Source organism: Tachyglossus aculeatus, chromosome 6, assembly GCF_015852505.1.
Source record: "Tachyglossus aculeatus isolate mTacAcu1 chromosome 6, mTacAcu1.pri, whole genome shotgun sequence".
Classification (NCBI taxonomy): Eukaryota; Metazoa; Chordata; class Mammalia; order Monotremata; family Tachyglossidae; genus Tachyglossus; species Tachyglossus aculeatus.
In genome coordinates this window covers 46,461,012-46,605,190 of record NC_052071.1, presented here as the reverse complement: position 1 = coordinate 46,605,190, position 144,179 = coordinate 46,461,012, and the positions used below count along the sequence as shown (strand labels likewise).

Below are 144,179 nucleotides of genomic sequence, written 5' to 3'. Positions count from 1 at the left end.
CAGCAAGGTGTCCTTCAATCTATTGTTATTTACCCTCTTGCTTTGCTCTTTCCTCTTCCCTTTCTCTCACCCTTTCAGAGAAGCTTAGGGGCCTTAGGTGGGGGTGACACCTGAATCAAGAGTCTTGGGGGAGGGTAGAGACCAGCTTACCTGCCATTGAGTTGGACGAAATGACCTCAAATCACCCCTTCTCTCCTAAGAATCAGACCATGGTCTCTGCCCCACAAGTCTCTTCCCCAAGTGTCTGCATTTGGATATCTGACCTTTGGACATTTAATTTCACCCCACCCTCAAACTCACACCACTTATGTATCTTTAATTTATATATTATAAATTACTTATATTAATCTATTGTCTCTCACTCTAAACTCATTGTAAGCTCACTGTGGCTGTAAGCTCATTGAGGGCAGAGAATGTGTCTGTCAACTCTGTTGTATTCTCCCAAGCATTTAGCTCAGTGTCCTGCTCATAGTAAGTGCTCAAAAAATACCATTGATGATAACAATGCTGATCATGCAATTTTCCCAAAATGATTGGTCATTCCAGATTTTCTTCCCAAGATCATGACTAGCAAAGACCTATTATGAGAGAGAGAGAGAGAGAGAGAGAGAGAGAGAGTGTGTGTGTGTGTGTGTGTGTGTGTGTGTGTGTGTGTGTGTGTTGGGGATGGTGAGGTAGGGGAGGGTGAGGTTGCAGGAGCCATACCCAAGTCCTCACAGTGTCATCCCAGATTCCAGCTCCTGCATCCTGCCATCCCCTCTCTCCCTTCCACCCACTCTTTTCTTCCTGTCTCCCAGCAAGTTCCCACTACCACCTCTGTATCCTTTCTCCCTCTCTGAACTATGCTAGGTACCTGTCATGTGTACATGGCCTAGTGAACACAGCACCAGCCTGGAAGTCAGAAGGCCCTGGGTTCTAATTCCATCTTCGCCATCTGTCTGCTGTGTGACCTTGGGCAAGTCCCTTAGCTTCTCTGTGACTCATTTACCTCATCTACAAAATGGGGATTAAGATTGTGAGCCCCATGAGGGACATGGACTGTGTCCAACCTGATTAGGTTTTATCTACACCAGCACTTACTACAGTGCCTAGCACATAGTAAGCTCTTAACAAATACAATTAAAAAAGTGGATTGGGCCCCTTCAGCCCCTAAGTCTGCATGAATGAGGCAAAACCACCCCTCCCACATCCAGACCTCAGTAACGTACAGCAAGAGTAATGCAGAGCCCAGACTCAGAGACCCAAAAATAAGTTCATAAAAACAATATGTGCAGAAAGAGGCAATTGTCCAGGAGCAGAGTCTGACTCACATATACCCAGGCTCTTCAGCTTCACTTCCTGGATGACAGACCTCGAGAAGCAGCATTGCCTAGTGGCTAGAGCAGAGGACTGATAGGCAGAAAGAACCCAATTTGCTTATATCCAACCCAGTGCCTAGTACAGTGCTTGGCACATAGCGCTTAACAAATACCACAATTCTTATCATCATCTTGTGTCTCAGTTACCTCATCTGCAAAATGGGGATTAAGACTGTGAGTTCCATTTGGGACACTGATTGGGTCCAGCCTGATTAGCTTGCATCTACCCCAGTGCTAAATACAGTGCCTGACACATTGTAAGCACTTAACAAACACCATTAAAAGAGAAGCAGCATGGCTCAGTGGAAAGAGCACGGGCTTTGGAGCCAGAGGTCATGGGTTCAAATCCTGGCTCCGCCAATTGCCAGCTGTGTGACTTTGGGCAAGTCACTTAACTTCTCTGGGCCTCAGTTACCTCATCTGGAAAATGGGGATTAAGACTGTGAGCCCCATGTGGGACAACCTGATCACCTTGTAACCTCCCCAGCGCTTAGAACAGTGCCTTGCACATAGTAAGCGCTTAATAAATGCTATCATTATTATTATTATTATTAAAAGAAGACAGACTTCTAGTGAGAGTGTGGTATCCACCTAGAGGGAGTCCTCCCCCTGCTGGTGTTTTGTTTTTTGTCTGTCTCCTCCCTTCTAGACTGTGAGCCCGTTGTTGGGTAGGGACCGTTTCTATATGTTGCTGATTTGTACTTCCCAAGCGCTTAGTACAGTGCTCTGCACACAGTAAGCGCTCAGTAAATACGATTGAATGAATGAGTGAATAAGTGCAGCACAGTTGCCACAGCACTCATGGTAACGGCAATGCCCTTCCTGTTCCTCCTTGAAAAGCTCTCCATGAGAGAAGGAAGTGGACAGAGCTGAGGCCACTGAGGGGAGGAAAAGAGTGAGATGAGGAGAGGAGGATGTAATGTGTCCCAGGACCACCCACTTCAGCCCAGCCCACTCTCCTTTCAGAACTCTCTTCTCCTGCCGAAAGGGTGGCCATTTGTCCAGCTCTATTCCTCAGTCTGCCTTTCAAGTTGTTCATCTCTTGTTCAGATCAGTTACACCACTAGCCGCCTTTATGTCCGGTATTTTGATTTTAAGCACCCAGGCCTCCACTGGCTCCCCTCCTGTCACCTAGTTCTGGGCTTGGAAGTACAGCTCATGTTTGCAAGGACTTGGGAAGGGAACACAATGGCTCTGGGATAATAACTTTGTTTTGTGTACCTCATATATTCCCGAAGTGTTCTCACATTACATATCTCATTTTTGCTCTCACAACAAGCCTATGTGGTAGGGAGAAAGGCAGATATTATTATCATCAATCATATTTCATCATCATTAATTGAGCACTTATTGGGTGCAGAACAACTGTACTAAGTGCCTGGGAGAATACAATATAACAGAAGTGGTAGACACACTCCCTGCCCACATCGAGTTTACAGTCTAGAGGGATTTGGAATTATTATCCTCATTTTACAGATGAGGAAACTGGAATTCAGAAAAGTTAAACTCCTTGTCATCTTGCAAGGGTAGGGACCATGTGCTTGACTTCTGTTGAATGTTCCAAAGTGATGATGATGATGGTTCATTGACCCTTTAACTGGGTCTGAAATCTCAATGCCACATTGTTGGGTTTCATTTAGATTGGACCAGGAAGGAGCTGATCCAGTTTATGTATTATACTGGGGAATCCTGGCTTAGTAGAAAGAGCACTGGCTTGGGAGTCAGAGGTCGTGGGTTTTAATCCCGGCTCTGCCACTTGTCAGCTGTGTGACTTTGGGCAAGTTACTTAACTTCTCTGTGCCTCAGTTACCTCATCCTTAAAATGGGGATTAAGACTGTGAGGCCCCCGTGGGACAACCTGATTACCTTGTATCTACCCCAGTACTTAGAACATAGTAAATGCTTAACAAATACCATTATTATTATTATTATTATTATTATTATTTCTTCTGAAATTTGCTAAGTGTTTAACAAAAGTCTCTACAAAGAATCAAGGAAGAATATGAAGGGTATCAAATCAAACACCTTCTGTCCCTAAAGGGGATGTTGCTGAGGGGCCATTATCATCATCATCATCATCAATATTATTATTATTACTATTATTGTTATAGGGCCCTGTCCTCCCTTCTTCCTTTCCTTTCTCACCATCCCACCCTGCCCTTTCTCCTCCTCTCTCTGAAGCCCTGCTGTAACTGCTGTTTGGATCGTGGTATTGGAATCAAATCAAGTACGTTAGAGGCTGACAGGAGACCGGGACTGTTTGAGCGAGTCCTTGTGTCACCTGCCACCTTATCAGAAGAAATGGATTTAGTTTGGGCAGATGGTAATGACAACCGCTCATTTTTAGCTCCTTAGGAGGTTTGCCAGTCTTCGGTGCCCCCTCGTGTCAATGTTCCACTATACCAGCTTCTCCTTGAGGACTGCACCATCTCCCCCTCAAGGGCTCTTACTGCACATTACAGTGTCTATGTCCCACGGTGTCACCGGGAGCGATGATGCCAATCAATCAAACGGTAGTATTTACTAAGAGTTTACTGTGTGCAGAGCACTGTATTAAACGCTTGGGAGGAAAGTACAAGATGACAGAAACGGTAGACATGTTTCCTGCCCACAAGGACCTTACAGTCTAGAAGGGCCATTCCAAACCTGTCTCAATCGAACACTCACCCATTCCAAATAGAAACACCCAGAGTCTGTCTCCTTAGCTTCTGGGAGAGCTGTTAAGGAGACATGTGAGAAGCAGCAAGGTCATGAGTTCTAATCGTGGCTCCGCCACTTGTTTTCTGTGAGGGCAAGTCGCTTCACTTCTCTGGGCCTCAGTTCCCATATCTGTAAAATGGGGATTGGGATGTGAGCCCCACGTGGGACAGGGACTGTGTCCAACCCAATTTGCGTGTGCCCACCCCAACGCTTAGTACAGTGCCTGGCACAGAGTAAGCGCTTAACAAATGCCATTATTGTTATTATTATTATTATTAAGGGGCTCTAGGGAAGGGTCTTGGTAGCAGGCAAACTGGCCAGGGTCACTGCCAACAGGGCCAATAGGGCACTTGCAGTAACCACGTGATGGTGCCCCTCCTTGATATCCCCAGTGTTTTGGGATAGAATTATAATAATAATAACAGTAGCAGTAATAATAATAGTAGTAGTAATAATAATAACAGTTGTAGTAGTAGTAATAATAATAATAAGCGATTACAATGTGCCAAGCACCATACTAAGCCCTGAAGTAGATACAAAATAATCAGGTCGGTCACCGTCCTTGTTCCAGATGTTCTCTCCAACATACCCAAGTTCCCCTCTAGTGATTCGTGAACCCGTTACTGATGCCCCCAACCTGCCCATCTTCCTGGTGCAACGGTGTCTTCATGCTTACCCCGTGCTGGGAGAAGAATGTCTGTTTTTGCTGTTGTCTTGAAGATGGCATAGATACACCAGGGACGAGTTGTTGTGATTTCCTGGAAACTCTATTTCTCTTACGAGACAGAGTGCTTGACTCAGACAGCTCCCCCTCCCACCCCTCGCCCGGACCTGCCGGTTGGAGGTTGAAGGTTCCGTGCTTCTGCTGGAGTCTCCTTGTCTCCCATCTCTACCTCCCACGGGCCGGGCTACTCCCTCCTCCCCGCCACACCCGCTCTGCCCGCGGCCAGGAGTCACGTAGCCAGCATCTGATTTGATCTGGTGCTCCTCCTCCTCCTCCTTCTCCTCCTCTGCTGCTGCTGCTCTTACTACTGCTGTTCCGCTTCTGCTGCTACTGCTTCTGCTCCCACTGCTGCTTCTACTCCTACTGCTGCTACTCCGGCTGCTGCTGCTGCTTCTGTTGCTGCTTCTGCTGCTAATCCCCCTGCTGGTCCTGCTGCTGCTGCTCCCGTTTCTCCTGGTGCTGCTGCTCCTCCCACTAATAGTGATAATAATAATAATTATGGTATATCTTAAGTATTTACACTACTGCTGCTGCTCCTGCTCCTACCGCTCCTGCTGCTCCTGCTCCAGCTGCTGCTACCCACACTGTTGCTCCTGCTTCCACTGCTGCTCCTACCACTAATAACAATAATTATTATTATTATGGTATTTCTTAAGCACTTCCACTACTACTGCTGCTGCTCCTCCCACTACTGCTGTTCCTCCCACTAATAATAATTATTATTTATTATTATTACTGCTCCTACTGCTCCTGCTGCTCCTACCCACACTGTTGCTCCTGCTTCCACTGCTGCTCCTACCACTAATAACAATATTTATTATTATTATGGTATTTCTTAAGCACTTCCACTATTGCTGCTGCTACTCTCACTACTGCTCCTACTGCTGCTGCTCCTCCCACTAATAATAATAATTATTGTTATTGTGGTATTTCTTAAGCACTTCCACTACTACTGCTGCTATTCCCACTACTGCTCCTACTGCTGCTCCTACCTTTGCTGCTCTTACTGCTGATGCTCCTCCCACTAATTATTATTATTATTATTATGGTATTTCTTAAGCACTTCCCTTCTGCTACTTCTGCTTCTGCTGCTACTATCCCTTCAGCTCCTACTGCTGCTGCTCCTAATAATAATAATAATAATAATAGTATTCCTCGAGCACTTCCACTACTGCTGCTGCTACTTCCACTACTGCTCCTACTGCTGCTCCTACCGTTGCTGCTCTTACTGCTGATGCTCCTCCCACTAATGATAATAATAATATAATTATATTATAATTAATATATATATAATTAATTATTATCGTTAATATATTATTATTATTATTATTATGGTATTTCTCAAGCACTTCCACTGTTGCTGCTGCTATTCTCACTACTGCTCCTACTGCTGCTGCTGCTCCTCCCACTAACAATAATAATAATAATTATTATTATGGTATTCCTTAAGCACTTCCACTACTGCTGCTGCTACTTCCACTACTGCTCCTACTGCTGCTCCTACCGTTGCTGCTGATCCTCCCACTAATAATAATAATAATTATTATTATTATGGTATTTCTTAATCACTTCCACTACTGCTGCTCCTACCATTGCTGCTCTTACTGCTGCTGCTGCTCCCATTAATAATGATTATTATTATTATGGTATTTCTTAAGCACTTACACTACTGCTGCTCCTACCATTGCTGCTTTTACTGCTGCTGCTCCTCCCACTAATAATAATAATTATTACTATTATGGTATTTCTTAAGCACTTCCACTACTACTGCTACTCTCACTACTGCTCCTACTGCTGCTCCTCCCACTAAAAATAATAATAATTATTATTATGATATTTCTTAAGCACTTACACTGCTGCTGCTGCTCTCACTACTTTTCCTACTGCTGCCTTCTATCGCTGCTGCTCCTGCCACTACTGCTGCTTCTGCAACTCCTGTTGCTCTTACCGCTCCTACCGCTGCTGCTCTTCCTGCTGCTTCGTTTAGCTGGGAATTTGGATTTCCCGAGGGGAGTTGCAGAGGATCCTCCTCGCCGGGAGCCCCGCCCCTCTGCTCTCCCGCATTGAGCTCGGTTCTGTCCTTGGTGCTACTTTCATTCATTCATTCAATCAATCGTATTTATTATTATTATTAATAATAATAATAATTAATAATAATAATGGCATTTGTAAAGCGCTTACTATGTGCAAAGCACTGTTCTAAGCGCTGGGGGGGATACAAGGTGATCAGGTTGTCCCACGTTGGGCTCACAGTCTTAATCCCCATTTTACAGATGAGGTAATTGAGGCTCAGAGAAGTTAACTGACTTGCCCAAGGTCACACAGCAGACATGTGGGGAAGCCGGGATTAGAACCCATGACATCTGACTCCCAAGCCCGTGCTCTTTCCACTGAACCACACTGCCCTTAAGCCCTTATTGAGAGCTTACTGTGTGCAGAGCACTGTACTAAGCGCTTGGAAAGTACAGTTCGGCTATATATATATTGTATATATATATATATATATATATATATATATATATATATATACTTTTCCGAGCTGCAGCACTCGCCCCCCGCTCCCCCGAGTCCGGGCAGTGGGCAGTAAGCCGTGGGTGGTGGGCAGTAGGCGGCGATCCGCGGAAGCCTGTGGGATGATAATAATAATAATAATAATAGTAATAATAATAGTATTTGTTAAGTGGTTACTATGCGAAGCACTGTTCGGAACTGAGCAGCACCCGGAGCCGGGCTGCCCCGACCCTTCCCGACCGAGACGTCGGGGTTCATTAGTATTCATTTATTCAGTCAGTCAGTCGTATTTATTGAGCGCTTACTGTGTGCAGAGCACTGCACTAAACACTTGGAAAGTACAATGCGGCAGCAGATGGAGACAATCCCTACCCACAACGGTATCACACTCCAGAAGGGGGAGGCGGACAACGAAACAAAACAAGTAGACATCAATAGCATCAAAATAAACAGAATTATAGATCTACGTGCATTATTAATAAAATAAATAGAATATAAATATGTACACATAAACACAAGTGCTGAAGGGCGGGGGAAGGCGATAGAGCAGAGGGAGGGAGTGGGGGCCATGGGGCGGAGAGGAGGAGCATTCTAGTGTATCCTAGTGGATACAGCCTGGGCATGGGAGTAGGTAGGTCATGGGTTCTAATTCTGATTCCTCCACTTGTTTGCTGTGTGACCTTGGGCAAGTCACTTCACTTTTCTGGGCCTCAATTCCCTCATCTGTAAAATGGGGATTGAAACTGTTAGCCCCAAATGGGACGGAGACTGGGTCCAGCTCGATTTGCGTATACCCACCCCAGCACTTAATACAGTGCCTGAAACATAGTAAGCGCTTAACAAATACCGTTATTATTATTATCATTATTAAGCTGAGGGCTTGGTAATGTGAAAATAGAAAACCAAAATGGAAAATTTCGAGGCGGCTCGGAGTAACCGCGTGGCACAATCAATCAATGAAACTTCAATCATTCATTCAATCGTATTTATTGAGCGCTTTTTGTGTGCAGAGCACTGTATTAAGCATTTGGGAGACTTCACTATAACAATTAACAGACACATTTCCTGCCCACAACTAGCTTACATTCTAGAAGGGGAAACAGACATTAATATAAATAAATGACAGATATGTACATAAGTGTTGTAGGGCTTTGAGGGGGAATAAATAAAGGGAGCAAGTCAGGGCGACCCAGAAGGGAGTGGGTATTTATTGAGCGCTTACTGTGTGCAGAGCACTGTACTAAGCGCTTGGAAGAATACAACCCAACAGAGTTGGTAGACACATTTCCTTCCCATAACGACCTTATAGTCTAGAGGGGGAGACAGACACTAAGAAAAATACATTAAATTACGGATTTGTGCATTAGTGCTGTGGGGCCGTGGGAGGAGTGAACCCTTCCCTTCACCCTCCGACCCCTAATCTTCTTCTTCCTCCTCCTCTCCCCTCCTCCTCCTCCTCTCCCCTCCTTCTTCTCCTCCTCCTTCTCCCTCCTCCTCCTCCTCTCCTCTTCCTTCCCTCCTCTTTCCCCTACTCCTCTTCCTCCTCTTCCCCTCTTCTTCTCCCCATACTGTCCCTCCTTCTTCTCTTCCTTCTCCCTCTCCTTTCCTCGTCTTTCTCCTCCACCTCCTCCTCCTCCCCTACCCCTCTTCCTCCTCCCCCTCATCCATTCTTCTTTCTCCACCTCTTTCTCTTCCTTCTTCTCCCTCTTCTTCCTCCTCCCCTTCCTTCCCCTTCTACTCTACTCTTCTTTTTCTCCACCTCCTCCTTCTTCTCCCTCTCCTCCTCTTCTCCCTCCCCTCCTCTTCTCCCTCCTCCCCCTCTCTTCCATTTACTCCTTCTCTTTCTCCTCCCCTCCTTCTCCTCCTCCCCTTCCAATCCAGGGAATGACCTCGCATGCCCCTTCACTAGTGATGTCCCACGGCTGGGTATGTCAAGGCGCCCGCATCTTCTGCCCCAAGCGACTCCCTAGCACTGGGAAGTCTCCACCAGCCCGCTGGGAAAGTCTTGGGAAGTGGTGGACATGTTGGAGCTCTGCTGGCTGGAACTCTGCCGGTTTGGTGGAGCAGTACTAGCCAAACCCACCCCAGAAACTTGGCCAAAGCTCCCGGAGGAAAGACCCAAATGTCTCCTCCAGTGGCTGCTGCAGCACACACATAGGTAATAATTATTATTATTATTATGGTATTGTTAAGTGCTTACTATGTGCCAGGTGTGCATTAAGTGCAGGGATGTGTATAAACAAATTCGGTTGAAAACAGTCCTTGTCCCACATGGGGTTCACATTCTCAATCCCCATTTTACAGATGAGGTAACTGAGGCCCAGGGAAGTGAAGTGATTTGCCCAAGGTCACACAGCAGACAAGTGGCAGAGCTGGGATTAGAACCCATGCCTTCTGACACCTGCCTACACACGGGCACACAGACAGGCATAGATTGGCACACCTGCCTCCCATTTTCCCACTCTCTGGCACTTGCTGCCCAAGGCAGAGACACTCGGTGAGCCCCAGAGCCTGACTCCTCTTTCCTGACGGAGGGTTTGATCTCCCGGGGTCCGGTCCCAGTCCCTGGGCGGCCGGCCGTCACCTGTCCCCTGTCCTGCTTTCAGCCGGCCAGGGGCCCGGGTCCCTGCTGAGGTCCTGAGAGAAGGAAAGCGCCTTGGCACTGAAATGTCCATCAGATATTTTCGCCTAGATCTACCGTTTTCCCCTTCCCTTTCCTTATTCTCTTCCCTTCTCGCTTTCCCTTCCGCTTCCCACTCCCCTTTTCTCGCCTCCTTCCGTGTTTTTTTTCCTCATCCCCTTTCCCTCTTCCTTTCTCTCCTCTCCTTTCCTCTTCTTTTTTCCCTTTCCCTTCCCTCTTCCCTTTTCCGTTTTCCCTTTACTCTTCCTTTCTCCCACTACCTTTCTCCTCTCTCTCCTCCACTACACCCTTAGCTTTCCCAATCCGAGGTTTCATTTCCTTTCGGAGCCTAGAAAACAAGTTTGGCATTCGGTTTCTCTTCATGTCTCTCCTCTTCCTCCGGGCATGGAGATGAGGAGAGGGAGCATGGGGAACGTGAGACACCCTGAAGAAAGAGAGACTGCAATGATGGGAAAGGAAGAGGCTTTGGAACCTCCCATGAAAATGCGTCTGCATTTCTGGGTGGAGGTGGATACAGAAAATCGTTTGACGGAATAGAGGTACTGAACCACAGGTCAGAGATGTGAAGAACAGCATGGCCTAATAGAGGAGTACGAATCTGGAGTCAGAGGACCTGGGTTCTAATTCCGTCTCTGCCATGTGCCGACTGTTTGACCTTGGGCAAGTCACTTAACTTCTCTATGCCCCAGTTACCTCATCTGTAAAATAGTATTCAAAACCTGGTCTCCCTCCTACTTCGATTGTGAGCCCTCTCTAGGACAGGGACTGTACCTGACCTGATTAACTTCTGTCTTCCCCAGCAATCAATCAGTCAATGGTATTTATTGAGAGCTTACTATATGCCGAGCACTGGACTAAGTGTTTGGGAGAGTACAATGTAACAGAATTACTTAGAATTGCCAGCATTTCGAAAAGTGCTTGACACCTAGTAAGCGCTGAACAAATACAATTATTATTATTAAATTTATGACTACTCAAAGGGATTCCATGAACATCCTCTTGTCTAATAACATTATTATGTTGTAACTGTCTACGCTGTCCCTCACTTGTATTACAACAATCTCATCTCCACTCATTCCTAACCTTTCCTTTAGTGCTTGGAATTTGGCAAACACATCACATGGATCATTTTCTATTGAAGTTTCATCAATGTCAATTATATCAAGATTCTCAGTAGCTGTCCAACACTCCAATTCACACATTTTCATTTTTTTCATTGTGTAGTTTTTTATGGTATTTGTTAAGTGCCTACTATGTGCCAAGCACTGTATTGAACACTAGGGTAGATACAGGTTGGACACAGTCATGGGGTTCTCAGTCATAATCCCCATTTTACAGATGAGATAATAATAATTGTACTTATTAAGCACTTACTATGTGCCAAGCACTACTCTAAGCGCTGAGGTAGATACAGGTTTGTCAGGTTGGACACAGTCCCTGTCCCACATGGGGCTCACACTCTTAATCCCCACTTTACAGATGAGGTAACTGAGGCACAGGGAAGTGAAATGACTTGCCCAAGGTCACACAGCAGACAAGAGGTGAAGCCGGGACTAGGACTCAGGTCCTTTGGACTTCTAGACCCATGCTCTATCCACTAGGCCAAGCTCCTTCTCTGATTGACTTTGCTTTTCCACTGATCTACAGAGCAGTCAACTTCATCTCTTTGTTTACTCCAAATTATCTGCTGGACTCCCTCCACACTCTTCTGGCATTCTCATACCCTTTAATGAATTCTCTCTCCTCTGAGGGTGTAGCAATCCAGGTCACAAGCTCTCCCAGAGTCACCAACTTGCCCCGATTTCACTTTTAAAACTGTGAATTTTTTGTCCCAGCAGCCTAGCACCATTTTGATTCAGGAAGAGTCCATCATTCCAGCAGTCTTTAATATAAATAAAATAAAATAATTATAGATATGTACAAGAGAAGACAAGACATAAGGACTGTGGGGTTTGGAGGGGGGAGGAGAAGCAGCGTGGCTCAGTGGAAAGAACACGGGCTTTGGAGTCTGAGGTCATGAGGTCAAATCCGGACTCCACCAACTGTCAGCTGTGTGACTTTGGGCAAGAAACTTAACTTCTCTGTGCCTCAGTTACCTCATCTGTAAAATGTGGATTAAAACTGTGAGCCTCCCGAGGGACAACCTGTTCACCTTGTAACCTCCCCAGCGCTTAGAACAGTGCTTTGCACATAGTAAGTGCTTAACAAATACTATTATTATTATTATTATCATTATCATTATAAAGGGAGCAAGTCAGGGCACCACAGAAGGGAATGGGAGAAGAGGAAAGGAGGGCTTAGTCCGGGAAGGCCTCTTGGAGAAGATCTTTCCCTACATCTAACAGACCACGGCTCTCCCCCATTCACCACTACCTAATATCAAGCCCAGTGCTTAGCACGAAATAGGCACCTAATAAATACCATTATTATTTTTTGCACTCTCCTGAAAAATCCCAAATCAAACAAGCCTCTGAACAGTTTCCGTCCAAACCCATCCCCAGCCCTTATGATCTTTGGGTCTCCCTGTCCCCAGCACTTGTGTACGCAAGTAAATTCTCCTGTACGATCAATTACTCATTTTTTCCATTCTACTTCTAAGTTCCTTGTGGGCAAGGAACTCAACATTTCTCGGACTGTACTTCCTGAGCACCTCGCATAGTGCACTAGAGACACCTAGTGGGCGCTCAATAAATAATAATAATAATGATGATATTAAATAGTACCACGCCTACGATTATCCCCATCCCTTTGGGAAACCCCGCTCGGGAAAAGCAGAAAACACTTCCCCTGCATATGTGGACACTCACACAGATCCACACTCTCATTCCCGCATCATGGACGTTTAAATCTCAAAGCCTCATCCTCCCCCCCAGACCGCAGCCCCGCACCCCCAACCTATGGCTCAGGCCAGCACATGCAGTGGAGAGAAGCAGTGTGGCTCAGTGGAAGGAGCATGGGCTTGGGAGTCAGAGGTCATGGGTTCAAATCCCGACTCTGCCACTTGCCAGCTGTGTGACTTTGGACAAGTCACTTAACGTCTCTATGCCTCAGTTCCCTCATCTGTAAAATAGAGATTAAGGCTGTGATCCCAACGTGAGACAACCTGATCACCTTGTATCTTCCCCAGCGCTTAGAACAGCATTTTGCACATGGTAAGCGTTTAACAAATGCCATCATTATTATTATTATTAACCCGATTTGCTTGCATCCACCCCAGTGCTCAGTACAGTGCAGGGATATTATTATTATCTCTAAAAGTTCAACTACTTCCAGAGAACAACCTCAGAGTGCTCTCTGAGGTTCCTTGTGCAGGGAACGAAATTAGCCCAACTCAATCACTAGTATTCACTACCACCTACTTTGTACAGAGCATTGTAATAAGTGCTTAGAACAGTGCTTTGCACATAGTAAGCACTTAACAAATACCATTATTATTATCATTATTAAGCACTTGGAAGAATACAATAGAATGTGTAGACAACATTTCTTGCCCTCCATGAGTTTACAATCTAGCAGGGGAAGACAAATAATTAGGCAACAGATAGGAGGAAGAAGGAAAGGGAGGTATGATTGTGAGTTAGTGCTTAAATAATATGGTCTGAAAGATATCTATTCCAGCGTTTAGGAGAGTGTTTAGCACAAATTAAGTGCTTAATAAATATTACTATTATTATTATTATTAACACATAAATCTTGTGGAAGGTTCTGAGTACACAAGTGGTGCAGAAGTGCTGAAGTGACCAATGGGGGTGATAGAAAGTGGAGAGAGTAGGAATTAATTGAGAAAGACCTAGAGGAGGTGTGATTGTAGAAGATCCTTTAAAATGGGGAGTGCAGTGGATTATTTGACTAATAATAATAATGGCATTTGTGAAGCACTTACTATGTGCAAAGCACTGTTCTAAGCGCTGGGGGACAGAAGGTGTTCAGGTTGTCCCATGTGGGGTTAACAGTCTTAATCCCCATTTTACAGATGAGGGAACTGAGGCACAGAATCATTATTTTTCTAGACTGTGAGCCCATTGTTGGGTAGGGACCGTCTCTATATGTTGCCAACTTGCACTTCCTAAGCACTTACTACAGTGCTCTGCACACAGTAAGTGCTCAATAAATACGATTGAATGAATGAATGAAAGAACAAAGGGTGCAAGATGAGGTATCATGGGAGAAGAGGTTGAGTAAATAATAATAATAATGATAGCATTTATTAAGCGCTTACTATGTGCAAAGCACTGTTCTAAGCGCTGGGGAGGTTACAAGGTGATCAGGCTGTCCCACGGGGGGCTCACAGTTTTAATCCCCATTTTACAGATGAGGTAACTGAGGCGCAGAGAAGCTAAGTGACTTGCCCAAAGTCACACAGCTGACAAGTGGCAGAGCCGGAATTTGAACCCATGACCTCTGACTCCAAAGCCCATGCTCTTTCCACTGAGCCACACTGCTTCTCAAATCTTTTCCCTCAAATAGAGGAAAAAGAGCTGAAACAGTGCCTTAGAGACAATGATCAGAATTTTGGTTGATAAAGGGAGGAATAGGTAACCCTGGGAGGATTTTAAGGAGTGGGAATATGTGCGCAGAATCAAGTTTTACAAAAATGATCCAGGCAGCATAAAGAAGTATGAACTGGAGAGTGTTGATACTGGAGGCAGGGAGGCAAGTGAGAAGCGGCATGACCTAGTGGTGAGAGCATGGGCTTGGGAGTCAGAGGACAAGGGTTCTAATCCCGGCTCCACCCCTTGTCTGCTGTGTGACTTTGGATAAACCACTTTTAACTTCTCTGTGCCTCAGTTACCTCGTCTGTGAAAGGGGATTAAGACTGTGAGCCCCACGTGGGGCAACCTGATTACCTTCTATAATAATAATGGTATTTGTTAAGCACTTACTATGTGCAAAATACTCTTCTAAGTGCTGGGGGGATACAAGGTGTTCAGGTTGTCCCACGTGGGGCTCACAGCCGTAATCCCCATTTTGCAGATGAGGTAACTGAGGCACAGAGAAGTGAAGTGACTTGCTCAAAGTCACACAGCTGACAAGTTGTGGAGCTGGGATTAGAAACATGACCTCTGACTCTCAAGCCTATGCTCTTTCTACTGAGCCACGATGCATCTATCTACCCAAGCACTTAGAACAGTGCTTGGCACACAGTAAGCACTTCACAAATACCAGAATTATTATTAATATATTAGTCAAACTGGGAAGTGACAAATGATTGTACCTGTATGGAGACCATATTTATTTAATATTTCTCAGATTAAAAGGGAGTTTGCCAACCTTTAGGGGTACTGCAAAGCATAGAAGGAGCTACAGCAATGGGGATTTAAGCACCAGCAGGAGGTAAGAGAGGGCCGTGCTCAGCATATACTGATACATACTTATATTTTGTCATTTGTTGCTGATTTCTGTGCCAACAGGAGGAAGGGTCTACTCTCAGTATTTCTGTGAATGTGTGAGGTGTCCGAGGAGAAGGGACTTGGAAGGGCAGGTATGTGAGGGAGAGACACACAGTGGAAGATGGAATAAATTGTCTTGTCTTACACTGTCGAGTCGTCTCTGACCCATAGCAACTCCATGAACACATCTCTGCCAGAACTCTCCACTCGCCATCTGCAAACGTTCCGGTAGTGTATCCAGGGAGTTTTCTTGGTAAAAATCCGGGAGTGGTTTACCAGTGCTTCCTTCCGCGCAGTAAACTTGAGTCTCCGCCCTCGACTCTCTCCCACACCGCAGCTGCCCAGTGTAGGTGAGTTTTGATTTGTAGCAGATTGCCTGCCACCCGCTAGCCATTGACCAAGCTACGAATGGAATGGACAGGCCCCTGCTTGACTCTCCCTCCCCTAGCCGAGACTGGTAGAGGACTGGAAACTCTCCAGTGTGCGAAATTGGGAGGGGAAGTACTTCAGTGAATATCTGAAGACCGCAGAGAGACGGAGTGAACACGGTGGCACCCTTTCCTCAAAATCCAACCCTCTCAACCAAGAAAATTTGTAAGTTTTTATTACTAAGCAAGTAAAGTGACAGCACGTGTGAGCCCGTTGTTGGGTGGGGACCGTCTCTATATGTTGCGGCTTTGTACTTCCCAAGCGCTTAGTACAGTGCTCTGCACACAGTAAGCTCTTAATACGTACGACTGAATGAATGAGAAGGGGGCGGGGAAGGGGCGGAGTAGAAGACGGAGGTCAGTCCGTCCGCCTGGGTTTATTTTCCAGGGTCCCACGGCCCTTTGCACCAACCCATCCGCCCTCCTTCCTCCTCCAGCGCAGGACTCCCGCTTCTTCTGTTAGGATTTTGTCTCCAGGTATTTCCCAGGTCTCTGCTGGTGGGGTGGGTGAGAAGGACCGTCTCTTCCGGGGGCTGCGAAATCTCCCTGCCTCCAGGACCTCCCCTCTCTCCCCAGGGATCTCTCCGTTCCCGGCCTCCCCACGACCTCCTCACTCCTGGCCTCCTCCTCTCTTCCCCACGACCTCCCCTTCTTTCCCCCCCCCCCCCACGCCAGGTAGAGAGAGAGCGAGACGGGGGTGGAGGGGGAGAGGAGAGAGAAAGGAGAGAAGGGGGAAGAGAGAGGAGGAGGGGGGAAGGGGAGGAAAGAGAGAAGGAGAGAGAGAGAAAGAGAGAGAGGGGAGAGAAAAAGAGAGAGAAGGGAGAGAGAGAAGAGAAAGGGGAGAGAGAAGAGGGAGGAGGGAAGAGAGGGGAAAGAGAGGAGAGAGGAGGAAGAGAGAGGGGAGAGAGAAGAAAGGGCAGAGAGAAAGAGAGGAAAGAGGATAGAAAGGGGGGAGAGAGGAAAGAGAGGAGAAAAAAGGGGGGAGAGAGAGAAGGAGGAGGGAAGAGAGGGGAAAGAGGAGAGAAAGGGGAGAGAGGAGGGAGGGGGGAGAGAGAGAAGGAGGAAGGAAGAGAGGGGAAAGAGGAGAGAAAGGGGAGAGAGAAAAAGAGAGGCGGAGGGAGAGAAAAGAGGGAGGAGGAAAGAGAGAGAGGAGAGAAAGGGGAGAGAGATAGGGAAGAGAAGGGGAGAAAGAGGGGAGGGGGAAGAGAGGGGAAAGAGGAGGGAGAGGGGGAGGTAGAGAGAGGAGGGAGAAAGGAGAGGAGGGGGAAAAGAGGGGAAAGAGGGGGGGAGGTAGAATAATAATAATGGCTTTTATTAAGCGCTTATTATATACAAAACACTGTTCTAAGCGCTGGGGAGGTTACAAGGTGAAGGTAGAAGGGGAGGGGGGAAGAGAGGGGAAAGACAGAGAGGAGGGAGAGGAGAGAGGTAGAGGGGGAGAAAGAGGAGGGAGAGGGGAGAGAGAAAGAGGAGGGGGAGAAAGAGAGGAAGAGAAGCAGCATGGCTCAGTGGAAAGAGCAAGGGCCTTGGGAGTCAGAGGTCATGGGTTCTAATCCCTCCTCTGCCACTTCTCGTCTCTGTGACTTTGGGTAAGTCACTTAACTTCTCTGTGCCTGTTACCTCATCTGTAAAATGGGGATTAAGACTATGAGCCCCCCATGGGACAACCTGATCACCTTGTATGCCCCCCAGCGCTTAGAACAGTGCTTGGCCCATAGTAAGCGCTTAACAAATACCATTATTATAAGAGAGAGAGAGATAATGGGGGGAGAAAGAGAGAGCCTGCAGGGCTCGTGCCCCGTCAAACCGTCTTTAGAGCACGGAAACTTTTTTCCTTTCCTAGGTTTCTACTTTTCTGTCGCAGCTGGATCACCCAGCCATTGTCTGGGCTGAGGATGACGACGGTGGGTGGAGGAGACGGAGAGGAAGTGTCTTATTCCGGCCTGCACAGCGCAGAGGAGGGACGAAGACGAGAGAGCCCGTTGTTAAGTAGGAACCATTTCTATATGTTGCCGACTTGTACTTCCCAAGCGCTTAGTACAGTACTCTGCACACAGTAGGCCCTCAAGAAAGACGATTGAGTGAATGGATGAATGAGAGAGGAGCAGGGGAAAGGGCAGGGAGTGCTTATGAGGGGAATGTAGGGGATCATCCCGGCCGGGCCCCGCCGTCTCCGCGGACCCGTCCTGTCCATCCTGCAGATGACCGCCTCGGCTCGGCCTCTGTCGCTGCTGTCCTTGCTGTTGCTGCTGCAAATGGAGGTCCCAGGTGCAGGTAAGGCCAGGCTGTGGGTGGTGGGGGCCATGTGAGAAGCAGCGTGGCTCAGTGGAAACAGCCCGGCTTGGGAGTCAGAAGTCGTGGGTTCTTAAGTGCTTAATAATTATCCCAGCTCCGCCACTTGTCAGCTGTGTGACTTTGGGCAAGTCACTTAACTTCTCTGTGCCTGTTACCTCATGTGTAAAATGGGGATCAAGACTGTGAGCCCCAAGTGGGACAACCTAATAACCTTGTTGCTATCCCAGTGCTTAGAACAGTGCGTGGCACATAGTAAGTGCTTAACAAATACCAATATTATTATTATTATGACCACCCCGATACCCAACCACCACCCCCTCACAGGGACCCGGGCCGGGCCCAGAGGTTGGGTGGGAGCGAGATGGGGTGGGGGTGGGGATGTCAGTGTGGAATTCCCAGCCTCCTAGAGGAAGTGGAATCCGGATGGGTCCGCCTCGTTCTGTTTCCTCTGGGCACAGATGGTAAGGTGCTTTAAACTTCATTTTGTTGCATGATGGGGAAAGTTTACTTTCTCATTCCTCTAAATCCCCAGGAACGCCCTACCACTGGTTTTAAGGCAAATTCATTCATTCAATCGTATTTATTGAGTGCTTACTGTATGTAAAGCACTGTACTAAGCTCTTGACTTAATCAGTTCTTTCACTAATACTACTACTACTAATAATAATTATGGAACTTGCTATGTATTTACTATGTGGTAAGCACTGTTCTAAGCGCTGGGGTAGATGCAAGGTAATCAGGTTGGACACAGTCCCTGTCCACACTCTTAGTCCCCATTTTACAGATGAAGTAACTAAGGCCCAGAGACTTAACCAAGGTCACACAGCAGACACGTGGTGGAGCCAGGATGAGAACCCGTGACCTTCCGACTCTCAGGCCTATGCTCTAATCAATCAATCAATCAATCGTGTTTATTGAGCACTTACTGTGTGCAGAGCACTGTACTAAGTACTTGGGAAGTACAAGTGGGCAACATATAGAAACAATCCCTACCCAACAGTGGGCTCACAGTCTAAAATGTGGAGACAGAGAACAAAACTGAACATAGTAACAAAATAAAATAAATAGAATAGATATGTACAAGTAAAATAAATAAATAGAGAAATATGTACAAACATATATACATATATAGAGGTGATACATATATACAGGTAACCACTAGTAACCACTAAGCCACGCTGCTTCTTCCTATTCACTCTCTTCTCCCCCTACATCCCAGCTTGCACTCACAGTTCCTCCCAAGTCACCCATTTTTTTTTTATCATATCTCCTCTTCTTTCTGACCGTGGACCTTTATTCATAACCTTACCTCAGACTGGAAGTTCTTCCTTCAGCTTTGACAAACCTCAGCTCTCTCTCCATCTTCAAAGCCCTTCTGAAATTATGTCATCTAGGAGGCCTTCCCTGATTAACATTTCTTTCCCCAATTATAACTTCAGCATATGAGTACCAATTTATGTATTCACAATTGCATAGCACTTCTGTACATATCAATATATATATATATAACCTGCTATTTAAACTCTAAGCAGCATGTCCCAGTGGATAGAGCACAAGTATGCGAGTCAGAAGGACCTGGATTCTAATCCCAGCTCTTCTACTTGTTTGCTGTATGACACTGGGCAAGTGACTTAATCAATCAATCAATCATATTTATTGAGCGCTTACTGTGTGCAGAGCACTGTACTAAGCGCTTGGGAAATACAAGCTGGCAACATATAGAGACAGTCCCTATCCAACAGTGAGCTCACAGTCTAGAAGGGGGAGACAGAGAACAAAACCAACAAAATAAAATAAATAGAATAGATAGGTACAAGTAAAATAAATAAATGAATAAATAGAATAATAAATATGTACAAACATATATACATATATACAGGTGCTGTGGGGAAGGGAAGGAGGTAAGATGGTGGGAATGGAGAGGGGGACGAGGAGGAGAGGAAGGAAGGGACTCAGTCTGGGAAGGCCTCCTGGAGGAGATGAGCTCTCAGTAGGACCTTGAAGGGAGGAAGAGAGCTAGCTTGGCGGATGGGCAGAGGGAGGGCATTCCAGGCCCGGGGGAGGACATAGGCCGGGGGTCGATGGTGGGGTTCGATGGCGTGTCTCTCTGCCCAGAAGGCCAGATGCCCACTCTACAACCAGAACCAACACACTGAGGCAAAGGCCGTGGGACGGCCCAGCCCGCACCCTCCGCACCTCTGCCGCTAATCTCCTCACCGTGCCTCGTTCTCGCCTGTCCTGCCGTCGACCCCCGGCCCACGTCATCCCCCGGGCCTGGAATGCCCTCCCTTTGCCCATCCGCCAAGCTAGCTCTCTTCCTCCCTTCAAGGCCCTACTGAGAGCTCACCTCCTCCAGGAGGCCTTCCCAGACTGAGCCCCTTCCTTCCTCTCCCCCTCGCCCCCCTCTCCATCCCCCTCATCTTACCTCCTTCCCTTCCCCACAGCACCTGTATATATGTATATATGTTTGTACATATTTATTACTCTATTTTACTTGTACATATCTATTCTATTTATTTTATTTTGTTAGTATGGTTTTGTTCTCTGTCTCCCCCCTTTTAGACTGTGAGCCCACTGTTGGGTAGGGACTGTCTCTATATGTTGCCAACTTGTACTTCCCAAGTGCTTAATACAGTGCTCTGCACACAGTAAGCGCTCAATAAATGCGACATTGATTGATTGACAGGCGAGAACGAGGCACGGTGAGGAGATTAGTGGCAGAGGAGCAGAGGGTGCGGGCTGGGCTGTAGAAGGAGAGAAGGGAGGTGAGGTAGGAGGGGGTGAGGTGATGGAGAGCCTTGAAGCCAAGGGTGAGGAGTTTCTGCCTGATGCGCAGACTGATTGGTAGCCACTGGACCTTCTCTAGGTCTCAATTTACTCATCTGTAAAATAGGGATTAAGATGGTGAGCCCCCTGTGGGACATGGACTGTGTCTCCAACTTGACTAACTTGTATCTACTCCAGCACTTAGTACATAGCCTGGCACATAAATGCTTAGCAAATACCATAAAAACTCATATTGCATCCATATTTCAAAGTTCTTTCTCCTATCTGTAAATTATGTGTCTATCTCCCCCATTGGAAAGTAAGCTTCGTGATGGCACGTATCATTCAGTTAACTCTTTTGAGCTCTTGCAAGTGCTCAGTACAGTGTACTGCAAACAATAGGCTCTCTATAAATACTACTGATTGATTTCCAAGACCTGACATTGACACTCATTGTTTCTGAGCTGACAAACAGGGGAGTTTGATAAGCACTGAAAACACTTTTCAGATGTGAAACAAAGCTCAACCTGTGGATTTCTGCTTTGCAGGATCAATATCTACTCCTTACCCCTCCACCTGTGACCCAGAGAGGATGGTGGTTCCAGTAGATGGGACCATCAGGTTGCCAGGGTTTGACCAGCTCCCTGACACTGGAATCATAAAGTGGGAGTATGGAAAAGACAACTTCACCATCAGTGGGTCCATCCTGACTTACTACGTGACATCTTCAAAGCTGCCAGACATCCATTCGACGTTCCTGGGACGGGTGGCGTTCAACACATCCAGTGGGGCTTTGACCCTCCACCAGGTGCAATTGGGAGACACGGGCCTTTATAAACTCAAAGGAGAAGGAGAAAAATGCTTCTGGCTTGTGGTGAATGGTAAGTCACTTGTTAATGGGGTCATTCATTCAGTTGTATTTATTAATGATGGCATTTATTAAGTGCTTACCATGTGCAAAGCACTGTTCTAGGCACTGGGGAGATTACAAGGTGATCAGGTTGTCCCACGAGGGGCTCACAGTTTTAATCCCCATTTTACGGATGAGGTAATTGAGGCACAGAGAAGTTAAGTGACTTGCCCAAAGTCACACAGCTGACAATTGGCGGAGCCGGGATTTGAACCCATGACCTCTGACTTCAAAGCCCATGCTCCTTCCACTGAGCCACGCTGTTTCTCCTGCTTCCATTTATTGAGTGCTTACTGTGTGCTAAGTGCTCGGGAGAGTACAATATAACAATAAACAGATACATTCCCTGTTCAATGGATGTCTTCTCTCTGATTCACAACACTTTTGCCTTGTGGAGACTTGGACTAGCAGTTCCTCATTTACTAGTCTTGTTCTATTATTCCAGGTCTGTGGAAGGGTTGACCAAAAGGGATTATGAAGCAAAAATAAGTCACTTCCCTGAAATTTGGTATTCTTTTTCATCTATGAGAAGCAGCATGGCCTAGAGGAAAGAGCACAGGCCTGGGCGTCAAAGGACCTGATTTCTAATCCCAACTTTGCCCTTGTCCACTCCGTGATCTTGGGCAAGTCACTTAACTTGTTTTGTTGTCTGTCTCCCCATTCTAGACTGTGAGCCCGTTGGCTACCAATCAGTCTGCACATCAGGCAGAAACTCCTCACCCTCGGCTTCAGGGCTCTCCATCACCTCGCCCCCTCCTACCTCACCTCCCTTCTCTCTTTCTACAGCCCAGCCTGCACCCTCCACTCCTCTGCCGCTAATCTCCTCACCGTGCCTCGTTCTTGCCTATCCCGCCATCGACCCCCGGCCCACGTCATCCCCCTGGCCTGGAATGCCCTCCCTCTGCCCATCCGCCAAGCTACCTCTCTTCCTCCCTTCAAGGCCCTACTGAGAGCTCACCTCCTCCAGGAGGACTTCCCAGACTGAGCCCCTTCCTTCCTCTCCCCCTTGTCTCCCTCTCCATCCCCCCATCTTACCTCCTTCCCTTCCCCACAGCACCTGTATATATGTATATATGTTTGTACATATTTATTACGCTATTTATTTATTTATTTTACTTGTACATATCTATTCTATTTATTTTATTTTGTTAGTATGTTTTGTTTTGTTCTCTGTCTCCCCCTTTTAGACTGTGAGCCCACTGTTGGGTAGGGACTGTCTCTATATGTTGCCAACTTGTACTTCCCAAGCACTTAGTACAGTGCTCTGCACACAGTAAGCGCTCAATAAATACGATTGATTGATTTCCACTGAGCCACGCGGGAGTGGAGGTTGACCATAAAGCATTTTCATACTACACTTCATTTTTCTGAGTATACTACAGGCTTGCTCTCCGGTGAGCCTAGTAAGGTGCATTGAGCACCCACCGTGGGTGTTACCTTCATTCATTCAATTTTATTTATTAAGCACTTACTGTTGCAGAGTACTATGCTAAGTACTTGGAAGAGTACACTTTCCAGACTGAGGCCCCCATGTTCCTCTTCTCCTCCCCATCACCCCTGCCCTACCTCCTTCCCCTCCCCATAGCACCTGTATATATGTTTGTGCAGATTTATTACTCTATTTATTTTACTTGTACATATTTACTATTCTATTTATTTTAATGATGTGCATCTAGCTTTAATTCTATTTGTCCTGATGACTTGACACCTGTCCAAGTGTTTTGTTGTCTGTCTCCCCCTTCTAGACTGTGAGCCCGTTGTTGGGTAGGGACCATCTCTCTATGTTGCCGACTTGTACTTCCCAAGTGCTTAGTACAGTGCTCTGCACACAGTAAGCGCTCAATAAATACGGTTGAATGAATGAATGAATTCTCTGCCCACAATAAGTTTGCAGTTTAGAGAGGGAGACAGATGACATTATAAATAAATGACAGATATGTGCATAAGTGTCGTGGGGCTGGGAGGCAGATGAATAAAGGGAGCAAGTCAGCGGGAGAAGAGGAGTTGAGAGATTAGTCAAGGAAGGCTTCCTGGAAGAGATGTGCCTTCATTAAGGTTTTGAAGGTTGGGGAGAAGAAGGAGGGTGTTCCACGCCAGAGGCAGGGCATGGACCTGGGGTTGGCAACGAGACAGGATTGGAGTGGCCACTGACTACACTCAAGGCTACGCTGACCCCTCTGTGGCCCCACCCCCTCTCCAGCTTTGGAGGGGAGGGAGGACAGTGGAAACCAAACTATCCTTTCTAAACTGGGATAAGTTGTTGGTGAATTCCAATGGGACAAAAGTGAGAAGCAGCATTGTCTCATGGCTAGAGCATGGGCCTGGGAATCAGAGGACCTGGGTTCTAATCACTACTCTGTCACTTGTCTGCTGTGTGACCTTGGGCAAGATGCTTCACCTCTGTGTGCTTGAATTCCCTCATCCCTCCTCCCCATCCCCCCTGCCCTACCTCCTCCTTCTCCCCACAGCACCTGTATATACGTTTGTACAGATTTATTACTCTATTTTCCTTTGACACATTTACTATTCTATTTATTTTGTTAATGATGTGTATCCAGCTTTATTTTTATTTATTCTGGTGACTTGACACCTGTCCACATGTTTTGTTTTGTTGTCTGTCTCCCCCTTCTAGACTGTGAGCCCGTTGTTGGGTAGGGACCGTCTCTATATGTTGTCGACTTGTACTTCCCAAGCGCTTAGTACAGTGCTGTGCACACAGTAAGCGCTCAATAAATACGATTAAATGAATGAATGAATGTTTAGAGTTGGAGATGGTAAGAACCGGAGATCCGGGACATCTTTCTTGACTGAGGACACAGGCGTTAGATTTTATAGGGAGGTGCCCTTGACATGCCAATTAATGGCCTTTCTGTCCTCCAGTTGGTGATGGTGCATTGCTTTTTATTTGTTTTTAATGGTATTCATTAAGTGCTGACTATGTGATCGGTACTGTACTAAGCACTGGGGTAGATACAAGCTAATCAGGTTGGACACGGTCCATGTTCCACATGGGATTTACAGTCTTAATCCCCATTTTATAGATGAGGGAACTGTGTCCCAGAGAAGGTAAGTGACTTGTCCAAGGTCACACAGCAGACAAATAGCAAAGACATGCTCTTTCCACTAGGCCATGCTGCTTCTCAAGGCTGGTTCTTCAATAGAATCAAATCACACAGGGGAAAAAAAACCATTCCAACCCTCTCAGAGATCAGTCTGTATTCCATCTTCAGAAATAATTAAAATTGCATGCAAAGAGTGAACCCAGACCAAGCTGAGTTAAGTGTTTTCAGGGGACCAGAAACCTGCCACCTCAGAATTGGAGGTTTACAGCCTGACACTTGCCCAGAGCATATTGGAAGAGCTGGATAGAGTCCTCTTAAGGGCTGTAAAGCCAAAAGTAATTTAAATTCTTAATACAGGGTGTGAGATTTTCTGAGGTTATCATTAAAGTGAACTTTCTTATTCCATCAACAGGATTGTCACCCCAGGAGGCCATGCCCTGGTACACAATACTGATTGAGCTGCTCTTTTCCTTGGCCATAACTTTCATGGGTAAGTTTCGCGGGTACATGTACACCCTGAGGCCCTGAAGTTTTGTAGGAATCGAAGATTATTCTCCAAGGGAAAGATGAAATGAAAAATAATTTCCTTATGTCCCGGTGAACATCACTCACCAATCAGATCTCTCTATTGTCCGGGTTGGGAGATACCTCAATAAAGGAGACCCTCAGACACCCAGATTCTCCCCTGTTCCTAAGCCTTTCCCTTGGGAGTAAGCTATACCCATGAGAAGCACTTTTATTTTTTCTGACCTCAGAATACTGAACAATGTCATATGAAAAAAATGTAAACCCTAGTACAAAATCTCTGTCGTCAAGAAATGTTATTGTTGGTGAATTGTAAGAACCACCTGGGTCCTCTTTTAATGATTCATGTGCATGGTACAGTGGAGAGAGAAGAATGTTCTTCATTTTCACAGATGATGCTAATAACAGTGAGATCCTTCTCATAAAATATTGGCCCAGGGAAAAATCAATCAATTGTATTTATTGATCACTTACTGTATTCAGAGCACTACACTAAGTGCTTGGGTGGGTACTTAGTTCATAGATGCATTCTCTGTCTGCAGCGGTCTTAGAGTCTAGAGACAGCCAACAGCTCTGGAAATAAGGAGACCAGGATTCTAGTTCCAGTTCTGCAAGCCAGGCAGTGCTTACTCTGGCTATCAGTGATGAAGGTTTCCACCTAAGGAGCTTCAGCCTCCTAGAGCTGCCAGACGTGGGAGGCAAAACAAGTCTCTTCATTTCTCTGGGCCTCAGTTACCTCATCCGTAAAATGGGGATTGAGACTGCGAGCCCTATGTGAGATAGGAACTGCGTTCAACCCGATTTGCTTGTACCCACCCCAGAGTTTAGTATGGTGCCTAGCACATGGTGAGTGCTTAACAAAACTAAGATTCTTAGTATTATTATTATTATTATTATTATTATTCTAGCAGAGGCAACTGCCTCCTAGGTTATGGTGCTGTGGCACAGCAATGGCACTGAGTTGTGGCCACTTGGGTCATAAATTAATCCTTCAAGTAAAAAGGCTTTCTGAGGTCTTCGCAATTTTTTGCAACCCTGTCTGCTTCCTTTGTCTTTGCTCTCTGCCAGGCAGGGGTGAAGGATTGTTGGTGGGGTAACACAAACCACTGTCATTATAATTAATTCTTTTGCACAGGTGTTCGGGCCTGAAGTCTCAAGTTATAGGTTCACCTGTCATTCTTAATGAGAAACTCCATCATCATCCATCAGTCATCTGTGAGTAGCTGAACAGAACAATTCAAGAGATTCATGGAACCGCCTGAGCATTCAAAGGACTGGCAGAGCCCCCAAGTTACGTGACTCCCTATGGGACAGCGACCGTTTCTTATGTAATTATTTTATGTTGATCTCAATGGTTAGCATAGTTTTTTGGCACAAAATATTTGATAAATACCATAATCATTCATTATGATTGTTTAATAGGATAAATCCCAGAGGAGCTATGGATTCCAGATTATTAGTGTTGGGTTCACAAAACTGCAATTTGCAAACTGGTTAATCAAAATAAAACTCCCTAACTGAGATATGTTCGATCTCTACTATGACATAGTGGTCTTACTGATTCTTATAAGAATCACTGAGAAGCACTGTGGCTTAGTTGAAAGAGCATGGGCCTGGGAGTGCGAGGTCCTGGGTTCTAATCCGGGTCTTCCACTTGTCCAGTGTTGATCAGAAGGTTTAGAGGAAGCAGTGTGGTTTAGTGGAAAGAACACGGGCTTGGGAGTCAGAGGTCATGGGTTCTAATCCTGACCACCACTTGTCAGCTGTGTGACTTTGAGCAAATCGCTTAACTTCTCTGGACCTCAGTTACCTCATCTGTAAGAGGGGGATTAAGACTGTGAGCCCCACATGGGACAACCTGATTACCTTATGTTTACCCCTGCACTTAGAACAGGGCTTGGCACATAGTAAGTGCTTAACAAATACCTGCATTTTATTATTATTATTATTATTATGTGACCATGGGCAAGTCACTGAACTTCTCTGTGCCTCACTTAATTTATCTGCAAATGGATATTAAATCCTCCATCTTAGACTTTGAGCCCTTTGTGGGTCAGGGACCTTTTCTACCCTGATTTTCATGTATCTATCCCAGCACTTTGAACAGCCTGTGACACATAATAAGCACCTAAGCAATACCATTTCTGGAGAAAACATGTCTAATAGGTCGACATGAATTGGAAATGACTCGATGGCTTATGACAACAACGAATACCATTAAAAATAGATACATTAATGAAGAAATATTAAGGGAAACCTAACCCTTAATAGGTAAGGTGATTCCATGCCCCCTTTTATAAGTTGGAGACTTGTGTCCAACCTAATAAACTTCTATCTACCACAGTGCTGAGTACAGTGTTTGGTCCATAGTAAATACTTCACAAATAACATAATTGTTTGCCAAAATAATATATGAAAAATTTACAAAAATAGGCAGCAATTAAAAATAACAAAATTGATCAATGAACATTTTAAATAAACTTTAACTTGAAATTTGTAGTTATCAGAATATTTCATTTTTTTTGTTAGATGGAATCATCTTATTGAACCAAAAGTCATTTAGATAACATCAATTTGTTTTTTTGTTCTGAGCATACAATTTGTTTCCTCATTTAATGTTTCAATTAAATTATTGTCTATAAATAAAATACTAAAGTAATTGTCTTCCATCAGAGCAGAGCCTAGTTGTGAAAATGTTCAGGCCCCTATTATAGGCAGAACTGAGGTCAAGAGACTGATGGAGAAGACGGAAATTTATTCTTGCAACACCTGTTAGCTATGAGATACATTTCCCACAGTCCACTGGAATGAACTCCAATCAGCAGCCCAGGCTAAAGCTTTAAATACAGAAGTGGGACCTTTCTTTCTTTCCTTTCTTTTCCTTCCTTCCCTTCCTTTCCTCCCTTCCCTTCCCATCCTTTCCCTTCCCTTCCCTTTCTTTCCCTTCCCTTCCCTTTTTCTTTCTTTTTCTTTCTTCCTGCTGGGACTCACTCTATAAGCTTGAAAGATGTCCTGTTTCAAGTGCTGAATTGTGAGTATGAACACCCAGTACTTATATATACTTATAAGTATATAAGTATATAGATGTTTATAAATACATATTGTATGTTTATGGCAGTTTATGTAAATGTATTGAGGCTTATATATCAATCAATGGTATTTAATGAGCACTTAGCATTTGGGAGAGTACAACACAATTAGCAGACACATTCTCTGCCTGTAACCAACTTAGAGTCTAGAGGATGAACAGGCTTTAATATGAATAAGTTATTTTCAATATATAATTATAGATGTGTTGGGTTGGGGCTGGGGCAAATATCAAATGTCCAAAGGTCACAGATCAAAATGCATATAGGAGGGAGAGAGAATTGAGGAAAAAAGGACTTTGAAGGAGGAGAGAGTGGTGTTGGGTAGGGATCGTCTCTATATGTTGCCGATTTGTACTTCCCATGTGTTTAAGACAGTGCTCTGCACACAGTAAGTGCTCAATAAATGCGATCGAATGAATGAATGAGTGGTCTGGGTTATATGGAGGGGAGGGAGTTCCTGGCTAGGGGTAGGATGTGGGAAAGGGGTTGGTGGTAAGATAGATGAAAGTGGAGAGAGCAGCTGTCAACAACTCTCTCAAGAAGTTTGGAGAGAAATGATACAAGGGAGCTGGGAAATAAGTGGAGGGAGCTTTGGGGTTAAGGGATGTTTGAGTTTTTTTAGGATAAGGGACACATACGCATGTTGGAAAGCAGTGGGGAAGAAGCCACTGAATGAATCGAAAGAATGAAGTGATTCAATGAATGCATGAACGAATGCTAGGAAATGTCCAGGGAAAACATAATAGAGGCAGACTAGCTAGATGGATAGAGACCATAACAAAGATAACGGAAGAACCATCAAAAAGGTTGTGGTTTATGGCTGAAGACAGGATGTCCTGGAGAAAATACAGGCATAGAGTTGTTATGAATGGGAAGCAACTGGACAGTGCTTGATGAAAAGATAATAAAGCGTCGAATGGACGAGGGCTAGTTGTGAGTGGGTCACTGTTGATACACTGTTAGTCACAGCCTAGGGTGAATCACAGGCCTGCTTCTTTGTGCAGGAATCGGTTGTCCCTGGTGCGGACGGGTCAGAGTGGTCAGGGGGTTGTCGATTCCTTTTCCGGACAGTCCCAAATCTTCGGTGCATGGGTGGTGGGGAGGGGACAATTAGTCTGTGGCAGGCCTGGATTATGGGGAGGGATCATCAGCTATCCTAGACTCCCCGGGTTGGCGGGGGCGTGAATGGTGGAAACCATCTGGAGTAGCATAAACATTCCAGATCTGTTTTAGCTCCTCCCCCGCCCCATTTTTTTGTCTTCCTATTCATTCAATAGTGCTTGGCACGTAATAAGCACTTAACAAATGTCATCATTATTATTGGTAGTAGTAATAGACTGTAATAATAATGATGGTATTTGTTAAGCACTTACTATGTGCCAAGCACTGTGCTAAGCACAGGGGTAGATACAAGGTGATCAGGTTGTCCCAAGTGGGGCTCACAATCTTAATCCCAATTTTACAGATGAGATGTGTGCATAAGTGTTGTGGGGCTGGAAGTGGAGATAAATAAAAGGAGTAAGTCACGGCGACGCAGTAGGGTGACAGAAAAGGAAAGTGGGGGGCTTAGTCAGGGAAGGCCTCTTGGAGGAGTTCTGCCTTCAATAAGGCTTTGAAGATGGGGAGATTCAGTGTCTGTTGGACTTGAGAAGAGAGGGCATTCCAGGCCAGAGGCAGAATGTGGGCGAGAGGTCGATGGTGGTACCATGCTTGGCACATAGTAAGCATTTGATGAATGCCACAATTATTATTAAAATATGTGTCTAACTCAAACACTGTAGACCTATTTTTTCCCCAAAGGTCATGCTGAAGAATGACTTTTCTGTATTTCAATTGAGTATGGATAACCTTAAGATATATTTTCACAGCAATCTAGAACTCTGTCATTTAGCACTTGAGTGATTAGGTTTGGAATCCTAATGCTGACACTACTTACAGGATTCTCTACCTTGGAGATACAAAGTTTATTTTGATCTAAGCACTCCCTTCCCCTCCCTTTGAAGCATTTTGACCAACTTGAATAGATTGATTAGAGTATTTTCAATTTAGCATGGCTAATACTGATGTACATAGGCAAAGACATTGTTAGCACAAGATGCCACTTGGCAGAATAGGTTGTGAAATATAATAATGATAAGCATAATATAATAATAATAAGCATTTATTAAGTGCTTACTATGTGCAAAGCACTGTTCTAAGCGCTGGGGAGGTTATAAGGTGATCAGGTTGTCCCACGGGGGGCTCACAGTCTTAATCCCCATTTTGCAGATGAGGTAACTGAGGCCCAGAGAAGTTAAGTGATTTGCCCAAAGTCACACAGCTGACAGTTGGTGGAGCCGGGATGTGAACCCATGACCTCTGACTCCAAAGCCCGTGCTCTTTCCACTGAGCTATGCTGCTTCTCACTTGAATAACACCTTGAGAGAAATGCTGCATTTACAAAGAAAAACAAAAAGTTCTAATTCAAAGTCTCTGATTAGTACATACATAGGTATTTGATTGGCAACTGTTGTGTTTTACTTGTTTTTAAAATATTTTTATTGTTCAAGGTTTTGGATCTTTGGAACGGAATAATCAAGCAGTGGTGTTTATTGAGTACTTGCTGTGTACAGGCTACTGTACTAAGTGAGCTTGGGGCCTCCTCAGTCAGGGAGGGAGGGAGGTCTTCCCTCACTAAGCTCCCCCTTTCCTATCATTCATTCACCCCCCCCACACACACTTGTTGAGCGCTTCTTGAGGAGCAGTGTGGCTCAGTGGAAAGAACCCGGGCTTCTATTCTATTTATTTTATTTTGTTAGTATGTTTGGTTTTGTTCTCTGTCTCCCCCTTCTAGACTGTGAGCCCACTGTTGGGTAGGGACCGTTTCTATATGTTGCCGACTTGTACTTCCCAAGCGCTTAGTACAGTGCTCTGCACACAGTAAGTGCTCAATAAATACAATTGCTTGATTGATTGGGACAGTACAATACCACAGAATTGTTTAGACACCATCTCTTCCCATACGAAGCTTACAGGCTACCATTAACTTGTCTTATGCTGTCGAGTCATCTCTGACCCAAAGCAACACCATGGATACACCTCTCCCAGAACACCCCACCTCCACCTGCAGTCGGTCTGGAAGTGGATCCAGAAAGTTTTGAAAATTTACCTGTGCCGTCCAGCAGTGGCATGGGAGAGAGTTGAGGGCGGAGACTCAAGTTGACTGCGTGGAAGGAGGCGGTGGTAAACCATTTCCGTATTTTTACCAAGAAAACTCTATGGATACACAATTAACTTTACATTTTTTCCCATGGGAAGTTGTGGTTCATTTAATGCTGTTTTCCATAAACTTTTATTTTCTTGGAACCATAATAGTTTATAAATTAGGTGACATATCTGCCAAATTTTATCATAAGTAAATTAAAAAATTTCAACACAAGTTGTCTTGTAACTTCCATAGTCATTTATTTTCATGTTTAATAGCATATTACTTAAAGTACACATATGAATCACAGTATGAGTACCTAGTGTATGAAAAACATTCACAAAGTGCTTAGAGTACAGTAAAATATCAAGCTTTTTGTCATCAAGTTTACATGCTAGTGAAGGAGAAAGACCCTAAGTAGGAGGAAGTAATAAAATATGTAAATATGTAAAACATTTATCAATCATCCAGTGATATTTACTGAGCGCTTACTGTGTTCAGAACACTATACCGAGCACTTGGAAGAGTGCAATACAAAAAAGTTGGTAGGCATCATCCCCGCCCATAATAATAATTGTGGTATTTGTTTAAGTGCTTAAAATGAACAAAACACTGTACTAAACTCTGAGGTAGATACAAGATGATAAGGTCCCATATGGGGCTCACAGTCTGTCACCCTTCTAGACTGTGAGCCCACTGTTGGGTAGGGATTGTCTCTATATGTTGCCGATTTGTACTTTCCAAGTGCTTAGTAGAGTGTTCTGCACAAAGTAATCGCTCAATAAATACAACAATGAGTGGATGAATGAATAAGTAGAAGTGGGAATGGGAATTGAATCCTCATTTTGCTGATGAAGGGACTGAGGGACGGGGAAGTTAAATGACTTGTCCAGCATCACCCAGCAAGTAAGGAGAAGCAGCGTGGCTCAGTGGAAAGAGCCTGGGCTTTGGAGTCAGAGGTCATGAGTTCAAATCCCGGCTCCACCAATTGTCAGCTGTGTGACTTTGGGCAAGTCACTTTACTTCTCTCAGTCTCAGTTCCCTCATCTGTAAAATGGGGATTAAGACTGTGAGCTCCCCGTGGGACAACCTTGTAACCTCCCCAGCACTTAGAACAGTGCTTTGCACATAGTAAGTGCTTAATAAATGCCATTATTATTATTATTAATGGAGCCAGAATTTAACCCCAACTGCTCTGACCCAGGCCGGTACTCTTTCCACTGGGCCGCACTGTGAGTTATGTGCTTAGGAGGCTCAGGAGTGCTGCATTGGCAGTTGGGAAGAGTAAAAAATAATCATGGAAGGCCTGGTGCAGGAGCTGGGATTTCAGAAGAGCTATAAAAACAGAAGAAACAGTGGTCTGTGGGATATGAAGTGGAAGCATGTTTTGGGCCAGGCAAAGGTAAGAGCAAGAGCTGGGCAGGAGAGACAAAAGCAAAGCATAGTGAAAATGCATTGATTCTTTAATTGCAATCTACATTGTCAGAATACATATTCAGTATCATATTTTATTTTCTTTAATCTGATGTGCCTTCATTTCAGTGCTCATTTTGGCTCCAAGTTTCCAAGAGTGACACCAATTTGCTAAATTCAGATTTAAGTATACAAATTCAGATAGAAGTACTATGAAGTATCTTGGTCATTTCAACTTAAGTAGGGAAGCAGCATGGCCTAGTGAAAAGAGCATGGGCCTGAGGGTCAGAAGGACCTGGGTTCTAATCCTAGCTCAGCCATTTGTCTGCTGTGTGACCTTGAGCCAGTGACTTAACTTCTCTGTGCCTCAGTTTCCTCATCTGTAAAATGGGGATTAATGCTGTGAACCCTGTGCCGGGTGCGGGTCAGACTGTCCAACATGACAATCTTGTATCTACCCCAACACGTAGCACAGTGCCAATACATAGTAAGTGCATAACAAATGTCATTAAAAAATAAAAACAACAACAAAAAACTATTACTGCTTTTCCACAAAATGGGTACTGCCTCACTGCTGGTGGAGTAAACACTGAATCTTGACACCCACAAAGCTTTGACTGGAAAATGTCATTCTCAAGTAGAACCTCTATTTCAAATAGAACTTCTAGAAAGTAGGAGGCTATATATATGTATTTGCAATTGTGCTTGAGATAGAGTTTGGCAATTTCAGTCCATATTGAGATGAAAAAGTCCCTCCTATTCATTCACTTAGTCATATTTATCAAATGCTTACTTTGTACAGAGCACTGTACTAAATGCTTGGGAGAGTACAATATGACAATAAACAGACATTCCCTGCCCACAATAAGTTTACCGTCTAGAGGGGGAGACAGACATTAATATAAATAAATGGGGTTATCTACACAGCTGTAATGCCCTGAATGACGGGGTCACGAAGGAGGGCTGAGCAAAGTAGGATGGTCCCTGGCAGATTCTTCATATGCCGTTTCTCTCCTTCTTTTTACATATAAGAATATTCCTTAAAAAAGAACAAAGAAAGGATCCTTATAATTACCTGGAGAAGCAACATGGGCTAGAGGAAAGAGCACAGGACTGGGAATCAGAGATCTGGGTTCTAATCTTTGTTCTGCCATTGCCTGTTGCGTGACCTGTTCGGTGACCTTACTTAACTTCTCTGGGCCTCATTTGTCTTATCTGTAAAATGAGAAAAAAATTCCCATTTTCCCTCCCTCAGACTATAAACCCTGTGTGGTCCAGGGACTGTCCTGATTTTTCTGCATCAACCCCAACACTTAGCACAGTGCTTGGCACATAGTAAGTTCTTAATGAATATCACCACTGTTGTTATTATGAACAACTGAGTACTGTACTAGGCCTTGAGCATGCAAATTTAGAAGTCACAGATGCTAGGAGTTCTAAATAAGACCCAGAGACAATCGATAAGCACATTTATGAGCATGGAAGACCTATGTGTCGTCATAATAAGGAACTTCAGAATCAATCTGGATTTTATAAATCTCATTCAGGTTACTTACCTATTGCAACTGGAACCATTAGGATCAAAATCCATGGCAAATTCCGTTTGTAATGCTTCTGATCCTGCTACCCTGTTGAAAAAAATATTTTTCGTGTGTTTAAAAGAAAACTAATCTTACTTTCAAAGACTTATAAGGGCAGTTGAAAAGCTGAATATATTTGGACTGTTGCATAGAATATCACAGACTGCAAACTCCTCGTGAGCAGGGATCGTGTCTACCAACTCTATTGCACTGTTCTCTCTTGAGCTCTTTGTATAAGTGCTCTCCACAACGTACTCAGTAAATACCACTGATTACCTACTGAAGGTGCCAAGATCACTCTGCTTGTCTGGCAACCACAGCTAAAGATGAACTCGGGTTACAGAATTACCACTGGCTGAATCCATAGGAAATGACTCTGCCTTCTCTCTGCATAGGCAGCCTAATGGGAACTACCACTAATAATAATAATAATAATAATAATGATGATGATGATGATGATGGCATTTATTAAGCGCTTAATTAAGTGCAAAGCACTGTTCTAAGTGCTGGGAAGGTTACAAGATGATCAGGTTGCCCCACTTGGGGCTTACAGTCTTAATCCCCATTTTACAGATGAGGTACGTGAGGCACAGAGAAGTTAAGTGACTTTCCCAAAGTCACACAGCTGACAATTGGTGGAGCCGGGATTTGAACCCTTGACCTCTGACTCCAAAGCCCATGCTCTTTCCACTGAGCCACGCTGCTGAATGAGATGCAGCTTGGTCTTATTCTTTGTTCGTGTTTTTCTTTATGCATTTTAGTTCTCTCTCATGAAAATGGGGGAGAAAAAGTGCAGAGAACAAATAGGGTCAGAGGCATTTGAAAAATTTATGGGATATTCCTCTGTTATATTACACTCCTGAACTACTATTTTTCATTATACTTCACTTTGGAGTATTGTACGGGGGCAGGTTTGACACACTGGAAAAAATAGCAGCAGTTTCTTTCTTCACTGGAAGATTTTTTTTTCTTATATCCCCCTCATTTCTTTCTCCAATGCCTCTCTTGTACACAAATAGATAGTATAAGAGAAACCATGTAGACGCTGGATTCTCCATCACACCCTTTGCCCACGGAACAGGTAGAGAAGAGAGCAGCAACTAGGCAGCAAAAGGGTTCCCCTGGGAGCAAGGAGACAGTTGGGCCTTTCTACTGGGATTCGGATTATAAAAGAGACTGGGCAATTTTTCTAGGCCACAATTTGGCTAAATGTGGAGGATGACCCCAGAGTGACCCCCAGATTCTTCAAATCCTCACAGAGCTTGTTATGGGCAGGCAAACATGTCTTCTAACTCTGTTGGAAGGAGTGTCTCCCCCTTCTAAACCGTGAGCCTGCTGTTGGGTAGGGACCGACTCTGTACGTTGCCAACTTGTACTTCCCAAGTGCTTAGTACAGTGCTCTGCACACAGTAAGCGCTCAATAAATACAATTGAGTGATTGGGTGAGTCAAAGTTAATGGCTTCTAATCCTGCTTCTGCCACTTGTCAGCTGTGTGACTTTGGGCAAGTCATTTAACTTCTCTGGGTCTCAGTTCCCTCATTTGTAAAATGGTGATGAAGTCTGTGTAGAGAAGCAGCATGGCTCAGTGGAAAGAGCCTGGGCTTTGGAGTCAGAGGTCATGGGTTTGAATCCCGGCTCTGCCACTTGTTAGCTGTGTGACTTTGGACAAGTCACTTCACTTCTCGGGGCCTCAGTTCCCTCATCTGGAAAATGGGGATTAAGTCTGTGAGCCCCACGTGGGACAACTTGATTACCTAGCATCTACCCCAGCGCTCAGAACAGTGCTTTGCACATAGTGAGCACTTAATAAATGCCATCATGATGATTGTATCTACCCCATTGCATAGAACAGTGTGTTGCACATGGTAAATGCTTAACAAATGCTATCATTATTATTATATTGTACTTGCCCAAGCGCTTAGTACAGTGCTCTGCACACAGTCAATGCTCAATAAATACAATTGTTTGATTTACAGTGGGAAATTTACCAAACCCAGGAAAAAGATACTCACCCGTTCTCAGTACTGGCTAACAGAAATCCTCGCTTACCTGGGGCTTGTAACTGAAGGATGGTCTCGATCCAGCTGACCTCATTGCTGACATTACAGGAGTAAGAGACCTCATCGATCTGGGTCACGTTGGTGATCTGTACCACGCTTTTGTTCCGAGAGAACTGGTGGTGGTCATCGGCATAGAGGGGCTTCCCATTCTTTTTCCAGTCATACTTATCTGCTGTTCCCACGGCCACGCGGCAGGTGAGCTGAGCAATGGTGTTTCCCTCAGAATAACTGAGCATGATTTCTGGCAGCGCTAAGGGCTCTGGAACAGAGATAAACTTCAGACACTAGGCAATTGTCTTGGCCTCTGGGCCAGGGGCTATACTGATTTATTGTTTCTTCACCTCTGGGAGGGCCCCTGAGACACACTGTTCCAGTTCCAAAGGAAAACCTTCCATCTTGATTCGCAATACACCCTGGCTTGGGTTTGGCTGGGGGGCTAGATTGACCCAGGCTACAGGTCCTTTCCTTCTGCCCAGAGAGAAGAGAAGAGGGGGCAAGGAGTAATATAGTAAGAAGGGAGAGAATAAATGAATGGGGAAAAAGGGAGAAGGAAAGAGGGAAATAGTGAAGAGAAAGGAGGAGGGTAAAGGGAGAAGGAAATAAAGGGGAAGGGAGGGGAAAGAAAGAAAGTCGGAGAGAGGAAGATTATGATAGTTTCTGTTCTGGAGCGGATGTAACTGTAGGCCTGGGACTCTGCACTTTCAGTTAATAACAATAATAATAACATTTGTTAAGCGCTTACTATGTGCCAAGCACTGTTCTAAGCGCTGGGGTAGATCCAAGGTAATCAGGATGTCCCCCGTGGGGCTCACATTCTTAATCCCCATTTTACATATGAGGGGACTGAGGCACAGAGAAGTGAAATGGCTTGCCCAAAGTCACACAGCAGACAAGTGGCAGAGCCGGGATTAGAACCCACGACCTCTGACTCCCAAGCCCGTGCTCTTTCCACTGAGCCACGCTGCTTCTTAAGAGACCTGCTAGTTGCCAAATAGTCACTTAGGAGGAGCCGTGGCAGGGTGGGAGAAAGGTGGGAGGGGAAAGATGGGGATGGTCAACTGACTCACTGATGACATGGAGACAGATTTGGAGGGGCTGCTGGCCCGGGCTGACCACCAGAGTGTAGTTGCCGCTGTCCTCCGGCTTGCAGGGGTCAATGAGCAGCCTCGAGTCCTGCTGGCCATGGAACCGTTCTCTGAAAGGCCTGTGGATTTCTGGAGGAGCCGAGGGGTACATCACCATCACCTTCAGCTCCCCGACTTTCCACTGCAACATCTGGCCGGGGGACACCTGCCCGGAGACCCCCAGGTAGCATGGGCCGCCTGCGGCACAGGTAACCTTCTGGGCTGCTGCTGCAACTCCTGCAGCTCCTGAAACTCCTGAAGCTGCTGCTGCTGCTGCAGGGGGAAGGAAGATCAGGGGGTCAAACGAGGACAGCTCGCAGCCAGCCCTTTCCCCCTTAATCTCCCTGAAGGGTCCCAGACTTTACCCAGTGGGACCCTTTACCTGCGAGGCCAGCCCAACCCATCTTCCCCCTCTCCACCCCGCCCCCACCTCCCCATATCTTTCATTCATTCAGTCGTATTTATTGAGCCCTTATTGTGTGCAGAGCACTGTACTAAGCGCTTGGGAAGTACAAATCGGCAACATATAGAGACATCCAGCGCTTAGAACAGTGCCTGGCACATAGTGAGCGCTTAACAAATACTATCATTATTATTATCGAGAGACATATAGAGAAGAGCGTGGCTCAGTGGAAGGAGGGAGTCAGAGGTCGTGGGTTCTAATCCCGGCTCCCCCACATGTCTGCTATGTGACCTTGGGCAAGTCACTTAACTTCTCTGTTACCTCATCTGTAAAATGGGGATGAAGACTTTGAGTCCCACGTGGGACAATGTGATCACCTTGTATCCCCCCAGTGCTTAGAACAGTGCTTTGCACATAGTAAGCGCTTAACAAATGTCATTATTATTATTATATAGACACATCAATCAATCAGTCAATCAATCGTATTTATTGAGCGCTTACTGTGTGCAGAGCACTGTACTAAGCGCTTGGGAAGTACAAGTTGGCAACATATAGAGACAGTCCCTACCCAACAGTAGGCTCACAGTCTAAAAGGGAAGACATATAGAGATATCTTTCACCCACCTCCCACTCTCCGCCCCTCCCCCCATCACCCCCGTCCCCGGACTGCCCCCCTGCCCCACTTCCCCTCAGCCCTCTCCTTTCTCCCGCCCCTGTCATCCCCAGCTGCACACATAATAATAATAATAATAGTGGTATTTGTTAAGCGCTTACTATGTGCCAAGTACTGTTCTAAGCGCTGGGGTAGCTACACGGTAATCAGGTTGTCCCAAGTGGGGCTCACCGTCTTAATCCCCTTTTTACCGATGAGGGAACAGAGAATAATAATAATAGTGATGGTATTTGTTAAGCATTTACTATGTGACAAGCATTGTTCTAAGCACTGGGATAGATACAAGGTAATCAGGTTGTTTCACGTGGGGCTCACCGTCTTAATCCCCATTTTACAGATGAGGTCACTGAGGCCCTGAGAAGTTAGGCGGTTTGTCCAAGTTCACACTGCAGTCTCCCAAACCCCTCCCCCTTCCCCGTTCACACAGCAATCTCCCACACCCTTCCCCCCTCTCTGTCTCCTACCCCTTCGCCCCTCTTCCTTCTCATTCATTCTTTCGTATTTATTGAGCGCTTACTATGTGCCGAGCACTGTACTAAGCGCTTGGGAAGTACAAATCGGCAACACACAGAGACGGTCCCTACCCAACAACGGGCTCACGGTCCAAAAGGGGGAGTCGGACAACAAAACGAAATAGTTAGACAGGAGTCAATACCATCAGAATAAATGTATTGAGCGCTTACTGTGTGCAGAGCACTGTGCTAAGCTCTTGGGAAGTACAAATCGGCCACAGATAGAGACGGTCCCTACCCAACAACGGGCTCACAGTCTCCGGACCTCGTATTTCTCCCACCTTGCCCCCGGCCCTTTCCTTCCTCTAGGCCCTACTAGCCCCGCTCCCCGAGGTCCGGATGTCCGGGGTCTGGGCTAGGACTGGCCACCACCAAGTTGGGACAGGCGAGGAGTGCTTGGGAGTGGACAGCTTGGGAGCAGCCTGCCCTGCCCGCGGCTGGTCCTGTCATTCATAATAATAATAATAATAATAATAATAATAGCATTTATTAAGCGCTTACTATGTGCAAAGCACTGTTCTAAGCGCTGGGGTGGTTACAAGGTGATCAGGTTGTCCCACGGGGGGCTCACAGTCTTAATCCCCATTTTACAGATGAGGGAACTGAGGCACAGAGAAGTTATGTGACTTGCCCAAAGTCCCACAGCTGACAGTTGGCGGGGCCGGGATTTGAACCCATGCCCTTTGACTCCAAAGCCCGGGCTCTTTCCACTGAGCCACGCTGCTTCTCTTCAATCGTATTTCTTGAGCGCCTACTGTGTGCGGAGCACTGTACTAAGCGCTTGGGAAGTACAAATCGGCAACATATAGAGACCGTCCCTACCCAACCACGGGCTCGCAGCCTAGAAGGGGGAGACAGAAAACAAAACAAAACTAGTAGACAGGTGTCAATACCATCAGAATAAACAGAGCTATATACACCTGATTAATAAAATAGAGTAATCAATATGTACAAGTAGAGACAAGTGCTGTGGGGAAGGGGAAGGGGTAATAATAATGATGATGGCATTTATTGTGGAAAGCACTGTTCTAAGCGCTGGGGAGGTTACAAGGTTGTCCCACGGGGGGCTCACAGTCTTAATCCCCATTTCACAGATGAGGGAATTGAGGCCCAGAGAAGTGACTTGTCCGAGGTCACACAGCTGACAAATGGCAGAGCCGGGATTTGAACCCATGACCTCCGACTCCAAAACCTGGAGTCTTTCCACGGAGCCACGCTGCTTCTCCGGGCAGAGGGAGGGAAGGGGAGGCTACCTGGCTCCGAGGCCCCGGAGGCTCCGCTCGAGGTCCACGTCGAGGCCCACATCGAGGCCCAGGCGACCAGGGCGAGGGTCAGGGAAGGGGGCATCTTCGGAGACGGCAAAAAGTGGGCAGTTTATGCGTGTCTGAGCTTCTAATAGCCGTGTGCGCCTGCTTATATGATTGCCGCACCTAGCTCCACCCCGGAGGCGGGGGAAAGAGGGAGGCGAAAAACGTGCCACTCCCTTCTTAACCCTGTGCAGACCTGAGCCGGGGATAAAAATAATAATAATAATAATAATAATAGTAATGGCATTTATTAAGCGCTTACTATGTGCAAAGCACTGTTCTACGCGCTGGGGAGGTTACAAGGCAATCAGGTTGTCCCACAGGGGGCTCACAGTCTTAATCCCCATTTTACAGATGAGGGAACTGAGGCACAGAGAAGTTAAGTGACTTGCCCAAAGTCACCCAGCTGACAAGTGGCGGAGCCGGGATTCGAACCCACGACCTCTGACTCCGAAGCCCGTGCTCTACCTGTTGCCGAATTGCACTTTCCAAGCTCTTAGGCCAGTGCTCTGCACACAGTAAGCGCTCAATAAATACGATTGAATTGATGGTAATGATAATAATAATGATTGGAAAGAGGAAGGCGAAAAATGTGCCCCTCCCTTCTCAACCCTGTACAGACCTGAGCCGGGGATGTCTCTATCTGTTGCCGAATTGTACTTTCCAAGCTCTTAGTCCAGTGCTCTGCACACAGTAAGCGCTCAATAAATACGATTGAATTGATGGTAATAATAATAATAATAATAATAATGATTGATGGTATTTGTTAAGCGCTTACTATGTGCAAAGCACTGTTCTAAGCGCTGAGGAGGTTACAATAATAATACTAATGGCATTTATGAAGCGCTTACTATGTGCAAAGCGCTGTTCAGGTTACAACGTGATCAGGTTGTCCCACGGGGGGCTCACAGTCTTAATCCTCATTTTACAGATGAGGTAACTGAGGCCCAGAGAAGTTAAGTGACTTGCCCAAAGTCACACAGCTGACAATTGGCGGAGCCGGGATTTGAACCCCTGACCTCTGACTCCAAAGCCCATGCTCTTTCCACTGAGCCACGCTGCTTCTCCATAAGGTGATCAGGTTGTCTCACGGGGGGCTCACAGTCTTAATCCTCATTTTACAGATGAGGTAACTGAGGCACAGAGAAGTGAAGTGACGTGCCCAAAGTCACAAAGCTGACAGTTGGCAGAGTCGGGATTTGAACCCATGACCTCTGACTCCAAAGCCCGGGCTCTATCCCCTGAGCCACGCTGCTGACACTTGTCTACTTGTTTGGTTGTCTGTCTCCCCCTTCTAGCCTGTGAACCCGTTGTTGGGTAGGAACTGTCTCTGTTGCCGAATTGGACTTTCCAAGCGCTTAGTACAGTGCTCTGCACACAGTAAGTGCTCATTAAGTACGATTGAATGAAACATGGCTCAGTGGAAAGAGCACGGGCTTTGGAGTCGGAGGTTAGGGGTTCAAATCCCAGCTCCACCACTTGTCAGCTGTGTGACTTTGGGCAAGTCACTTCACTTCTCTGTGCCTCAGTTACCTCATCTGTAAAATGGGGATGAAGACTGTGAGCCCCCTGTGAGACAACCTGTTCGCCTTGTAACTTCCCCAGCGCTTACAACAGTGCTTTGCACATTGTAAGTGCTTAATAAATGCTATTATTATTATTATTCGGTCAATCAGCAGTAGGTGGAGTACAGTGCCATGGATTCCCCCCTCTAGACTGCAAGCTCGAGGTGGGCAGGGAACGCGTCTACCATCTCTGTTATAGGGCTTAGAGAAGCAGCGTGGCTTAGTGGCAAGAGCACAAGCTTGGGCGTCAGACGTCATGGGTTCTAATCCCAGCTCTGCTCCTTGTCTACTGTGTGACTTTGGACGAGTCACTTAGGTTCTCTGTGCCTCAGTTACCTCATGGAGATTAAAACTGTGAGTCCCACGTGGGACAACCTGATTACCTTGTAACTACCCCAGAGCTTAGAACAGTGCTTGCCACATAGTAAGCGCTTAACAAATACCATCATTATTATTATTATTGTCTGCTGCATGACCTTGGACAAGCCACTTTACTTCTCTGTGCTTCGGTTACCTCTTCTGTTAATAATAATAATAATAACAATGATGATGGTATTTGTAAGTGTTTACTACGTGCCAGACACTGTTCTAAACACTGGGGTAGATACAAGGTAATCAGGTTGTCCCACGTGGGGCTTACAGTCTTAATCCCCATTTTACAGATGAGGGAACTGAGGCACAGAGAAGTGAAATGACTTTCCCAAGGTCACACAGCGCACAAGTGGCAGAGGTGGGTTTAGAACCCACAATTTCTGACTCCCAAGCCAGTGCTTTTTCCACTATTATTATTCTTCTAATCTTGGCCCCACCACCTGTCTGGTGTGTGAACTTGGGCAAGTCACTTCCCTTCTCTGTGGTTCAGTTACCTCATCTGTAAAATTAAGACTGTGAGCCCATGTGGGGTATGGATGGTGTCCAACCTGATTATCTGATAGTCATTCATTCAATCGTATTTATTGAGCACTTACTGTGTGCAGAGCACTGTACTAAGTGCTTGGAAAGTACAAATCGGCAACATATGGAGACGGTCCCTACTCAACAATGTGCTCACAGGCTAGAAGGGGGAGAATTGCGGTCTACTCTGGGGGGAGGCAAAGAAGATGGGTCTGAAAAGAGCCTTGCCTGGTGTGGAAAGAACGGGAGATTTGATGCCTAATTGTTTGGGTATTTTTGTGCACATTAAAGCCATATTGATGATAAAAAGCAGCATAGCAGTGGATAGACATGGGCCTGGGAGATTTGGTTGCATCTACCCCAGCACTGACTACAGTGCCCGGCATACAGTAAGTGCCCAACAAATACTATTATTATTAGTATTATTATTTATTTTTAAAAAAGCTCCGTTGGTTGACTCTTGAGGCTGAAATTTGAGGAAAAGAAATGTGAGCAAATTCTGACCTAATCGTATGCTGGATTCACACTTTCCGGAAGTCAGTTACTCACTTCCTGAGTTGAACGAACTCTTTCAAGACATCGGGATATAATTTAATACAGAATCTCACTTTAGACTCTGAGTGAGTTTTCTCCCAAAGAGTACTTTGCTTCTTCATGAAGGCTCAGCTTCCTGAGATGGGATGGTGACATAATCAAATCTAATAAGAAATATTTTTCCACTCACAGTTGATGCTTCTATCTACCCCAGTGTTTAATACAGTGCTTGGCACATAGTAAGTGCTTAACAAATACCCATTTAAAAAATGACATTATTTAGCATTTAGTCTCTGAATGAATAAACTAATTTCAAGAAATTCAAAAGATTCGTGCATAACTGTGCCTCCTACACCATTAGCAGAGAAGGGGCATACCAATCACAGTTGTGATTAGAATAATTATAACAGCCATCAGTGGCAACATGAATCTGGAGCAACTCTTCTAGAAGTATATCGGAAATGCCTAAGTTGGAGGAGAAAGTTTTTACTTGAACTCAGCTAAATTCGGGGCCAATCAAAAGGCACCCAGAAGGTGCAAGTAATATCATTGTGAAATTCATCAACTTCATGGAGGTCAGCCTGTGTGGCCTAATGAAAAAAGCATAGGACTAGAAACCAGGAGACCTGAGTTTTATTCCTTGCTCTGCAACAGGCTATGTGACCTTGGCAATTCTCTTAGTCCCTCCGAGGCTCAGTGTTCTCATGGGCAAAATGGGGTGAGATAGACTGTGATTCAGGGACTATGTCCAGCTTTATATCTGCCCCAGGGCTTAGCATGTAGTAAGCATTTTATAAGTGCTGTAACTAAATTTCACTTTTCAAACAAGATTTTACTTGAGTGAAAGGACAGCTACATATATCTGAACCAAAAAAAAATACCTCAGGGTTCAGATATGAGATGTAACATTAGTCACATTGGGCAAGTTACTTCACTTCTTTGTTGTGTCTTGGTTTTCTCATTTGTAAAATCTGCTCTTCCTCTTACTTAGACTGTGAGCTCCATGTGGGACAGGGATTATGTCCTACCTCATTATCTTATATCTACCCCAGTACGTAGAAGAGTGCTCACCAGGAACTCAGTGTTCTATTGTTATTATTATATTATTATTATTATCATCATCACCTGTATATATGTATATATGTCTGTACGTATTTATTACTCTATTTATTTACTTTACTTGTACATATCTATTCTATTTATTTTATTTTGTTAATATGTTTTGTTTTGTTCTCTGTCTCCCCCTTCTAGACTGTGAGCCCACTGTTGGGAAGGGACCGTCTCTATATGTTGCCAACTTGTACTTCCCGAGCACTTAGTACAGTGCTCTGCACACAGTAAGCGTTCAATAAATACAATCGATTGATTGATTGATTGATCATCATTATCATAGGCAGTAGTAGTAGTAGTAAAAGTAGTAGTAATAATGACGATCTCTCCCAAGAAGCCAGGGCCTACAGCCATAATTTTATTGCTGACCCCTGGACAAATCATTCCATAAACAGTGCCAACCTCTGCAGCCTTCAGCTCCTTTCCACTATTATCCATTTGCCTGTAGGGTGGCACCCTCTCTGTGTCATTTTTGGGCTCCAGAGAAATCTCTGCCCCAGAAGCTCTGTCTTGCATTACTGGGATTATGTCACCGAGGAAGGCCAGGATCAATCATTTGAATTCATTGAACACTTACTGTGTGTACAGCACTGTACTAAGCACTAGAGAGAGAATATATATATATAATATAGCAGTTGGTAGACATGTTCCCTGCCCGCATGGGGTTAAGAAAGGCTTAGGACCTCGAGGCCCGAGAATGCCACCTGGGAAACCTGACCAGGTGGTTAGTTGAAAGCAAGGCCACTGGGGTAAATGGGGAGGGGTAGGGGGTGGGAGTCCTCCTTTCCAAGCGGGCAGGGTTGGGTGACCACAGTGAACCATGACTTTACCCTTCCCTAACCCTCCAGCCCATCTTTAAATCTTTTTTTCTGCCCTCTCACCCAGCTACCCTGAGTAGTACCTAACTTCACTGCAATTCTGGCTTTTCTCCCTCCTCTCCCCCTCAGGACCGATTTCCTATTTATGCATTTGTGTGGGCCATAACCCATTCGTTCTTTCTTTACTTGCAGCCATGCTTCATTCATGCTTTCAGTCCCTCTTTCAAGGATTGCTAAAGCCATGAAACAGGAGCAGAATCAGAGGAGGTGGAGGAGGATTTTTAGAAAGGAAAACTATAACTCATAACACTTTCATATCCTTCCAAGTAATGGAAGATTCGAAACAAGCCAAGCTATGCTCCCAAATTGATTTCCTTTAATAATAAATAACACCGATAATAATAAAACTATTCCAAACAACCAAAGTAAAGGCAAAAGTATCAGAATTTCAAGGAACTCTGACAATGAGGGCAGAGTACATGAAAATAATAAGCAAACTCCTTAATACACTAAAAATTCCTGCAAACTTAAAGTCCTGTTATTGAAGGTTCTTAAGTGAAAGCTCCAACACATATTACATATATTGAAGACATCACAAAATTTAGTTTCTATATTTATATTTAAACCGAGAGTAATAATAAGAAAAACTGCTTTCATTCATTTATAAAGAGTCTTACTGGCAATATTCTCTAACGTTCAGTCTTCAAATACATTAAAACATGCTTTCATTAATTTCCAGGCTCCTTCCCCCAAAACTTTGGATCATAAAATTTTCTTCCTTAGAATGGGTATGATGATTACCCGTTTACTTCTAACAGTCTGCCGTCATAATTCTTTTTCACTTGTTCCTTCACAAAAACTACAGTACAGAGACCCTCAACAAAGATATTTATTGAGTGCTTACCATGTGCAGAATACTGTTCTCAGCTCTTGAGAGGTCCAAGTAGTAAATTAAGAATTTGAGAAATTGTGGGAACTGAGCATTCTGCTATTAGCAGCATTAAACTCCAGGGCATTCTGATTCCATTTCTTTACTGGCGGATTCTCCAAGTGAACTTCCTTTTTTGCTTCATCTAACTCAGCTCTTTTGTATCTTTCAGGTTTTCACCACTCTCACTGAGTGCCCTTTCTCACTTCCTCCAGGGTGTTTTTGTTCTTTTAACTCATTTATATAATACAAATATTTAATCAATTGATCAATTGCATCTATTGAGTACTTACTATGTGCAGAGCACTGTACTAAGCACTTGGGAAAGTACGGCATAATATTGTAACAGACATATTCCCAGCCCACAATGATCTTACAGTCTAGAGGCGTGATAAAATATAAATGTATATAAATATATGTAAAATACAAAAAACTATATATATATATATATATATATATATATATACTTTATATATAGCTGTCACTTCACCAATCAATCAATACATTTATTGAGCATTTACTGTGGGCAGAGTACTGTACTAAGTTCTTGGGAGAGGACAGTACAATAGGATTGGTAGACAAACTCCCTGCCCACAAGGATTTTATAGGCTAAAGGGGTACAGAGACATTAAAATAAATTACAGATATATACGCAAATGCTGTGGGGCTGAAGGTGGAGTGAATATCAACTGCATAATAATAATAATAATAATGGTATTTGCTAAGTATTTACTATGTGCCAGGCACTGTTCTAAGCCCTGGGGTGGACCCAAAATAATCAGGTTGTCCCACATGGGGCTCATAGTCTTAATGCCCATTTCACAGATGTAGTAACTGAGGCACAGAGAAGTTAAGTGACATGCCCAAGGTCACATAAAGGACAAGTGGCAGATCCGGGTTAGAACCCACGTCCTCTGACTCCCAAGTCCGTGTTTTACCAACTAGGCCATGCTGCTTCTCTTAAAGGATGCAGTCCCAAGTGCTTAGGCGAAGCAAGGGTTTAGTCGGGAAAGGCCTCTAAGGAGGAATTGTGATTTTAATAAAACTTCGAAAGTCGGGAGAGTGGTGGTCTAGCTTTTGTGGAGGAGGAGGAAGTTCCAAATTAGAGGTAGGATGTGGGAAAGATGTCAACGACGAGATAGACAAAATCAAGGTTGGCGTTGGAGGAGCAAAGTGTGTGGGCTGGGCTGTAGCAGGAGATCTGTAGCAAGAGAAGCAGCGGGGCTCAGTGGAGAGAGCACGGGCTTTGGAGTCAGAAGTCATGGGTTCGAATCCCGGCTCCGCCACGTCTGCTGTGTGACCTTGGGCAAGTCACTTAACTTCTCTGAGCCTCATTTACCTCATCTGTAAAATGGGGATTAAGACTGTGAACCCCACATGGGACAACCTGATCACTTGGTATCCCCCCCCCCCAGCGCTTAGAGCAGTGCTTTGCACATAGTAAGCGCTTAACAAATGCCAACATTATTATTATTATCATTATTATTATTATTATTATTATTATTATTATCATCAGTGGGGTAAGGTAGGATTGAGGGTTTTGAAACCGATAGTAAGGAGTTTCTGTTTGCCACAGAGGTAGGTGGGCAAACAGTCCTTTGGCTTTTTACGGTTCTTGCCTTTTGGGATTTAGGAGCAGGGCCAGGATGGGATTACCTAGAGTTGGAAGTCAAGGTTAAAGCTAAAGTCAGTTGGTTGCCTTTCCTTATGCACTGGTCACCACCTGCCCCCACCTCTCCTCATTCTTAACTTGTGAAACCCTTGGGAATCAGGGACCATATCAATACCGCATCCAAGCACTTCAATCTATCAATCAGCCATACTTATTAAGCACTTGCTGTGTGCAGACCACTGTACTAAGTGCTTGGGTGAATTCAATATAACGTAGTTAGTAGTCATATTCCCAGCCCATAAAGAGTGGTACTTCTTCCCAGCATTTAGTAAGGGACTTTGAATATAGTGAGCCCTCAATACTAAGCATCACCTTTCCTCATCTCCCACTCCCTTCTGCTTTGCCCTGACTTGCTCCCTTTGCCCAGCCCCAAAGCACTTATGTACATAGCTGTAATTTTATTTATTCGTATTGATGTCCGCCTCCCCCTTCCACCCCTATTAGACTGTAAGCTTGTTTTGGGCAAGGAATGTAACTGTTTATTGTTGTACTTTCCCAAGCGCTTAATACCGTGTTCTGCATACAGTAAGCTCTCAGTAAAAATGATTGAATGAATGAAAATACTTCTTATACTACTACTACATGATATAAAAACTGGAGCTGTAATTAGTATGGGTTATATCTTTATTCTATTTTATGTGTGAAAGAAGTCCCACTAATTAACACAAGCTAACCATTACTTCCGAGCCTCCAATTTGACCATAATCTGTCATAATATATTTTCCAAGGGAGTGGGTATAGAGGAGAAAAGGAGAGCTAAAATTGAGCCCTGAGGAAACCCTTCTGTCAGAGGGTGGGTGGCAGAGAAGGAGCCGGCAAAAGAGATTGAGGAGTGGTCAGAGAGATAAGAGGAGAACCAAGAGAGGTCAGTGTTGGTGAATTCAAGGGTGGACACGTGGAACAGGAACTGTGTCCAACCCAATTTGCTAATATTCACCCCAGCTCTTAGTACAGTGCCTGGCACATAGTAAGTGCTTAACAAATACTACAATTGTTACTATTATTATTATTTCCCCGTCATTTCTCAAAAGAAGGTAGAGAGGCAGGAACAGCCCGAGGCAAAACGGATGAGCTGGAATGCAGCAGTTTTAGTGCCTATGTGATTCCTTCTTCATCTATTTTTTTTAAATAGTATTTTTTAGGCACTTACAATGTGCCAGGTACTGCACTGAGTGCTGGGGTAGGTGCAAGCCTGGGCTCAATCCATGTCCTACATAGGGCTCACAGTCTTAATCCCCATTTCACAGATGAGGCAATTGAGGCACAGAGATGTGAAGTGACTTGCCCAAGGTCACACAGCAAACAAGCAACAGAGGTGGGATTAGAAGCCAGGCGGCTGAGAGGTATAGGAGGATGAGGATGGAAATTAGGTGAGGACTCATTGGTTAACTTAGAGAGGGCTGTTTCTGTTGAGTGGAGGTGTTCTAAGAGAGAATCGAAGATGAATCATGGACATGGTAGGTGTAATCAATTTTCTAGAGAAGTTAGGATAGAAATGGTAGGAGGGAGATGGGGTGATAACTGGAGGGGGCTGTGGGGTGAAGGGAGGGTTTTTTTTTTTAGGAAAGGGGATACATAAACATGTTTGAAAGCAGTGGGGAAGAAGCCATTTTGAAGTGAACAGTTGAAGATGACAGTCAAGGAGGGAAGAAAGGGCGGGAGTGAGAGCTTTTAAAAGGTATGAAGGGATGGGGTAAGAAGCACAGGTGGAGGGTGTGAATTTAGAGGGGAGGCAAGAGATTTCATTTTGAGTTACTACAGGGAATATGTGGAGAATCGAAAAGGTGGATGAAGTGGGGGGGATTGGAGAGGAGCAGAGGAGATCTTAGGAAGATCACACCTGCTGGCTCCAATTGTTTTGATGAAGTATGTGGCCAGGTCATTAGGGGAAAGAATCAATCTTTACCATTGATTGATGATTTGTTAAGCACTCACAACGTGCCAAGCACTACATGAAACCCTGGGAACGATACAATATAAGCAGATCAGACACAATCCCTGTCCAATATGGGGTTAACACTTAAAGGGGGAGCGAGAGAGGGAGATGGAGTATTTTATTCTCATTATTCTTATGAGGAAATTAAGGCCTAGAGACCTAGGAGGATCTTGGTCCGGAAGTCTTCTAAAGGGCCAAACCTTGTATGATGTGTTTTCTGGTAGACTAAGTCACTTTAAGCCCCCACTTTTCCTCTACTCCCCTCCCCTCCCCATTGCCCCTACTTGCTCCCTCTGTTCTACCCCGCTTCCTGCTCCACAGAACTTGTGTGTATATATGTACATATTTGTAATTTTACTTATTTTATCAATATGTATATATCTATAATTCTGTTTATTTATATTGATACTATTGATGCCTGTTCACTTGTTTTGATGCCTGTCTCCCCCCTTCTAGCCTGTGAGCCCGTTGTGGGCAGGGATTGTCTCTTTGTTGCTGAACTGTACTTTCCAAGTGCTTAGTACAGTGCTCTGTACACAGTAAGCACCCAATAAATATGTTTGAATTGAATTACTTCTCTGTGCCTCAGTTGCCTCATCTATAAAATGGGAATTGAGACTGTGAGCCCCACATGGGACAGGAACAATGTCCAACCCAATTTGCTAATATTCACCCCAGCGCTTAGTACAGTGACTGGTACACAGTAAGCGCTTAACAAATACTACAATTGTTATTATTATTATTATTTCCCTGTTATTTCTCCAAAGAAGGTAGAGAGGCAGGAACAGCCCGAGGCAAAACGGACAAGTTGTGGCGCAGCAGTTTTAGTGCCTATGTGACGCCTTCTTCATCGTTGTTTTTTTAATAGTATTTTTTAGGCACTTACAACGTGCCAGGGACGGCACTGAGTGCTGGGGTAGGCGCAAGCCTGGGCTCAATCCATGTCCTACACGGGGCTCACAGTCTTAATCCCCATTTCACAGATGAGGCAATTGAGGCACAGAGATGTGAAGTGACTTGCCCAAGGTCACACAGCAGACAGGCAACAGAGGTGGGATTAGAAGACAGGTCGTTCTGACTCCCAGGCTCGGGCTCTTTCCACTAGGCCACACTGCTTCCCATTCAAATATCTTCTGAAGAGTTCCTGTCAACCATTTTTTTTCCAGGCTGGCAAAGATCCACCCTTCCTGACACTCATTCCAGTCCAAGTTTCTTCTTTTTCCTTTTCGGCAGCTGGGGAAGGGGATGTCAGGAAGTTGACCGGGGGATGACAGGGGGATGGCAGCGATCATGCAGAATCTAATGAGAAGAGCCTGGGCCTGGGAACCAAGAGACCAGGGTTCACACCCAGGATTACGTCTGCTGTGTGAACTTGCATAAGTCATTTGGCTTTTCTGTGCCTCAATTTCCTGAAGAGATCCTCTGGATAAAAACACAGAAGTCCCCCACTCCCCCCTAAAACAAAAAACCCAAAATCAATCAATCGATCAATCAATCAATCGTATTTACTGAGTGCTTACTGTGTGCAGAGCACCGTACTAAGAGCTTGGGAAGTACAAGTTGGCAACATAAAGAGACAGTCCCTACCCAACAGTGGGCTCACAGTCTAGAAGGGGGAGACAGAGCTCAGGCTGTGGGACAGATAATAGGTCCAATCTGATTATCTTGTATCTAGTCCAACCACAGAAAGTACACGTCAGAGATTTCTAAAAGACAGGGTACATGTCTACCAACTCTATTATATTGTATTGTCCTGAACGCTTAGTACAGTGCTCTGCACACAGAAGCACTCAATAAATATGTCTGATTAATTGTAAAATGGTTTTAGCCCTGAGCCTCCTTTGGGCTGCTCCGCTCCTGAGATCCTTTTGGTGCTTGGGGCTGCTCTGTTTCCAGAGAATTTTGCCTTTCCCATGTCCTAACCCCACCAGGATTGATGATGATGATGATGTCATTTGTTAAGCACTTACTATGTGTCAAGCACTGTTCTAAGTGCTGGGGTAATAATAATAATAATAATTATGGTGATGGCATTTGTTAAGCGCTTACTATGTGTGAATACTTACTAGTACTACATAGAACTTACTATGGGGGGCATACAAGGTGATCAGGCTGTCCCACGTGGGGCTCACAGTCTTAATCCCCATTTTACAGAGGAGGGAATTGAGGCACAGAGAAGTTAAATGACTTGCCCAAAGTCACACAGCTGACAAGTGGCAGAGCCGGGAATCGAAATCACCCCCCCGACCCCCAAATCCTTGCTCTTTCCACTAAGCCACATTGCTTCTCAGCCCCACCAGGACCGAGGGAGACCCCTTATCAGTCCATTTCCCTCCTTCCAGCCCAATTCTCCCTCTCAACCTCCAAAGAACTCTGAAGTGTGGGACGCAGCCCCTTCCCCACTTTATGGCTTGCAATGGAAAGAGGGGAGAAGACAAAGGGGGGTGAGGGTTTTACTTAGGTGGTGGCAAGGAGGGCAAGGGAAATACAGTGCCAGCAGCAGGACCCATTCCTTCTACCCGAAACCAATTTCTTTTTTTTTTCCTTTCTCTTTCTCTGGAAATTAGCAGCAACAGGGGGAAGAACGACAAGAGGGGGAGGGCCATAAGGATCCTCGAGAGAAAATCAGATCTTTCAGTCGGTTTTATACCTGAATTAAATACTAAGGCCAGAAACAAATAACGGACATGATAAGCCAATTTAATTAGACTTTGCTTTTGTTGGACTCAAGCTGCAAAGCACTATGGACCGAGACCTGAGCAAGCATTTGTACAGTGCTCTGCACATAGTAAGGTGCTCATTAAATACTGTTGATTGGTTGCAACTAGTGAGACACAACCAAAGTTGGCCCTTCCAACCTTGGGAGTTACTTCCCCGTACATCTGGCATCAGTGTGAGTAGGGCGTTCTCTATAATAATAATAGTAATGGCAGTTAAGCGCTTACTATGTGCCAAGCACTTTTCTAAGCGCTGGAGTAGATACAAGGTCATCAGGTTGTCCCACGTGGGGCTCACAGTCTTAATCCCCATTTTACAGATGAGGTAACTAAGGTACCGTGAAGTTAAATGACTTGCCCGAAGTCACACAGCTGATAAATGGTGGAGCAGAGATTAGAACCCATGACCTTTGACTCGCCAGCCCCTGTTCTTTCCATTAAGCCATGCTGCTTCCCTATAAAGCCTTTGGTGAAAAGCCTTTAAATAGTAAGGGAGAAGCTTTGAAAGCAGATAGAGCTTGGATGAGGCCAATGCACAAGTCTAAATGGAAATCCCCTAAAAATTGAGTTCCTTCCTGCCCCAGTACAGTAAAATTTTAGACTTTCAATGTTTCTAAGTACTCAATTTCCGTGAGTATGTGAATCTTGTTTCAGGAGCTGAGAAGCTAAGATTTGTGAACAAATGAAAGGCACTTACTGTGTACAGAGCACTGGGCATGTTTTATGATATTAGTTTTAGGTATATGTTATACATTTGTTACACAGCAGAAAAATGGTGGAGCTGGGATTAGAACCCAGGTCCTCTGATTACTAAACCCATGCTTTTTCCACTAGGCCACTCTGCTCCTATGCAATAAATCATATGTACTGAGTATCTACAATCTAAACACAGTACTAAGTTTTTGGAAGACTACAATGGAGTCTCAAGGAGTTTATAATGTATCAGTGGAGATGGATCCAAATTAATTTACATGAGGGTATTTTTTTAAATAGTATTTTTTAAGTGCTTACTATGTGCCAGGTACTGTACTAAGGGCTAGATATATGTATTTAAATATGTAAATTATATATATATATATATATATATATATATATATATATATATACACACAAACTGATAAGTACGAAAGTGCAACAATGATTTATTTATGCATTTTAAGGATAACATATCCTCTTCACCACTACAAAATTCACCTTCCCTAGTGCCCCATTCACTTTGGAAATTAAGGCCCCGTTTTTGCTTCCTTCATTCAATTGTATATCACTCATATTTATTGAGTTCTTTCTCATATTTATTGAGCTCTTACTGTGTGCAGAGCACTATACTAAGTGCTTAGCACTGTACTTCCTTGCTTTCATTCATCACTGTTCATCACTGCTGTTTCTAATTTGGATTTTCTGAAAGGTAAGATTGTGAAGGAAGATTTAAAATTTATTGTAATCAATAAATTTAACTGGGTATTTTTTGCAGGGAAAAAGTTTGACTTTCCATTTGTTTGAAGCATCCTTTTGGTCTTAGTCTTTACTGATTTGCTTTAGACAAAGTTCAATACATTGCTTTCAGAAGTGCTTAGTATAGTGCTCTGCACACAGTAAGCATTCCATAAATACAATTGAATGAATTATTTGAGAAAATTCTCCAATGTCTGAGGCAGTCTTAATTGTACTAAAAAAAATGCATGTAATTGCTCAAGAAGATGCCAGAGAGATAATCTCCCCAAGATATCCTTGGGGATAATCTCCCCAATGTTTTGGCAAAATAAATAGATCTGACTAGTTGTAAGACTTTTTTTCTTTATATATTTATTTAATTATTTTTGCTAGAATTGCTGCCATAGCTCCTTCAACGCTGATCTTGAGCCACAAAATGCAGAATCTCAGTTCCTTTAGCTACTGGCCATTTTGCTCTTATGGTATTTAGCATTTTTCCTTATCTTTATTGTTTCATCTCTTCCTATATGTGGGTGGCCAATCCTTTTCCTCTACCTTTATTGTTAGATTATGAAGTCCTTATGTGTGTGTGTGTGTGCCGTGGGGGGGGGGGGGGGCGGGTGTATTTAAGTGCTTACTATGTGCCAGGCACTGTACTAAATCCTAGGGGTAGAAATAAGCTAATCATTCATTCATTCATTCATTCAATCGTATTTATTGAGCACTTACTGTGTGCAGAGCACTGTACTAAGTGCTTGGGAAGTACAATTTGGCAACATATAGAGACGGTCCCTACCCAACAGTGGGCTCACAGTTTAGAAGGGGGAGACAGAACAAAACAAAACATATTAACAGAATAAAATAGAATAAATATGTACAAGTAAAATAAATAAATAAATAGAGTAATAAATACTTACAAATATATATACATACATACAAGTGCTGTGGGGAAGGGAAGGAGGTAAGGCGGGGGGGTGGAGAGGGGAAGGAGGGGGAGAGGAAGGAGGGGGCTCAGTCTGGGAAGGCCTCCTGGAGGAGGCGAGCTCTCAGTAGGGCCTTGAAGGGAGGAGGAGAGCTAGCTTGGCGGATGGGCGGAGGGAGGCCATTCCAGGCCAGGGGGATGATGTGAGCCGGGGGTCGACGGCGGGACAGGTGAGAACGAGGCACGGTGAGGAGATTAGCAGCAGAGGAGCGGAGGGTGCGGGGTGGGCTGTAGAAGGAGAGAAGGGAGGTGAGGTAGGAGGGGGTGTGGTGATGGACAGCCTTGAAGCTGAGGGTGAGGAGTTTCTGCCTGATGCGCAGATTGATTGGTAGCCACTGGCGATTTTTGAGGAGTGGAGTAACATGCCCAGAGCGTTTCTGGACAAAGACAATCCGGGCAGTGGAGTGAAGTATGGATTGAAGTGGGGAGAGACAGGAGGATGGGAGATCAGAGAGGAGGCTGATACAGTAATCCAGATGGGATAGGATGAGAGCTTGAACGAGCAGAGTAGCGGTTTGGATGGAGAGGAAAGGGCGGATCTTGGCAATGTTGCGGAGCTGAGACCAGCAGGTTTTGGTGACGGCTTGGATGTGAGGGGTGAATGAGAGAGCGGAGTCGAGGATGACACCACGGTTGTGGGCTTGTGAGACGGGAAGGATGGTCAACAATGATGGGAAAGTCAGGGAGAGGGCAGGGTTTGGGAGGGAAGACAAGGAGTTCAGTCTTGGACATGTTGAGTTTTAGGTGGAGGGCAGACATCCAGATGGAGATGTCCTGAAGGCAGGAGGAAATGCGAGCCTGGAGGGAGGGAAAGAGAGCAGGGGCAGAGAGGTAGATTTGGGTGTCATCAGCGTGGAGATGATAGTTGAAGCCGTGGGAGCCAATGAGGTCCCCAAGGGAGTGAGTGTAGATCGAGAACAGAAGGGGACCAAGAACTGAACCTTGAGGAACCCCTACAGTAAGGGGATGGGAGGGGGAGGAGGAGCCTGCAAAAGAGACTGATAATAAAGAAACAGAGAGATAAGAGGAGGACGCAGGTTGGACAAAGTCCATATCTCACATGGGGCTCACAGTCTTAATCCCTATTTGACATCTGAGGTCACTGAGGCAAAGCAACTTTAAGTGATTTGCCGAAGGTTACATAGCAGACAAGTAGCAGAGACAGGATTAGAACCGAGGTCCTCTGATTCCTAGACCCGTGCTCTATCTGCTAGGCCATGCTGCTTAATTCAGTGCTTTGCACACAGTAGGTACTTGACTAATACTATCAGTACTACTCTTTTATTTGAGATAACATTAGTGTGCTACTAAATGCAAACCACTTTTCTATTTAGGGGGAATTCCTACTAATCCTTATAGTCTTGAGGTTTTCTCTTGAAATGTCCTTTAACAGAACCTGTGTTCCTATTCATCATCATCATCATCATCAATCGTATTTATTGAGCGCTTACTATGTGCAGAGCACTGTACTAAGCGCTTGGGAAGTACAAATTGGCAACATATAGAGACAGTCCCTACCCAACATTCCTTTAAAAGGAGAAAAAGCAGAGTGAGTAGATCCAGAGAGGAAGGGAAAGGTCAATTTCACTACATTAAATATGCTTTTTGAACAGCCTTGAGTACTTACTGCTTCTTAATAAATGGCATTTAAAGCTGCTGTAGCTAGAACTTCTTTAATTGTTATATTTTTGTGGTATTTGTTAAGCTCTTTGTGCCAGGCACTGTACTAAGCCCTGGAGTAAATAAATACGAGCTAATCTGATCAGACACAGTCCATGTCCCATATGGGGCTCACAGTCTTAATCCCCATTTTACAGATGAGGTAATAGAGGCCCAGAGAAGTGAAGTGATCTACCCAAGCTTGCACAGCCGACAAGATGCAAAGCCAGGATTACAACCCAGTTTACTTTGACTTCTAGGTCAATGTTCTATCCACTAGGCCATGCTGCTTCTATTGAGAATTTCATATGGCAGAGCCAACATTTCGGAGGGGATCAGACAGTGGAAACTGCTCCATGCTGACAAACGACTATATAAAGACAGGGTCAAAGCTTGATTCTCCCCTTTAATAATAATAATAATAATAATAATAATAATAATGATAATAATGGTATTTGTTAAGCAATTACTTTGTGCCAGGCACTGCAATAAGCATTGGATACTGTACCAGTTCCCAAGAGCACAAGAAAACATTTTCTGAATTCCTAGGAAAAAAACCTCTTTTCTTCCCTTCCCCCACCTCCTCCTCTTGCCCTTCCTCATTAATTCATTCAATCGCATTTATTGAGTGCTTACTGTGTGCAGAGCACTGTACTAAGTGCTTGGGAAGTACAAGTTGGCAACATATACAGATGGTCTTCCTCATCTAGCCAATCCCAGGGCCTGACGTCATCCATTGGTCAATCTGCAGAGAGGCTCCCTCCTGCCGTCTGAAGAACCAACATCAATAAGGTCCAAATGTATTTTATGGAACTTTTCCCTCCCATGGGAAAGGAACCTGCTTCTTCCTCATTTAAACCCATATGATTCTTCTTGATGTGATCCCACATTCCCCTCTTCCTCCCCACTCTCTCCAACCAACTTGAGACAGTTTTTTAGTCATCCAGTAAATCAATCAATGGTATTTACTGAGTACTTACTGGGTGCAAAGCAATATTCTCCCAAAGTTGGTAGGCATGTTCCCTACCCCAAAGGAGCTAACAGTGTAGGGGGAGAGACAGGCATGGGTGGGGAGGGAAGGGGGCACTTAAAATATGTCCAGACAGGAAACAGAACTTCTAAGAAATTCCAAAAGCTTAGTGGCACAGGTACACCTCATCAATTTCAACTGGAACCAATATTAAAATAAACAATAAAATTGTCTGTCTATCGGGCTCCTGATGGAGCTTCCTTGTTGGAAAAATATATTTTTGACAAATTGTTCGTGCAAAGATGAAACATACCCTCTGACCGACTGTTTGGGAATTCAAAGTACCCAAATTACCAATCAATCTGTATTTAAAAGGCACTGATTCATTTGAATGAGTTCTGAATGTGTCACCTTTTTGACACATTTCAGAAGTGCATTCAGTATTTTGCTAGGAATGACTATTTATTTATATTTATGTCTGGCTTCTCCTCCAAACTGTGAGCTCATAGTGTGCAGAGAACATGTCTACCAACTCTGGTGTACTGTTTCTCCCAAGCGCTTAGTTCAGTGCTCTACATTCAGTAAGCGCTCAGTAAATATCACTGTTGAATTGATTTGGTCTCTGTATCAATTTCATATTCTCAGATTTCATGAAGTCCTGATTTCTACTTTTTGAAAATATAAAAAAAATGGTGAAAATAAATTCACAAAAAGCACTGTCAGGAAGACTTTTTACCATGCGGGTGTGTATGTGTTTATTTATGGAGGTTGATTGCCCTGCTGTGGGGTGTCATAACAATTTGGGGGAAGAGAGAGGCACCACCCCCCTCCCCCAATCAATCAATGATGGCATTTATTGTGTGCAGACTGCTCTACTAAACGCTTGGGAAAACACTCACCCCCTACTAAACACTCATCTACTCCAGGAGGACTTCCCAGACTGAGCCCCCACTTTCCCCTGCTCCTACTCCCCTCCCCATCGCTCCGACTCCCTCCCTCCCCGCCCCACAGCACTATGTAAATATGTACATAGTTTTTATTCAATTAATTTTACTAAAGTGTATATAGCTATAATTCTATTTATATTGATGCTACTGATGCCTACTTGTTTTGCTGTCTGTCTCCCCCCTTCTTGGGTAGGGAACATCTCTATATGTTGCCGACTTGTACTTCCCAAGCGTTTAGTACAGTGCTCTGCACACAGTAAGTGCTCAATAAATACGATTGAATGAATGGACTGTGAGCCCGTTGTTGGTTAGGGATTGTTTCTATTTGTTGCCGGATTGTACTTTCCAAGCGCTTAGTACAGTGCTCTGCACACAGTAAGAGCTCATATGATTTAATGGAGAGAACACGGGCTTGGGAGTCAGAGGTCGTGGGTTCTAATCTCGCCACTGCCACTTGTCAGCTGTGTGACTGTGGGCCAGTCACTTAACTTCTCTGTACCTCAGTTACCTCATTTGTAGAATGGGGATTATGACTGAGCTCCATATGGGACAACCTGATTACCTTGTATCTACACCAGCGCTTAGAACAGTGCTTGGCACATAGTAAGCCCTTAACAAATACCATCATCATCATCATTATTATTATTATTATTAATAATAAATATGATTGAATGAACGAATGCAATACAGTTTGGTAGATACGTTTCTTGCCCACAAGGAGCTTACAGTCTAAGTGGGGAGGCAGACGTTAAAATAAATTAGCTTAACAAATACCATCATTGTTAATAAAATAAATTAGAGATAGGGGAAATGGGAGAGTGTGAAGTTATGTACTTAAGTGCTGTGGGGCTGGGGTTGGAGTGAATATCAAGTCCTTTAGGTGTTACAAATCCTAGTGCATAGACTCTGAGGTGGGGAGGGCAGGTAGAGGAAATGAGCACTTAGGGAAGGTCTCTTGGAGATGTGTTGTTTTTTTTAGGAAAGCTTTGAAGGTGGGGAGAGTGCTAGATCCTTAGATATGTAGAAATGGGAGTTACGGGCCAGAAAGAGCAAGTGAACAAGGGGTCGGAGGCGAGACAGGCAAGACGGAGGTACAGTGATTAGGTTGGCGTTAGAGGAGTAAAGTATGCGGGCTACGAGGAAATCAGAGAGAGGCGGGAGAGCTAATTTAATTCCCTAAAGCTGATGGTGTGGCGTTTCTGTTTGATGTGTATGTGGGTGGGCAACATCTGGAGGTTTTGAGGAGTGGGGAAACGAGGACTGAACGGAATTTTAAGAAAATGACCTGGGCAGCAGAGTGAAGTATGAACTGGAGTGGGGAGAGACAGGAGGCTGGGAGGTCAGAGAGGAGGCTGAGAGCTCAACTCCTCCAGGAGGCCTTCCCAGACAAAGCCCCCCCTTTTCCTCTGCTCCTCCTCTCCTCCCCATCGTCCCTACTCCCTCCCTTTGTTCTACCCCCTTCCCCTCCCCGCAGCACTTGGGTATATTTGTACATTTTTATTACTATTTTATTAATGATGCATATATATCTATAATTCTATTTATCTGTTTTGATGGTATTGACTCCTGTCTCCTTGTTTTGTTTTGTTGTCTGTTTCCCCCTTCTAGACTGTGAGCCCGTTGTCGGGTAGGGATGGTCTCTGTTTCCAATCGCTTAGTACAGTGCTGTGCACACAGTAAGTGCTCAATAAATACGATTGAATGAATGAATGAGGCTGATGCAGTAAAGTCGGGATAATGATAAGTGTCAGGTGACGGCGGGACACCCAGGAAGAGATGTCCCGAAGGCAGCAAGAAATACGAGACTGCAGAGAAGGGGAGAGATCAGGGCTAGAGATGGTAGTTGAAATCATGGGAACGAATGAGTTCTCCAAGGGAGTCGGACTATTTGGAGGATAGAAGGGGACACAGAGCTGAACCTAATGTATCTAATGTGTATATTACACTCTCCCAAGAGTTTACTACAGTGCTCTGCACACAGTAAGCGATTGGAATGAATGAAAGCGGAGGAGCTCGCGAATGAGACGAGACTGAGTGGCCAGGGAAGTTTTAATTCATTCGTTCATTCATTCGTATTTACTGAGCGCTTACTTTGTGCAGGGCACTGTACTAAGGGCTTGGAAAGTACAATATAGCAAGAGAGATAATCCCTGCCCACAACGGGTTTACAGTCTAGAGGGGGGAAGACGGACATCAAAACAAGTGAACAGGCAACAATATAAATAAATAGAATTATAGATATATACCGATACATATTAATAGATAAATTTATACAAAAATTTATAACAATTAAAGTTATATTGCATTCATATTAAATAATATAATATACTATATTATATAAATTATAATCGTATTTTACGGTATATTATATTTTATATCAATGAATCTTAATTATATTTATTACATCAATTATTATATCTATTATTGTACTTACGTAATTATAATTATACTGTATAATTATATAACTATAATCATATCATTCATTCATTCAATCGTATTTATTGAGCGCTTACTTTGTGCGGAGCACTGTACTAAGCGCTGGGGAGGTTACAAGGTGATCAGGTTGTCCCACAGGGGGCTCACAGTCAATCCCCATTTTCCAGATGAGGTAACTGAGGCACAGAGAAGTTAAGTGACTTACCCAAAGTCACACAGCTGACAGTTGGCAGAGCCGGGACTTGAACCCATGACCTCTGACTCCAAAGCCCGGGCTCTTTCCACTGAGCCACGCTGCTTCTCTAAAGTAATAAAGTAATATCGATATAATTCTAATAATTACATATTATATATAAATTTTCCAAATATTTTTTTCGACCATCCTAAACTGAGCTGTCCTTACCCCGTTTTACGCTTTTAATAGTTTAGACATTCAATCGAATTTATTGAGCGCCTGTGGCAGAGCACAAACCTAGGCGCTCGGAGTCTCTCCCCACTTCGTCTATACTTCACGCTGCTGCCCGGATCATCTCTGTGCAGAAACGCTCTGGGCATGTTACTCCCCTCCTCAAAAATCTCCAGTGGCTACCAGTCAACCTACGCATCAAGCAAAAACCCCTCACCCTCGGCTTCAAGGCTCTCCATCCCCTCGCCCCCTCCTTCCTCACCTCCCTTCTCTCCTTCTTCAGCCCAGCCCGCACCCTCCGCTCCTCTGCTGCTAAACTCCTCACTGGGCCTCGTTCCCGCCTGTCCCGCCATCGACCCCCGGCCCACGTCCTCCCCCTGGCCTGGAATACCCTCCCGCCGCACAACCGCTAAAATAGCTCTCTTCCTCCCTTCAAAGCCCTACTGAGAGCTCACCTCCTCCAAGAGGACTTCCCAGACTGAACCCCCTTTTCCCTCTCCTCCTCCTCCTCATCCCCCTGCCCCACCTCCTTCCCCTCCCCACAGCACCTGTATATAAGTTTGTACAGATTTATTACCCTATTTATTTTACATGTAAATATTTACTATTCTATTTATTTTGTTAATGATGTGCATCTAGCCTTACTTCTATTTATTCTGATGACTTGACACCTGTCCACATGTTTTGTTTTGTTGTCTATCTCCCGCTTCTAGACTGTGAGCCCGTTGTTGGGTAGGGACCGTCTCCATATGCTGCCAACTTGTACTTCCCAAGCGCTTAGTACAGTGCTCTGCACACAGTAAGCGCTCAATAAATACGATTGATTGAATGAATGAATAAAAGATAAAATCCTCGTCCTCGTGGATTTTAATATTCTAGAGGAGAGACGGGGAGGGGAAATCAGAGTTTAGCAACACCGGGAGAAAAAGTGCAGAACAGTGCTCGGCACATAGTAAGCGGTTAACAAATGCCATCATCATTAAAAAGGATTATATAGGAAATCTTAATTTTTGTTGCTCTAGTTCCATATATATCGATATATTCATTCCATTTAAATAGGAAACAAACTGAGGGGAATGAATCTGTCGATTGGACGGAATTAATATGGATTAGTTGGTGAATGCTTCGGAAAAGAGGTGGGTTTTCGGGAGGACTCTAAAGTTAGGTAACAAATTTAGGAGCTGCCAGTAAAATGGCAGGAGGGCCGCCTGGTACGTACCCTTTGGGCACCAGATCAAATGGAGAGAAGGACAGCTGATTTGGGATGCAGGGAGCCTTTGACGCGCTCGCATTTTTTCTGTTTTCCCCATCGTATTTACTCGACTTTATTTTTGTATTCTTGATTTTCACCTCTTTTTTTATTTTTGAAGACGCTTTTTCAAGAGGGCTCTATAATGACACCATTACACTTTGTAATACATTAAAATTTATCCTTTTAATGCGTTGCTTATTTGTACTTTTAGAGAAGCAGTGTGGCTCAGTGGAAAGAGCACGGGCTTTGGAATCAGAGGTCATGGGTTCGAATCCCGGCTCCACCCCAAGTCTGCTGTGTGACCTTGGGCAAGTCACTTAACTTTTCTGAGCCTCAGTTACCTCATCTGTAAAAATGGGGATTAAGACTGTGAGCTCCACGTGGGACAACTTGATCACACTGTATCCCCCCCAGCGCTTAGAACAGTGCTTTGCACATAGTAAGCGCTTAACAAATGCCATTATTATTATTATTATTATTATTATTGTTATTACTTTTTTTCCCGTACAGTTTGGCTGGAATTCCGCTGGTAATACTATTTCTATTCATTCATTCAATCGTATTGACTGAGCGCTTACTGTGCACAGAGAACTGTGCTAAGCGCTTGGAAAGTACAATTAGAGAGAAGTACAATTAGAGAAAGTACAATTAGAAGAGAAGCAGCGTGGCTCAGTAGAAAGAGTGCGGGCTTGGGAGTCAGAGGTCAAGAGTTCGAATCCCGGCTCAGTCACTTGTCAATTGTGTGACCTTGGGCAAGTCACTTAACTTCTCTGGGCCTCAGTTACCTCATCTGTAAAATGGGGATTAAGACTGTGAGCACCCCCCCCCCGTGGGACAACCTGATCACCTTGTATCCCCCCAGCGCTTAGAACAGTGCTTAGCACACAGTAAACGCTTAACAAATACCACCATTATTATTATTACAATTCAGCAACAGAAACAATCCCTACCCAACAACAGGCTCACAGTCTAGAAGAGGGAAGACAGACACCAAAACAAGTAAACCGGCATCAGCAGCATCATTTAAAATAAATAGAATTATAGATATATATATATACATCGTTAATAAAATAAATAGAATAATAAATATGTACATATATACACAAGTGTTGTGGGGAGGGGAGGGGGATAGAGCAGACGGAGGTAGTAGATTTTCTTGTACTTTCTTTCTTCAACTTGTACTTCCCAAGCGCTTAGTACAGTGCTCTGCACACAGTAAGCGCTCAATAAATACGATTGATTGATTGACTGATTTTCTTCTAGCATCACCAGTAACAACTTTTACTAATGGTGAGGGAGAAGTTGAAAAAAACCCGACGCCTACGTAGTTGATTCTTCCTTACAACGCCAGACACGGTGATATTTTTTCCCCACTCTGTGGCCGAAAAGCTCTTGAATTCATAGTGATAAATGACTTACTAAATTCATTCGAAGGTATTTATTTAGTGCTTACTGTGTGCCGAGCACTGTATTAAGCTCTTGGGAAAGTACAATGCAACCCAGTGCTCGGCACACAGTAAACGATTAACAAATACCATCATTATAATTAACAATAAACAGTGACAATCGCTGCCCACAACGAGCTCTCAGTCTGTCGAGCACTGTGCTAAACGCTGGGCTAAATATAGGATAATCAGATCGGAAACTGCCCTCGCTCCAAATGGGGCCCACAGTCCGACAAGGAGGGAGAACAGGGATTTAATTCCCATTTTGCAGATGAGGAAACCGAGGCACAAAGAAGTTAAGTGACCTGCCCAAGGTTACACAGCAGGCAAAGCCGTGCAGCTGGGAACTAGAGCCCAGAAATTCTGACTCCCAGCCCTGCGCTCTTTCCACTCATTCATTCACTCAGTGGGATTTATTGAGCGCTTACTGTGTGCAGAGCACTGTACTAAGCGCTTGGAAAGTTCAATAAAGCAATAAAGAGAGACAACCCCTGTCCATAACGGGTTTACAGTCTGTGGTGGGGGAAGGGGTGAGGAAAGAGGCATCAGAACAATAATCAGGCATCAATAAAAATAAACCACACGACCTCCGACAATGTATGACAATACTATACGCTTCTTCTGCAGACGATTTCCTTGTGGGAAGGGATCATCATCAATCGTATTTATTGAGCGCTTACTATGTGCAGAGCACTGTACTAAGCGCTTGGGAAGTACAAATTGGCAACATATAGAGACAGTCCCTACCCAACAGTGGGCTCACAGTCTAAAAGAAACAATCGTATCTAAAAACTGTAAGTTATTGTACTCTCCCAAGTCCTCAGTGCAGTGCTCTGCACACAGTAAGAGCTCAAAAAAGCCACAGATTGATTAACTCCCCTTTTCCTTTTTTATTCCCCCCCCACTTTCCCTTCTCTCCTGCTTACGGCACTTTTGTAATAAAATGCCTCAGTCACTTCCTCCTCCTCAGCTCCTCCCACCCAAAGAAGTTAGAATATTCAGAGGACAGAAGGAGGGCTTTAACCACTTTAAGCACTTGTCTCTGCGCGGGGCAGGCACGCTTCTTTTCCATTCCCAGCCCCCCACAATGAATGAAAGGAGAAACAGAGGCCCGGCTGGGCCTCCGGCTTCGAAACTCTTCCTTGGCCTGGCCTTGCTCGGTGAGAAATTATCGGGACAATCGTCTCGGGACATCCTTTTCCCTCTGCTTCCCCTCCAAATCGCCCCAACTCACTCCTTTAGCTCTCTCCTCCCCACAGCACTTGTGTATAGATGTACGTATTTATAATTATCATTCTATTTATTTTTAGTACTGATGTGTATCTATGATTCTTTTTTTATTTATAATAATGCTACTGATGCCTGTTTACTTGTTTCGGTGTCTGTCTTCCCCCTTCTAGACTCTGCGCCCGTTATGGGCAGGGATTGTCTCTGTTGCTGAATTGTATTTCCCGAGCGCTTAGGACAGTGCTCTGCACACAGTAAGCGCTCAATAAATACGATTGAATGAATGAAGGGGGGCTCAGGGGGAGATGGAACACCCCCGAGCCCCCCGAGATGTCCTCGGCCGTCCCTGGATGCGTTGGGGTGGGGATGGGGAGAGAGATCAGAAGGTCTTGCAACCCCGGAATCTGAGCGCTCAGAGAAATTTTACCGGTGCAGGGGTGGCGTAGGGAGGAAGGAGAGGCAAAGCCTTAACGAAGTGACATCTTCTTCTTCCGTTACATTTGCTCCCTTTACTAACCCTTTCCTCAGCGCCACAGCCCTTTTGTCCATATCCCTAATTTACGTATTTCTGTGAGCTGGTTGTGGGCAGGGAATAAATAATAATAATGATGGTGGTATTTGTTAAGTGCTTGCTATGTGCCAGGCACTGTTCTAAGCGCTCGGGTAGATACAAGATAATAGGGTTGGACACAGTCCCTGTCCCACATAGGGCTGGCACTCTTGGTTTCCATTTTACAGATGAGGGAACCGAGGCACAGAGAAGTTAAGTGACTTGCCCAAGGTATGTGTTTGATGTTAGATTGTACTCTCCAAAGCGCTTAGTTCAGAGCTCTGCACAGAGTAAGGGCTCAATAAATATGATTAGTAATTATAATAATAATGATTATGGTATTTAAGTGCTTACTATGTGTCAGGCACTGTAGTGAGTGCTGGGATGGATATAAGCAAATCGGGTTGGACAGTCCCTGTCCCACGTGACTGTGAACTTCATCCGCCAAGCTAGCTCTCTTCCTCCCTTCAAGGCCCTACTGAGAGCTCACCTCCTCCAGGAGGCCTTCCCAGACTAAGCCCCCTCCTTCCTCTCCCCCTCGTCCCCCTCCTCATCCCCCCGCCTTACCTCCTTCCCCTCCCCACAGCACCTGTATATATGTTTGTACGTATTTATTTATTTTATTTGTACATATTTATTCTATTTATTTTATTTTGTTAATATGTTTTGTTTTGTTCTCTGTCTCCCCCTTCTAGACTGTGAGCCCACTGTTGGGTACTGACCCTCTCTATATGTTGCCAACTTGTACTTCCCAAGCGCTTAGTACAGTGTTCTGCACACAGTAAGCACTCAATAAATACAAATGAATGAATGAATGAAAGGGATTGTCACTATTGTTGTATTGTACTTTCCTAAGCGCTTAGTACAGAGCTCTGCAGCACACAGTATGCTCTTAATAAATTCGACTGAATGAATGAATGAATGAATGAATCAATCAATCGTATTTATTGAGCGCTTACTGTGCGCAGAGCACTGTACTAAGCGCTTGGGAAGTACAAGTTGGCAACATATAGAGACGGTTCCTACCCACCAGTGGGCTCACAGTCTAGAAGGGGGAGACAGAGAACAAAACCAAACATATTAACAAAATAAAATAAATAGAATAGATACGTACAAGTAAAATAAATAAATAAATAAATAGAGTAATAAATATGTACAAACATATATACATATATACAGGATATATACCCGGAAAGACAGGGGAAGGATAGGGTTTGGGTGGGAAGATGAGGACTTCTGTATTGAGCTAATCCGAAATCAAGCCTTTGAGCCGTTTCACTCAACTGTTATTTCAGAGAGCAAACTGGCAAGGAAAAAGAACTGATTACGTTCTCTTGGTAACGCACTAATCAACTGACAAAAAGTACTTATTGAGCACCTGCTATACGCACTGTACTAAGAGCTTTAACGTAATCTATTTCCATAAGTTTTTTTCTTCAGTAAAACAAGATCTTCCCTGCACAAAAGAGGTTTTTTGAATAATCAGTGGGCTGATGGGGCTCACAGTCTCAATCCCCATTTTGCAGATGAAGTAACTGAGAAAGAGTGGAGTGACATGCTCAAGGTCATACAGCAGATAAGTGGCAGAGCTGGAATTAGAACCCATGACCTTCTGACTCTCAGGTCTGTGCTCTATCCACTACGCCATACTGAAGTCTTTTTCCTGCTCTAGGCAATAAACTTGTGAGCAGGGACTGTCTCTACCAGTTCTGTTATATTGTATTCTCCCAAATGCTTTGCACAGTGCTCTGCACATGGTAACTGCTCAATAAATACAATTGATAGATTGAGCGGAGCTGGCTGGCTGGAGCGCTACAGGGATAGGAGGTGTACTTTCTTGACCCCTTAGTTTCCTATTCTTCGCTCCCCTCCCAAACTCTCCCATCCCTTCAGAACCCAAGAATTCCTGCACCTTTTGGGAATGCATTTATTTTAATGTCTGCCTCCACAGCTAGATTGTAAGCTCGTTGTAGACAGGGAATATGTCTGTTTATTGTTTTACTCTCCCAAGAGCTTTATACAGTGCTCTGGATACAGTAAGTCCTCGCTAAATACGACTGACTGAATGAATCTGACACTGACCCTGTGTGCTTCAGTCAATCAATCCATCAATTAATGGTATTTATTGAGTGCATGCTATGTGCAGGCCGTTATACTCAGTGCTTGGGAGAATACAGTATGGAATAATTAGCAGACACATTCCCTGCCCATAAAGAGCATACAGTCTGGAGCCAGGCAAGTCCAGGTTGGAGAAAGGAACCTGGTTTTCAGCTGAAGGGAACAAAGGGTTCAGTCATGAGAACTGAAAATCTGTGTCAGGTTTCTTCTCCTCCTCCCCCAACCCAATTTCTTATAATAGTCCCACCTGGGCAGCTGAGTATCTTTATTTATTTATTTATTTTTAGTTTCCCATGAATAATAATAATAATAACTATGGTACTTGTTAAGCACTTACTCTGTGCCAAGCACTGTCCTAAGTGCTGGGGTAGATATAAATTAATTAGGTTGGAAACCCTCTAATAATCTCAAATCCCACCATTCCCAAGCACTGCTGCTGGATAAACAGTGACCCTCAATTCCCTTACAACTGGCTGTCCTGTGCCTCCAATCCATGCATCAGAGCAGCGAAGGACTCTTTTTATAATAATAACAATAATAATGATGGCATTTATTAAGCGCTTACTATGTGCAAAGCACTGTTCTAGGCACCGGGGAGGTTACAAGGTGATCAGGTTGTCCCACAGGGGGCTCACAGTCTTAATCCCCATTTTACAGATGAGGTAACTGAGGCTCAGAGAAGTTAAGTGACTTGCCCAAAGTCAAACAGCTGACAATTGGCGGAGTCAGAATTTGAACCCATGACCTCTGACTCCAAAGCCTGGGCTCTTTCCATTGAGCCACACTGCTTCTGCCAGGCACTGTAATAAGCTCTGGAGCAGATACAAGCAAATCAGGGTGGGCATAATCCATGTCCCACAAAGGGCTCACAATCTTAGTCCCCATTTTACAGATGAGGTAACTGAGGCACAGACACTTTGGTCAAATAACAGAAAATGGAGAAGCCATTTTCTCAGTTCCTTCTAAAACCCAGGTCCCCGCCTTACCTCCTTCCCTTCCCCACAGCACCTGTATATATGTATATATGTTTGTACATATTTATTACTATATTTATTTAGTTTACTTGTACATATCTATTCTATTTATTTTATTTTGTTAATATGTTTTGTTTTGTTCTCTGTCTCACCCTTCTAGACTGTGAGCCCACTGTTGGGTAGGGACCATCTCTATATGTTGCCAACTTGTACTTCCCAAGCGCTTAGTACAGTGCTTTGCACACAGTAAGTGCTCAATAAATACGATTGATTGATTGATGATTGATTGATTCTGAGTCCAAGGCCCATAGTCTATCCACTAGGTAGATTGCCTCTCCGTGAACATATTTTTATTTGTTTTCATTGTGGAATAGGATGTTGTTGTGAATACACCTGTTTGATCAAATTCCCCCAGAGCAGAAGAGTACCTCCAACGAAACACTTACATGTTTAGACATAGTCACATCTGTCCAAAAGCGTGACTGCTGTGGCTGGGTGGGTGGGTGAGTGACAGAGAGTTGTTTCCTTGAAGGGGAATCTTTTCCACATTACGGTCCACACAGTGAAATAAGGCCCAGTTTTTTTGTTTGTTTTATTTGTGTGTGTGTGTGTGTGTGTGTGTGTGTGTGTGTGTGTGTGTGTGCGCGCGCGCGCACCTTCAGAAATTTGGAGGAATTGATGTTCGGAGAACAATGACAGTGCTAACAGTTAACCAGCATGTTGGAAACACCTACAAAAAGAGTGGATCTGATGCTGAGTGTTAACACCACAGGAACCTCACCTCCCTTCTCTCCTTCTCCAGCCCAGCTTGTACCCTCCGCTCCTCTGCTGCCGCTCACTTCCTCACTGGGCCTCGTTCTCACCTGTCCTGCCATCGAACCCCGGCCCATGTCCTTCCCCTGGCCTGGAATGCCCTCCCTCAGCCAAGCTAGCTCTCTTCCTCCCTTCAAAGCCCTACTGAGAGCTCACCTCCTCCAAGAGGCCTTCCCAGACTGAGCCCCCTTTTTCCTCTCCTCCTCCCCATCCCCCCGCCCTACCTCCTTCCCCTCCCCACAGGACCCGTATATATGTTTGTACAGATTTATCACTCTATTTTACTTGTACACCTGTCTACATGTTTTGCTTTGTTGCCTGTCTCCCCCTTCTAGACTGTGAACCCATTGTTGGGTAGAGACCATCTCTATATATTGCCAACTTGTACTTCCCAAGCACTTGGGACAGTGCTCTGCACACAGTAAGTGCTCAATAAATACGATTGAAGGAATGAACCTATCTTACATAGTGTAGGGAACCAAAATAGCTCAGCATTTTCTGAGAGAGTTGTTTTTTCCAGTTTGAAGGATTAAGCTCAATTAACAATATTTTTCCAATTTTTTTTTTTTGGATTACCTATTCTTTTAATGGAAGGGCTAAGATAACATGGTCCTTTGGGAGAGACTCTAAATTCATTCATTCATTGTCATATTTATTGAGTGCCTACTGTGTGCAGAGCACTGTACTAAGCACTTGGAAAGTACAAATCGGCAACAGATAGAGACAATCCCTACCCAACAACGGGCTCACGGCCTAGATGGGGGAGACAGACAACAAAACAAAACAAGTAGACAGGCATCAATAGCATCCAAGAGAGGGATTTTACATAAATGGTTGCAGTGAGAACTCCTTGTATGAACTGTTCTCCATTGGGATTTTTGAGAAGGAAAAATTAAAGAGAAGTTAAAGAAATTAAAGAAAAGAAAATTAAAATTAAAGAAAATTAAAGAAAAATTGGAGAAACGGCATGGCTCAGTGGAAAGAGCACGGGCTTTGGAGTCAGAGGTGACTCTCCCAAGGGCTTGTTACAGTGTTTTGCACAAAGTACTCAATAAATACTATTGAATGATTGAAGCCTTGTGGTAAGATGGAGGAACAATTGCTAGATCTAGACTGCAGAACTAAAACAACACCAAGGAGATAGCAAAGTTTAATAATAAATAAGCCTTTTGCATTAAACAAGCAGTGTGGCTCAGTGGAAAGAGCACGGGCTTTGGAGTCAAGAGATCGTGGGTTCCAATCCCGGCTCCGCCACTTGTCAGCTGTGTGACTTTGGGCAAGTCACTTAACTTCTCTGGGCCTCAGTTCCCTCATCTGTAACATGGGGATGAAGACTGTGAGCCCCACGTGGGACAACCTGATTACCTTGTATCTACCCCAGCGCTTAGCACAGTGCTTTGCACATAGTAAGCGCTTAACAAATACCAACATTATTATTATTATTATTATTATTATTCACAAGAGGCAACAGTTCTGAACCAGTCATCTCACTGGTCTCCTGACCTCCAGTATCCCTCGTCTTCCATCCGTACATTCATTTATTCATTCAATCATATTTATTGAGCACAGTACTAAGTACTTGGAAAGTACAATTCGGCAACAGAGAAAATACCTACCCAGCAATGGGCTTACAGTTATATCAATAACGTTTCTAATGTTCCTCATACCTCATGAACCAATCACTGAATCAGGCAGAAACTTCTAGCCATTTTCTTTAAAGCACTCCAACGACACTCTCTCTCTTAATTATCAATATTCTTCTTCCACTATCCCCCAACTCACACTCTTCTTTCCTTACAAGACTACCCATTTACTAGGTCTTGTTCTTGTTTCTCTGACTTCTTGCTCATGCCTTTCTGACTTCCTGGAACTCCTCTGCATTTCATATCAATAAACCACAGCTCTTCTCAAAAATCCCATCTCCTCCAGGAGGCCTTTCCCAATTATTTTTTTCCAAGTTCTATCTCCATCCCATTTTTTTTTTTTCACCAAGTACACACTTATGCGTTCACAATCACCCATAGCACTTTTGGACATATTATCATAAGCATTTGACTGTTTAAGCACTTACAGAAAGCTCAAATTGGTTTTCCCTTTCTCTTCTTCCTGTAAATTATTTTTTATGTGTCTCCCCCTACTAGACTGTCAGCCCCTCGGGGTCATGAATCATATCTTCTAAGCTCTTTAAGTGCTTAGTACCACACTCTGCACACAGTAGGTGTTAAATTGTACTGATGGAAAGCAAACAAATATGTAATCCAGCTACTCTCATCCTTGCTTGGTAAAACAAATACTAGTAGTCTGTTCAACAATCTTACATCCAATACATTACATCCAATAGTAATGAGTCTCATTTATGTCCCCTACATGCCTTTCCCTTTGTGTTTATTATGCACTTGGCTGTGTACTCCTTAAGCACTTTGATACTCATCTCAACCCCTGGCTATTTTAATCTAAATGTTCCTAAACTCTACTATTTTCCTCATCTCTAATCTAAATGTCTGTCTGCCACCTCCCCTTGTAGAATGTAAGCTCTTTGTGGACAGGGATCGTGTCTACCAACTCCATTGCATTATACTTTCCCAAGTGCTTATACAGTGCTCTGCACATAGTGGATGTTCAAATACCACTAATTGACTGATTATTACCATTGATCCATCAACGGATTGATTCATTCATTCATTTATTGAACACTTACTGTGTGCAGAGCACTGTACTAAGTGCTTGGTAAGTACAAGTTGGCAACAAATAGAGACAGTCCCTACCCATAGCAGTATTGTAGAGCATGTGATATGACAGGGTTTTGATATGCACACAGAGATATATGTTTTCTTTCAGAATATTTACCAGATTGAAATTCCATTCAACAAATATAGTTTTGATTTTCAGGGTTGACTGTGAAACCTAGTCATTCCACCTGTAACCTGGAGAGGTTGGCGGAGAATGTGGATTCAACTGTGACATTTCCTGGACTCAAACGACTCCCCACTACCGGCACCTTAAGATGGGAATATGGAAAAAGAAACTCCAGCACTGATGGATCCATCCTCATTTACTACATGCAATCTTCAGAGCTACCAAATATCCATTCAACATTCTTGAATCGGGTGACTTTCAACATATCTAGTGGGGCACTAGCCCTTTCCCAGCTGAAGCTGGGAGATAGAGGTCTTTATAAGTTCAAGGTAGAAGGAGAAGAAAAATGCTTCTGGTTGGAGGTCACTGGTAAGTTAAAGGCCCCTGGGCATTTCCTCTCATCCTCTGCTGGTCTAAATTGGTTCCCCCAGGAAGGTAGAGATCCAACATTATTTCCAGTGGGTTTTTTTTTATTTTTAATGATATTTAAGTGCCTACTATGTGTCAGACACTGTATTAAGCACTGGGATAGATACAAGCAATTCAGATTGGACCCAATTCATGCCCCTTGTGGTGCCTGCAGTCTTAATCCCCATTTTACAGATGGGGTAACTGAGGCACAAAGAAGTTAAATGACTTACTCAAGATCACACAGCAGACAAGTAGGCATGGTATAATGGATAGAGTATGGGTCTGAGAGTCAGGAGGTAATGGGTTAAAATCCCGGCTCCACCATTTGTCTGATGTGTGATCTTGGGTGAGTCACTTCACTTCTCTGGGCCTCAGTTCCCTCATCCGTAAAATGGGGGTTGAGACTGTGAGCCCCCCTTGGGGCAGGGACTGTGTCCAACCCGATTAACTTGTATCCACCCCAGCACTTTGTACAGTACCTGGCACGTAGTAAATGCTTAACAAATACCACAATTATTATTATTACTATTAGTAAGTGGGGGAGCTGGGATTATTTGACAGTACTACTACTACTACTACTACTACTACTACTACTAATTATGATGGTATTTGTTAAACGTTTACTATGTGCCAAGCACTGTTCTAAGCACTGCGGTAGATACAAGGTTGAACTCAATCCATGCCCCACATGGGGCTCACATTCTTAATACCCATTCGACAGATGAGGTAACTAAGGCAACAAAGAAGTGTCACAGAGCAGACAAGTGGCGGAGCAGGAATTAGAACCCAGGCCCTTCTGACTCTCAGGTTGCTCTATCCACTAAGCCACACTGACAGTTCCAGGTGGGCCAATTTGAGAGCATTTTCTTTCAGCTTGGGAGGGATTCTTTCTAGGACTCCCCTTTTGGCTCTTGGCATGTGGAGAGATAGTCTTAAAGTACTATAGGGGCCAAAAGTCAGGCATGGCCCAGCTATTGCAGGATAGAGTTTCTGGGGCACACATTGCTCTTCTGTCCAGTAATGCCACAGGTAGGGGGTGACTTTTCAAAATCAACCAATCACTATTATGAAGAAAACTAGCAGCATGGCTTAGTGGATAGAACATGAGTCTGGGAGTCAGAAGGACCTGGGTTCTAATCCTGTCTTTGCAACTTGTCTTCTGTGTGACTTTGGGCAAGCCACTTAACTTCACTGGGCCTCAGTCACCTCATCTGTAAAATAAGAGAAGCAGCATGGCATAGCGGATAGAGCACAGGGCCTGGGTTCTAATCCCGGCTCCGCCACTTTTCATTCATTCAATTGTATTATTGAGTGCTTACTGTGTGCAGAGCACTGTACTAAGTGATTGTGAAGTACAAATTGGCAACATATAGAAACAGTCCCTACCCAACAACGGGCTCACAGTCTATATGGACAAATATATACAAGTGCTGTGAGGAGGGGAAGGGGGAAGGGCAGAGGGGGTGATAGGGCGGGGAAGAGGAGGAGAGGAAAAAGTGGGGGGCTCAGTCTGGGAAGGCCTCCTGGAAGAGGTGAGCTCTCAGAAGGGCTTTGAAGGGAGGAACAGAGCTAGTTTGGCGGATGTGTGGAGAGAGGGATGTGTGGGCCAGGGATCGATGGTGGGACAGGCGAGAATGATGCCCAGTGAGGAGGTTAGTGGTGGAGGAACAGAGTGTACGGGCTGGGCTGTAGAAGGACAGAAGAGAGGTGAGGTAGGAGGGGGTGAGGTGATGGAGAGCTTTGAAGCGAGAGTGAGGAGTTTTTGCTTCATGCGAAAGTTGATAGGCAACCACTGAAGATTTTTGAGGAAGGGAGTAACATGCCAAGAGCATTTCTGTACAAGGATAATCCAGGCAGCATAGTGAAGTATAGACTGAAGCGGGGAGAGACAGGAGGATGGGAAATCAGAAAGGAGGCCGATGCAGTAATCCAGTAGGGATAGGATGAGAGATTGAACCAGCAAGGTAGTGGTTTGGAGGGAGAGGAAAGAGTGGATCTTGGCAATGTTGTGGAAGTGAGACTGGCAGGTTTTGGTGACAGACTGGATGTGTGGGGTGAATAAAAGCGCAGAGTCGAGGGTGACACTAAGGTTGCAGGCTTGTGAGATGGGAATGATGGTAGTCCCGTCTATAGTGTTGCTAAATTCAGGGAGAGGACAGGGTTTTGGAAGGAAGATAAGGAAGTCAGTCTTGTACATGTTTTAGATGGCAGGCAGACATCCAGATGAAGTTGTCCTGATGGCAGGAGGAGATACAAGCCTGGAGGGAGGGAGAGAGAGCTGGGACAGAGATGTAGATTTGGTTGTCATCAGCGTAGAGATGATAGTTGAAGCCATGGGAGCAACTGAGTTCACCAAGGGAGTGAGTGTAGATAGAGAACAGAAGGGGACCAAGAACTAACCCTTGAGGAACCCCTACAGTAAGGGGATGGGAGGGGGAGGACGAGCCTGCAAAGGAGAATGAACAGCCAGAGAGATAAGAGGAGAATCAGGAGAGGATGGAGTCTGTGAAGCCAAGGTTGGATAGCATGTTGAGGAGAAGGGGATGGTCCACAGTGTTGAGAGCAGCTGAGTGGTCGAGGAGGATTAGGATAGAGTAGGAGCCATTAGATTTGGCAAGAAGGATGTCATTGGTGACCTTTGAGAGTGCAGTTCGGTGGAGTGCAGGGGAAGGAAGCCACTAGTCATGTGTGACATCAGGTAAGTCACATCACTTCTCTGTGCCTCAGTTACCTCATCTGCAAAATGAGGATGGAGACTCTGAGCCCCACATGGGACAAGGACTCTGTCCAACTCAACTTGCTTGTATCCACCCCAGTGCTTGGTACAGTGTCTGACACATTGTAAGCACTTAACAAATATCAACATTAAACAAGCACTTAGTACAGTGCTCTGCACACAGTAAGCACTCAATAAATACGATTGAATGAATGACTGAATTAACAGTGTCTGTCATATAGTAAGTGCTTAACAGATATCATAAAAAACAAACAAAAACCATATTAGGGGCTTATGAGAGAATGATGGAAGCTAATGATGTTGTCCCTACCCTCAAAACAACTTGCAATCTAACAGGAGAAAGAAGCGAACACAAATAATTACACCCAGTGGGAGCAGTCAGAATACAAGGATATATCTGGTCATCATCATCATTATCATCAATCGTATTTATTGAGCGCTTACTGTGTGCAGAGCACTGTACTAAGCGCTTAGGAAGTACAAGTTGGTAACATATAGAGACAGTTCCTACCCAACAGTGGGCTCACAGTCTAAAAGGGGGAGACAGAGAACAAAACCAAACATACTAACAAAATAAAATAAATAGAATAGATATGTACAAGTAAAATAAATAGAGTAATAAATATATACAAACATATATACATATATACAGGTGCTGTGGGGAAGGGAAGGAGGTAAGATGAGGGGGATGGAGAGGAGGACGAGGGGGAGAGGAAGGAAGGGGCTCAGTCTGGGAAGGCCTCCTAGAGGAGGTGAGCTCTCAGTAGGGCCTTGAAGGGAGGAAGAGAGCTAGCTTGGGGGATGGGCAGAGGGAGGGCATTCCAGGCCCGGGGGATGATGTGGTTTGGGGGTCGATGGTGGGACAGGCGAGAACGAGGTACGGTGAGGAGATTAGCAGCAGAGGAGCGGAGGGTGCGGGCTGGGCTGTAGAAGGAGAGAAGGGAGGTGAGGTAGGAGGGGGCGAGGTGATGGAGAGCCTTGAAGCCCAGGGTGAGGAGTTTCTGCCTGATGCGCAGATTGATTGGTAGCCATTGGAGATTTTTGATCTGGTCGTAACAGGAGTATGAAAAGATGAACTAGATGAATAATTAAGCGGAAATATACTTATCCCCCCGACCCCGACACCACTATTCTATGAGCTCATGTATGAAGCCACATGGCCTACTGGATAGAGCACGGGCCTAGGAGTCAGAGGACCGAGGTTCTAATCCCAGTTCTGTCACTTTCCAGCTCTATGACCTTGCACAAGTCACTTAAATGCTCTGTACCTCAATTTCCCTTTCTGTAAAATGGGGATTCAACAGACTATGAGCCCGTCGTTGGGTAGGGACCATCTCTTTATGTTGCCAACTTGTACTTCCCAAGTGCCTAGTACAGTGCTCTGCACACAGTAAGTGCTCAATAAATATGATTGAGTGAATGAATGAATGAATGAATACCTGTTTCTCCATCTTATCTGGACTGTGAACTCTATGAGGGATATGAACTGTGTCCAACCTGATTAACCCCAGTGCTTAATACAACATTCGGTACACAGTAAGCGCTTAATAAATACCATTATTACCTCTGTATGGGTGGAAATACGTACACAAGGGCTAAGGGTGTTTGTTTGACACAATTTGAAGTAGAGGAGGCTTCCTGGAAGAAGTGAAATTCAAGAAGACTTTGAAACTAGGGAGAGCTATGGTCCAGAAAATTTGAGGAGTCAGGAGTTCTAAGTACAGGGAGTTGCATTAGTAAGGTCTACTTAGATGGTGGGTTTGGGAGGAGCAAAGAGTGTGAAATGCTAATAGGGGTGGAAATAAATTGTAACTGATGACATTGGCCCAAGTTATGCTTGATCAAATGGGTGACTGTTTAGCAATAGAACTGAATATATTGCTTTAGAATCTGCTCTCGCCATCAGTCAATCATAGTTGTTAAGCTCTTACTGTACTAAGTGCTTGGGAGAGTACAGTATAACAATCAACAGACACATTCCTTGCCCACAATGAACTTCCAATCTAGAGGGGAAGACAGATATTAATATAAATAAATTGCATATGTGTAAATGAGCTGTGGGGCTGGGAGGGGAGGATGAATAAAGGGAGCAAGGCAGGGCAATGTAGAAGGGAGTGGAAGAAAAGGAAAAGAGGGCTTAGTCAGGAGAGGCTTTTTGGAGATGTACTTTTAGTAAGTCTTTGAAGCAGGGGAGAGTAATTGTCGGATATGAGGAGGGAGGGGGTTCCAGGCCAGAGGTGTGACATGAATGAGAGTTGGCACTGAAATAGATGAGATAGAGGTACAGTGAGTAAGTTGGCATTAGAGGATTGAAATGTGTGGACTGGGTTGTAGTAAGAGACTAACAAAGTGAGGAAGGAGGTGGCAAGGTGATTGAGTGCTTTAAATAATAAGAATAATAATGATGGTATTTGTTAAGCACTTACTATTTGCGAAGCACTGTTCTAAGCGCTGGGGGGGATACAGGGTGATCAGGTTGTCCCACGTGGGGCTTACAGTCTTAATCCCCATTTTACAGATGAGGTAACTGAGAAGCTGATGGTAAGGAGTTTGATACAGAGGTGAATAGGCAACCACTGGAGATTCTTGAGGAGTAGGGAAACATGGACTGAATGTTTTTGAAGAAAAATGACCCAGGCAGCAGAGTGAAGTATAGACTGGAGTTGGGAGAGACAGGAGGAAGGGAGGTAAGCAATTGAATTCGTGGCTGGCTGGGAGCAAAATCATCACTAATATCAAAATCAAAATCTAAACCTAAAGGTACTTTTGTGGTTCAAGCAGACCTTATCCTTTTTCCTGGAAACATAAGGAAATTGAGAAATTATACATATTGTCATGATTTGGTAATGACTTGAGATTGGACTATTGGTAATGACTTGAGATTGGACTAAACTCTTGTGACAGTATGACTTTTCCCTGGGAGATCACAAGTTCCTGTGTGTCACTTGATTGTCCCTGGACTATGCTTTGTTCAAATAAAAGCTTTCTTTTCCAACAGTTCCCTCACAGGATCCAGGTAGATCTCCAGAAAAGATGCTCCAGGGCATTGCTGTTGTTGTGGGTAAGTCCCGCCCCTGATAAGAGTACCAGAGAAGTCACTGAGAAGCAGCATGGTCCAGTGAAAAGAGCATGGAACTGTGAATCAGAGGACCTGAGTTCTCAATCCCATCTCTGCCACTTGTTTGCTTTGTGACTTTGGGCAAATCACTTCTCTATGCCTCAGTTACCTCATCTGTAAAATGGAGATTAAGACTGTGAGCCCAGATGTGCGACATGGACTATGTCCAACCTGATTAACTTGTGTCTACCCTAGTGCTTAGAACAGTGCCTGGTGCTTAGCAAGTGCTTAATAAATGCCACAATTATTATTATTATTATTATTAATTATAATAATAACAAATACAGTTTTTCAAAAATGAAATCTTTGGGATTTCTGTGAGCTGCAGTTCATTCATTGAGACTGGAGTTCTACTAAGAATATTTCTCACCCCATGGAGATCCAGTCACAGCCCAAATACAAAATAGTGTTCTTTTTCTCAAGAATCTCCTAATTTTACATTCAGGAGGTGGAGAATTATCATTATAGAATTAGGAACTGCTCCCAAATCATCCTCCAGATTATTAGAAATCATTTTATACCAGAAGTCCACACTCATCAATCAGCTCACCACATTTCTCATGGCCCCAACCACCCTCACCAGAAACTGTTTCATCTTTTTGTCCACTTACCCAAAGTCACCAAAGTCAATGGATATTTATTAAGCTCAGAGGTGGGGATGTGGTCCTGGATGCTGGAAGTTTGTAGAGTTTAACTTCCTATTACTGTGAGGGGAATTTACTCTTTATTGGCCAGAAGGAATCAGTTTCTACTTAATTATTCTGTTTGCCCATGTTAAGGAGCAATGCCATGTTTTACATGGAGAGCACAGCACTGGCCAACCAGAGAAGGTTTAAAAAAAAATCCAAGAGAGTACAAGAGAGAGATGAAGCAGCATGGCTCAGTGGAAAGAGCCCGGACTTTGGAGTCAGAGGTCATGGGTTCAAATTCTGGCTCTGCCACCAGTCTGCTGTGTGACTTTGGACTAGTCACGTCACTTCTCTGTGCCTCAGTTCCCTCATCTGCAAAATGGGGATTGAGACTGTGAGCCCCCCTTGGGACAACCTGAACACCTTGTAACCTCCCCAGCGCTTAGAACAGTGCTTTGCACATAGTAAGCACTTAATAAATGTCATTATTATTATTATTATTAGATGGTTTCCCACTACCACCCCCAACCACAAATTCTTCTGACTGACTGAACACTCCCTTCCCTGTCTCCCCCATAGCAATGGGGATCCTGGGGCTAAAAGAGGAAGGATTGTCCCTATTTCATTCCTCTCCTGATCCCTCCATATTCCATCTGGTGGCAGTCTAGATAACTACCAGCAGAGCAGGGTGCATAAATGGTTTCCTCAGGAGAATGGTGACTTAATAACAATACTGTTCCTCCCTTTATTCCCTCTCACTCCTCAGCACTACTGACCTCACTGCACCGCACCCACTTACCAACTTGGACACACTCCAAATGTTGGGGAAGCTACAAGATAATCAGGTTGGATTCTGTCTGTGTCCCACATGGGACTCATAGTCTTAATCCACATTTTACAGATGACGGAACTGGGGCTCAGTGAAGTGACTTTCCCGAAGTCACACAGCAGACAATGGTGGAGCCACGATTAGAACCCAGGTTCTTCTAACTTCCAGGCCCGTGCTCAATTCACTAGGCCATACTGCTTCTCAAGCTTGACATTAGTTCCTACTCATCTCTCTCATTTAACCCACATATTCAATCTGTCACCAAATCCTGTCAGTTCTACCTTCACAACATTGCTAAAATCCACCCTTTCCTCTACATCCAAACTTCTACTATGCCGATCCAATCAATCAATCAATAATCCGTATTTACTGAGCACTGACTGTGAGCAGAGCACTGTACTAAGCACTGGAAAGGTACAATTCAGTAAACACAGGAGCAATCATGGCTTAGAGAAAAAAAAGCATGGGCCAGGGAGTTAGAGGACATGAGTTCTAATCCTGGTTCCACCATTTGCCTGATGTGTGATCTTGGGCAAGTTACTTAACTTCTCTGTGCCTCAGTTCCCTCTTCTGTAAAATGGGGATTCAATATCTGATTTCCCATCTACTTAGATTATGAGCCCAGTGTGGGACAGGGACTATGTCTGACCTGATTAACTTGTTTCTACCCCAGCATTTAACAGTACTAGATACATAGTAAGGGTTTAATGATTATTCTTATTATTATTGTTAGTAATAATAATAATGATGGCATTTGTTAAGCGCTTACTATGTGCAAAGCACTGTTGCAAGAGCTGGAGGGGGATACAAGGTGATCAGGTTGTCTCTCGTGGGGCTCACAGTCTTAATCCCCATTTTACAGATGAGGGAACTGAGGCACAGAGAAGTTAAGTGACTTGCCCAAGGTCACACTGGCACAAGTAGATTCAGTTTAGGATCTACTTTAGATTAGTTTAGATTTAGTTTAGAAAGAGTGGCTCAGTGCTTGAGCATGGTTTTTGCCAAGGTGTGATATTGCTACAGACTTTATAGACTACAATGGAAGGTAGTGCTCTAGATGGTAAGCTCATTGTGGGCAGGTAATGTGTCTTATATTGAACTCTCTGAAGCGCTTAGTACAGTGTCTTCACACAGTAAGCACTCAATAAATACAATGTACTGACTATGCTTCCCAACATCTGCTTCACAACAATTTGTGTCTCTTTGTGTTTTGGCAACTTTTCAGTTTTAATACAGTAAAGTAGCAAAGAATGGCAAAAATGTAAATACAGTAAAGTAGCAAAGAATGGCAAGAGTGTAAAGCATTCAGCTAGTGGTAATATGTAAAATGGGGATTCAATATCTGATTTCCCATCTACTTAGACTGTGAGCCCAGTGTGGGACAGGGACTATGTCTGACCTGACACCCTTGACTACTGCCTCAGCCTCCTTGCTGATCTCCCTACATCCCATCTCCCCACTCCAGTCTTTATTCTACTCTGCTGCTCGGGTTATTTTTCTAAAAGAAAATTCAGTCCACATCTTCCCTCCCCAAGTAACCTCCAGTGGTTGCCCATCCACTTTCGCATCAAACAGAAACTCCTTACCATCAGCTTTAAGGCACTTAATCAGCTTGTCCCCTCCTACCTTACCTCACTGGTTTCTTACCGCAATCCAGCCCACAGATTTTGCTTCTCTAATGCCAGTCTATTACTGTACCTCAATCTGATCTATCTCACTACTGACCCCTTGCCCACATCCTCCTGGAACTCCTTCCCCCTTTGCATATGACACTATTATTATATATTATTATTATTATTAATAATGATACTATTACTACTAATAACAAAATCACATCTCCAAGAATTCTTCCCCGACTAAGCCCTCATTGCCCCTACTCTCTTCTCATTCTTCTTCACCTAGGCACTAGAATCTGTACTCCAAGCACTTGATATTCACCGCACTTTAGTCCCACAGCACTTGTGTACTTATCCTTAATTTTTTTTAATGTCTGTCTCCCTCCCTCTGTAAACTCCTGTGTACAAACTCTTGTATTGTTTTCTCCCAAGCATTTACTACAGTACTCTACACACAGTTAGCGCTCAATAAATATCAGATTATTCAAAATATTTCACTCTGTTTTATTTCACTAGCTCTTCTGTTCCTCTGCTGCACCCTCCATTGAATTCCATCACCCTTTGGAGTGAAACAGGAAGAAACATCAATACTGGTGTGACAATTATAGCTGTTGGGACTCTGGATTGGCCTCGTGGGACAATTGCACCTTAGTTTTTATTATTTTCAGTGCTTTTCTTGTTGCCATTGATTGTTTTGCCATTCTTATGGTTGAATTTTTCCTTGCGTGTCTGTCAGTTCCCTGTTTCCTTGTTCTTATACTATGATGCCATTGAGAGTCAAAACCAATGTCTGATGGTCTTTTGCCAGCTGTGTGACACTACACAAATCCCTCAACTTCTATGTACCTCAGTTATTTCATTTGAAATGATGGCGTTGGGATATTAATGCAATCATACTTACTGAGCACTTACTGTATATAGACAACTATATTAAGTGTTTGGGAGAGTACAATACAACAATAAACAGACAAATTAATTGCCCACAGTGAGCTTGATATCTTTTCTCCCTCCTCTTTAAATATTGACTCCCATGTGGGACATGGACTGTGTCCAGTTTGCTGATAAAAATAATAATGATGGTATCTGTTAAGTGTTTACTATGTGCCAAGCACTGTTCTAAGCACTGGGGTAGATACAAGGTAATCAGGTTGCCCCAGGTGGGGCTCACATGCTTCATCCCCATTTTACAAATGAGGTAACTGAGGCACAGAGAAGCAAAGTGACTTGCCCGAAGTCACACAGTTGACAAGTGGCAGAGCTAGGATTTGAACCCATGAACTCTGACTCCCAAGCCTGTGCTCTTTCCAATAAGCCGCACTGCTTATTGTAACTGTTCCCTGTCCTCCAGGGGTAGTTAACAAACTAATGGGGTAAACCAGGGCTGGATAAATGCAGGGATTCCTGGGGGCCTCCAGCTGTAAGACTCCCTCCCACCCGGCCCAAACCTCGAGCTAAACCAGATGGAGCAAGCTTCCTCTCCCACCCCACAGTAGGGTCTCCATCTCCTTCCTGCAGTGCCATCTTGCTGCTGGGGACATTTGAGCTTCAGCCTCAGCCAACCTGGCTCAGAAGACCCCAGACTCATTTTAACTAAATCAGGAAAGGGGGGAAACCCCCAGGCCTTCAGGAAGAGAAGAGGGTGGGAAAATCTTCCCTCTCCGGGGTGGGTGGGGAGGGGCAGGGTTACCTGGTGGAGCCAAAACACAGCATAACAGCCCCATCCCATAAGCATTAATTAATTCCCTGTTCAAATGTCCAAAGATAAGGGGAGATAGAATAAAATTTTCAGAAAGTTGGAGGAAAGGCAAGTAGAAGCAGGAGGGAGTGCAACCACGTCAGGAAAAACAACTGAATAATTTATTTAATACACAAAGAGAAGCGGTTTGGCCTAGTGGAAAGAGAGCAGAGGCCTTGAAGTCAGGGGACCTGGGTTCTAATCTTGGCTCTACCATTTGCTTGCAGTGTGACCTTGGGCAAATCACCTCATATGTAGAATGGACAGTCAATATTTGTTCTCCCTTCTTCTTAGAATGTGAACTCCATGTGGAGTAGGGCACATGGTAAGTGTGATATTTATTAGTACCATATTATTATTGTTATCATTATTATTTAGCTATATGAATAAAATATATATACTTTATTCGATTCAATTCGAGTACGTGTCTTAAATGTGGGTGTTGGTCTGATGCAATGGAGGTGATGTGAATTAATCGGAGATGACTTCCTGGAGGAGATGGGATTTTTAGGAGGGCTTGCAAGAGGCGAAGAACTGTGATCTGGGGGAAGTTGAATGAGAAGAGATATCTAGGTTAGAGGAGCAGCATGAACTAGAAATTCAGAGTGGAAGAGTCGAGCGGGAGGTACAGTGAGATGGAGAGCTTGGAAGGAACCAAGAGTGGAACTTGTGGAGTAGTAGGTGAAGAGAGCCATTGTGGGGATGAAGAGAGTTGGTGAAGAACCTTGAAACCAGTGGTAAGAAGAATTTGAAAGAAGTTGGATAACTGGAGATTGTTGATATACTTTTGTTATCTATGATAAGCTTATATAATTCTAATAGTGGATTGTTTTTCTTCAACACTGGAACTTCTTTTAGCTTTAAAGTGCTTATCTCTTTCTCATGCAATGAAGGAAAGCCTATGTGTCCTGCCTTTTGGAAATTAAAGTCCATATTGGGACCACACTGCCTTGGGAAGAATTCAGATGCAGAAACCTCCCTCCCAACACAGCCACTGGCCCCAGTTAAGCATGGACTTGGATAGTGGGACTCTGAAAGATTCCTGAGCCTTTTGGGGAACTGGGAGTTGCAATTTTAAATCATAAGATAGCTGTGGCAGTATGCCTGAGTAATTTTAAAGTGTTCTACTTGCAAAACATTCCCACAGGAGCATAGGAGTCTGGGGACCTTGAGATTACAAGAAACCCCAACAGTTCAAGTAGGGGGAATTCCTGGTGTGGGTGAGTGGATGAGTCCTCTGGCAGGCTTTGCCAGTGAATTCCTGAGTTGGCCCTGAATTGCCAACATTCAATCATTCCATTCATATTTATTGAGAGCTTACTATATGCAAAGGACATGCCATGCCAAACCGAGGTGTCAGCTTTGTCTTTTCAGTCTGGGAGATAAAACAGAGTGGGGATTTAAGCGGGGTAACAGGAGGGAATAAGGACTGAGAGCAGACAAGCTTCAGAGAACTAACAGTTCAGAAACCTGCCATTTTGTGTCTTTTCAGCCCTGACTGGAAACTCCTCCATCTTCTTCATCAATCTGTAATGCTTATTGAGCATTTACTCTGTACAGAGCACTGTAAAAAGTTCTAGGGAGAGTGTAATATAAACAATAAATAGGATCTCTACCCTCAAAGAATTTACAATTTAGCAATGTGGTCAGAGATTTGGGAAAAGTAACTCTGAAAGACCAACTCAAAAAAGGCTGGCAGCATGGCTCAGTGGAAAGAGCACGGGCTTTGGAGTCAGAGGTCATGGGTTTGAATCCCAGATCCGCCACATGTCTGCTGTGTGACCTTGGGCAAGTCACTCAACTTCTCTGAGCCTCAGTGACCTCATCTGCAAAATGAGGATTAAGACTGTGAGCCCCACATGGGACAACCTGATCACCTTGTATCCCCCCAGCGCTTAGAACAGTGCTTTGCACATAGTAAGCGCTTAACAAATGCTATCACTATCTCTAGATGGAGTGGACAGTTAAGAGCCCACTTGTCACAGGATTCACTTGCATGTTAATTTTGTCAATCCTGTTTGCATATTTTCAATTTTCTAATAGGAGACAGAGTCTGCTTCCACACCTCATCAATGTATTTCTTGCCAAGTGCTTAGTTTAGTGCTTTGCATTGAATTATCACTTAATAAATACTATTTTTACCAATTTCTTCTTCTCCCCTTCCTCCTCCTCCTATTCCTCCTCCTTTTCTTCCTCCTCCTATCATCCACATGTTTTGAAGCCCCTGCTGTGTGCAGAACATTGTCCTAGGTGCTTGGGAATGCACAACAGAAGTAAAATATTTGGTTACTAGGGCAACATTTGGTGGTACCCCAAAATAATAAACTTTGTGTTGCTTGTGATGTCACGAAACATTCTGTGGAAATGACTTTGAATTCACCCGACACAAACGTTTCTCCAAGGGGATCTCTGACCCCTACTCCTAACTTTTCTCAGTGCCTTATCCTTTTTCTCTCAGGTCTCTTTGAATCTGGGCACCATTTCAGTTAGTATATAGCTGATCTTTGTACTTGGAGACACATGTGATAGAGAAGCAGCATGGCTCAGTGGAAAGGGCACGGGCTTTGGAGTCAGAGGTCATGGGTTCATATCCCGGCTTCACCAACTGTGAGCTGTGTGACTTTGGGAAAGTAACTTAACTTCTCTGGGTCTCAGTTACCTCATCTGTAAAATGGGGATTAAAACTGTGAGCCCCCCGTGGGACAACCTGATCACCTTGTAACCACCCCAGTACTTAGAACAGTGCTTTGCACATAGTAAGTGCTTAACAAATACCATTATTATTATTATTATTATTATTATAGAGAAATTCATCAGTCCCAACCACACTATGGCAGCCTTCCAAGTCATGATATCCTAAAATATGTCTAAAAGGATAATGAGTGCATTTAAAATTTCCCTGAAAAAATGAACTTTCAACATAACCTAATGGAAAGAACACATACCTGGGAGTCAGAAGATGTGTGTTCTACTACCAGCTCTGTAACTGGATTGTTTTGTGATTCTGGGCAATTCACTTAACTTCTCTGTGTCTCAATTTCCTCATCTGTAAAATGGGGATTAAATACTTGTTTCAACCCCTCTACCCACCCCCAAGGCTGTGAGCCCCATGTGGGACAGGGATGGTGTGTAACGATTATCTTGTCTCTATTCCAGAGTTTAGTACAGTGTTTGGCCCATAGTGCTTAAAAGGTACCACAATAATAGTTATTATTATTATTGCAAATTTTAAGAGTGGTAATAGCTGTATTAGCTCTGCTTTTTGGTTATTATTAATCAACATTTATATTTTAATTTTTATATAGTAATGTTGGTATTTGTTAAACACTTTAAACACTGTATTAGCACTTGGGAGAGTATGGTACAACAATAAACAGTCACATTCCCTGCCCACAATAGACTCACAGTCTCGAGTAGGGGAAACAGATGTCAATATAAATAAATAAAATTACTGATATGGACATGAGTGCTGTGGGGTTGGGAAAGGGGAAGAGCAAAGGGAGCAAGGCAGGGCAATGCAGAAGGGAGTGGGGGATGAGGAAAAGTGGGGCTTAGTCTGAGAAGGCCTCTTGGAGGAGATGGGGCAGGGAGAGTCTGGCAGATTAGAGGAGGGAGGGCATTCCAAACCAGAGGTAGGATGTAGGCCTGGGGTGGGTGGCAAGACAGGCAAGATGGAGTCCCAGTGAGAAGGTTAGCACTAGAGGAGCAAAGCATGCAGGCTGGGTTATAGTAGGAGAGTAGTGAGGTGAGGTAGGAGGGGGCAAAGTGGTGGACTGCTTTAAAGCCAATGGTGAGGAGTCTTTGCTTGTTGCAGAGGTGGATGGACAACCACTGGAGTTTTGTGAGGAATGGGGTGACATGTCCTGAATGTTTCTGTAGAAAAATGATCCGGGCAGCAGAGTGAAGTATGGACTGGAAATGGGAGAGGCAGGAGGCTGGGAGGTTACCAAGGAGGCTGGTGCATTAATCCAGGAGGGTTAGGAAGAGTGACTGTATTAACGTGGTAGCAGTTGGGATGGAGAGGAAGTGGTTGGATTTTAGTGATTTTGTGAAGGTGGGATGGACAGGATATAGTGATGGAAGTGTCCTGCACTTCCTGCTCCGACCATTGGGAAGAAGGGCATGGACGCACGGTGGGGTGAGGGGGCTTGGGGTGGGAAGGCTTACCTCAGACCACTACAAAATCTTTACTCTTCTCTGCGAGTCCCAGCATTTTTTTATGGTATTTGTTAAGGGTTTATGATGTGCCAGATGCTATACTAAGCACTGGGGTAGATACAACATCATCAATTTGGACACAATCCCTGTCCCACATGGGGCTCAGAGTTTTAATCCCCATTTTACAGATGAGGTAACTGAGGCACAGAGAACTTAAGTGACTTATCCAAGGTCATACAGCAGACAAATAGCAGAGAAAGGAGTAGAACCCAGGCCCCTCTGGCTCCCAGACCCATGTTCTATCAATTAGGCCACTCTGCTTCCCAACACTGAGCAGAGTTGGTCAACTCTGAGACTTATCCACCACAGTAAAGGCTGGAAACCTCTTAGCTCAGTGCATCATTTCCTGGCTAATTTGCAACATTGCAACAGCTGGGTGATTGAGAAATCAGTCAAGGGTATATATTGAGCATTTACATTGTGCAGAGCACTGTACTAAGCACTTGAGAGAGTACTATTGAGTTAACTGACATTTTCCTTGCCCTCAGGAGCTTACAATCTAGAGGGAAAGATAAAAACTAAAATAAATTACAAGTAGGGAGAAACAACAGAGTTTAAAAATATGTGCATAAGTGAAGTGATCGAGGGAATGACTAAATGAATAGGAGATGCAATTTTGGGGGAAGATGAGAGAAACCCAAGAAAAGATTGAAAACTACTTCACCGTACCAGCCTAGTGTCACAGGATAACAGTAAATCTCAGGATAACTGAAATAATCCATGAGCCTGCTCTAGGGAAACCATGTAAAACATTAAAATCTATATTGGCAGCACAAAGCCAGTACGGTCATGTAATCCTGCTACCTAGGCAGCTCTTTGACCAACGATATAACAACTGACAAGGAAGTAGAAAACAGAATCAAGAAGGCCATTCCATCCTTAGGGAGACTATTAAATATAATATGGCAGCAGCATCGATTTAGGTCTATGAAGTCATAGACCTTCTCTATGGCTCTGAGACCCGGATTCTTCACAAACACCACATCCAACTCCTTGAGCAGTTCTGCCAGCATCATTTAATGACCCAAATTCCACATCAAATGACAGGACAGGAACAGCACCACCAACATGGTAGAATTAAGTCCATTTCCTAACATGGCAGCTATGCTCACTGCACCACAGATGCACCGGGTGGAACACGTGAAAATAATAATAATTATGGTACTTGTTAAATGCTTACTACATTCTGAACTCTATTCTAAGCCCTGGGGTAGACACAAGTTAAACAGGTGGACATAGTCCCTGTCCCTCAAGGGGTAGGAGGGAGTAGGATTTAATCCCTGTTTAACAAATGAGGTTCCTGAGTCCCAGATAAGTTAACTGACTTACCCAAGGTGACACAGCAGATATGTGGCAGAGCCGGGATTAGAACCCAGGTCCCCTGCATCCCAAGCCCATGCTCTCTCCACTAGGGCACGGTGAAAAGAAGTATAGATAGCTGGACACCCAAGCTGCTGATGTATGGGGAGCTGAAACTGAGAGATGGAAGTAAGGGGCACAGAGGACTCACTTTGATAATACAGAAAAACAAAATCTGCAGCCCAGCTGGGAACTGGGAGTCAGTTGCCTGAGAAAGTCCAGTGTGGTGCACACTAATTAAGAAAGAAGCAGCTTCTAATAATCAGAAGCTTCATAAAGATTGTGATAAAAGGAGGTAAAGGCAATAATAGCACTAGGGGCTGCAAGTCACTTCACTTCTCTGTGCCTCAGTTCCCTCAGCTGTAAAATGGAGATTGAGTCCCATGTGGGACAGAGACATTGTCCAACCTGATTAGCTTGTATCTATCCTAGGGCTTTGTACAGTGCCTGGTGCATAGTAAGCATTTAACAAATACCATAAAGCAAAAAGAGTGCAACAGTCAGTTTTATTCATATACAGGTATGTATAGAAAGACTGAAATAGGTCAAAAAAGCAGACTTACCTTGTGCTGACTTCTTCCTACTGAGCTCAATTAAAGATCCCTGCTCATAGCAGGGTACGAGTCCAATCAGAGAAGCAGCGTGGCTCAGTGGAAAGAGCCCGGGCTTTGGAGTCAGAGATCATGGGTTCAAATCCTAGCTCCGCCACTTGTCAGCTGTGTCTCTTTGGGCAAGTCACTTCACTTCTCTGGGCCTCAGTTCCCTCATCTGTAAAATGGGGATGAAAATTGTGAGCCCCACATGGGACAACGTGATCACCTTGTAACCTCCCCAGCGCTTAGAACAGTGCCTTGCACATAGTAAGTGCATAATAAATGTCATTATTATTATTATTATTATTATTATCAGCTGTTTTTCCTCAGTAGAAGTGGATTGACAGGTGAGAGAATGCCATTGTTCATGGCAACAGTGGAGATACTTCCAGATTCCAAGTTCGGATGTGACGGAATTTTCTTTTCCCTCTTTTGCTCTACTGACTGGCCTCCAATACAGCAATAGGGGTCCTAGGAAAACTTCTCAAGAGACACTTGGGGGTAGTCCCCAATGAACCTGAGTGTTTCCTGTCTCTTGGAATGGTGGTTAATTTTTCTAAAGATCCTGAAGTTCCACTGCCACATGTAGTGATAGTCTGCTGATTTTTTTTCTTTCATGACGGAATTGACTATAATAGTAATAGAGGTTTGAGTTGTATCACTTTGTATTCTCTCGTCTCTATCATTTGTGAGATCTGAGGACTGGGGCTCACCTGTTGTTCTCAACTGGAGACTCCATCCATCCATCTTTCCATCCATCACTTTGCGATGGAGGGGCCCAGGAGGCAAGTGATTGCACAAGATTCTGCTGTAGAAAATGAAAAAGGAAGGTTGTCCTAAATGTGAGCCAGGTATTTTGTACTGGAGTTAAAGTTTCTGTGAGAGTTGAAGCACCTACACAGTACAGATGCTACTCCTGAACCAAAAAGCAGACAGTCAGTACCTGTGATAATTGATTCTGACCTCTTGGTATCCGTAAGCAAACAGCAAACAGAACCAGAAACGCAATAGCTCTCAATAGCCCTGCTAATTTTCCATGCAATTTTGGGCTAGGTTATGTCATCTGTCCCATCTCAGGCAACTCTCTAGACTGTAATCCCATTGTGGGCAGGGTTTGTCTCTTTTTGTTGCTGAATTGTACTTTCCAAGCACTTAGTGCAGTGCTCTGCACACAGTAAGCGCTCAATAAATAAGTGAGTGACTGAATGAATCCCAGGGTTGATTCTTTGAGAGGAAATTCCAGGGAGAGTTTTATTCAGATATGAGAGCTGTAGATCCTTAATTAGAGCTGATTACAATTCATTCTACTTTCTATTCATGTTTGTTTCATTCCGTCTGATCATTTCCTTCTCCCCAACTTGATTCCCAGCACCCCTACTCCCTAGCTGTTTTGGTTGGTGTCCTTCAAGCATTATCAGTCAATCAATTTATCTATCTAGATTAGATATGAACCGTTAGACCTGAAGAACACCTGACTTTAGAGCTGAATTTGGGTGACCAGCTCTAAGCTTTTTATTTGGCTTCAGTGGTATCATCTCTGATTCCTCTCTTTCTCCTGGCTCTCATGATTTAATTAATTTAGCCTGTTGTTAAATCTTGCTGGGTTTTCACCCACAATGTTTTCCCAATCTACCCCATCCTCTCCATTCAAACATCCACCACTCTTGTTCAGGAAGTTGGTTCCATCCTGGTTTGACAACTGTATCATATCTACACCAGCACTAAGAACAGTATTTGACACATATTAAACACTTAACAAATATCATAAAAATAAAAGGGCAGAGCAAACTGAAAAGGGGAAAGGATGGAGTCAGGGAGAACAGAGTGGAGGCTGATACAGTTAATTAGGTTGGACACAGTCCCTGTCCCATTCATTCAGTCATATTTACTGGGCACTTACTGCATGCAGACCACTGTACTAAGTGCTTGGCAGAGTAGAATATAACAACAAACACTTTCCTTACTCACAATGAGGGGCTCACAGTCTAAGTAGGAGGGAGAACAGAAGAATGGACACAGAGAAGTTAAGTGACTTACCTAATATCACACAGCAAATAGTTGGCAGAGCCAGGACTAGAACCCAGGTCCTTTGGCTTCCAGACCCATTCTCTTTCCATTAGGCCATGCTGCTTCTCCACTCTGCTCTTCTTCACTAAGCTGCTTGGATCATCATTCTAAAACACTCTGCCTACATCTCTCCACTGCTCAAAAATCTTCCCTTCAGTGGTTTACCCACTCATCTCCACACCAAGCAGAAACTCCTTACCATTAGCTTCAGAGCGTCCCATCAGCTCTCCCTTTTACTGATTCACACTCTCCTCCTGCTTCCTCTTTGCTCACAACCTCATTTCTCCCAAGCTCACCTTCTTACTGTGCTTCAAATCTCCAACCCCCAACCCTTAGTTCATGCCTTTCCCTCTGCTTGGAATTCCTTCTCCTTTCAAATCTGCCAGACCTCAGCATCCCCATTTCCAAAGCTATTCTGAGTTTCCATCTCCTTCAGATGGCTTTCCCTAATTAATTCTTTCTTCCCCCAGTTAACATCGTCTCAGAAATCATCTCAACAATCACCCTATTTCACTTCCTTGGCATTCACAGCCTCTTATATTTTGGGGTACATCTTCCTCTTTGTAAATTATTTTGTGTCTGCTTCACCTGTTAGATTTTAAGTTTCTTGTGAGCAGAGATCTCTGTGTTATACTCTCCCAAATCCTTAGTAAATTGCTCTGCACACAATAGGTGCTCAATAAATATGATTGATTGCAGGTGGTGATTCCTGCCTCTAGATTGGCTGAGATATGGTCTAGGCAGTAGCAGGGAGAACAGTCATAGATTGATCAATCAATGGTATTTAGTAAGCGATAACTTAGTGCTGAGCGCTGTACTTAGTACTTGGGAGAGTGCAGTACTACAGGGCTGGTAGACATGTTCCCTGCTAATAAAGAGCTTACAGTTTAGAGAGACTAGATATGTACATATGTATTTATGTAATAGAAGGAAAGAGCAAGGGCTTGGGAGTCAGAGGGTTCTAAACCTGGCGCTGCTGATTGTTTGCTAGGTGACCTTGGGCAAGTCACTTAACTTCTCTTTATCTCAGTTTCCTCAATTGTAAAATGGGAACTCAATCCTTCCTACTTAAATGGTGAGCTCTTTATGGGACAGGGACTGTGACCGACCTAATTAACTGGTATCTACCCCAGGACTTAGAACAATGCTTGACATATAGTAAGTACTTAATATACTGCTACTGCTACTGTGTGACTTTGGCAAGTCATTTCACTTCTCTGTGCCTCAGTTCCCTCATCTGTAAAATGGGGATTAAGACTGTGAGCCCCCTGTGGGACAACCTGATCACCTTGCAACCTCCCCAGCGCTTAGAACAGTGCTTTGCACAGAGTAAGTGCTTAATAAATGCCATCATTATTATTATTATTATTATTACTACTACTACTACTAAGCGCTTAACAAATGCCGTCATTATTATTATTATTATTATTATTACTACTATTCATTCATTCAATCGTATTTATTGAGTGCTTACTGTGTGCAGAGCACTGTACTAAGCAGTTGGGAAGTACAAGTTGGCAACATATAGAGACAGTCCCTACCCAACAACTACTACTACTACTAACAATACATCCTCTATGGCCCAAAGACCAGTCAGTATCAGCACTGAAAGGCCAATTTCTGCAGCTCCCTTCATCATTGAAGGGGCACTGTGGCACACCCTTTCGCACCGTTCCGGAATGTGTCTGTTTATTCTTATATTGTACTCTCCCAAGAGCTCAGTAGTGTGCTTGGCACACAATAAGTGAGCTCGTTGTGGGCGGGAATGTGTCTTCTGTTATAGTATACTGTCCCAAACGCTAAACACAGTGCTTTGCACACAGTAAGCCCTTAATACATGCGATTGAATGAATGAATAGGTGCTCAATAAATATGATTGAATGAATGAAAGTTCCAAGAAACTTCTAGACTGTGAGCCCGCTGTTGGGTAGGGATAGTCTCTATATGTTTCTGACTTGTACTTCCCAAGCGTTTAGTACAGTGCTCTGCGCACAGTAAGCGCTCAATAGATATGAGTGAATGAATGAATGAATGAATGAATGAATGAATGAATAAAACAGAGGTCTAACAGTAGGGGGCAGCCTATCTCCACCGAAGCTGCTGATCCCTGCAGCTCCTTCCTGCAACTTCTGCTACCTATTACTGATTCTCCTGCTTTTGTTCAGCAGTGTATTGTTAGAGAGGGCTAGCTTCCTGCTACAGTATTCCCCAGTGCAATCGGAATGTGCCATTCACTTGGTTTGAGGGCTAGCAGGGCCTAGTGGAGAGACCATGGGCCTGGAAGTGAGGAGAACTGGGTTCTAATCTCAGTGCACTATTTGCCCTGCTGTGTGACTTTAGGCAAATCATTGTATTTATCTGGACCTCAGCTTCCCATATAATAATAATGGCATTTATTAAGCGCTTACTATGTGCAAAGCACTGTTCTAACCGCTGGGGAGGTTTCAAGGTGATCAGGTTGTCCCACCTGGGGCTCACAGTCTTAATCCCCGTTTTACAGATGAGGTAACCGAGGCCCAGAGAAGTTAAGTGACTTGCCCAAAGTCACACAGCTGGCAGTTGGCAGACTAAGGATTTGAACCTATGACCTCTGACTCCAAAGCTCATGCTCTTTCCACTGAGCCACGCTGCTTCTCAGGATTTACTAGCTATCCTTCCTCCTACTTAGACTGTTAGCCCCATGTGGGATAGGGGCTGTGTCCAACCTGATGATTCTGTATCTAATTAAAATAATCACCAGAGTAGTCATAGTAATAGTATTCATTAATTCATTCAATCGTATTTATTGAGTGCTTACTGTGTCCAGAGCACTGTACTAAGTGCTTGAGAGAGTACAATACAACAATAAACAGTCACATTCCCTGCCCACAACGGGCTTGCAAAGTAGAGTAGGGGAGACAGACATCGATACAAATGAACAAAATTACATATATGTACATAGGTGCTATGGGGCTAGGATGGGGAAGAGAAAAGGGAGCAAGTCGGGGCCATGCAGAAGGGAGTGGGAGATGAGGAAAAGTGGGGCTTAGTCTGGGAAGGCCTCTTGAAGGAGATGTGCCTTCAATAAGGCTTTGAAGGGGGGAGAGTAATTGTCTGTTTGATTAGAGAGGGAGGACATTCCAGGCCAGAGGATGTGGGCCAGGAGTCGGTGGAGAGACAGGCGAGATCAAGGAACAGCCAGAAGGTTAACACCAGAGGAGCGAAATGTGAGAGCTGGGTTGTAGAAGGAAAAAATCGAGGTGAGTAGTATTACTACCTAAACAGCTACTACCCTGGTACAGGGTCTGGCCATATCACAGCTAGACTATTGTATCAGCCTCCTTATGGGTTCCCTACTTCCAGTTTCTCTCCACTCCACTTTCCACTACAAGCTGCTACACACATCCTCAAGGTCCTTCACTGGCTCCCCATACATCTCCAAATTAAACAAAAACACCTCACAGTCGACTTCAAGACTCTCAGCCAACCCGCCCCACCTCACACATTGGCTCTCCTCACTCACTATTTTCCACCTCACTCTCTTCATTCCTCCCACTCGACTGTTTCATTCTGTTGTGTTTGTACCGTTTTCTGCTTTATCCTTGTCCATCTTTCCAATAGATTATAAAACTCCATAAGGACAGGAAACCTGTACCTTGCTACTGCTGTACTTAACGCAGGCTCTAGCACTCGGTAGGCATTCAGTAAATGTCGCCTGTTGTTGGGTAGGGCTTGTCTCTGTTGCCGAATTGTACTTTCCAAGTGCTTAGTACAGTTCTCTGCACACAGTAAGCGCTCAATAAATATGATTGAATGAATTGAGAGTCAGAGAATGACTCAGTAAACCCTTGGTTACTAGAAAAGGCTGTCAGATTTTGCACTTAGAAAACAAGTGTTGACTCTACTTTTCTTAACAATCCTTTAATGGCAGGTGAAAATGATCCTTCAATGATTACTTAAGCACTAATGTTCTAAAATTCGTGGAGGCTGCTCGCTGTGACTGTTTGAGTCTCTAACAGTGCTCCCTACCCAATCCTGCCTGTGCTCTATGGTGTGTGGCTCTTCCTCTTCTGAACAATTCTCCTGTTTGCCCTTCCCTAGGTGAAGAACAGGTTTTCTGCATGTCCATTCATACATTTAGAAGTGAGCCTACAATCACTCCTTTCTATCTCTCAGGTAGTGCTGAGCAAGACACCTTATAGCAGGGGTTTGGAAGTTAATTTTGTGTGACCTTCCCCACCTTCAGAACCTATTTCCCCAGGACACTGATTTGGGCAAATGATAAATAGATGTGTAATTAGCCAATCTGCAGCAGTAAAGGCAAGTTCCTGCCTCTTTTTTCTTTTTAATAGTATTTGTTAAGCACTTACTATGAGCCAGGCACTGTACTAAGTGCTGGGAAAGATAATGATAATAATAGTAATTATGGTATTTATTTAAATGCTTACTATGTGCCAAGCACTGTACTAAGCGCTGTTTACAAGCAATTCGAGTTGGACACAGTCCCTGTTCCATGTAGGGCTTATAGTCTCGATCCTCGTTTTACAGATAAAGTCACTGAGGCACAGAGAAGTGAAGTGAGTTACCCAGGGTCACACAGCAGACAAGTGGCAGAGCTGGGATTAGAATCCATGACCTTCTGGCTCCCAGGCCCACAGTCTGTCCACTACACCATGCTGCTTCTCTAAGAGATCATCAGGTTGGACACAGTCCATGTCCCACATGGAGACCAAAGTCTAAATTAGAGGAAGAAGGATTTAATCCCCATTTTGGGTTGAGGTACCTGAGGCACAGAGAGGTTAAGATAAGTTAAGTGACTTTTTCAAGATCACACAGTAGGTAAGTGACAGAGCTGGGATTAGAACCCAGGTCCTCTGACTTCCACTAGGCTGTGCTTCTTCTTTTTTTGCTGTTTTAAAGTCACTGTCCCCTCTGAGTTGGGCTGTAATTAGGATGATGGGAATGGGACAGTTGAGTGACTAAACCAGGGCCTGGAACATAGTAAGCACTTAACTAATGCCATTATTATTATGATTAATAATAAGACAAACCCAAGTGGTGGAAAAATTACTTTTAAAATGATACATCTCTACATGAATACACACACTCACAGTCACTGTTCATTTTATTTAGAGGTGGATAATACTGCTATTGCTACCATGTTAATCTAAGGATTTATCTTAACCCACCTTGATTACTGCATCAGCCTCCTTGCTGACCTCCCAGCCTCCTGTCTCTCCCCACTCAATCAATCAATCGTATTTATTGAGCACTTACTGTGTACAGAGCACTGTACTAAGCACTTGGGAAGTACAAGTTGGCAACGTATAGAGACAGTCCCTACCCAACAGTGGGCTCACAGTCTAGAAGGGGGAGACAGAGAACAAAACCAAACATATTAACAAAATAAAATAAATAGAATAGATATGTACAAGTAAAACATATAGAGATGGTCCCTACCCAACAGCAGGCTCACAGTCTAGAAATAAATAAGTTTATTTATTTATTTAGTGGCTCAATAAAATACCACTGAATGAAAGACAGGGACTGCACTCCAGTTCATATTCACTCTGCTGCCCAGATTATTTTTCTACAAAATAATACACTCCTCAAAAACTTCCAGTGGTTGCCCTTCTACCTCTTCATCAAACAGAAACTCCTCACCATTGGCTTTAAAGCTGTCAATCTCCTTACCCCCTCCTACGGAACCTCACTATTCTCCTACTACAATTCAGGCACACACTTTGCTCCTCTAATGCTAACCTTTTCACTGATCTTTGATCTCGTGTGTCTCGCTACCAACCTCTTTCCCACATCCTGCCTCTAGCCTGGAATGCCCTCCCTCCTCAAATCCGACAGACAATTACTCTCCCCCGCTTCAAAGTCTCATTGAAGGCACATCTCCTCCAAGAGGCCTTCCCTGACTAAGCCCTCCTTCTTCTCCCACTCCCTTCTGTATCCCCCTGACTTGCTCCCTTTACTGATCCTCCTCATCCCCACATCACTTATGTACATATCTGTAATTTATTAAATTAATGTCTGTCTCACCCTCTAGCCTGTAAGCTTGTTATGAGCAGGGAATGTGTCTGTTATATTGTACTCTCCCAGGTGCTTAGTACAGTGCTCTGCACACAGAATGCTCTCAATAGATACACTTGACTGAATGCTACTGTACTTTATTCCAGCAGAAGGCAGTGTGTGATCTCTCTAATACTCAGCTGGTAGTGCTTGCTTCAGACCAGAAATACAGAAAACAATGTAAAGGGCCAGTGGATGGCTAAAATTTGAAAGAGCCCAGCTTGAACTAATAATAATTGAGGTATTATTTATTTAAATTAATGCCTTGCCCCTCCAACCCCAGATTGCACACTTGTTGTAGGCAGGAAATATGCCTATCAACTCTGTTACATTCTCCCAAGCACTTAGTTTATTGCTCTGCTTGGTGTTTTTTGGTACATACTTGACTGCTACTTATTCAGTACTTATTATGTGATAAGCATTGGGGGGCAGATACAAAATAATCAAGTCTGACACAGTCCTTGCCCCACATTGGAGAAACAGCATGGCCTAGGAGAAAGAGCATTCATTCATTTAATCATATTTGTTGAGCGTTTACTGTGTGCAGAGCACTGTACTAAGTGCTTGGGAAGTACAAGTCAGCAACATACAGAGACGGTCCCTACCTAACAACGGGCACGGGCCTGGGCATCAGAAGGACCTGGGTGCTAATCCTGATTTTGCCACTTTTCTGCTGTGTGACCTTGGACAAGTAACTTTACTTCTCTGTACCTCAGTTACCTCATCTGTAAAATGGTGATTTAAACTGTGTGCCCCATGTGGGACAGGGGCTGTTTCCAACCTGATTAGCTTGTTTCTAACCCAGAACTTAGAAAAGTGCTTGACACATAGTAAGCGCTTAACAAATACCATCATTATTATAATTATTATTATCACAATCCATGGGAAAGGGAGAACAGGTGTTTACTCCCCCCAGAGAAATGCTTTACAATTGCACAAAATCCACATACTTCCTAAAAATGGTACCTTAGATGTCATCATACTGCACTGTGCTCTGGACATAGCATGCACAGTGTTCCCTGGTCCGGCATATGGTAAGCTATCAGTGGCCATTCATTCATTCAATAGTATATATTGAGTTCTTACTGTGTGCAGAGCACTGTATTAAGCGCTTGGGAAGTACAGATCGGCAACATATAGGGACAGTCCCTACCCAACAATGGGCTCACAGTCTAGAAGGCGGAGACTGAGAACAAAACAAAACAAGTAGACAGGCACCAATACCATCAAAGCAGATAAGTGGATATATACTCATCATTAATAAATAAATAAAATACATATTTAGAGTAATAAATATGTACGAATTTGCACAAGTGTTTTGGGGAGAGAAAGGGAGTAGAGCAGAGTGAGGGAGTAGGGATGATAGGGAGGGGAGGAAGAGCAGAGGAAAAAGGGGGGCTCAGTCTGGGAAGGCCTCCTGGAGGAGGTGAGCTCCAGTAGGGCTTTGAAGAGGGGACGAGAGCTAGTTTGGTTGATGTGAGGAGGGAGGGCATTCCAGGCCAGAGGTAGGACTTGGGCCAGGGGTTGACAGGTGAGACAGGAGAGAATGAAGCCCAGTGAGGAGGTTAGAGGCACCAGAGGAGTGGAATGCGCAGTCTGGGCTGTAGAAGGAGAGAAGAGAGGTGAGGTAGGAGGGGTAAGGTGATGAAGTGCTTTGAAGCCAATAGTGCGGAGTTTTAGCTTCATGCGAAGGTTGATAGTCAACCACTGGAAATTTTTGAGGAAGGGAGTAACATGCCCAGAGCATTTCTGCACAGAGATGATCCGGCAGCAGCGTGAAGTATAGACTGAAGTGAGGAGAGACAGGAGGATGGAAGGATGAGCAGAAGCCAGGATATAACTCAGTTCCTGGATTTAACCCCCTCGTCGACTCACAGGTGAGTTTATTTACCAGCTTAAATCAACAGTATAGTAGGCATAAAATATTTTCCTCCAGTTCATTCATTCATTCATTCAATCGTATTTATTGAGTGCTTACTGTGTGCAGAGCCCTGTACTAAGCACTTGGGAAGTACAAGTTGGCAACATATAGAGACGGTCCCTACCCAACAATGGGCTCGCAGTCTAGAAGGGGGAGACAGACAACAAAATGCAACATGTGGACAGGTGTCAAGTCATCAGAATAAATAGAAATAAAGCTAGATGTACATCATTAACAAAATAAATAGAATAGTAAATATGTACAAGTAAAATAGAGTAATAAATCTGTACAAACATATATACAGGTGCCGTGGGGTGGGGAAGGAGGTAGGGTGGGGGGGGATGGGGAGGAGGAGAGGAAAAAGGGGGCTCAGTCTGGGAAGGTCTCTTGGAGGACGTGAGCTCTCAGTAGGGCTTTGAAGGGAGGAAGAGAGCTAGCTTGGCAGATGTGTGGAGGTAGGGCATTCCAGGCCAGGGGGAGGATTTGGGCCAGGGTTGATGGCAGGACAGGTGAGAACAAGGTACTGTGAGGAGGGTAGTGGCAGAGAAGCGGAGGATGCGGGATGGGCTGTAGAAGGAGAGAAGGGAGGTGAGGTAAGAGGGGGCAAGGTGATGGAGAGCCTTGAAGCCGAGAGTGAGGAGTTTTTTCTTGATGCATAGGTTGACTGGTAGCCACTGGAGATTTTTTGAGGAGGAGAGTAACATGTCTAGAGTGTTTCTGCACAAAGATGATCCGGGCAGCAGTGTGAAGTATTGACTGAAGTGAGGAGAGACAGGAGGATGGGAGATCAGAGAGGAGGCTGATGCAGTAATCCAGTCAGGATGGGATGAGAGATTGAACCAGCAAGGTAGTGGTTTGGATGGAGAGGAAAGGGCGGATCTTGGTGATGTTGCGGAGGTGAGACCGGCAGGTTTTGGTGATGGATTGGATGTGAGAGGTGAACGAGAGAGCGGAGTCGAGGATGACACCAAGGTTGCAGGCTTGTGAGACGGGAAGGATGGTAGTGCCGTCTACAGTGATGGGAAAGTCAGGGAGAAGGCAGGGTTTGGGAGGGAAGAAAAGGAGTTCAGTCTTGGACATACTGAGTTTTAGGTGGCGGGAAGACATCCAGATGGAGATGTCCTGAAGGCAGGAGGAGGTACGAGCCTGAAGGGAGGGAGAGAGAGCAGGGGCTGAGATGCAGATTTGGGTGTCATCAGCTTAGAGGTGATAGTTGAAGCCGTGGGAGCAAATGAGTTCACCAGGGGAGTGAGTGTAGACAGAGAACAGAAGGGGACCAAGAACTGACCCTTGAGGAATCCCTACAGTAAGGGGGTGGGAGGGGGAGGAGGAGCCCACAAAGAAGACTGAGAATGAATGGCCAGAGAGATAAGAGGAGAACCAGGAGAGGACAGAATCTGTGAAGCCAAGGTTGGATAGCATGTTGAGGAGAAGGGGGTGGTCCACAGTGTCGAAGGCAGCTGAGAGGTCAAGGAGGATTAGGATGGAGTAGGAGCCGTTGGATTTGGCAAGAAGGAAGTCATTGGTGACTTCTGAGAGGGCAGTTTCAGTGGAGTGTAGAGGATGGAAGCCAGATTGAAGGGGGTCAAGGAGAGAGTTGGCATTGAGGAATTTGAGGCAGCAGGTGTAGATGACTCATTCAAAGAGTTTGGAAAGGAATGGTAGGAGGGATATAGGGTGATAACTAGAAGGGGAGGTGGGGTCAAGAGAGGGTTTTTTTTAGAATGGAGGAGACATGGACATGTTTGAAGGCAGAGGGGAAGGAACAAGTGGAGAGTGAACAGTTGAAAATGAAAGTTACGGAGGGGAGGAGGGAAGGGGCGAGAGATTTCATAAGATGAGAGGAAATGGGGTCAGAAGCGCACATGGCTGGAGTAGCACCTGTTGTCCTGCCTGGTTTCTGGATGGAAATCCAAGCAGCTCTAGAAACCTCCTAGCCTTGGTCCTCTAGAAATCTATTTATTTTCAGGGAGTTTAAGCAGTTGTAGCTTTCATAAATGTGAAAGAGTCAACAAAGTAAGGAATCCCAGCTTCAGCCAGAAAGTGAAATAGTGTAACTGAATCCCCAAAACTAGACTTGTCTCCCTGAGAAGAAACTTTGATGTCAGAGTAAACAGACACACAAAGTCATCTCTAGAGAAGATCCACACTGAAAACATTTTCAGGAAGCAGAGAGCTGCAGATTCTCATCAGAGATACAGTGGAGAGAGTGGGTAAATCATTATAGAATATTGACAGGATTTGGAACACTATTTCAAAATTGTAGTCCTGCAGTGATGTTTGAACCCAACTAGAACTTCATGATCAGTCAATCAATCATATTTATTTAGCCCCTACTATGTTCAGAGTACTGTACTAAGCACTTGAGAGAGTACAATACAACAGAATTCATAGTCATGTTTCCAGACCACAGTGAGCTTATGGCAGTGTTTTTACAAAATAATTAATTACGAAGAAATTTAATTTTTCTTAGTACAGTATTTGTTGAGAACTTACTGTATGTTAAGCATTGTTCTAAACACTGGTGTAAATACAAGTTAATCAGGTTGGACACAGACCCTGTCCCACATGAGACTCACAGTATAAATAGGAGGGAGAACAGCTATTGAATCCCCATTTTACAGTTGAGGAAACTAAGTCACAGAGAAGTTAAGTGACTTGCCCAAGGTCACAGAGCAAGCAACTGGCAGAACCAGGATTAGGACCCAAGACTGTGAGCCCGTCGTTGGGTAGGGACCATCTCTATATGTTGCCGATTTGTACTTCCCAAGCACCTAGTACAATGCTTTGCACACAGTAAGCGTTCAATAAATATGATTGAATGAATGAATGAAAGTCTGCTGACTCTCAGGCCTGTGTTCTTTCTATTAGACTATGCAGCTTCTGCATTTTTGCTGTATTTAGCATATATTTAGCACACTTAAGCAGTAATTTACCAAATAGAACAGTATCCTGGTAGTCCGTTCAATGCAGTTCAAATGACACACAATAATAATAATAATAATGGCATTTGTTAAGTGCTTACTTTGTGCCAGGCTCTCTACTAAGAGCTGAGGTGGATACAAGCAAATCCGATTGTACACAATCCCCTGTCCCACATGGAGCTCACAGTCTCAACCCCCATTTTAAAGATGAGGTCACTGAGGCATAGAGAAGTGAAGTGACTTACCAAAGATCACATAGCAGACAAGTGGCAGAGCAGGCATACAGCGCTTAGAACCGTGCTTGGCATATAGTAAGCGCTTAACAAATACCATCATCATCATTAGAATCCATGAGCATCTGATTAGAATCCACAAGCTTCTAACTCCCAGGCTCGAGCTCTACCAACTGTGTCATGCTGCTTCCCACGACTAGATTCTGTTGGGGGAGAAGCTGAAACTGATACCAAAGTAAAATAGTGTGGGTGGCGTTTACAGCTCAATATTTCTCAATCAAAAATACGGTTAAATAGATTACTCAAGGAGGTGGCAAAGGCCCTTTAAAGGCAACTCTCAGTAATGGGAATAGATTGGTGAATTAAGCAGGGGCTTAATATGATAGAGTCTGACTATATTATAAAATAATAATAATAATAATGATGTATGGCTCAGTGGAAAGAGAATGGGCTTTGGAGTCAGAGGTCATGGGTTCAAATCCCAGCTCTGCCAATTGTCAGCTATGTGACTTTGGGCAAGTCACTTAACTTCTCTGGGCCTCAGTTACCTCATCTGTAAAATGGGGATTAAGACTGTGAGCACCCCATGGGACAACCTGATCACCGTGTAACCTCCCCAGTGCTTAGAACAGTGCTTTACACATAGTAAGTGCTTAATAAATGCCATCATTATTATTATTACTTTTTAAGCACTTACTATGTGCCGAGCACTGTTCTAAGCACTGGGGTAGGTACAAGCTAATCAAGCTGGACACAGTCATTAATATAAATAAATGAATTATACATACTTACGTGCCGTGGGGCCGAGGGAGTGGTGAATCTTAAGTGCTTAATGAGTAGCAATGCAAATGCTTAGGTGACACAAAGCAGAGAGTGGGAAGGGGAAATGAGGGCTTAGTCAGCAAAGATTTCTTGGTTGTGGTATTGCACTGGGGCTTATGGAGACTTCAACACCACACCTCCAGGACTGTGCTCTGTAACAGACTGTAACCTGTGAGGCCTGCCTTCTCCTCTCAGAACTGTTCATGATCAAAGAAGCCTGGGGTGACCCCCAAAATGAGACTAGTTGTCCATAGATCCAAAAGCAGGCATTTGTCTGCCCCCTGCAATCCCCACAAATGTTGGGGTTGACTCTGAAGATGAGGCATTCCTGGGCTGATTTGGGATCAAGTTAGAACTTTCCCACAGAAGCACTCAGCCATAGAAACTCATGCAAAAATTCTCTTTTTCCCTCTGAGATTTGGATAACTGTGTAATGATCTTGAGAAGAGCATAGAGCTGCGTTCCTTTGACTGGCTGGAAGCCTGGAGCCTTGTTGTGGGGTCTGATATTTTCTTGGTTCAGCTGGTTCACCTTAGGCAACCCAGAATGGGGAAAATTAAGAAAAACAAGATAGAGGGAGGACACTGGATTGCAATTTCTAAATCCAGATAATTTAATTTATTGTTCCCTCAGTGACTCTAGTACTTTGCTTTGTATTTTCTAATTGCTTAAACCTACTCCCAAGGGAGCTCTCGTCACACTAAAGCATCCAGAAGAAGCAAATGTTTTCCATATGACAGTGAAGGACAGTGAAGGATTTTTCTACAAAGTCTGTTTAAGAGAGCTTTGACTGAAGACCTAAAGGCCCCTGCTTTAATTTTACGACTCAACCTACTGTTTATCAAGAAGAAGCATGGCCTAGTGGAAAGAGCACTGGCCTGGAAGTCAAAAGATCTGGGTTCTAATCCTAGATTTGCCACTTGCCTGCTGGGTGACCTCTGGCAAGTCATTTAACTTCTCTGAGCCACATGGGACACACAGTCTAAATGGGAGGCAGAACAGGTATTTAATCCCCATTTGCAAATGAGAAAACTGAGGCACAAAGAAGCTAAGTGGCAATGCAAGCGGCAGAGTCAGGATTAAAACCTAGGTCCTCTAACTCCCAGGCTTGGGTTCTTTCCACTGGACCATGTTGCTTCTCTGGTCTCTGCATTTGAGAGACTTAAAATCGAATGGAGAAGATGAGCCACCAGTTGACAGCAAGTAATAGGAGAAGAGTAAGAACAAATATGCAGATGACCAAAAAAAAACGGAGTCAAATAAATAAAATAGATAAACACATCTGAAGAGATCACATACCTAGGGTATTGGGGATACGTCAGAGATATTTCCTTGAGGAGGTGACTTTTTAAGAAGGCTCTGAAGGTGGGGAGGAACATGATTTGGCAGATTTGAGTGAGGAGGAAATTCCATATGGGAAGAAAGGAGTCAGCACCATGTCAGAGGCCAAGAAGTCTTGACCAAGATAAAGCCATAACGTGATCTTGGGGAAAGTAAAGTGTTTGAGCTGGGATATAGTGAGACAATAGAGAGGAGAACTAAGAGGCAGGCAGCCAATGAAGGGCCTTACGGAAGTGAGTTGGGAGGAGAGGCACAGAGTCCTGGTTATAGGACAGAGTCTTTCAAATGTCATCTGGGTGGGGACTCTTTCAAGCTGCCATCACCTCCCTTCAAGGTCATACACCCAACAGCAGCCCAGAGCTGTGAGAAATTAATTCCAGGCATGTAACTGCGTGTGCGTGTGCAGACACTGCGCTGCGTGTGTCCCCAAGCAAGTTTTCAAATTGAGTCCCCTCTCAGCTCTCCTGTTTGTTGACCTTGAAAGCAGGGGAAAGGAGCCCAGAGCTCAGGTATTTTGAGGTCCTGAGACACACTGGCCAGATTCTGAATATTATGTGCCCGGCCACAGACTTTGGATGGACCACGGTGGAATTTGGCATCCTTCTCCGCATTCCTTCGTCAACCCAACCCCAGGTCAATCAAACAATCAATTGTATTTATTGAGGGCTTATTGTGGGCTGAACACTGTACTAAGCACTTGGGTGAGTACAATATAATAAAACAGTATTGGTAGACACATTCCCTGACCACCAGAAGCTGACAGTACAGACGGGGAGACCAGGCCTCTGGCCACTGTCCCGGCTTCCCTATTGGTAATTCTGCCTCCCATTAGCCTCCTTCCCATTTATACTTCTGCCCTCAGTACCTGGGTTTGAGTGTGTGTTCCAAGGTGACCCCTGTGTACCAGTCATCTCAAGGTCAAATGTATCTCATGACCTCCTGAGCCAGTAGGCGTAACTCAGAAGTGGGGGGGGGGGGGATACCGTCCCCACAACCAAAACTGCTAGATTGACAGCCCAAGCTGGGAATACAGAAGGTGTCCTTTGCCCCCGTGCCAATCAAATTAGGTATGGAGGAGGGGGGAGGGCAGAGATTGGATAAACTGAGGCCAGAAGATGGAATGGCCTAGGAGCACAGGTGATAAATACCTGTGGCCTCTGGCCCTCTTGGCAGAGGATGGAGACTTGCAGAAGAAGGCTGCACAGTGCCTCTGTCCAGAGCATGAGAAACTCACTCTGCCTCCACCAAGTGAAAAGCCGTGGGATGGGGGAGTGAGGGTCCCATCCTCCTGGACTCTCATGGGGCTGGAAGCCAGGCCCATGGGTATGAGACAAATGAATGGATTCCTTGCAAATGGACAATCCTCGTGGGTGGGAGCTAGGGGCTTCCCCCATGGGTGTGTAACTCAGGTGGATTCCTCCTGAGTGGGAAGTGCACAGGAGTGCAAACTGTAGGGAATTCCACCTGGGTGGGACCTGGGGGTTCTGCCATGTGCAAGTAATGTATATGTGTTTTCCTCCCATTAGGGAAGCTCTAATATTACTAATTGATTACATTCCTCCTGAAAGGGAAGTTTGATCCATTGCACCTAAACAATTAAATAATTCAATTCGCCTCACGGAATAAATTTTATGTAAACTCAGGCTTTCCATTCCTGGCCCCTCTCCCTCTCCCTCTCCCTCTCCCTCTCTCTCATTACTGAACAAAACCATCCCCGGATGAAGGGTGGCAGTGTGTATTCAGGCTCAGTGGCTCCCTTTGATCCAGAGCTCCCTCACTGGTAGCCACATCCGAACCTTCCGCCTCTGACACGAAACAGTCATTTCACTACCACCCAAAAGCAAATAGCTAGTGTTTACTCTTTACACATTTCTGTGGCTAGAAATGTGTCTTTTGAACCTCCCAAAGGGAGGAGGCAGGGTGATCAAATGCCTAGCTCAGGGGTCAGAAGGGTCAGCAGAGTCACAAGTCTGAATAATAACAATAATTATACTAGCATTTGTTAGGCACTTACTACATGCCAGGCACTGTACTAAGCACTGGGGTGGATGCAAGCAAATTGGGTTGGTCACAGTCCCACATGGGTCTCACAGTCTGTTTCTGACTGAGCAATGACTCATCTCAGTTTAATATAGTCATTTAATCAACCAATTAATGGTATTGTGAGCAGAGACTGCCTCCCAACTCTATTGCACTGTATGCTCTCAAGAGCTCAGTACAGTAGTCTGAATGCAGGAAGTTTGCAGTAATAAGGCAATCTCAATAAGGCAATCTGTTACAAGTCAAAACTCACCAGTGTTGGGCAGCAGCGGCATGAGAGAGATTCGGGGGTGGAGATTCAAGTTTACTTCGTGAAAGGAGGCAATGGTAAACCGCTTGTGTAATTTTAGCAAGAAAACTCTGTGGATACACTACCAGAATGATTGCAGATGGAGGTGGGATGTTCTGGGAGAGAGAGAGTCACTGTGGGTCGGAGGTGACTCTACAGCATAAGACAAGACAAGATCTAAGGCCTGGGATTGGGGGTCGTGGGAGTATCAAGTGCTTAAAGGGGACAGTCCCAGGTGCATAGGCTACATAGGAGGGAGGGCAAGTAGGAGAAATAAGGGCCTAATCAGGGAAGGTGTCTTGGAGGAGATGTGATTTTAGGAGGGCTTTGAAGATGGCAAGAGGGGTGGATTGTTGGATATGAAGGGGGAGGAAGTTCCAGACCAGAAGGAGAACATGAGTAGGGGTTGGCAGTGAGCTAGATTAGATCAAGGTACAGTCAGTAAGTTGGCATTAGAGAAGCAAAGTGTGTGGGCTGGGTTGTAGTAAGAGATCAACTAAGTAACATAGGAGGTAGAAAGCTGATTGAGTGCCTTAAAGCTGATAGTAAGGAGTTTCTATTTGATATGGAAGTCGATGGGAAATAATTGGACATTTTTGAGGAAAGAAGAGATATGGACGGAATGGTTTTTCAGAAAAATGATCCAGACAGCGGGGAGAGGGGAGAGACAGGATTCATGATACAGCAAGAAAGTTGTTGAAGTAATAATAATAACGGTATTTGTTAAGCACTTACTATGTGCCAAGAACTGTTCTAAGCACTGTTGAAGTAAAGGTGAGGAGTGATAAGTGCTTGTATCAGCATGGAAGCTTTTATAACCTGCTTATAAGTTGGGGTTATTCCATGATTTCTCAGAACTAAAAAACCAGAAATGGGCATGACATTTAAAAAAAATATCAAGTTCAGTGACTCCCTGTGTCCAAGGAGGATCAAAGCAGGGTACTTAAGCTTTAAGGAGCCTTGGCTTGCATCTCATTGAGAAGTACTGGGATCTAGAGGAAAGAACATGGACTCTGGAATCAGGGGACCTGTGTTCTAATGTTGACTCCACCACTTGCCTGCTGTGTGACCTTGGGCAAATCATTTAACTTTTCTGGGCCTTATTTTCCCCATCTGTAAAATGGGGATAAAATACCTATTCTCCTTTCCCCTTCGAGTATGAGCACCCTGTGGAAGAGGGTCTGTGTCTGACCTGATTATCTTGTATCTACCCAAGTGCTTAGAACAGTGCTTGGCAACAGTTAGTGCTTAATACCATCATTATTATATCAGGCACATAATAATAATAGCATATGTTCATTGCTTACTATGTGCCAGGGACTGTACTATGCGCTGGGGTGGATACAAGCAAATTGGGTTGGACACAGTCCCTGTCCCACTTGGGGCTCATAGCCTCTAAATATTGTGATTATTAGTGTTGTTAACCTCCTTCAACTGCAGCTGTGGTGTGGACACACAGGAGATGTGGACTAAGGCTGGATTTTCCCATCAGGCATTTGGGCAGATGCTGTGGGGATGGTTCAGGTGATGGAGAGTTCCTGAGGCTAAAGTGGTGTCTACTGAGCTTCAACTCTAGCCTCTCAGCCTCTCCTTTTTCTCCTCACTAAAATGCCCTTTGACGTGATCCTGACCCTTGGTCATACTGCTAAGTTCCAATTGAGGCTGACTGGAGCAGTGAGAAGTTGCATGAGACAGATGACTACCATTTATGTGTCCCATTCCCCTGTACTGGGCCCTTTGATAGGAGGACACCTCCATTACTGCAGTATCTTTGTTTTGGAAAGTTGTTCTAAAAGCCCAGAGAAGGACCAACTGAGAAAAGTTTCCATCTTAAATTCATAATTAACTCACATCAAACCCTCCATTGGAATCTTTTGGAAATCCCCTCCACTCTAGCAGGACTGGAATCAAGAATCAGGTGAGAGATCCCAAGAGGGGCAGGCAAGAATTCCTCAGAGGGGCTTGGTGCAAGTTTCGGTTCCTGAATCGCAACAAATGTGACCGTCCCCAAGCCTGATGCTCAGAGTATCTTGGGCAAAAAGTGGATGAAGGAAAGTTGGCCATTTCAGGGAAAGTCACCTCTGCATACTCGACACCCACCGTGAACAGCCAACCCTTTAGACTGTAAGGTCTTTGTGGACAGGAAACGTGTCTACCAACTCTGTTGCATTGTACTCTCCCAAACGCTTAGTACAGAGCTCTGCAAACCAACAACTCTCCTTATATACCATTGAAGATGACGTTGATGATTCCTATTTCAGCCGCTCATGACCTTCCTGAGGGTATCCTTCTCTGTCTGTGGACTGTTTTTCCCTTATGAAAATTTCACTGTGTGATTTGATGAGGATGATTCAGACACCAGATGCTAAATTGACTGCATTCTTGGAAAACACATTGATTTGGGAAACATTGTCTTGCATAGATGTCATCTGGGCATGTGTTTATTAAGAAACACTAGATAATAATCATAATAATAATTAAGAAACATTTGAAGTTTGCCAATCCCCTTCATTCCCTCTGCTTCACCTTCTGGTCTTTCTGTTCCAACAGAAATCTTGGTTAGATTTTACAAAACAAATGTAGCTTGTATTTCACCATTATCTGGGGGGAAAAAGTCGATTGGTCCAGGGAGAGAATGGTAGGAATAATAATTTTTATATCTTCTCTGTGTTTATTCTGTGCTAAGCACTGTCCTAAATTCTAGGGTAAATCCAAGACAATCAGGTCAATCACAGTACCTGTCTCACAGTGGGCTCACAGTTAACCATGTAGCCACCAAAATCCAGACAAGCAGCAGATCTGAGGCGGGGAGCAAGATGCCTCTTGGATGTTTAGATAGCAGTTTCACAAATACCCATTGCTTTGGTTCAACTAACCAGGAAGCAGCATTTTATCACTCCAGTTTGATGGAGGGATGATAAGAAAAATGGTGTCTCTGCAAGGAAGGAGTGCTATATCTCACAGCTTAGCAGTAGGTGTTTCACTCTACACTTTTGTGTGTCTTCAGTGATGATAAAACCAGTCCCTACATATATGATGAAGCAACAGTAACATATTCAGTTTCAGAACTTATCAGTTTACAGGCTATCTTGTCTGAACTGCTCTGTTCTGCTGCTGTCTATGCTAGCTCTTTGTGACTTCATGGTTCCTTCTGGAACATCTGCTCTCCTAAAGGTTTGGTATTCCAACACATCACTTCTCCCTTTCCTTCTGCTATACTTTGCCCCTCCTAAATGCCTTCGATACACGCCATCCTCCAGACCCTCCCAGGTACTCTCCCAGGTACTGTGGACTGAAAAAAACAGGAGGAAAGTAGCTGAAGGCTCATTCAACTCCAGCAGATCATATCAAAGTTAGAATTTTATTAACCTTTTCTGTAAACATAATAATAATAATATTAAATATGGTATTTGTTAAGTGATTACTTATGTGCCAGGCACTGTACTAAAGTGCTGGGGCAGATACAAGCAGATGGGGTTGGACACAGTCCCTGTACCACATGGGGTCCACAGTCTCAATCCTCATTCTACAGATTAGGTAACTGAGACCCAGAGAAGTGAAGTGACTTGCCCAAGGACACATAGCAGACAAGTGGTGGAGCTGGGATTAAAACCCATGACCTTCTGACTCCCAGGCCGGTGTTCTATATAAGTGAATGTTTTGTGGATTATGTAGATAAATGAGAATAACAATGACCTAGTGGAAAGAGCCCTTGATTGAGAGTCAGAAGATCTGAGTTCTAATTCTTGCTATGCCCCTTGCCCCTTGGGCAAGTCACTTAAGGTCTCTGCGCCTCAAGTGTCCTCCTCTGCAAAATAGGGATTAAATACTTACATGTTCTCCCTCCCCTTTAGACTGTGATTCTCTTGTGAGATTATTTTGTATCTGTCCTAGTGCTTAGCACAGTGATTCCTTAAAAATACCCCAATTGTTAGTCAATCAATAAATGGTATTTATTGAGCACTTCCTCTGTGCAGGGCACTCTACTAAGCACTTGGAGAGTGCAGTATGACAGAGTTGGTAAACATAGTCCCTGCTCACAAGGAGCAGCGTAACCTAGTGGATACAGCACAGGCCTGGGCTCTACCACCTGTCTACTGTGTGACCTTGGGTGAGTCACTTCACTTCTCTGTGCCTCAGTTCCCTCATTTGTAAAATAGGTTTTAAGGCTGTGAGCCCCATGCGGGACATGGACTGTATCCAACCTGATTACCTTGTATCTACCCCAGAACTTAGTACAGTGCCTGACACACTGTAGGTGCTTAACAAATACCGTAAAAGAACTGGAGCTGCCCAGGGAAACCTGGAGCCTTTGACTGCTTTTACTCACAAGGTTGGGGAAGCTGGGCAATTACCCCTGGGTAGAAGGGTGTCCTTCACCAATCTCAGTGCAGTTATCTCAGTCCTTTTCTTGTCACAGGGGTATGTTACAGCTCCCATGCCCTCTTGGGACTCCTGAAGCTAGGCAGGAGGGTTTCAGTGCTCTGCACACAGTAAGCACTCAATAAATACGATTGATTGATTGATTGATTGATTGATTGATTTCAAGATTTCAGGGCAGCAGCTGGACCTGCAAGAGGTGCAGGGAGGAATGTGGCAGTAGAAAAAGAGGGTGGCACAGGGTAGTGGAGAGGATCAAGTTTGAAAATAATAAGGGAGGGCCAGGAAGTGGGAGTGAGTGAGTCGGGGGCAGGAAGAGTAAGTAAAAAATAAAAAAGCATATCTGGGCGACAAGTCACCAGAGAAACAGCATTGCCTAGTGGATACCGCATGGGCCTGGGAGTCAGAAGGACCTGGGTTCTAATTCCGGCACCGCCACTCGTCTGCTGTGTGACCTTGGGCAAGTCAACTCATTTCTCTGGGTCTCAGTTGCCGCATCTGTGAAATGAGGATTAAGACAGTGATCCCCATATGGGATACGGACACTGTCCAAACTGATTACTTTTTATCTACCCCAGTGCTTAGTTCAGTGCTTAACAGACATCAAAAAAAAGTAGACTATTCTCCACAATCATCCTGTCAGTGATATTTATTGGCCATTTTGTGCAGAACACTGTACTGAGGCTTGGGAGAGTACAACTGGTAGTTTTAGTAGTATTTACTAGGTGCAGAGTTCTGTACTAACTGCTGAGAAAATAAACAGGTGGGAATTAGATGTAGTCCTGGGCCCTAAGGAGCTCATAGTCTAAGAAGATAAGGGGGAAGAAAGGATTAGGGACAAGCATATAAGGAGCCATGAAACTCTCCCCCTCCTATCCTTACTAATTCCCTACTATAACTCAGCCTACACACTTCACTCCTCTAAATACCAAACTACTCTCTATACATCTATCTCATCTATCTTGCCACCAGTCCTTGTTCATGTCCATCTGTCCTGGAACTCCCTTCTCTCTTCATATCTAACGATCATTCTCCCCTCCTAAAATCACATCTCTAAGAGACTTTCTCTGACTAACCCCTCATTTCCCGAGTTTATTTGCCCTCCTCTTTCTTATGTACTTGGATCTGTACCCCTTAAACACTTCGATACTCACCCACAGTCCTACAGCACTTACATTCATATCCTTGTGTTATGCCGCTTCTTCTATGTGTAATTTATTTTCATATCTGTCTCCCCCATTAAGATTGTAAGCTCCTTAAAGGAAGGGATCAGGTCTACCATCTCTATCGTATTACACTTTCCCGAGCACTTAGTACAGCACTCCGCACCTAGTGAGCATTCAGGAAACACCACTGATGGAATGATAAAATGCAAAAGCAGCATTCAGGACAAAGAGAAATGCTCAAAATAAAAAAAATAAAAACACAAAAGACAGGGTGGTTGACACGATCCCTGCCCTCAAGGAGCTTACAATTACCCTTTTTTTTTTTTTGTGAATGGAAGCCGAAACCACCCTTCTGAAGCTCACCTGGAAGGAGCTGTGAAGATACGGTAAAACAACTGAAAAACTGATCAGTGTGGGTGATTTGAAAACTTTAGAACCAATACCCAGAAGAAAACTGCTAGACCCCGTAAAGTGCTGTTACTCAGAGAATGTGACCAACACCACATCATCTCATATAATAATTATAATTGTGCTATTTTTTAAGTGCTATGTGCCAAGCCCTGTACTAAGCACTGGGGTCATTTCCAGATTATCAAGTTGGACACAGTCCATATCCCACATGGAGTTCACAGTCTATCTAGGAGCAAGGACAGGTATTGAATTCCCATTTTACAGATGAATGAAAAGCCATAGAGAAGATGAGAGACTTGCCCAAGGTTGTACAGTGGCAGAGCTAGGATTAGAACCCAGGTCCTCTGACTCCCAGGCCTGTGTTCTATCCACTCGGGCTCTCTGCTTTCCAGTTCTTCAGAATAGTGATAGTGTTTATTAAGTGTGACAGCAGCAGCTTGGATGTACCCACGGCTTATAATGTGGACCTCTCAGAAGTCATAAGGTAATGTGGGTAGCTGAGGGCCCTTAAGGATGGATGGATCGCAGAAGTCATGTATGAAGCAGAGCACAGGGCCAACGATTGTCTAACACACTCCAAATTCACAATGACCACAAAACCACAGCTTGAAAGAGTGGTCTCTCAATTGCCAAGTTGGCTAAATTCTTGGCTCTTGGAGATACCTATGAGGAGATCTTCAGTGAACACGTCTACCAACTCTGTTGTATTGTACTCTCCCAAGAGCTTACTGCAATGTTCTGCACACAATAAGTACTTAATAAATACCACTGATTGATTTGCAGCCACTTCTTAATAACTATGTTGGAACACTTCACCACAATCTCCAGTGGAAACAGGAGATCAATCAGTCAGTAGTATTTACTAAATGCTTATTTCAGGCAGATCACTGTACTAAGCACAGTGAGTACAGTCCAATAGAGTTTTAGGCAAACCTCCTGCTCACAAGGAGCTTCCAGTAGTCATTTCTCTGGGGTAACGTACGGGATGGCATCTCCCACTGAAAATGTCAGTGTGGCTTCAGTCCTGAGAGCTCAGGTCTGAGGACCTGAAATGAAGGAATTGAATTTAGTCACAGTGATTTCTGCAACACCACTTTTGTTCTCTCTCATCCCTGTTGGCCACATTCCCCGTGAATCATGAAGTATGACGGACCAGTTGATGGACTAAGGTGCAGCACGTTAGGAAGATCAGATAAGTTTGCTTATGTTCAGGACCACTTATAGCCAGCACTCCGCTGCTGTATGCTGAAAAATCATAAACTAGTAGGTGGTTATCTTAATAACCACTATGATCCCCTCAGCCTACACTAGCTATCTTTTTTCAGGATTCATTCAGTCGATTCAATCGGTATTTACTGAGCAACTTTGGTGTGCATAAGAGGATACAATAATTGTGATATTTGTTAGGTGCTTACTATGTGCCCAGCCCTGTAATAAAAACAGGGTAGATATAAAGCAATCACGTTGGACACGGTTCCTACCCCACATAATAATAATAATGATGGTATTTGTTAGGCACTTACTATGTGCAAAGCACTGTTCTAAGCACTGAGGGGGATACAAGGTGATTAGGTTGTCCCACATGGGGCTCACAGTCTTAATCCCCATTTTACAGATTAGGTAACTGAGGCACAGAGAAGTTAAGTGACTTGCCCAAAGTCACACAGCAGACAAGTGGTGGAGCCGGTATTAGAACCCATGACCTCTGACTCCAAATCCCGTGCTCTTTCCACTGAGCCATGGTGCTTCTCAATAATAATAATGATGGTATTTGTTAAGCACTTGTTCTAAGCACTGGGTGGCATACAAGGTGATCAAGTTGTCCCATGTGGGGCTCACAGTCTTAATCCCCATTTTACAGATTAGGTATCTGAGGTACAGAGAAGTTAAGTGACTTGCTCAAAGTCACACAGCAGACAAGTGGTGGAGCTGGTATTAGAACCCATGACCTCTGACTCCCAAGCCCATGCTCTTTCCACTGAGCCACGCTGCTTCTCCTAAAAAATGATGACATTTATTAAGTGCTTGCTATGTGCAAAGCACTTTCTAAGTGCTGGGGAGGTTACGAAGTGATCAGGTTGTCCCACGGGGGGCTCACAGTCTTCATCCCCATTTTACAGATGAGGGAACTGAGGCCCAGAGAAGTTAAGTGACTTGCCCAAAGTCACACAGCTGACAATTGGCAGAGCCGGGATTTGAACCCATGACCTCTGCCTCCAAAGCCCATGATCTTTCCACTGAGCCACAGGTGACTTGCCCAAGGACACACAGCAGGCAGGTGGCAGAGCAAGTTCTCTGGCTCTTTCCACTGGACTGACAGCAGAGTTACCGTTTACCAAGCACCTATCAGGACCTTATAGGTCAGGTCAGGCAAAGCTCCTCAGTTTGGTTTGATTAAAATGACTCCATGATTGACTTCTGAAATGGTACCTGCGAACTTAGGCAGGAAGTCACACTTCAATTATCAGCTGAAGTCTGCATTCTTTCAAGAAAAACCTCAGATGGCACTCTTCAAACATTTTATTTCCCTTTAAGTTTCATCTCAATGTTATGTTCCAAGACAATATACCCAAAGAGATCAGAAAGTATTTCTAAACTCCATTGCATATTCCTTCTTAATTCAGATAATAGATTCAGGTTCGGAAGAATTATTTAAACAGGTAAAACATTGTTAGGATTCATACGTTACTTACTGGAAAATAAATCCATTGTTTATCTTGGTAGATGTGAAGAACTTCTGTAGCTTCATCAATTCAACTACTTGATTTTCTAACTAAATGCTCATCGCTTCTGCTCTTGGTCCACACCCCCAGGTATCTCCTAGGTGATTTTGGTATCCAGTGAAAACATGAAAAATTTCCTAAAGAACTAAATACTACAGGTTTTCAAAAATCTTATATTGGGAGTAGCCAAGACTGATGAATTGAAGGGAAACAGTATTGCCTAGTGGAAAGAATACAGGCCTGGGAGTCAGAGGTTCTACTCCTAGCTCTGTCACTTGTCTCCTGTGTGATCTTGGGCAAATCACTTAATATCTCTGTGCCTCAGTTACCCCATCTGCAAAAGGGGGTTAAATCCTTCTCCCTCTGACTCAGACTGTCAGCCCCTGGTGGGACAGGCACTATGTCCAACCTTATCTCATATCTACCCCGGGGCTTAGTACAGTGCCTGGAACATAGTTAACACTTAACAGTTACCATAAAAATACAAATAAAAAAAGGGCCTGCGAAGTCACAGGAAATGAAGGGTAACACTGCTGCCTTCCTGGAGGCTAAGGGGGCGGTGAGGGGTGGAGAACAGGCACTTGACCACTTGGCCATGGGCTACGGGAGGGGCTGGATGCTGCAACTCTTGTCCACCTGGTCCCATATTAGTGCTACAACAAGGGTTGAAACATGGGCACAGGGTGGTCCCACATTTCTCCTCCTGGTACAACCGTGTGGCCAATTCCAGTTTATCTTCTCTCCTGACGTGAGCCCACTGTTGGGTAGGGACCGTCTCTATATGTTGCCAACTTGTACTTCCCAGGTGCTTAGTACAGTACTCTGCACACAGTAAGGGCTCAATAAATACAATTGAATGAATGAATGGAGACACAAAGCTTACATTACTTAGCTTTTCACTACAGGCAAGCAGAGGAAAACGTGATTTACAAGCCTAAGGTCTAGGGTTCCAATCCCAGCTCCACCACTTGTCTGCTCTGTGACCTTGGGTGAGTCACTTCACTTCTCTGGGCCTCAGTTACCTCATCTGTAAAATGGGGATTGAGATTGGGAGCTCCATATGGGACAGGGACTGTGTCCAACCTGATTAAGTTGTATCTATCCCAGCACTTAGTACAGTGTCTGGCACACAGTATGCACTTAAATACCACAAGTATTATTATTAAGTTTGGCTACCCTTCTTTATATGCTCATCCTTGTTTTCTAGCCAATAGCAATCAATCGATTCTATTTTTGGGGTGCTTCCTATGTGCAGAACACTGTACTAAGTGCTTGGGAGAATACACCAGAGTTGGAAGAGAGGTTCCCTGCCCACAACGAGCCTACAGTCTAGAGGGACATAGCAGACTTTCCTCATTTGATAATATATTTCCTGAATTCTTCTGAACTGACACAGCTCTCTATTGTTATCATGTGCTGTGGAGTAAGTGGATTTGGAGGTGGAGGAACTAGGGAAATCATTATTTCATCTTTAAATCTTCAAATACACAAAATCCTTCTTGTTTAAATGCACTCATTTCCTATAAAATTTATGGAAATTTCTACATTTAAATTGTTCTCTCCCAAACACTAAGCACAGAGATTTGTACATAGTGAGTGCTCGGTAAACATGATTGACTTTAGAAATCAGGTTTCAGAAAAGTAAAGGGTTTTGGCTTTGCTTGTTCAGCATACTAAACCAAAAAGGTTTATATCCGTCCACTGCTTCAACCCAATATCTGTGGATAATTTTATGACAAAGCTTGATCTTGCTTGTTAGAGAACAGAGGACATCTCTTCAGTGAACGGGATACCTGGGTTTCTCTCCATTGTGACACTTTATCTAGTGGATGATAAATATAAAAACAAGACATTGCTAGTTAACCACTCACTATGCCTTTGCTAAAGGCAGAGATAAGGCGGTAAGCCACAGGTTAGATAAAGTTGGGCAAAGCCCCTCTCTCAATTTCCTGTTTTCTTTGAGCTGGTAAAGGAAGATCACGGTTTTCACATCTCTTTTAAAGTAATTGCTTCACTCTCAAGACAGCATTATTCCTCCTGAAATCCTTTTATCAGTAGCTCTAAAGGATACCGGAGCAGTTATTTCAGCATCTCTCCTCATTGGCCAAACATCCAAGCATTTGTCCCATCTGTGAAATCTTCACTAGGACACATCCTAGAAGGCCATGGGAAGAGAGCGACTTTTGGTTTTATTGTCTGCTGTCTGCTTCTTAGCTGGTAAGTGGAGGATTGATGACCTTTGGAGGCAGCTGGGATGAAAGTGGAATTAAGTGATAAAGTTCCTCTTCTGATATTCACAGCGATTAAGAGCTAATCGACTGTAAACTTATCCTCTAGACTGTAAGCTTTCTTTGGGTAGGGAATGTGTCTATTTTATAGTACTCTCCCAAGTGCTTGTTACAGTGCTCCACACAGTAAGCACTGCATAGATACGATTAATGAATGAGTAGTGCCCATCTGAGACGCAATTTAGACGCCAACTATTTCCACCCTCTGCTGATAGTTGCTTGCTCAACTTCAAGAGCTTGTGATTTTACTGAGAAGAGGGGCAGTGGTGCACTGCTTTCTGAAGAAAAAGTTCTCAGGAAACGGATATCTCTTACAGAAGAAAGGCTTACTTTTCTTCAAGGAGGCTCAAGGAGACTCAGTCTCCTTGTGTGGTTGATTGTATTAAGGTGTGATCTTAGTAGTACTTTGAAAATGAGGAGAGCAGTAGTCTGCCTGATCAATCAATCGTATTTATTGAGCGCTTACTGTGTGCAGAGCACTGTACTAAGCGCCTGCGAAGTACAAGTCAGCAACACATAGAGGCAGTCCCTACCCAACAGCGGGCGAAAAGGGAGGGAGTTCCAGGGTAAAACTGTTGACACCATTAACTGAGCTCATTAAGTTTGTTTTCCAATTCTTCATAGTTATAAATGTGCTCATAAATGTACAAATATTCCTTCTCCTCCTGCCTCCCTCCTCCTGTGCAAGTTTTCAAGATTGGTAATAGAGGAAAATTGATGATATTTACTGAGCACTTACTGGGTGCAGAGCACTGTACTAAACTCTTGGGAGAGTGCAAAACAACAGAGTTGGTAGACATATTCCCTGCCCACAAAGAGCTTACAGTCTAGAGTTTCATGTTTTCTGTGAGAACTTCATGTCATGGGTTCTAATTCTGGTTCTGTCACTTGTCTGCTTTGTGACCTTGAGCAAGTCACTTTACTTCTCTAGGCCTCAATTACCTCATCTGTAAAATGGAGATTGAGAAAATGAGTCCCATGTGGGTCAGGGACTGTGTCCAACCCTATCTGCTTGTATCCACCCTAATGTTTTGAACAGTGCAAAGCACATATTAAGGGCTTAACAAATACCATTATTATTGTTATTATTATTATTATGTGGGTTGCTCCCTCTTGAACTGCCTCAGTCAACGTTTTGTCCAGGATTCACGGGATATTTGCTGAAAAGCTGCATGACCTAGTGAAGAGAGCAAAAGACCTAGGAGTCTGGATTCCTAAATTCTAATCCCAGTTCTGCCCCCTCTTTTATGGTATTTGTTAAGCACTTATGATATGCCAGGCACTTTACTAAGTACTGGGGAAGATACAAGCTAATCAGGTTGGACACAGTCCATGTCCCACATGGGGCTCACAATCTTAATTCCCATTTTACGGATGAGGAAACTGAGGCACAGAGAAGTTAGGTGACTTGCCCAAGGTCACACAGCAGGCAAGTGATAGAGCCAGGCCCTTCTGACTCCCAGTCCTGTGTACTATCCACTAAGCCATGCAGCTTCTTGTGACTTGCCCATGGTGTGTGACTTTAGACAAGTCACTCAATTTCCCTGGGCTTCAGTTTCCTCATCTGTAAAATAAGAATTCAATTCCTGTTCTCCCTCCCCAAATAGGCTGTGAGCTAGATGCGGAACAGGGATTATACCTGATCTGGATGTATCTTAAAGTGCTTGACACAGAATAAGCAATTAATAAATACCACAGTTATTGTACCCTCGGGGTGACTCTCCAAACAGCACACAGATTAAGATAGGAACATTTTGCATATAGATATGTGCATTTGAACAAATCCTAGGACCCTCTAGATTTGTCTTTGTTATCAGAAAATGTGTAATACTGAAACTTAGTTTTGGAACACATCCAAAATGTTCTTCAAAATGAGAAGCTGGTCAGATCAAGAGTTAGTGACATAAGGGAAAATGGAACCACCTTCTGATTCCATATACAGTAAATGGTGCATGAACTTCAGATAATAGTTAAATGAAAAATGGAAATTCTGTTTACTCTCTCTTCAATTGATTATTTTGGCTCTTACAGAAGGTAGTCAGTTGACACTAAGAGAGTGTGGTTGACAACATGCCAACAGTCAGAAAATGAGGTGTTAAAATGAGCTCTCATTTAAATTAAATTAGATTTAAATTGTTAAATCTATTTGTTGGGTCACAACTTTTCTGTTCTTGCAGTTGTTCCCGTTAATCATGTTTTTCTACTTAATGAATTATGTTTGAATGAATTTTTAGGATCATACCTGATTTAGCTCCCAGATACTTTTTTAATTAACCCCCCCATCTCCCAAATCTCCCAATTTAAGAAAAAAAGTTTTAATTGTTTCTCAGAATTTTCACGGCCAAAATGCCCGTAAATTCATTAAAGAATCCACTCTACTTTAGCCATGGTAAACTAGTTGATTGTGTTGCGTCATTCAAATCTCACTGTTGTCTATGTAAGGTAACGTATTAAGAAATGTGATGTCGGGAGTTTGGACATTTTAAAATGTGCTATCAATATGTTTTTTTTCTAGGGACTTTCCCTTCTCTCCATTGTAAGGAGGCTTGTGCTTCCTTGGGTAACTGACACTCTCGGTCAGTTTTGGTTTGTCCCTTGGGGGAGGGTCAATTTTTCATACTTTATTATAGAGCCCTCCCTCCAAACTGGGATTCAGATATACTGCAAGCTAACTGTGGGCAGGGAATGTGCCTGCTTATTATTGGATTGTACTTTCCCAAGTGCTTAGTACAGTGCTCTGTAGACAGCAAGTCCTCAATAAATACAATTGAATAAATATGGCTTAATTTGGGATTGATGCTGGGATCCATTACCCTAAATTAAGCTGAATTCCCTTAACATTTCAGCGGGTGCCAAAAGTCAGCTCTGACCAGACCACTTGTTAATTTGGGAAGCAGCATGGCCTGGAAGATAGAGCAGGGGCCTAGGAGTCTGAGGACTGGGTTCTAATCCCGGCTCTGCCACTTGTCTGCTGTGTGACCTTGGGGAAATCACTTCACCTCTCGGGGCCTCAGTACCCCTTTCTGTAAAATGGAGATTAAAACTGTGAGCCTCATGTGGGACAGGGACTGTGTCCAAACCGATTTGCTTTTATCTACCCCAGGGCTTAGTACCGCTCCCTGTAGACTGTGAGCTTGTTGCAGGTAGGAACTATGTCTGCTGTTGTATTGTACTCTCCAAAGTGCTTAATACAGTGCTTTGCACACATTAAATACTCAATAAATAAAATTGAATAAATAAATGAATACAGTGCCTGGCGCATAGTAAGCGCTTAACAAATACCCACAACTATTGTTATTATTATTGTTTGCAGTGCTATCCATAATGGATGTTTGCAAAGACAATAGATTCTGGGACCTTACCTTACAGATTCTGTCCAATAAGAATCGGAACAATAAAAGACCACATAAAACTGAATTTTTTAAAAAATCTACCTGAAACACAGATAATCACCTCCCTATCCTAATTGCAAATGTTTAACCCACAGCTCCCGCTGCAAAAAAGCATACCTGAAATAAATTGCATATAAAATTCAAGGGAAATCACACGGAGGGAAGGCAGCTAAAAACCACCCCAAGTCCACATTCTCCTCTGCAGTTTAAAAGCTAATCCCCTGCAAAAGTAGGTGACATCAACCAAAAGGGCCATTTTTTTCTCCTCCCAATGGTAATGAGCTTCCAAAGACAATGTTGAGGGCAGGGAATGTGTTTGTTAAATTGCTATATTGTACTCTCCCAAGTGCTTAATACAGTGCTCTGCACAAAGTAAGCACTCACTAAATAGTGCTCAAATATCATGATTGAGTGATTTGGTTATAGCCTAGGTTCCAGCAAACTCAAATTCATTCAGTGTTCATCCTCTCCTGCTTTGCTGTTTTTATGAAATATGACCATCAAAGGAAGTGGTAAGTGGGAACTTTTTCTGAGAAAGAGAACCAGCTTTTTGATGGTCAATTTTTGGCTGTGTCAATGAAAGCTCCAAGCCAAGTTGGAATTGCAGATAAAGCATTTATCTGGAGAAGGATCATGACCTCATGGTTAGACCAAGGGGCTGGGAGTCAGAAGGACCTGGGTTCTAATCCTGGCGCTACCGCTTGTCTGCTGTATGACTTTGGTTAAGTCACTTCACTTCTCTGTACTTCAGTTACCACATCTGTAAAATGGGAATAAAGACTGTGATCCCTATATGAACAGTGCATGGCATAGAGAGTACAGTATAACAAGTTAAACACATTCCCTGCCCTCAACATTGTCTTTGGATGCTCATTAGCATTGGGAGGGGAAAAAAATGGCTCTTTTGGTTGATGCTACATTGCTTTGCAGAAAATTAGGTGTACTTCGCTTAAATACCATAAAAAAATTATAGGGGAGTTCAGCTTACACTGGTTTACTTAATTCCTGAAAGTGACCCCTTAATTCTACTTCATTTTTAATGAGGGAGGGTCACTATCTTTAGAATAAGTGTTCATTCCCTGGGGGTGACAGGTCCCACAAATATCTGAGCTGGGTCGCTCATCTCAGGTCTCTGACAAGACTTAGAAGCTTCCTATTAGAGCCCCAAATCCACCAATAAATCCACCAATGTTGATTACTGAGCACTTATTGTGTGCAGAGCTCTGTACTAAGCACTTTTTTGATGACATTTGTTAAGCGCTTACTACGTGCCAGGCATTGTTTCAAGCACTGGGATAGATACAAAGTAATCAGTTTGGTGTACTTCGGGAATACTTCACTTGAAACAGTCTCCTCCCATTTTGTTCTGCACTGAAGAAATGAGCAAAATGAAGTTGGGGGGAATAAAATCACTTTAAATCTAGACTGTAAGCTCATTGCAGGCAGGGGATGAGTCTACCAACTCTGTTGTATTGTGCTCCCCCAAGAGCTTAGTATCGCATTCTGCACATAGGAAACTCCAATAAATAACACTGACTGATTGATCTAATACCTCAGCCTCTTCAGAAAGCTTGTCTCATGGAGAATGGTTGCCCTAAGGGAGTTACACTGGTTGGGGGACTGGATTCATGTTTCTGGTTCCAGTCTTTCAGCTTCTTCCGCCACCTTTCCACTCTGACAATAATAACTAGTAATAATAATAGTATTTGAATTGCTTACTATGTGTCAAACACTGGGGTAAATATAGCAATCATATCAGACACAGTTCCTGTCACAGAGTCTATGGGGGAGGGAGAGTAGGTATTTAATCCTCATTTTATAAATGCGGTAACTGAGGCCCAGATACATTAAGTAACTTGCTTGAAGTCATACAGCAGGCAAGTGGCAGAGCCAGGACTGGAACTCAGGTCTTCTGAGTTCCAGTCCCGGACTCTTTCCACAGGACCACCTTTCCTACCCTTTAGAGAGTGTGAGTCACACACTATTAATATCGTCATACTATTATTAATCATCTAGCCTGTTTATAGTACCATCTATAAGGCACGGATAAGAGTACAAGAAACATATCAACTGCTGACAACCTTGTCTCACAAGCCCTCAACCATGGCATTATCTTCAACTCATCTCTCTCACTCAACCCACTTACTCAGCCAGTCGCCCAACAATAACAACTCTAGAATCCACCCTTCCTCTCCATCCACACCACTGCCACACCAGTCCAAGCACTTTTAGCCCTCCCCAGCTACTGTATCAGCCTCTTCATCTCCTGCTTCGCTCTTCTTCACTCTTCACTGCGTCACTCTTCTGTCGATTCTGTCGGCTACAGTTTAACCCAAGCTGATGCCAGGAATGAGGGTCACCAGTTACCCAAAACCCTAGTGGGTCATCATCATCATTATCATCAATGGTATTTATTGAGCACTTACTGTGTTCAGAGTATTATATCAAAGTGCTAGGGAGAGCACAGTACAACAGAATTGGTTGACAAGTTCCCTACCCGCAGTGCGTTTACAGTCTAAAATCCCAACTTTATTTATTAAGGTGCCCAAGCAGGACTGTGCCTATAGGCTGCCACTTATTAATCAATCAGTGGTATTTTTTGAGCACTTACTATGTTCAGAGCACTGTACTAAGTGCTTGGGTAAGCACAGTGGAATTAGCAGAAATGTTCCCTGCCCATAACTTGCTTACAGCTTAGAGGGGGAGACAGACATTAATATAAATACATAATTTATAACATTATTTAGAGATATGTATATAAGTGCTGTGGAGTTGGGGGTGGGGTGTTATGGCTTTCTCTACTCTCCCCTCTCCTGCCAATAATGCAAATTTGTTTTCAATTGGTTTCTCTCGTGAAGAAGTCATGATGGACCAGTTGCTTATGGAAATTCATGGAGCCCTGAATACTTCAGTGCTTCTGCCTGGACAGGATATTGCTCTATCATCTGTCTTCAGTGTAGAATGGAGAATCAAGCTGTCCCAAGAGGTCTTGATCCTGTCCTTCTCTCCCTCATCCAAGAACTCCTACACTAATGCAGCTTACCAGCAGCGTATTTCCTTCTCTCCCACCAACTTCTCCCTCCAGTTTCACAATTTGCAGTGCACAGATGAAGGATTCTATACCTTGGCCATTCAGCTCCAAGAGAAGTTTCAAGTGAACAACTACAGGACTCGGCTCACAGTGAGCAGTAAGTGTCCCTTGGCACTTCAACCCACCCCTGATCTCTGCCTAGCAACATTAAAGCAAATCTTACTCCACAGGGGAAGGACAGTCTGAGGTGGGGAGGGAGGGTAATCTTCAGGGCTGGAAATGAGCTTTAATGACAAATTCAAATATTCAACCAGAGCTGAGAACTTAGCATCCAGGTGGGAGGTTGAAAGTACCTTTCATTCATTCATTCAATCATATCTACTGAGCGCTTTCTGTGTGAACAGCACTGTACTAAGCTCTTGGGAGAGAACAAAATAACAATAAATGGATGCATTCCCTGCCCACAGTAAGCTTCAGGCTCTTGGGAGAGAACATTATAACAATAAACAGACACTTTCCCTGCTACAGTGAGTTTACAGTTTAGAGGGGAAGACAGACATAATATAAATTACCAGGCAGGGAAAGGCAACGTTTACCTTAATGAATGCAACCCCTACCCTCTCTGCAGTAGTTAATGCCCTGGCAAGGAATATGTCTACCATTTCTGTAGCATTGTTCTCTCGTAAGCGCTTAGTACAGTGCTCTGCACTCAGTAAGCAATCAATAAATATCACTGATGATGATTACAATTGCACAGCCAAAGAGAGGAGGCTATAAAATCCCATACTTACACTTTTTTTCCCCCTCAATTGTGAGCAATCAAAATAAGTGTTGGGAATTTGGGGACTAAGGGAGGAGGGTGAAGTGGAGGGAAGAAAGACCACTGTAGGTGCCGGTAGTGGGGCTGAAGCAGCAGCCCCATGATATAATAATAATAATGATGGTATTTATGAAGCACTTACTTTGTGCAAAGCATTATTCTAAGGGCTTGGGGGATACAAGGTGATCAGATTGTCCCACGTGGGGCTCACAGTCTTGATCCCCATTTTACAGATGAGGGAACTGAGGCACAGAGAAGCTAAGTGACTCCCCCAAAGTCACACAGCTGACAATTGGCAGAGCCGGGAATATGAATAAGCAATCTGATACAGTATAGTCCTGGGAGTCAGAAGGATCTGGGTTCTAATTCCAGCCCTACCACTTGTCTGCTATGTGAGCTTGGGCAAATCACTTCACTTCTCTTTGCCTCAGTTACCTCACCTGTAAAATGGGGATGAAGACTGTTAGCCCCAGGTATGGCAGGGACTGCATCCTACCTGATAACTTTGTATCTACCCCAGTGTTTAGAACAGTGCTTAGCACATAGTAAAGCACTTAAATACCATCATTATTATTGTTATTACTGGCACTGATTAAGCAGCATTTGTTAAATTAGCCAGTTAGTGACATTTATTGAGTGCTTACTATGTACAAAGCACTGTACTAAGAACATAGGAGAGTACAACAGAATTAGCAGAATTGTTACCTGCCCATAATGAGCTTACAGTCTAGAGGGGGAGATAGACTTTAATATAATTGAATAATTTATAATATACCTTCCTAAAATGGGAGGTTTTTAACTGCAAAGATGCTAGTCAAAATATGCTGTCTCTGTCATATTTATGGCCCTGGAATATTTGTGTTCTTGTAGTTCTTTGTATTAAAGTCTGCTTTTAATGTACATATATACTTTTTTCATTTAAAGAAAGTTCTGCATTAGCCACTGTTCATCAACTGCTCAGTCTGGAGGGGACAGAGCTTTTCTCTTTGAGTCTTTCCTCTCTTCTAGGCTCATTTTGCCTTTCTCTAGCATTCATAAGAGTTCAAAACCATTCCTCTCTCTTGGGCTTTTGGCTAGATGAGTACAATTGCTGAGCAACTGACCTCTTCAGAAAGAATCAAATTGATCAGAGTGGAAAACACCAGAGGAGGTAGGGAAAATGAAGGGAAACAGAGAGAAGACTCTCCTTCCAAGCTGAGAGCAGAGAATTAGCTCATTCGTTTCTGGAACTTACTTGGAGGCTTGGGACATAGCCAGCAACAATCAATTAAATCAGTGATAGGTATTAAGCAGTTATTGTGCACAGAGCACTCTTCTAAGTACTTGGGAGAGTATAATAGAACAGAGTTAGTGGACACATTCCTTGCTATGTCTGTTGCCTGTAAGTAATTTGGAAGTACAATTTGTACAGTTGAGCAATTTCTAGGCTTCACAGTGTCTGTTTTCATATTCTCTCCTTGTTCAGACACTTTGACTTTTAATGCAAAATCCTCTGAATGGAAATGTGATCTATTTGGTTCCCAACATCATCACTAATGATCAACAAGATGGGGAGAGTTAGTCGAGAGGTAGGGTAAGGTCTTCTCTCCTCTGAATATGTGCTTCCTGACCCAGGGAGGAAAACGAATACAATTGCCTAAGGGATTCTAGAAAAAAAGATTTATGTTCTTAGGCAAGAAGCAGTTCACAATGGATCCTTAAGGAGACAAGTCAGGGTTGTTAGTTCCTACCTGTGAACATGAATGACCAGGACTGTTACCATTACACTAAGCATCCGACTCCACCATCACAGAACTTTTTTAGGTATTTGTTAAGCACTTACTATGTGCTAGGTACTGTGTTAAGCACTGGGGTAGATATAAGCTAATCAAGTTGGACACAGTCCAAGTCCCACATGGCGCTCGCAGTCTTAATCCACATTTTACAATTGAGGTAACTGAGGCACAGAGAAGTTAAGTGACTTGTCCATGGTTACACAGCAGACAAGTGGTAAAGCAGGGATTAGAGCCCAGGTCCTTGTAACTCCCAGGCCTGTGCTCTATCCACTAGACCAGGCTGCTTCTCAACACTGGGCTAGATGGTCACTGCTTTGAACCTGCAGTGGCCTTGCTTATAGACTTATAGCCCTTTGGTACTTTTGTCTTGAGTAATGAAACTCCAAATCAAACGTACCAGCTTTCTTAACACTCAATCCTGACAGAAGGTACTTATTTTATAAGTGTAGGCTGCTGTTTTCTTAGAAAAGAGAGTTCCACTAGCATTTTTTCCTCCCACACTTTGTGTACACTGTCGGCTCAGCTATTGGGTGGGGCATCTCACTTTCCCAGAATAACTAACTGAGAGTTGGAGAAATTCCCCATGGCACCGTTTCATCACTTGGACATGTTTCAGAGTATTTTTTAGTCAAGATTTTATTTATAGTAATCAGGCCATCTAAAATCACTTTTAAAAAATGACTTATTCAGCCTTTGCAAACTCCAGGCCTCAAAAGGATGAACCATACCTCATTTCTTCATTAGTCAAAAAGCACACAGGGTCCCTGCTCTGGACTCATTTTTTCCAGTGAGCTCAGTCACCTTCACCAGTCAATGTAGTTGAATGGGGAATGACCTGGGCACTGGGCATTTTCTCTGTGTCTTTACGATAGTCCAGTGTCAACCCTGCTACCTAATTGCATGAGTGAGAAAAACCCGTTGGAATTTGAGTTTTTTCAGGTCAGCATGGGGTGGGAGCATAAGGAGAGCTGGGGGAAAGGAGGGGAGAGAGAGCGGGAGAGAGGAAGATAAAAGCAGTGTAGCATAGTGAATAGAGCACAGGCCTGTGAGCCAGAAAAACCTGAGTTCTAATCTTGGCTCCTCTATGCATCTGCTGTGTGACCTTGGGCAAATCAATTCACTTCTCTGTGCCTCAGTTACCTCATGTGCAAATCAATCGATTGTATTTATTGAATGTTTACTATGTGTAGAACATTGCATTATTTGGGAGAGTACACTACAACAGAATTAGCAGGCATGCTCCTTGCCCATAATGAGCTTAGAGTACAGAGGGGGAGACAGATATTGATATGAATAAATAATATTATATAAATGAAGTTTGAAATTGTGAGCCCCAGATGGGACATGGACTGTGTCCAATCTAATTACCTTATATCTACCCCAGTGTTTAGTACAGTTTTTGGCACATAGTAAGCATTTTATAAATAGCTTAAAACAGAGAGAGTAAGAAGGAGAGAAAGATAGATTGAGAGAAAGAGAGAAAGAGAGGGAGAGGGAGGAAGAAAAAATGAGGAAGAGAGAATGATAGAATAGGAGAGAGAGGAAGATAGAGATAGGGGAAAGAGAGGAAGAGATGGAGGAGAGTGGAGTGAAGAAGGGTAGGAGAGAGAAGATGAGAAAAAGAAAGCAAGAAAGAGAATGAGAACCTAGCACTCTGCAGAGCACAACCTGATCTTTGAACAGTTCTGAGCCCCGATCTTCAGATCCCTCAGAAACCATGTTCTGAAATTAATGATGCTTTGAAATCAGTTGAAAATGGTGGGAAAAAATATGAACTGCTCATATGCTAAGACTTAAATGTGAGTTTCTAAGTCTTCTTCACACAAGTGAATCTACACTGGAACCAACTACCAAAGAAGCATACAGAACAGACTCACTGTATAATAACAGTACTGCTCCCACTGATCACTGGTCACTATTCATTGGATCTTTCTCTATGTAAGGGCTGCAGGACTGAGCCTCTTTGCAGTATGTCTACCTTCAGGATAGAGTATGGGCCTGAGAGTCAGAAGGTCATGAGTTCTAATCCTGGCTTTACCACTTGCCTGCTGTATGGCTTTAATAATAATAATGATGGTATTTAAGTGCTTACTATGTGCCAAGCACTGTTCTAAGCTCTGGGGTAGATACAAGGTAATCAGGTTGTCCCAAGTGAGGCTCACAGTCTTAATCCCCATTTTACAGATGAGGGAACTGAGGCACAGAGAAGTTAAGTGACTTGCCCAAAGTCACACAGCTGACAAGTGACAGAGCCGGGGTTAGAACACATAACCTCTGACTCCTAAGCCCGTGCTCTTTCCACTAAACTACGTTGCTTCTCTTAGGCAAGTCACTTCACTTCCCTGTGCCTCAGTTACCTCATCTGTAAAATGGGGATTGAGACTGTGAGCACCATGTGGGACAGGGACTATGTCCAACCTGATTACCTTGTATACACCCCAGCACTTAGTACAGCACTTGGTACAGAGTAAGTGCTTAAATACCACAATTGTTATTGTTATTACCATTGGTCTTTCACTTAATGTCTGGAAGAAAGACTCCTGTGGACTGGGGTTGGGGAGGAAGGAGAGAGGCCAGGTGGATGCGTGGGTAGGAATGCCTGCCATTGGCTAACTCCACCTTTCTCACTTCTCTGCAACCACTTGTGGTCGCACCCTAGTTCCAGATCAATGGATGGGATAGATTACTGGTGATAGTTGCACAGCGACTGACGTGAAAGGGGCACTACTGATAGAAATGTTGTCATTCCAAGCCTCACTGCAGTTCCTGCAGTGCCCTGCACACCCCAGTGGGTTTTTCAGTAAACTGAGCTACCCTTTATGTGTGGTCCTTCATTGTAACCAACAGTATGGAAGAAGGATCTCCTGTTGTTTGCCTTATATCTACTACCTTCAGGCCCTCATTCCTGTCCGCAGCCATTTCATCCTACAAAAATATCTGTTTCCCTAAAGGTCTACTGCTCTCAATGGAAGGCTGATCTTCCTGGCCCACAGACTTGTTCTGAGCTCGTTGTGGGCCGGGAATGTCACTGTTTATTTTTGTATTGTACTTCCTCAAGTGCTTAGTGCAGTGCTCTGCACACAATAAACACTTAATATGATTGAATGAATGAACCAAAATATGGTTTCCTCATGTTAAAGGACTGAAATTAACCCTAACAGACCCCAGCATGGCTTACTGGAAAGAGCACAGGATTGGTAGAAAAGCTACTTTGGTTTCTATTAATCAATCAGTGGTATTTATTGAACTTTTACTGGGTGCAAAGCACTGTACTAAATGCTCGGGAAAGTTCTATACAGCATTCATTCATTCATTCAATCATATTTATTGAGTGCTTACTGTGTCCAGAGCACTGTACTAAGCACTTAGGAAGTACAAGTTGGCAACATATAGAGACGGTCCCTACCCAACAACAGGCTCACAAACAGGGGAGACAGACAACAAAACAAAATATGTGGACAGGTGTCAAGTCATCTGAACAAATAGAATTAAAGCTAAATGCACATCATTAACAAAAAATTGGTAGGTGTGGTCCCTGCCCACAAGTAGTTTATAGTATGCAAGGGAAGACAGACACTAAAATGGGTTCTAATCCTAGCTCCACCAGTGTGGCCTATGTGACCTTGGGTTAGTCACTTACTTGCTTGGGCCTTAGTTTCCTCATGTGTAAAATGGGGTTAAGATCCCTGTTCTCCCGACTCCATAAACTGTGAACCCTGTGTGGGACAGGGACTGTGTCTGATTGCATTATTTTTACACCATAATTCTTGGCACCTAACAAGCACTTAATAAATACCTTAACTAACCCAGCCACTCTACTAAATGCCTGGCAAATGTAGCAGAGAGTAGTAGATTCCCGGGATTTTCAATTTTCTATATTTCCAGGGTTTTGAATGAGTCCTCTAATCAATGAATAGTATTTATTCAACCCCTTTGTGCAGAGCAACATACTAAGTACTGGAGAGAGTGCCAAAATAAGAAAACGTGATCCTTGCCTTCAGGGAGTTTATTAACCTGTAAGCTTCTTTTAGGCAAGTGAGTACCAACTCTGTCATATTGACTAGAACATTGCTCTGCATACTGTAGAGGGGAGATGGACAAAAAATAATTTACAAAGAGGAGGAAGAGGAGGATGGAAAACTGATTTGTGAATGAATAAGTGCTTAATTAGTCAAGTCAACAATATATACCAAGGTGTTTTGGGTGGTTTTGTATGCAAAAGTGTGGAGGCATTGAGAGTGTAGTTGGATGGGTATGAACAGGGGAAAAAAAAATTGAGGAGTGCCTCTTGGAGGAAGTGGGTTTTCAGAAAGGCATTGAAATGGAAGGAGGAGGGAGGGAGTAAATGGTGGGAGTTGGAGAGCTGAAAATGAGGCAAAGTGAGTGGATTAACTTGAGAGAAATGAAGAGTGTGAGCTGGGGTGTAGTGGGAGAAGAGTGTGGATAAGTTAGTGGGAGATAATGCTCTCCCTCTAAGCTGTAAGCCCCTTTTGGGCAGGGAACATATCTACCAACTCTACTGCATTGTGCTCTCTCAAGAGCTCAGTACAATGCTCTGCAAAAAGCAAGTGCCCAACAAGTATTACTGATAGATTGGGAGCTAATTAAGTGCCTTAATGCCTAGGGTGGAACTTTCATTTGATGCAGGCAGGAATCTGCACCTTTTGGGTGTCATATGTGTGTCCTCTTCCCTGTTCCCAGGGGCCCGTATGTGACTTCCAAGTCAGGGATATGGGACCCAAGAGTACTAGCCTTGGAGATGGCTAAGGGCAATGGAATTCCTGGTTTGAAAGGCAATGGAATTCAGGAGCCAAAGGACAAGTAGCCACTTCTAAATAGCAAGCAAAAGCCACAGCTCCAGAACTGGTCTCTACCTCAACCCAGTATCTCTGCCCCCTTGGAAACAATGCCCAAAATCCTTTTCTTGTAGTTGTTTAATGTCTATATGTTTAGGAGTTCCTTTAACATCAAGGTCTGTTTCTTGTTTTTACTCTGTCTCAACATTACCAGTATAGGATAGAGCTCTACTATGGGCGCCCTGCATGTTGACTGACTCTGAGGAATAAGTCACTAAGCCTGGACTCCTTCAAATTGGGAAGGGTAATGGGGTAAGGTGTCCTAATAACAATGATGGTATTGGGTAAGCGCTTACGATGTGCCAAGCACTGTTGTAATCTAAGGGTGAAGCGAGCAAAGGCAGTTTTGGTAGTCTTGCCTAACTGGGCTTCAAGCTTTCTAGGGAGCTATGTCGTTGTTAATTGTTTTTATTGTATTTATCCTATTTCTCCTCTCTCAATCCATCTGCTGCCCATTCCCTCCCCTCCCCCTTTTACTTTTGAGTCCTCTGTTGACGAGGGACTGTGGTTGAATTATATCTTTGTGGCTTCCCCAGTTCTTGGTATAGTGTTTGCCCCAAAGTAAAAAATACTGCTAATACTATAAGTTTTCCCATGGTTAGAGAAGCAGTGTGGCCCCGAGGATAGAGTACAGGCCTGGGAGTCAGAAGGTTATGGGTTCTAATTCTGGCTCTGCCATTTTTCTGCTGTGTGACTTAGGGCAAGTCACTTCACTTCTCTGTACCTCAGTTACTTCAGATGTAAAATGGGGATTAAGAGTGAGAGGTCCACATGAGACAGGGACTGTGTCCGATCTGATTTGCTTGAAAACACTCCAGCACTTAGAACAGTGGCTGGCACATAGTAAACCTTAACAAATGCTGTAACTATTATTATTATTATTAAGAGGTGGTGTGTAGTCAGCGAGAGAGGAGACTTTTCCCTCTGGCCTCACACTAGTGAGTTTTGAGGATAAATGCACAATAAAAGTGGCTGCCTGTCATCCTACGAATCAAACAAAATCTCCTCACTCTCAGCTTCAAGGCTCTCCATCACCTCGCCTCCTCCTATCTCACCTCCCTTCTCTACTTCTAAAGCCCAGCCCGCACCCTCCACTCCTCTGCTGCTAACCTCCTCACTGTACCTCGTTCTCGCCTGTCCCGCTGTCGACCCCCGGCCCACATCCTTCCCCTGGCCTGGAATTCCCTTGCTCCCCATGTCCACCAAGCTGGCTCTCTTCCTCCCTTCAAAGCCCTACTGAGAGCTCACCTCCTCCAGGAGGCCTTCCCAGACTGAGCCCCCTCCTTCCTCTCCTCCTCCCCATCCCCCGCCCTACCTCTTTCCCCTCCCCACAGCACTTGTATATATTTGTACAGATTTATTACTCTATTTTACTTGTACATATTTACTACTCTGTTTTTACTAATGATGTGCATATAACTATAATTCTATTTATTCTGACGGTTTTGACACCTGTCTACATGTTTTATTTTGTTGTCTGTCTCCCCCTTCTAGACTGTGAGCCCGTTGTTGGGTAGGGACTGTTTCTATATGTTGCCGACTTCTACTTCCCAAGGGCTTAGTACAGTGTTCAGCACACAGTCAGCGCTCAAGAAATATGATTGAATGAATGAATAAAATTAATTGGGAGTACCTCCATACCTCCAGCTATTTTTCAATCACCTTTCCACTAAGGACCTCACAGAGAAGTCAAACCACACTGTCTACTTTTCCCCCTCCTCATTCCCACTCCATGGTTGAGTCATTTTGGTTGGGATTAGGAGTTCAAGTTTCTCTGTGACTCAGTAGGGGGAGAGGCCTAAGAAAAGTCTATGGACCAGTCCCCCAAACCACTTCCAGCCTAGTCTGATAGCACCTTTTCTGGTTTCAGTCCCAATTTCCTCTGTGCTCATCATAGCCAGTGAGGTGTCTCCGAGGGCTGGGGCCAACATCACCCTGAGGTGCTTGGCAGCAGCAGGAAGCCCCGTGATCTACTCTTGGCAGAGGGTCCACCAGACATTGCTTCCTGGGAATCGTTCCATCCTGTCCCAGGACAACTCCACCCTGACCCTTCTAGATGTCCAGCTGTGCGATGAGGGGAAATATCGGTGCCTGGCAGAGAACGCCATCAGTGTGGAGTTTGAAGAATTCACCTTAAAGCTGAATGGTAAGAGCTGTAGGGGCATTAGGAGATCTCTAATAACAGTGTGTCCCTGGGAGAGGAGGGAGGGGGAAGGGGGGAGAGGCGAGAGGGGATGAGAGAGAGAGATGGTTCTGGGGAGAGAGAGAGAGAGAGAGAGATGGAAAGATGGAGAGAGGGATGAAGAGAAAGATGGAGAGAGACAGAGACAGAGAGAAAAGTGGAGAGAGAGATGGAGAGATAGAAAGCGAGAGATAGATTGAAAGATGGAAAGAGAGAAAGTGAGAGAGATTGAGAGAGATATAGAGGTTGAGAGAGACAGAGATATAAAGAGGTAGAGATTTATTTATTCATTCAATCATATTTATTGAGCGCTTACTGTGTGCAGAGCACTGTACTGAGCACTTGGGAAGTACAAATCAGCAACGTATAGAGATTGTCCCTACCCAGCAACAGGAGAGAGAGAGAGAGGTAGAGATGGAGGTAGAAAGGTAGAGATGGAAAAAGAGGGGTAGAGATGGAGAAAGAGAGGTTGAGATGGAGAGAGAGATGGAGAGAGAGATTGAGAGAGAGAGAGAGATTGAGTGAGAAAGACAGACAGAGACATGGCTTATTCAAGTTGTCTGGAGAGAAGGGAGATCTGAGGGTGGAGTAGAATGGGAGTCTGGAATTCCCCCAAATAATAATAATAATAATAATAATAATGGCATTTATTAAGCGCTTACTATGTGCAAAGCACTGTTCTAAGTATTGGGGAGGTTACAAGGTGATCAGGTTGTCCCACGGGGGGCTCACAGTCTTAATCCCCATTTTACAGATGAGGTAACTGAGGCCCAGAGAATTGAAGTGACTTGCCCAAAGTCACACAGCTTACACTTGGCAGAGCCGGGATTCGAACCCATGACCCCTGACTCCAAAGCCCGTGCTCTTTCCACTGAGCCACGCTATTTTCTCCAGGACCCAGAACCCTTCCTACATTCCTTCCCTCTCCCAGCCCCTGAATTTCCTCCCCAGCTTCTCTAAGGGATAGAGATCTTCCTTATGCTGAATAAAGGGTGAGTGGATGGGGAGAGTTGTAAATTCCAGGTGTGGAGCAAGCATATCCCTATGCTAACTTCTCCCTTCATTATGGGACTGATAAGAATGTATAGTCCCACTCAGGAATTCACATAAGGCACCGAGCAGCTGTTTATGATGGTCCTTTCTGATAGTTTGAGAACTGCACTTTGGACCCACAGGCCAGTTTCTGACAACTCTACCTAGCCCCATGTAATTATTTTATTATCCTTATTATTAATAATAAGAATTGATGTATTTGCTAAGCACTTACTATATGCCCAGCACTGTTCTAAGTGCTGGGGTAAATACAAGATAATCAGACTGGACACAGTCCCTGTCCTCCATGGGGCTCATAGTCTCAAGCCTCATATTACAGATGAAGTAACTGAGTTACAGGGATGTTATATCACTTGCCCAAGTTCACACAGCAGGTAAGTGGCAGAGTCAGGATTAGAATCCAGGTCTTCTGACTCCCACGCCTGTGCTCTATCCACTAGTCGACATAGCTTCCACCTCAACCATATGTCTTAGAACCATCTCAGCACTTAGAACAGTGCTGTGCACATAGTAAGTGCTTAACAAATGCCATTATTATTATTATTATTTGTCAGAGCACTCCCAGACTTCCTCGGGAAGTGGGGTGAGCATTAGCTAATCCACCAATTGGCAGAGTCCAAAAAGGCCCATACCCACCTGGCTCCTCCCCACAGGATAGAGGTGAAGTTATTTTCTCTACTAACCAGCTCCTGTTATTTTTTATGTTCTCCTCCCTCCCCCAATCAGGTGCTTCTTCTTGCCCAACTTCCAGCTATGTCAACTACTTTGGATACCCTGGCTACCTTGGCTACATTCTGCTCATAGTCTATCTCATCAAGATGGCAAAAAAAATCAAGACCAGGCTTTTGGCAACCCAGACAGGTACAGATTCATTCATTCAATCGTATTTATTGAACGCTTACTGTGTGCAGAGCACTGTACTAAGCACGTGATACCCAGGCAAGCAGTGAGAGGGGAGGCTACCCAGGGAGTCTGTTTCTAGGAAACTATTACATCACTGTGGGAAGGGAATGTATCTGTTTATTGTTATATTGTACTCTCCTAAGTGCTTAGTACAGTGCTCTGCACACAGTGAACACTCAATAAATATGATCGATTGATTAATTTGTGCCAATAAGAGGAAGGGATTTATAGAAGGGTCTTGAAAATGGGAAGAACAGTGGCCTGGCACATTTGTGAGAAAAGGGATTCCAGGCTGGTGAAACAGGGTGAGCTAAAGGAACAGAGTTGGGAGAGTTTTTTTTTTTTTTTAATGCCGTGGTTGAACAACCTAGGCTGTGGTACAATGTGTCCTGAGATTTGCTCCTCAAGACCTATCACTTTGCCTAGCTCCCAGAGAGTTGCATTCAGAACATAGATCCTGGGAACAGAGACAAAGGCTCAAGAAGCAGCCCCAGTCAAGTGTTTGGGCACTGAAGGTGCAGTTTTATCCTGAACCCTAAACAAACCTGCACCAGACCTTTAAAATTCCCCCCTTCCTTCCACCCACCCCCAAAACAGCATCTTGAATACATTTTCCCCAGGTTTAGCACCAACTCATCTTCCAGTGCTAAACATTTTGTCCAGCCAATGACCTCCCTAACTTCCAATATCAGGGAGCAGGGGGGATTATGAGGATTGGGAAAGCTTTGGGACCCTCTGAGATCAGGGTCTGCTTGACATTGTTAATAATCTAATCCTTGATGTTTCACATCTCCTTCCTAAGCAGAGTCTACTTATGAAAACATGCGTTCAACTCAGCCAACCCTTTCAAGACCTCAGCATTCATAATTTTTCCCAGACTGCAAATGAGTGGAAGAAGAAGGCCTGCCAGATTTAGAAAAGGGGTCTTGCTCCTTGCAAAGTGCGTGTTCTTCTTTCTTACATTCCAATTACCTGAGGTTACCCAGGAAGACGAAGAGAGGTGCCAGTTACAGGATGCAAGAGAATGGAAACTCCTGGAAGGCAGGAATGGCATCATCATTGTCATGAGCTAATATTTATTAAGGTTTTTTTGATTTATCTAATCAATAAATACACAATTCCTCATGGGAACATAAAAGACCTTTCAGAAGAGCCAGGTAAAAGTGCCAAGTCACTGACAAACACAATACCATTATTTAAAAATGCCTGTTTTTCTTTTTTTACATCTCATTTATTTTTGTCTCCCTCAGGTTGGGACAAGATGGCAGGGGTGAGGTACAGATATCTGAAGTGAAAACACAGAGGGGGTGGATGGGATGAGAATCAATCAATTGTATTTATTGAGCGCTTACTGAGTGCAGAGCACTGTACTAAGCACTTGGGAAGTACAAGCTGGCAACATATAGAGACAGTCCCTACCCAACAGTGGGCTCACAGTCTAGATCAATAGTGAGACTGTAGTGTCCACACCCAACAGAAAAGTTCCTTGGTTCTGGTTTACTATTGCTTTCTTGAGTGAGCCAAGCTATTGGGTGAGATTGCTGGATCCAACTGTCCGCTTAAGAAGTCAGTTGGGCATGGGCTTGGCCCCCAGAGAAGATGTTTGCCATCCAGCTTCCCACACCTACATGGTACTCATAGTTGGCTCCCGCCAGACTGCCTGCCTGCTCACTGGAGACCAAACGGGCCAACTGACTGAACCAGGTGCCAGGAAACACTCCCTGATGCTGGGCCAGGGAGAATCACCAAGAGCCATTTACTCTCCTCTTTGAGAGGCAGGCTGTTTCTCATCTCCACAATCTAGGGGCTGATGAATGTGTCCCCAGAAATCCTTGAATAGCCAAGACTACACACGACATATAACAGATATGCTCTCTACCCACCAGGACTACACACAAGATACACCAGATATGTTCCCTACCCTCCAAGGCTATACATGCCATATCCTGGATAAGTTCCATAGCCACAATGAGCTACAGAATATGGGCTGTTGAGGGGTGAGAGCATTTCTCGGGCAATGGCATGCCTCAGTGAAGGCACATCTCCACCAAGAGGCCTTCCCTGACTAAGCCCTCCTTACCTCTTCTCCCACACCCTTCCACATCACCCTGAATTCTGCATCCCCTTATTCATTCCCTCTCCCAGCTCCACAGCACTTATGTATATACCTGTAATTTATGTATTTATATTACTGTCTTTCTCTCCTTCTAGGCTGTCAGCTCCTTGTGGGCAGGGAATGTCTTGGTTATTATATTGTACTCTTCCAAGCACTTAGTACAGTGCTCTGTACAGAGTAAGCACTAAATAATTACAATTGACTGAATAAGCTTATGCCAAAAGGTCATTTTACCCCAATATTTTGGGATCTTTTTTCTACTTGTTTTCCAGCCCACCTTCTGTCCAGCTTAAAAGTCTCTCCAATTGAGGATTTTTAATATGATTCTGCTGGAGACCCTGCACTGACCAACTCCGTTATATTATTCTCTCTCAAGTGCTTAATACAGTACTCTGCACACAGTAAGCACTCAGTAAATATGACTGATTGATCCTTTCTCCCCATTGCCCTTGAGCCTGGGCTCTGGAAATTGCCATGAGACTCCTCTTCTGGGGAGTCAAGGCCAGTTCCAGAGAATGGTGGGGCAGACTAGAAGTCCATGGCTTCAAAACTGTCCCTTCTCTCCCCAGAAAGTGATGATCCCTCTAGACGTATGCCCACTGTGGGCTGGGAATGTGTCTACCAACTCTATTGTATTGTACTCTCCCAAGCCTTTAGTACAGTACTCTGCATACAACAAGCACTCAGTAAATACCAATGATGATGAGATCTTCCCTGGGCAGATTTAGGTCACAAATGGTGGTTTCATCAGAAGCTTCATTTTGAAAAATACATCTATCCTGTGCTGACCCACCCAGTCAGTGTCTCTGGCTTATTTCCCTCGTTCAGGCTGGGGAGTGGGCTACCCACTGGGAAAATTAAGCTGCACTCAGGGAGTGAACCAACTTAAGCATCGGAAGCCCACAAGAGCTCACCAAATGCCAGTCTTCTGCCCTGTCCACTGCTCTAAGCCTCAAATGACCTAGTCAGTCAGTCAATCATATTTATTAAGAGCTTATTTTGTGCAGAGCACTGTACTAAATGCTTGGGAGAAAAAAATATAATATAGCAGACATTCCCTGTCCACAATGAGCTTACAATCTAGAGGGAGAGACAGACATTAATATACAAAAAAATGAATAGATAATGAGGGAGGAGCTGTGGGGAAGGGGTGCACACACAGAAATATGGGTGGGTGGACACTCTGGGAAGGGAGGAAGTCAGACGCTTCAACCCTCTGGACTTAATCAATCAATAGTATTTATTGAGTGCTTAGTTTGTGCCGGATGCTGCATTAAGCACTTGGAATCAATCAATCAATCAATCAATCGTATTTATTGAGCGCTTACTATGTGCAGAGCACTGTACTAAGCGCTTGGGAAGTACAAATTGGCATCACATAGAGACAGTCCCTACCCAACAGTGGGCTCACAGTCTAAAAGGGGGAGACAGAGAACAGAACCAAACATACCAACAAAATAAAATAAGTAGGATAGAAATGTACAAGTAAAATAAATAAATGAATAAATAGAGTAATAAATATGTACAACCATATATACATATATACAGGTGCTGTGGGGAAGGGAAGGAGGTAAGACGGGGGGATGGAGAGGGGGACGAGGGGGAGAGGAAAGAAGGGGCTCAGTCTGGGAAGGCCTCCTGAAGGAGGTGAGCTCTCAGCAGGGCCTTGAAGGGAGGAAGAGAGCTAGCTTGGCGGATGGGCAGAGGGAGGGCATTCCAGGCCCGGGGGATGACGTGGGCCGGGGGTCGATGGCGGGACAGGCGAGAGCGAGGTACAGTGAGGAGATTAGTGGTGGAGGAGCGGAGGGTGCAGGCTGGGCAGTAGAAGGAGAGAAGGGAGGTGAGGTAGGAGGGGGCGAGGTGATGGACAGCCTTGAAGCCCAGGGTGAGGAGCTTCTGCTTGATGCGCAGATTGATCGGTAGCCATTGGAGGTTTTTGAGGAGGGGAGTAATATGTCCAGAGCGTTTCTGGACAAAGATAATCCGGGCAGCAGCATGAAGTATGGATTGAAGTGGAGAGAGACATGAGGATGGGAGATCAGAGAGAAGGCTAGTGCAGTAGTCCAGACGGGATAGGATGAGAGCTTGAATTAGCAGGGTAGCGGTTTGGATGGAGAGGAAAGGGCGGATCTTGGCAATGTTGCGGAGCTGAGACCGGCAGGTTTTGGTGACGGCTTGGATGTGAGGGGTGAATGAGAGAGCGGAGTCGAGGATGACACCAAGGTTGCGGGCTTGTGAGACGGGAAGGATGGTAGTGCCGTCAACAGAGATGGGAAAGTCAGGGAGAGGACAAGGTTTGGGAGGGAAGACAAGGAGTTCAGTCTTCGACATGTTGAGCTTTAGGTGGCGGGCGGACATCCAGATGGAGATGTCCTGAAGGCAGGAGGAGATGCGAGCCTGGAGGGAGGGGGAGAGAGCAGGGGCAGAGATGTAGATCTGGGTGTCATCAGCATAGAGATGATAGTTGAAGCCGTGGGAGCGAATGAGGTCACCAAGGGAGTGAGTGTATATTGAGAACAGAAGGGGACCAAGCACTGAACCTTGGGGAACCCCCACAGTAAGAGGATGGGAGGGGGAGGAGGAGCCTGCAAAAGAGACTGAGAAAGAACGACCGGAGAGATAAGAGGAGAACCAGGAGAGGACGGAGTCTGTGAAGCCAAGGTCAGATAACGTGTTGAGGAGAAGGGGGTGGTCCACAGTGTCAAAGGCAGCTGAGAGGTCGAGGAGGATCAGTGCAGTACCACAGAGTTGGTAGACACATTCCTGCCCACCAGGAAAGTACAGTCTAGAGGACTGTATAAAGCCAGAGGAAGTTGAGGAGAGTGGGCAAGAGGTTGCATGGCCAGTCATAATGGACACTATTGATTATCTAATATTCAACTGGACTGTTCTCTGTCCAGCACCATTTTTGTTTGGTATTTTAATTTTCACTGACCAGCTTGCTTCAGCCTTAAACTCCCACCACCACGTTCCATGGGTTAGATGTGAAGTCTAAACTCAGAGGGACCTGGGAAGGAAACACAATGGTTCTGGGAGAGAGGGAGAGAGGGAGAGATGGAGAGACAGAGAGAGGGGGAGAGGGGGAAAGGGGGAGAGAGGGGGAGAGAGGCAGAGAGGGAGAGAGGGAGAGAGGACGTGTTGGGGGTGGAGACAAGGGAGGATTGTCAAGGGGCCCTGGATAAACACTCTAGATGTGGATTAATTTGGCCATAATGACAGAGACTTCTGCCAAAATGGTTTCCATTTGACATCACACTACTCCACCTGCCAGTGTGACAGGGGGAAGCAGCATTATCTGGTGTCTAGAGCATGGGCTTGGGAATCAGAGGTTCAAATCCCACTTCCACCACTTGTCTGCTGTGCAACTTTGGGCAAGTCACTTCACTTCTCTGTGCCTCAGTTACCTCATCTGTACAATGGGGATTAAGACTGTGAGACTCATGTGGGACGTAGCCTGTGTCCAACCTGATTATCTCCTATCTACCCCAGCAATTACTACAGTGCCTAGCAGATAGTAAGCACTTAACAAATATCATTAAAAATAAATAAAAGGTCTGGTTTTTTGAACCGCTGTCACTGGTCACCCTAGCACTGGGGGAAGGTGTCCCAAGTCCTCTAGCTAACTAGCCCCAGCCAGCCCAAATAATAATAATTATGGTATTTGTTAAACACTTATTATGTGACAGGCATTGTTCTAAGCATGGGGTGGATACAAGTAAATAAGGTTGGGTACAATACCTGTCCCACATGGGCCTCACAGTTTTAATCTCCATTTTAAAGATGAGGTAACAGGCATAGAGAAGTTAAGTGACTTGCCCAGGTTCACTAGGCTGATAGGTGGTGGAGGCAGAATTACAACCCAGTTCTTTCTGATTCCCAGGCCGGTATTTTATCCAGTAGGCCACACTGCTTCTCTTGTGGCAGGTTTAGAAACTAACACTGGCACTAGTGACTGAACAGCCACAGGTTTGACATCTGTCTTGGACACCTAGCCATGGATAATAATAATAATAATAATAATAATAATAATAACAATAATAATAATGATGGTATTTGTTAAGCACTTACTATGTATCAGGCTCTGTACTAAGTGATGGGGTGGATACTTGCAAATCAAGTTGGACACAGCCCCTGTCCCACTTGGGGTTCACAGTCTCAATCCCCATTTTACAGATGAGGTAACTGAGGTACAGAGAAGTGAGTGATTCGCCCAAAATCACATAGCAGACAAGTGGTAGAGCTGGGACTAGAACCCAGGACCTTCCAACTTCCAGGCCCATGCTCTATTCTCTACACCATCCCTCTCCCCTGCCTGCCCTCAGTATTCCTCCCATGGCCACTATCAGCCCCAACTCAGCTCACCAGAATCTGAGCATCATCCCACCGACTCATATACAGGTCAGTCAGACAATTGTATTTACTGAGCGCTTACTGTGTGCAGAGCACTGTACTAAGCTCTTGGGAGAGTACAATATAACAGATATATTCCCTGCCCACAGCCAGCTTACAGTCTGTTGACCAGGCCTGGCCCAAAGCCCCAGCCCATCCTAGAGCGGGCTTCAAAGGAGAGCTGTGGGGACACTCACATATATTTGCAGTTGGCCTTCGTATTTGAAGACACCATCTTTAAGTGTGAAATTCTCCTAGCTGAAAAGACCAATGTGGGATCCACAGTACCGGCTACGAGAAAAACATACTTTTCTGCACAACAGCTGAAGTAAATACTACAAATAATTCATGTTTAAGAGCTAGCAACACAGATTCATGGTCTACATACAACGAATGTGAACCAGAAGGCTTAACGCATCTTTCCTCTGCCCTTCATGTCCACAAGATGGCACCCCATACCAATTAATAATAAAAATAATAATGACATTTATTAAGCGCTTACTATGTGCAAAGCACTGTTCTAAGCGCTGGGAAGGTTACAAGATGATCAGGTTGTCCCACTGGGGGCTCACAGTCTTAATCCCCATTTTACAGATGAGGGAACTGAGGCACAGAGAAGCTAAGTGACTTGCCCAAAGTCACACAGCTGACAATTGGCAGTCGGGATTTGAACCCATGACCTCTGACTCCAAAGCCCGTGCTCTTCCCACTGAGCCACGCTGCTTCTCTGCTTAGTACTTAGTTCTCTGCTTCTCTTCTGTAATTAGTAGTCCTGTACTTAGTAGTTAGTTTACAAACGTATCAGTCAGACAAATGCTGAGCTCAAGGTCCCAGGTTTCAACTTTGCCATTTCCCCTCT

The 144,179-nt window shown here is 44.2% G+C and overlaps 2 protein-coding genes across 2 annotated transcripts; one reads left to right on the top strand and one right to left on the bottom strand.

The window, feature by feature from the left end:
- Positions 1-33,859: 33,859 nt before the first annotated feature.
- On the bottom strand, positions 33,860-89,202 carry LOC119929604 (hemicentin-1-like). Its single transcript, XM_038747781.1, has 10 exons — positions 88,994-89,202; positions 84,373-84,540; positions 76,355-76,373; positions 62,881-63,050; positions 43,665-43,683; positions 40,603-40,696; positions 37,705-38,034; positions 36,627-36,896; positions 34,553-34,624; positions 33,860-34,035 (listed from the first exon to the last, which is right to left on the bottom strand). Exons 1-9 carry the CDS (start codon positions 89,200-89,202, stop codon positions 34,620-34,622), a joined length of 1,284 nt encoding a protein of 427 aa, XP_038603709.1. The 3' UTR covers positions 33,860-34,035; positions 34,553-34,619.
- A 29,478-nt stretch (positions 89,203-118,680) lies between these two features.
- LOC119929603 (hepatocyte cell adhesion molecule-like) lies at positions 118,681-137,888 on the top strand. Its single transcript, XM_038747780.1, is given in 8 exon segments — positions 118,681-118,732; positions 125,054-125,383; positions 134,548-134,823; positions 136,232-136,275; positions 136,277-136,286; positions 136,639-136,773; positions 136,838-136,911; positions 137,793-137,888. Coding segments are annotated over 8 exon segments (1,017 nt in total).
- The last annotated feature ends 6,291 nt before the right edge of the window (positions 137,889-144,179 follow it).

Bases quoted from the DNA above. Each gene is read 5' to 3' on its own strand.
- LOC119929604 (XM_038747781.1), bottom strand. From the start codon at position 89,202: ATGCTGGCAGAACTGCTCAAGGAGTTGGATGTGGTGTTTGTGAAGAAT. The intron at 84,541-88,993 runs GTAGCAGGATTA...CCTCTAACCTAG, and splicing joins TTGGTCAAAGAGCTGCCTAG to ATATCTCTTCTCATTCAACT. The intron at 38,035-40,602 runs GTAGCCTCCCCT...TTCCCCCTGCAG, and splicing joins CTCCGGGGCCTCGGAGCCAG to CAGCAGCAGCAGCTTCAGGA.